The sequence below is a fragment of the Zophobas morio genome, unplaced genomic scaffold (genome assembly GCF_036711695.1).
Source record: "Zophobas morio isolate AGI-343-1 ecotype UQ-CSIRO unplaced genomic scaffold, CSIRO_AGI_Zmor_V1 ptg000016l, whole genome shotgun sequence".
In the NCBI taxonomy this organism is placed as follows: domain Eukaryota; kingdom Metazoa; phylum Arthropoda; class Insecta; order Coleoptera; family Tenebrionidae; genus Zophobas; species Zophobas morio.
The window spans coordinates 3,088,682-3,232,860 of record NW_026972121.1 but is presented as its reverse complement, the minus strand read 5'-3'; the positions used below and the strand labels follow the sequence as shown (position 1 = coordinate 3,232,860).

General features: G+C 32.9%; 5 protein-coding genes across 16 annotated transcripts in view; 3 read left to right on the top strand and 2 right to left on the bottom strand.

Moving 5' to 3' along the window:
- Positions 1-30,195, top strand: part of LOC135129557 (inverted formin-2) — an 87,659-nt gene extending 57,464 nt beyond the window's left edge. The window contains exons 3-15 of the mRNA XM_064056734.1: positions 4,173-4,373; positions 4,795-4,954; positions 12,305-12,338; positions 12,460-13,371; positions 13,422-13,610; positions 13,659-13,759; positions 13,810-13,880; positions 13,932-14,039; positions 26,873-26,943; positions 26,989-27,115; positions 27,165-27,417; positions 27,466-27,554; positions 27,614-30,195. Of these exons, the coding sequence (XP_063912804.1) occupies positions 4,173-4,373; positions 4,795-4,954; positions 12,305-12,338; positions 12,460-13,371; positions 13,422-13,610; positions 13,659-13,759; positions 13,810-13,880; positions 13,932-14,039; positions 26,873-26,943; positions 26,989-27,115; positions 27,165-27,417; positions 27,466-27,554; positions 27,614-29,704 (4,407 nt within the window). The 3' untranslated portion in view covers positions 29,705-30,195. The remainder of the gene's footprint in view (positions 1-4,172; positions 4,374-4,794; positions 4,955-12,304; positions 12,339-12,459; positions 13,372-13,421; positions 13,611-13,658; positions 13,760-13,809; positions 13,881-13,931; positions 14,040-26,872; positions 26,944-26,988; positions 27,116-27,164; positions 27,418-27,465; positions 27,555-27,613) is intronic.
- On the bottom strand, positions 29,809-39,638 carry LOC135129559 (male-specific lethal 3 homolog). 4 transcript variants are annotated; one of them, XM_064056739.1, is made up of 10 exons: positions 39,543-39,637; positions 39,376-39,479; positions 39,040-39,249; positions 38,891-38,959; positions 38,731-38,840; positions 38,195-38,599; positions 37,999-38,151; positions 37,759-37,896; positions 30,167-30,391; positions 29,809-30,119 (listed from the first exon to the last, which is right to left on the bottom strand). In XM_064056739.1, the coding sequence occupies exons 3-10, from the start codon at positions 39,139-39,141 to the stop codon at positions 30,065-30,067; spliced, it is 1,257 nt and encodes a 418-aa protein (XP_063912809.1). In that variant the 5' UTR covers positions 39,142-39,249; positions 39,376-39,479; positions 39,543-39,637; the 3' UTR covers positions 29,809-30,064. The 4 variants fall into 4 exon arrangements, with proteins under 4 accessions (XP_063912809.1, XP_063912806.1, XP_063912807.1 ...); XM_064056736.1 differs by having other exon boundaries at positions 37,759-37,944; positions 39,543-39,635; XM_064056737.1 differs by lacking the exon at positions 39,376-39,479 and having other exon boundaries at positions 37,759-37,944; positions 39,543-39,638.
- Positions 39,639-39,706: 68 nt separating this feature from the next.
- LOC135129558 (splicing factor 1) lies at positions 39,707-43,847 on the top strand. The gene is made up of 8 exons (XM_064056735.1): positions 39,707-40,322; positions 40,379-40,519; positions 40,939-41,014; positions 42,034-42,186; positions 42,240-42,352; positions 42,405-42,571; positions 42,620-42,778; positions 42,837-43,847. The coding sequence occupies exons 1-8, from the start codon at positions 39,995-39,997 to the stop codon at positions 43,467-43,469; spliced, it is 1,770 nt and encodes a 589-aa protein (XP_063912805.1). The 5' UTR covers positions 39,707-39,994; the 3' UTR covers positions 43,470-43,847.
- An 8,150-nt stretch (positions 43,848-51,997) lies between these two features.
- Positions 51,998-141,494, top strand: LOC135129552 (protein lap4-like). Of its 9 annotated transcripts, none has more exons than XM_064056726.1 (20): positions 51,998-52,316; positions 52,363-52,480; positions 52,522-52,811; positions 52,859-53,564; positions 61,992-62,155; positions 62,350-62,619; positions 68,841-69,011; positions 86,389-86,470; positions 92,910-93,730; positions 100,690-101,187; positions 116,492-116,602; positions 116,652-116,831; positions 120,328-120,723; positions 120,786-121,064; positions 129,259-129,699; positions 135,072-135,174; positions 135,226-135,376; positions 135,434-135,716; positions 135,957-136,227; positions 140,948-141,039. In XM_064056726.1, the coding sequence occupies exons 1-19, from the start codon at positions 52,155-52,157 to the stop codon at positions 136,182-136,184; spliced, it is 5,454 nt and encodes a 1,817-aa protein (XP_063912796.1). In that variant the 5' UTR covers positions 51,998-52,154; the 3' UTR covers positions 136,185-136,227; positions 140,948-141,039. The 9 variants fall into 9 exon arrangements, with proteins under 9 accessions (XP_063912796.1, XP_063912793.1, XP_063912791.1 ...); XM_064056723.1 differs by having other exon boundaries at positions 51,999-52,316; positions 62,052-62,155; positions 135,957-136,178; positions 140,948-141,494; XM_064056721.1 differs by having other exon boundaries at positions 51,999-52,316; positions 92,913-93,730; positions 135,957-136,178; positions 140,948-141,494.
- Positions 140,993-142,623, bottom strand: LOC135129554 (33 kDa inner dynein arm light chain, axonemal). Its single transcript, XM_064056731.1, has one exon. It carries the CDS (start codon positions 142,251-142,253, stop codon positions 141,498-141,500), a length of 756 nt encoding a protein of 251 aa, XP_063912801.1. The 5' UTR covers positions 142,254-142,623; the 3' UTR covers positions 140,993-141,497.
- Positions 142,624-144,179: the final 1,556 nt, after the last annotated feature.

Below are 144,179 nucleotides of genomic sequence, written 5' to 3'. Positions count from 1 at the left end.
GCGAAAAATTCTTCACTTTTCAATTTTTTACTCTGCTATTGTTTCCAATGATTTCTTCTTTCAAATATAGATATATCAGTTTTTCTTCATTTTCTTCATACATTTTTTGACATGCCTTTTGTGATTGACGTTCGACTTTTGAACTTTTCGATTTCATATATCATTTTGGTTTTCATCTGTAGATTCAAATCTTTGCTGTCTATCTGTATCTTCTATGATTTCTTCTATTGATTATTCTAGATTGTTTTGGTTTCTTGGTCGCTCAGTCGTAACAAAAAAATTGTTTTGATGGTTTTCCTGTCGCTGTTTCTTCGTAAATTCTTTCCTAAATCTAAACCTTTCATTTCGTAAAAATTGTATTCGTCTTTCAACTTCAAATCTTATCTTAATAAGGACAAGATTCGTCCACTCGCCCTTCGTTTTCTTAGAGAGTAGCTCATTTGACAAAATCAGTCTTATCTTGGCAAGTACTAGCCCCGCCCACCCGCCCTTTATTTTCTTAAAAGATGTTTTTTGTGTTCTTCAATTTAAAATGTTTATATTTTCTTCGAATTGTCTCATTATTTATGCTAAATTTTGTTGTATTATTCGGTTTCAGTTTTGTTGTAAAAATTTTCTTTACTTGTTTTACTTTCATCTTACAATTGCTTCGCAAACTAAATTTCTTGTCTTTTTCTGTGTTGTCCCATATTATAATTTTTTTTCTGCATTTCAATTCTATTGACAAAACTTAAATTTTGTCTGCAAAAAATTCTTCACTTTTCAATTTGTTACTCCCCTATTGTTTTCAATGATTTCTTCTTTCAAATATAGACATATCAGTTTTTCTTCATTTTTTCATACATTTTTTGACATGCCTTTTGTGATTGACGTTCGACTTTCGAATTTTTCGGTTTCATATATCATCTTGGTTTTCATCTGTAGATTCAAATCTTTGCTGTCTATCTGTATCTTCTATGATTTCTTCTATTGATTATTCTAGATTGTTTTGGTTTCTTGGTCGCTCAGTTGTAACAAAAAAATTGTTTTTCTGGTTTCCCTGCCGCTGTTTCTTCGTAAATTCTTTCCTAAATCTAAACCTTTCATTTCGTAAAAATTGTATTCGTCTTTCAACTTCAAATCTTACCTTAATAAGGACTAGATCCGTCCACTTTCCTTTCATTTTCTTAGAAAGTAGCTTATTTGACAAAATCAGTCTTATCTTGGCAAGTATTAGCCCCGCCCACCCGCCCTTTATTTTCTTATAAGACATTTTTTGTGTTCTTCAATTTAAAATTTTTATATTTTCTTCAAATTGTCTCATTATTTATGCTAAATTTATTTGTATTATTCTGTTTCAGTTTTGTTGTAAAAATTTTCTTTACTTGTTTTACTTTCATCTTTCAATTGCTTCGCAAACTAAATTTCTTGTCTTTTTGTGTGTTGTCCCATATTATTTTTTTTTTCTTCATTTCAATTCTATTGACAAAACTTAAATTTTGCCTGCGAAAAATTCTTCCCTTTTCAATTTTTTACTCCACTATTGTTTTCAATGATTTCTTCTTTCAAATATAGATATATCAGTTTTTCTTCATTTTCTTCATACATTTTTTGACATGCCTTTTGTGGTTGACGTTCGACTTTTGAATCTTTCGATTTCATATATCATCTGTAGATTCAATTCTTTGCTGTCAATCTGCATCTTCTATGATTTCTTCTATTGATTATTCTAGATTGTTTTGGTTTCTTGGTCGCTCAGTTGTAACAAAAAAATTGTTTTTTCTGGTTTCCTTGTCGCTGTTTCTTCGTAAATTCTTTCCTAAATCTAAACCTTTCATTTCGTAAAAATTGTATTCGTCTTTCAACTTCAAATCTTATCTTAATAAGGACTAAATCCGTCCACTTTCCTTTCATTTTCCTAGAGAGTAGCTTATTTGACAAAATCAGTCTTATCTTGGCAAGTACTAGCCTCACCCACACGCCCTTTATTTTCTTATAAGACGATTTTTGTGTTCTTCAATTTAAAATTTTTATATTTTCTTCGAATTGTCTCATTATTTATGCTAAATTTTGTTATATTGTTCGGTTTCAGTTTTGTTGTAAAAATTTTCTTTACTTGTATTACTTTCATCTTTCAATTGCTTCGCAAACTAAATTTCTTGCCTTTTTCTGTGTTGTCCCATATTGTATTTTTTTTTCTGTATTTCAATTCGATTGACAAAACTTAAATTTTGTGTGCGAAAAATTCTTCACTTTTCAATTTTTTACTCCGCTATTGTTTTCAATGATTTCTTCTTTCAAATATAGATATATCAGTTTTTCTTCATTTTTTTCATACATATTTTGACATGCCTTTTGTGGTTGACGTTCGACTTTTGAATCGTTCGATTTCATATATCATCTGTAGATTCAATTCTTTGCTGTCTATCTGCATCTTCTATGATTTCTTCTATTGATTATTCTAGATTGTTTTGGTTGCTTGGTCGCTCAGTTGTAACAAAAAAATTGCTTTTCTGGTTTCCCTGTCGCCGTTTCTTCGTAAATTCTTTCCTAAATCTAAACCTTTCATTTCGTAAAAATTGTATTCATCTTTCAACTTCAAATCTTATCTTAATAAGGACAAGATTCGTCCACTCGCCCTTCATTTTCTTAGAGAGTAGCTCATTTGACAAAATCAGACTTATCTTGGCAAGTACCACCCTCCCCACCCGCCCTTTATTTTCTTATAAGACGTTTTTTGTGTTCTTCAATTTAAAATTTTTATATTTTCTTCAAATTGTCTCATTATTTATGCTAAATTTTGTTGTATTATTCGGTTCCAGTTTTGTTGAAAAAATTTTCTTTACTTGTTTTACTTTCATCTTTCAATTGCTTCGCCCCGCCCATTATTTCCTTAGAGAGTATACCATTTGGTAAAACCAGTCTTATCTCAGCAAGCACTAGCCCCGCCCACCCGCCCTTTATTTTCTTAGACGATATGTTATTTGCCAAAATCAGTCTTATCTCAGCAAGTATTAGCCCCGCCCACCCGCCCTTTATTTTCTTATAAGACGTTTTTTGTGTTCTTCAATTTAAAATTTTTATATTTTCTTCAAATTGTCTCATTATTTATGCTAAATTTATTTGTATTATTCTGTTTCCGTTTTGTTGTAAAAATTTTCTTTACTTGTTTTACTTTCATCTTTCAATTGCTTCGCCCCGCCCATTATTTCCTTAGAGAGTATACCATTCGGTAAAATCAGTCTTATCTCAGCAAGCACTAGCCCCGCCCACCCGCCCTTTAATTTCTTACACGATATGTTATTTGCCAAAATCAGTCTTATCTCAGCAAACACTAGCCCCGCCCACCCGCCCTTTATTTTCTTATAAGACGTTTATTGTGTTCTTCTATTTAAAATTTTTATATTTACTTCAAATTGTCTCATTATTAATGCTAAATTTCTTTGTATTATTCTGTTTCAGTTTTGTTGTAAAAATTTTCTTTACTTGTTTAACTTTCATCTTTCAATTGCTTCGCAAACTAAATTTCTTGTATCTTTCTTTGTCGTCCCATATTATATATTTTTTTTCTATTTCAATTCAAACTTAAATTTTGTCTGCAAAAAATTCTTCACTCTTCAATTTTTTACTCCTCTATTGTTTTCAATATTTTTTGACATTCGTTTTGTGACTGATGTTCGACTTTTGAGTTTTTCGATTTCATATGTCATCTTGGTTTTTATCTGTAAATTAAAATCTGTATATCTGTAACCTTTTCTATGGTTGTTTTTCTGGTTTCACTTTTGTTGTTTCTTCGTAAATTCTTTAACTTTTAAATTTATTATGTTCATATTCTTCAGTTTATCGTTTTTTATTTGCGTTCCATTATTAGACTTTTTGTTCATCTGGCTTACAGAAAACACAAAATTTTGTGTTTCTTTTTTCTCTGCTTAGATACTTGGACCTTAGAACGCATTTGGTGCTCAATAAGCAAAATGCATACACTAAAAACCACCGGCCCTCAAGTTGACCCCTGAGGTACCCCTCGACCTCGGCGCTCGAAACGCGCCTACTTTCCGCCCAACTGTGCAATTTTCGCCGAATAACGATAATCCCTTAGCGCCTTTGCGACACCTACCATCACCTACGACCTTCACTTTTATCAACAGCATCGGGCCCTAAGCGGCGCCCTTCTCACTCCGTTCTTGTTGCAGCAACCGCTCGGTGCCGTCATGGATTCGCGCATCGGCCTGGACTTCATCGTCGAGAACCCCGAGTACATCAGGAAGCTGGCGGCGGCCCTCGACACCAGCAACATCACCGTGAAGAAGCAGGTCTTCGAGCTGCTGTCCGCGCTGTGCGTGCACAACGAAGAGGGTCACGCTCGCGCCCTTGACACTTTGGAGCATTACAAGGTCCGTGAGTCACATTGTTGCATTACGGATAATTGACCCCCAACATGCCATCAACACGCCTCGACGCACCATCTGCCCGATTTTCGGGCGAAATCGGGGCCCGGAGGCGGCGCAGCGGCCGCAGACGGCGCGGATGGGTCGGGCTGGGGGCAAGTGGGCGTCTGTTTGAGCGCGAGTTAGAGGAAGTGATTGATTTTGGCCTTTTTCGAGCTCGCACCTCGGTGTCGAGGCCTTCGTCTAGGAGTTGTTTGTATTTACATAAAGTGGAAAGCTGTTGGCTTAAGGTGGAATTTCACCGGGAGATGATAATGGTGACGAGGTTTGCTCGAAAAGACCAAAAGCGAGCGCTTTGGTGTTGATGGTGTAGGGGAAGTAAAAAATTTTGACGTTGATTTTGTATCAAACCAAATGGGTTTTTTAGAAACTAAAAGGTGAGAGATATAGACTGAACGTGATAGTCCAAGAACTGGATCAAGCAACAGCGGTAGATTACCAAACAGCCCTTGTAGCCTTCATCAATTGTCTGATCATTTCCACGCCCAGACTGACGGACCGGATTAGACGACGAAACGAATTCATAGGTGAGTAAAACATCAAAAGATTCTATTAACAAGCTGATGATTTAAATGAAATTTGCGCCGAAATATCCTAATTGAATAAGCTTGTACTACATCAGAGTTTCTCCGTTGAAACGAAAGCATTTTTGCGCTGCGGGCTAAACATTCTTTGAATGATTAGATCAAATAAACATATTAATGTGTTGTACTTAAATATTATTCGCAGTGACGTGCTTTTCCATAAACGGTCGAGAATTGCTTCCTTCTAGAGTATGAAGATTTAGAATTACGTAATGTGCATGTGGTAGGCGCCGGTGGGTTTTATGCAAAGTGCGACATTTTTTCTGGGTTACGTTCTTTGGACAACTGGCAGTTCGCAGGAATTTGTGTGATAAATGTGAAATGTAAATTGCTAATAATTTTTTTATGTACGTAACGAGTCGGAGGAATTTAACGACTTTGATGTAAAAACGCGAACGCAATATATTTCTTAATTATTTCAATTAAACACATTTTTATGCAAGGTTCTCTAGAGAAAAAAAATGCATTAAGACATAAGACGGTTGCCTAAAAATCCACAAAAAAAAATGGATAGAAGATTTTTCAAATTCTTTCAGAAATAAAAGACAAAGAACCTCGAAGATTCTTTCATATTCCTGAAAAACGAACACTAAGCTCCCAAGGACTCTTTCAAAGTTTTTCAAAAACGGAACACCAGAGGTCCCTAAGGATTTTTGAACTTCTTTCAGAAATAAAACACGACCGTGAAGAGTCTTTGAAGCTCTTTAAAAAAGAAAAGATACTAGGAAAGGCTAAGATTCTTTCCAACTCTTTCGCAAAAGCACCACCAAGCGCCCCAGAATTCTTTCAAACATTTTCGAAAACATAACACCAAAGGTGCACGAGGAATTTTCCGGTTCTTTCAAAAATAAAACAGAAGAGATTTCGAAGACTCCTTGACATTCTTTAAAGATAATCTACTAGGAATCCCTAAGATTCTTTCAAATTCTTAAGAAATAAACACCCGCAGATTTCTTCAAATTCTTTCATAAATTCCAGTGCTCGCTGAAGTTTTTTCAAATTCTTTCAGAAATTAAACACAACGGGCTCTGAAAATTTTTTCGCAATCTTAAAAAAAGATATTAAAATTCCTCCAGGTTGTTTCAAGTACTTTAAAAAAATACTAAAGACCACGAAATTGATTCAATTTCTTTCAAAAATAAAGCACAAGAAGCTTCGAAGATTCTTTTATATTAAAAAAAAAAAATACACTACATGCCCTGAGATTCTTACAAACTCTTCCGAAAACAAAACACCAGGGGTCTCTGAAGACTTTTCAAATTCTTTCAGAAATAAAACACAAAGAGCCTCGAAGATTTTTGCATATTCTTGAAAAACGAACACTAGGCTACCAAAGACTCTTTCAAAGTTTTTCAAAAATAAAACACCAGAGGTCCCTGAGGATTATTGAACTTCTTTCAGAAATAAAACACGACCGTGAAGATTCTTTGAAGCTCTTTAAAAAAGAAAAGATACTAGGAAAGGCTAAGATTCTTTCCAACTCTTTCACAAAAGCACCACCAAGCGCCCCAGAATTCTTTCAAACTTTTTCAAAAACATAACACCAAAGGTGCACGAGGGATTTTCTAGTTCTTTCAAAAATAAAACACAAGAGATTTCGAAGACTCCTTGACATTCTTTAAAGATAATCTACTAGGAATCCCTAAGATTCTTTCAAATTCTTAAGAAATAAACACCCGCAGATTTCTTCAAATTCTTTCAAAAATTCCAATGTTCGCTGAAGATTTTTCAAATTCTTTCAGAAATTAAACACAAGGGGCTCTGATAATTCTTTCGCAATCTTAAAAAAAGATATTAAAATTCCTCTAGGTTCTTTCATGCAGTAAAGACCACGAGATTTATTCAATTTCTTTCAAAAATAAAACACAAGAGATTTCGAAGACTCCTTAAAGATAACGTACTAGGAATCCCTAAAAGTCTTTCAAACTCTTCAAAAATAAACACCTGAAATTTTTTTCAAATTCTTTCAAAATAAAAAAAATACCACTGGTCCCCGAAGATTTTTCAGTCTTTCAGAAATTAAACCTAGGTAGCACTGAAGAATATTTCACATTGTTTAAAAAACAGACACCAGAGGTCCTCGAACTCTTAAAAGAAAAAGACAAAATTCGATGAGATTCTTTTAACATTCTTTCAAAACAAAACACAATATTCTTTCAAAAAAGACACTAGGAATCCGAAACACAAGAGATCTCGAAGACTCTTTTACATTATTTAAAAATAATGCATTATGAATCCCTAAAATTTTTTCAAATTCTTTCAAAATAAAAAAAAATACCACTGGTCCCCGAAGATTCTTCAGTCTTTTCAGAAATTAAACCCAGGGAGCACTGAAGATTATTTCACATTCTTTAAAAAAGAGACACCAGAGGTCCTCAATGTTTAAAAAAAAAAGACAAAATTCGATGAGATTCTTTTAAAATTCTTTCAAAACAAAACACAATGTTCTTTCAAAAAAGACACTAGGAATCCGCAAACACAAGAGATCTCGAAGACTCTTTCACATTATTTAAAACTAATGCATTATGAAACCCTAAAATTTTTTCAAACTCTTTAAAAGTAAGCACCCGGAAATTTTTTCAAATTCTTTCAAAATAAAAAAATACCACTGGTCCCTGAAGATTTTTCAGTCTTTTCAGATATTAAACCCAGGGAGCACTAAAGGTTACTTCACATCCTTTAAAAAATAGACACCAGAGGTGCTCAAACTCTTTAAAAAAAAGACAAAATTCGATGAGATTCTTTTAAAATTCTTTCAAAACAAGACAATATTCTACCAAAAAAGACACTAGGAATCCCCAAACACAAAAGATCTCGAAGACTCTTTCACATTATTTAAAAATAATGCATTATGAATCCCTAAAATTTTTTCAAACTCTAGGAAATTTTTTCAAATTCTTTCAAAATAAAAAAAAATCCAATGGTCCCCGAAGATTTTTCAATCTTCTCTGAAATGAAACCCAGGGAGCACTGAAGATTTTTTCACATTCTTTAAAAAAGAGACACCAGAGGTCCTAAACTCTTAAAAAAAAGACAAAATTTGATGAGATTCTTTTAAAATTCTTTCAAAACAAAACACAATATTCTTTCAAAAAAGACACTAGGAATCCCCAAACACAAAAGATCTCGAAGACTCTTTCACATTATTTAAAAATAATGCATTATGAATCCCTAAAATTTTTTCAAACTCTTTCAAAGTAAGCACCCGGAATTTTTTTTAAATTTTTTCAAAATAAAAAAAATACCACTGGTCCCCGAAGATTTTTCAGTCTTTTCAGAAATTAAACCCAGGGAGCACTGAAGATTATTTCACATTCTTTAAAAAAGAGACACCAGAGGTCCTCAACTGTTTAAAAAAAAAAGACAAAATTCGACGAGATTCTTTTAAAATTCTTTCAAAACAAAACACAATGTTCTTTCAAAAAAGACACTAGGAATCCGCAAACACAAGAGATCTCGAAGACACTTTCACGTTATTTAAAACTAATGCATTATGAAACCCTAAAATTTTTTCAAACTCTTTAAAAGTAAGCACCCGGAAATTTTTTCAAATTCTTTCAAAATAAAAAAATACCACTGGTCCCTGAAGATTTTTCAGTCTTTTCAGATATTAAACCCAGGGAGCACTAAAGGTTACTTCACATTCTTTAAAAAATAGACACCAGAGGTGCTCAAACTCTTTAAAAAAAAAGACAAAATTCGATGAGATTCTTTTAAAATTCTTTCAAAACAAGACAATATTCTACCAAAAAAGACACTAGGAATCCCCAAACACAAAAGATCTCGAAGACTCTTTCACATTATTTAAAAATAATGCATTATGAATCCCTAAAATTTTTTCAAACTCTTTAGGAAATTTTTTCAAATTCTTTCAAAATAAAAAAAAAATCCAATGGTCCCCGAAGATTTTTCAATCTTCTCTGAAATTAAACCCAGGGAGCACTGAAGATTTTTTCACATTCTTTAAAAAAGAGACACCAGAGGTCCTAAACTCTTAAAAAAGAGACAAAATTTGATGAGATTCTTTTAAAATTCTTTCAAAACAAAACACAATATTCTTTCAAAAAAGACACTAGGAATCCCCAAACACAAAAGATCTCGAAGACTCTTTCACATTATTTAAAAATAATGCATTATGAATCCCTAAAATTTTTTCAAACTCTTTCAAAGTAAGCACCCGGAATTTTATTTAAATTTTTTCAAAATAAAAAAAATACCACTGGTCCCCGAAGATTTTTCAGTCTTTTCAGAAATTAAACCCAGGGAGCACTGAAGATTATTTCACATTCTTTAAAAAAGAGACACCAGAGGTCCTCAACTGTTTAAAAAAAAAAGACAAAATTCGATGAGATTCTTTTAAAATTCTTTCAAAACAAAACACAATGTTCTTTCAAAAAAGACACTAGGAATCCCCAAACACAAGAGATGTCGAACTCTCTCACATTATTTAAAAATAATGCATTATGAATCCCTAAAATCTTTTCAAACTCTTTAAAAGTAAGCACCCGGAAATTTTTTCAAATTCTTTTAAAATAAAAAAAAATACCACTGGTTCCCGAAGTTTTTTCAGTCTTTTCAGAAATTAAACCCAGGGAGCACTGAAGATTATTTCACATTCTTTAAAAAAGGGACACCAGAGGTCCTCAAACTCTTTAAAAAAAGACAAAATTCGATGAGATTCTTTTAAAATTTTTTCAAAACAAAACACAATATTCTTTCAAATAGGCACTAGGAATCCCCAAACACAAGAGATCTCGAAGACTCTTTCACATTATTTAAAAATAATGCATTATGAATCCTTAAAATTTTTTCAAACTCTTTAAAAGTAAGGACCCGGAAATTTTTTCAAATTCTTTCAAAATAAAAAAAAACAGGGGTCGCCGAAGATTTTTCAATTTTTTCAGAAATTAAACCCAGGGAGCACTGAAGATTATTTCGCATTCTTTAAAAAAGAAACACCAGAGGTCCTCAAACTCTTTAAAAAAAAAAACAAAATTCGATGAGATTCTTTTAAAATTTTTTCAAAACAAAACACAATATTCTTTCAAATAGGCACTAGGAATCCCCAAACACAAGAGATCTCGAAGACTCTTTCACATTATTTAAAAATAATGCATTATGAATCCTTAAAATTTTTTCAAACTCTTTAAAAATAAGCACCCGGAAATTTTTTCAAGTTCTTTCAAAATAAAGAAAATATCACTGGTCCCCGAAAATTTTTCAGTCTTTTCAGAAATTAAACCCAGGTAGCACTGAAGATTATTTCACATTCTTTAAAAAAGAGACACCAGAGGTCCTCAAACTCTTTAAAAAAAAAAGACAAAATTCGATGAGATTCTTTTAAAATTCTTTCAAAACAGAACACAATATTCTTTCAAAAAGACACTAGGAATCCCAAACACAAGAGATCTCGAAAACTCTTTCACATTGTTTAAAAATAATGCATTATGAATCCCGGAAATTTTTTCAAATTCTTTTAAAATAAGAAAAAATACCACTGGTCCCCGAAGATTTTTCAGTCTTTTCAGAAATTAAACCCAGGGAGCACTGAAGATTATTTCACATTCTTTAAAGAAGGGACACCCGAGGTCCTCAAACTCTTAAATAAAAAGACAAAATTCGATGAGATTCTTTTAAAATTCTTTCAAAACAAAACGCAATATTATTTCAAAAAAGACACTGGGAATCCCCAAACACGAGAGTTCTCGAAGACTCTTTCACATTATTTAAAAATAATGCATTATGAATCCCTAAAAATTTTTCAAACTCTTTAAAAGTAAGCACCCGGAAATTTTTTCAAATTCTTTCAAAATAAAAAAAATTCCACTGGTTCCCGAAGATTTTTCAGTTTTTTCACGAAGTACACCATTCTTTAAAAAAGAGACACCAGAGGTCCTCAAACTGTTTAAAAAAAAAAAGACAAAATTCGATGAGATTTTTAACTATTTTAATTATAACAAACCACCAGGAACAATGAATAAAAAATTACATAACCCAGAACCTGGCATCGGAAGTTTTGTTTTAAATTTAGGAATCGATTAAGTATTTAAATTGAATGTAATATGAGTAGTTATTACCAAATAATTTCTAAATGAACGATTTGAATTAATCTTGTGGGACGCGTTAAACCAGTTTTGTGTAAAATGTAAAACTACAGTGCTTTTTCTGAATAAGGTTAACACTTTTTAATGAAGATTCCGATTAATAAGTACCAACATCCAGAAGGTTCAGAACCACTTAGTCCACACATATTATTAGTATTACATTAACCCATATACGGTTAAAACATTGCCAGATACAACCAAAAGATAACGAAATTTATGAGCTTTGTAAGCACTCTCTGTGATTCATTTAATTACAACTCCGGTTAATTCCTAAAAATCCGAATTTTAACGAGGTCTGTGCAGGTTAACTTGAAAGTCATCCTGATAGAATCAAATATGAAAATAAACGAATGGGAGCATGGTCACAGTTTATCTACAAATTTAGTCCGTCTGAAACAGCCCAGATTATCATAACATGTATAAGACGATGTTTGCTAGAAAACAAGGAATAAATTACAATTTTAAATTGGACGAACCTCATGTTACATACACTTGTTTCTACATCAGTACCTTGTAAGCGACACTCATCTCCTAACAAATACCCACATTCTAATCGCTCCCAACGTGATAAATCTCCCTACAAAAAATTAGTTAATCACACTGTTAGCATATTAATTTAATAATCGCGCCACATTAATATTCATTTAAAAATTTGTAATTCGAGATTTCCAAGAGAGGTAGAACGACTTTGAAGATATTATCTGTCCTGTTTGTGAGACCGCACCTGATTTAGATAAAATATCTAATTTTAATGCAAATGCGCTCAAATTATGGCCCCCAGGAGACAGATCCACACAGATACAGTTTTTAATAAATAGAGACACGTGAGTCGGTAGGCTGTTAAACTCCTGACTCACCTGCGAACACAAAAATTCCCTCCTTTGCGGTTCGATTTTCTGCTTAATTGACGTGTATGACTATACTTAAGCCGCCTACGACGCGCTGCACGACTTAAGTCAGGGTTGCTGGGGGGTCGTTAGCCCGGTTAGCCTCTTAATAGCTAAGCAAACATGAAAATCCCGTTAAGTCTTAATGAATCATTTTTTATTTATAACAATACGAAATCGTGATGTCTTCTTTTGGCTTGCCGGTTTACGTCAGTACAATGGTTGTCCGTGAATTCCGGGAAATTTCGTGCATTGTAAGCGACTTTCGTCAAATATTTGTATTCATGTGGATGTTTTTCCAGGATGTCATCTGCTTCCGGTGCTCAACAACCTAAGGTATGTCGACGGTAAATAAGTACACTCTGAAACAGTTCCAAGCGTTCACCTTGACTCAAGAACTAAACAAATTTGCTTTAAAAAGTGTATTTTTACTCAATTACTCGTTTAAATGGTTTAGAAAATGCGCCGAGGCCGAGCCCGAGCTCGCCGTCCAACTCGACGTCTTCGACGAGCAGCGCGAAAGCGATGACGCCCAGAGCCTCCAAGGCCCCCACGGCGTCGACCTCAACTCCCCGCTTGACGTCTTCTACGCCATCCTCAAGCAAGTCGCCGAGACGCCGCAAGAAATCCCCTTCCTTAGCATCCTCCAGCACCTCCTCCGCATCGACCCCAAAGACGCCATCAGCGACATCATCTGGGACACCGCCGAGCGGCTGGTGCATCGAGCCACCCTATTGGAGAACCGCGAGGACGCCGCCCGCCTTCTGCGCGCCCCCAGCGCCCAATCGAAGTTCTTCTGCCACTGCCACTTGCGCTCGGAATCCAGCCCCACGCGGAGACAGTCGCTGAACACGCCCCAGAGCCCCACCCCGCTCCCGCCTTCACCGCTAGGACAACCTCTGCCTCCGCCCCCTCCGCCTCCGCCTAACATTCCAGCCCCGCCTTCGATCCCTCCGCCGGTCCCGGCTCCGCCCCTCATGCAACAAAAGGCGGCGGCGCCCAAACCCCCGCCCGAAAGCGATACTGTGATAGCGAAATTGCCGCAGCAGGAGATCCCGGCGCCGAAGATCAAAATGAAAACGTTCAATTGGAACAAAATCCCGAACAATAAGGTGGTGGGGAAGAATAATATTTGGACGCAGGTGGCCTACACGCACCAGCACTCGCCGATGGCCGACATGGATTGGCTCGAAATGGAGGGGCTGTTCTGTCAGCAAGGCCCGCCCACGCAAGCCACGCCCGGAAAAGTACGGGAAGTGGGCGCAACAGATTCACTCGATAGAAGAATGAGAAAAGAAAACTGCGAGATCACGCTCCTGGATGGCAAAAGAAGCTTAAACGTTAACATTTTCCTAAAACAATTTAGAAGGTAGGGTCAATAAATTAGCCGAAACAAAATTAAAAAGGGTTTTTTTTTAGTTCAAACGAAGACATAATCCAGTTGATTAAAGACGGAGAACACGACGATATAGGTGCCGAGAAGCTCAAAGGTCTCTTGAAGATTTTACCAGAAGTGGACGAACTAGACATGTTAAAGTCGTTCAATGGGGACTTTAATAAACTCGGAAACGCGGAAAAATTCCTGATCCAACTGACCAACCTACCAAAGTAAAAATTGTACCATAACTAGTACCACCACTCAATATTTTATTTTAGTTACAAACTAAGGATAGAAAGTATGCTTTTGAAGGAGGAATTCGCCTGCAACATGAGTTATCTCGAACCCAGTATTAAATCAATGATCATGGCAGCTCAAGGTTTGTACCCGACGTACGACGGTTCTAAATCTCATTTGTCTGAATTTTAGACCTGATGACTAACAAACCTCTAAAGGAAGTTCTCTACATGATCCTTGTAGCAGGAAACTTTCTAAACGCGGTAACTATCAATATCAAACCTACCCACTTCCAATGATCAATTTGGTTTTAGGGTGGTTACGCTGGTAATGCGGCAGGTGTCAAACTGACCTCCTTACAAAAATTGACCGACATCAGGGCCAACAAACCAAACATGAACCTAATCCACTTCGTAGCCCTCGTAAGTAAACTATCTTGACTGTTGTTACCACAAAAATTTACAATTTCAGACATGTTTTAAGTTTCTTGTCGAAATAAGTCTACACACATTAAGAAAAAAAGGGAAAAAATTAAGCCCGCCCACCCGCCCTATCTCAATTGTGATGATTTTTTTTATTCGTCGTGAGTCAAGACGGCTTAGCTTAACTGCAAAATCCTCATTTTTCTAGGAGAAATTAAAAGCATGTTTTTGAGTGTCGTCTTATTCAAAGAGTACTATGTACTATGTATATTAAGAAAAAAATAAAGCCAAAGATTTTTTCATTCGTTGTCAGATCGAGGGGCGGGGCTTAATTGCAAAATCCATATTTGCCTACAAGATTTTACCATTTTACACGTGTTTTAAGTTTCTAAGAGTAAAAAAATAATCACAATTGAGATGGGGTGGGTGGGCGGGGTTTATATTTTGCCATTTTTATATATACATCGTATTCTTTTAACAACACAATACTCAAAAATATGTTTTTAATTTCTTGTAAAAAAATAAGTATTTACAGATAAGCTTCGCCCCCTCGATTCACAACGAATAAAAAAAATTATCAGAATTGAAATAGGGTGAGTGGGCGGGGCTTTAATTTTCCCTTTTGGTTTCAATATGTGTAGACTTCTTTTCACAACAAGAAACTTAAAACATATTTAAAATGGAAACTTTGTATACGGAAATATCGATTTTGCAATTAGGCTCCGCCCCATTATTGCAAAATCCATATTTCCTTAGAAAAATGTACCATTTTAACCATGTTTTGAGTTTCTTCTTATCAAAAGATGGCTATACGTATGTTAAGAAAAAAAAAGGCAAAATATAAGCCCCATAAATTCTGATGATTTTTTTATTCATCGTTAGCCGAGGGGCGGAACTTAATTGTAAAATCCTTATTTTTCTACGAGAAATTACCATGTGAAATATGTTCTTAAGTAATCGTGTTATACACAGAAAACTAAATGTATTAATTAAAAAGGAAAACCAAAAGAGAAGCCCCACCCATACCCGCCCCGATCTCAATTCTCAATTGTGCTGAATTTTTCATTCGTTGTCAGACCGAGGGGCGGAGCGTAATTACAAAATAGATATTTCCCTATACAAATTTACAATTTTAGACACGTTTTAAGTTTCTTGTTGTCGAAATAAGTCTACACATATTAAGAAAAAAAGGCAAGATTTAAGTCAGCCCGCCCACCCACCCTATCTCAATTGTAATGATTTTTTTATTCGTCGTGAGTCAAGAAGGCGGATCTTAACTGCAAAATCCTTATTGCTCTACGAGAAATTAAAAACATGTTCTTGAGTATCGCGTTGTTCAAAAAATACTACGTATATTTAAAAAAAATCAAGCCAAATATTAAGCCCCACCCATATCCATCCCAAGCTCAATCGTGATGAATTTTTCATTCATTGCCAGACGAGGGGCGGAGCTTAATTGCAAAATCCATATTTCCTTATAAAAATTTACCATTTTAAACGTGTTTTAAGTTTCTAAGAATAAAAAAATCATCACAATTGAGACGGGGTGGGTGGGCGGGGTTTATATTTTGCCTTTTTTTAATTTACTTAGTAGATATTTCCCTATGCAACTTTACCATTTTAAACATGTTTTAAGTTTCTTGTTGTGAAAAGATGACTACACATATTAAGAAAAAGAGGCAAAATATAAGCCCCGCCCACCCACCCTATCTCAATTGTGATGATTTCTTTTATTCGTCGTGAGTCAAGAAGGCGGATCTTAACTGCAAAACCCTTATTTTTCTACAAGAAATTAAAAACATGTTTTTGAGTCTCAGCTTGTTCAAAGAATACTATCTATATTAGGAAAAAAATAAAGCCAAAGATTAGGCCCCACCCATACCCGCCCCTATCTCATTTCTCAATTGTGTTAAATTTTTCATTCGTTGTCAGATCGAGGGGCGGGCCTTAATTGCAAAATCCATATTTCCTTATAAAAATTTACCATTATAAACGTGTTTTAAGTTTCTAATAATAAAAAAATCATCACAATTGAGATGGGGTGGGTGGGCGGGGCTTATATTTTGCCTTTTTTTTTAATATGCATAGTATTCTTTGAACAACAAGATACTCAAAAACATGTTTTTAATTTCTTGTAAAGAAATAAGTATTTGCAGATAAGTTTCGCCCCCTCGGCTCACGACCAATAAAAAAATCATCAGAATTGAGATCGGGTGGGTGGGCGGGGCTTACATTTTGTCTTTTTGTTTCAATATGTGTAGACTTTCTTTCGCAACAAGAATCTTAAAACATGTTTAAAGTGGAACATTTGTATACGAAAATATCGATTTTGCAATTAAGTTCCGCCCCATAATCCATATTTTGTTGCAAAAACGTATCATTTGAACCATGTTTTGAGTTTCTTCTTGTGAAAAAATGGCCATATGTATGTTAAGAAAAAAAGGCAAAATATAAGCTCCACCCACCCGCCCTATCTCAATTCTGATTTTTATTCGTCGTAAGCCGAGGGGCGGAGCTTAATTGTAAAATCCTTAATTTTCTCCGAGAAATTACCACGTGAAATATGTTTTTAAGTGATCGTGTTATACAAAGAAAACTAAATGTATTAATTAAAAAAGAAAACCAAAAGAGAAGCCCCACCCATACCCACCCCGATCTCAATGCTCAATTGTGATGAATTTTTCATTCGTTGTCAGATCGAGGGGCGGGGCTTAATTGCGAAATTCATATTTGTCTACAAGAATTTACCATTTCTTGTTCTGAAAAGACGACTACGTATATTAAGGAAAAAGGCAAAATATAAGCCCCGCCCACCCGCCCTATCTCAATTGTGATGATTTTTTTATTCGTCGTGAGTCAAGAAGGCGGAGCTTAACTGCAAAATCCTTATTTCTATACTAAAAATTAAAAACATGTTTTTGAGTATCGTGTTGTTCAAAGAATACTATGAAAATAATGAGAAAAAATTAAAGCCAAAGATTAAATAGAAAAATAACGAAAGTAAAAAAGTCGCGAAAAATGCTACAAAAAAGACGACAAACAAACATACAAAAAAATATAAAAAAAACGACAAAAAACAGGGGACAAGAAAGGAAAACAAAGGTCAATAAAAAGAAGGTCGGAAAAAAGACGAAATAGGCAAAAAAAAGGTGGTTAATTGACCAAAAAGTAACAAAAAATTCCACAACAAAAAACACAAACAAACCGACAAAAAGGGGAAAGAAAAAATGGGAAATAAAGAAAATTCCGAAAATGTAAAAAACAAAGAAAAGCTATTCAAAAGAACAACAAACAGCCAAAAACGAGACGAAAAAAAAAGGGAAAAAATGCACAGAAAGAAGAAAAAACGACAAAAACATGTGATAAAAAAATAAAAGAAAACAAAGAAGATAAAAAAAGGCGACAACAATGACCTATTAAAAACAGGTCAAAAATGGGGAAAAAGACGAAAAAAAAGGTGGAAAAAAGTGCAAAATAACCAAAATTAGAAAAATCATAATAATTGACAAAGAAAGCACCAAAAGGGGGGAAAATGAGAAAAAAAAGCTTTGCAAAAAAAAGTTGAAAACAAAAATTTAAAAAAGGCTACAAAGCACATGCAACAAAAATTGATCAAAAAAACTGGGAATGAAGAGGCCAAAAATGCTACCAGAAAAAAGGAAAATAAAAACAGATCAGAAAATGTAAAAACCTATAAAGACGCTATTAAAAAGGGACAAAAACAGCCAAAAAAGAGACAACAAAATAAAAAAATAACAGCGACAAAAAATATGAAAAGAATAGACATTAAAAAGGGGAAAGAAAAGGGACCAAGAAAACACGACAAAAAATGTACCATTTTAAATGCGTTTTAAGTTTCTAAGTATAAAAAAACAATCACAATTGAGATGGGGTGGGTGGGCGGGGTTTATATTTTGCCCTTTTCTCTTAATATACATAGTATTCTTTGAACAACACGATACTCAAAAACATGTTTTTAATTTCTTGTAAAGAAATAAGTAATTGCAGATAAGTTTCGCCCCCTCGACTCACGACGAATAAAAAAAATCACCAGAATTGAGATCGGGCGGGTGGGCGGGGCTTCCATTTTGCCTTTTTGTTTCAATATGTGTAGACTTCTTTTCGCAACAAGAAACCTAAAACATGTTTAAAATGGAACATTTGTATACGGAAATATCGATTTTGCAATTAGGCTCCGCCCTATAATCCATATTTTCTTGCAAAAATGTACCATTTTAACAATGTTTTGAGTTTCTTTTTGTGAAAAGATGGCTATACATATTAAGAAAAAAAAGGTAAAATATAAGCCCCGCCCACCCGCCCTATCTCAATTGTGATGATTTTTTTATTCGTCGTGAGTCAGGAAGGCGGAGCGTAACTGCAAAATCCTTATTTCTCTACTAAAAATTAAAAACATGTTTTTGAGTATCGTGTTGTTCAAAGAATACTATGAAAATAATGAGAAAAAATTAAAGCCAAAGATTAAATAGAAAAATAACGAAAGTAAAATAGTCGCGAAAAATGCTACAAAAAAGACGACAAAGAAAAATACAAAAAAAAAATAAAAAAACCGTCAAAAAACAGGGGACAAGTAACAAAAAATTCCACAACAAAAAAACACAAACATACCGACAAAAGGGGGAAAGAAAAAAGGTCAAAAAGATGCGACTGAAAAAGGGAAAATAAAGAACATTCCGAAAATGTAAAAAACGAAGAAAAACTGCTAAAAAGAACAACAAATAGCCAAAAACGAGACGCAAAAAAAAGCGAAAAAAATGCGACAAAAAATGAAAAGACGAAGAAAAAGGACCAAAAAACGCGTCAAAAAAAGCACAGAAAGAAAAAACGACAAAAACATAGGACAAAAAAAAACAAAGAAGATAAAAACAGGTTAAAAATGGGGACAACAAAAATTATTCAAAAAAACTGCGAATGAAGAGGCCAAAAATGCTACCAGAAAAAAAAGAAAATAAAAACAGATCAGAAAATGTAAAAGCCTATAAAGGCGCTATTATTACAAAGGGACAAAAATGGCCAAAAAAGAGACAACAAAAGCGACAAAAAATATGAAAAGAATAGACATTAAAACGGGGAAAGAAAAGGGACCAAGAAAACACGATAAAAAATGTACCATTTTAAATGCGTTTTAAATGTCTAAGAATAAAAAAATCATCACAATTGAGATGGGGTGGGTGGGCGGGGTTAATATTTTGCTTTTTTTTAATATACATAGTATTCTTTGAACAACACGTTATTCAAAAACATGTTTTTAATTTCTTGTAAAGAAATACGTATTTGCAGATAAACTTCATCTCCGTCGGCTCACGACGAATAAAAAAATGATCAGAATTGAGATAGGGTGGGTGGGCGGGGCTCCATTTTTCCTTTTTATTTCAATATGAGTAGACTTCTTTTCGCAACAAGACACTTAAAACATGTCTAAAATGGAAAATTTGTATACGGAAATATCGATTTTGGAATTAGGCTCCGCTCCATTATTGCAAGATCCATATTTCCTTGGAAATATGTACCATTTTAGCCATTCTAAGTTTCTTGTTGTGAAAAGACGGCTATGTATATTAAAAAGAAAAGGCAATATATAAGCCCCGCCCACCCGCCCTATCTCAATTCTGATGATTTTTTTTATTCGTCGTAAGCCGCGGGACGAAGCTTAATTCTAAAATCCTTATTTTTCTACGAGAAATTACCATGTGAAATACGTTCTTAAGTAATCATGTTATACAAAGAAAACTAAATATATTAATTAAAAAAGAAAATCAAAAGAGAAGCCCCACCCATACACGCCCCGATCTCAATTCTCAATTGAGATGAATTTTTCATTCGTTGTCAGACCGAGGGGCGGAGCGTAATTACAAAATGGATATTTCCCTATACAAATTTACAATTTTAGACATGTTTTAAGTTTCTTGTTGTCGAAATAAGTCTACACATATTAAGAAAAAAAAGGCATAATTTAAACCCGCCCACCCGCCCTATCTCAATTGTGATGATTTTTTTTATTCGTCATGAGCCAAGGGGGCGGAGCTTAACTGCAAAATCCTTATTTCTCTACATGTTTTTGAGTATCGTCTTGTTGAAAGAATACTATCTATTTTAAGAAAAAATTAAAGCCAAAGATTAAGCCCCACCCATTCCTGCCCTCATCTAAATATTAATGAAGTTTTCATTCGTTAACAGACCTAAGGGCGGAGCCTAATTGCAAAATCCTTATTTCCTTAGAAAAAAAACAAAAAACTGTATAATAAGGCGATAAAAAAAAGGTGAAGAAAAAACGTCGCAGGAAGGGTGAAAGGAAAATGGGCTGAATAAAACTGCAACATAAAAAAGGGGGAACTAAAAAAAGCGAAAGAAAAAAAAAAGAAAAAACAATAGAAGAAGAACGAAAATAAAAAAAAGTCGCGAAAAATACTACAAAAACAGACGACAAAGAAAAATACAAACATAAAAAAAACGTCAAAAAACAAGGGACAAGAAAGGAAAACGAAGGTCGATAAAAAGGAGGTCAGAAAAAAGACGAAACAGACAAAAAAAAAGGTAGTTAGTTAATTGATAAAAAAGTAACAAAAAATTTCACAACAAAAAAACACAAACAAACCGACAAAAAGGGGAAAGAAAAAAGGTCAAAAAGATGTGAAAAAAAGGGGAAATAAAGAAAATTCCGAAAATGTAAAAACCGAAGAAAAGCTACTAAAAAGAACAACAAACATCCAAAAACGAGACGAAAAAAAAACCTTCAAAAAAATGAAAAGACGAAGAAAAAGGACCAAAAAAACGACAAAAAAACACACAGAAAGAAGAAAAAACGACAAAAACATGGGACAAAAAACAAAGAAGATAAAAAAAGGCGACAACAATGGCCAATTAAAAACAGGTCAAAAATGGGAAAAAAAACGAAAAAAAGGGGGGAAAAAAGTGCAAAATAACTAAAATTAGAAAAATCATAATAACTGACAAGAAAGAACCAAAAGGGGGGAAAATGAGAAAAAAAATGCGTTGCAACAAAAATTTATCAAAAACTGCGAATGAAAAGCGGCCAAAAATGCTACCAAAAAAAAAGGGAAATAAAAACAGATCAGACAATGTAAAAACCTATAAAGACGCTATTAAAAAGGGACAAAAATAGCCAAAAAAGAGACATCAAAAGAAAAAAATAACAAAAGCGACAAAAAATATGAAAAGAATAGACATTAAAAAGGGGAAAGAAAAGGGACCAAGAAAACACGACAAAAAAATGTACCATTTTAAATGCGTTTTAAGTTTCTAACAATAAAAAAAATCGTCACAATTGAGATGGGGTGGGTGGGCGGGGTTAATATTTTGCCGGTTTTTTAATATATATAGTATTCTTTGAACAACACGATATTCAAAAACATGTTTTTAATTTCTTGCAAAGAAATACGTATTTGCAGATAAACTTGGTCCCCGTCGGCTCACGACGAATAAAAAAATTATCAGAATTGAGATAGGGTGGGTGGGCGGGGCTCCATTTTGCCTTTTTGTTTCAATATGTGTTGACTTCTTTTCGCAACAAGAAACTTAAAACATGGTTGAAATGGAACATTAGTATACGAAAATATCGATTTTGCAATTAGGTTCCGCTCCATAATTGCAAAACCCATATTTTCTTGCAAAAATGTATCATTTTAACCATGTTTTAAGTTTTTTTTGTGAAAAGATGGCTATACATATTAAGAAAAAAAAAAGGCAAAATATAAGCCCCACCCACCCACTCTATCTCAATTCTGATGATTTTTTTATTCGTCGTAAGCCGAGGGGCGGAGCTTAATTGCATATTTGTCTACAAGAACTTACCACTTTAAACATGTTTTAAGTTTCTTGTTCTGAAAAGACCACTACGTATATTAAGGAAAAAGGCAAAATATAAGCCCCGCCCACCCGCCCTATCTCAATTGTGATGATTTTTTTATTCGTCGTGAGTCAAGGAGGCGGAGCTTAACTGCAAAATCCTTAATTCTCTACTAAAAATTAAAAACATGCTTTTGAGTATCGTGTTGTTCAAAGAATACTATGAAAATAATGAGAAAAAATTAAAGCCAAAGATTAAATAGAAAAATAACGAAAGTAAAAAAGTCGCGAAAAATGCTACAAAAAAGACGACAAAGAAAAACACAAAAAAAATTTAAAAAAAACGTCAAAAAACAGGGGACAAGAAAGGAAAAAGAAGGTCAGAAAAAAGACGAAATTGGCAAAAAAAAGGTGATTAATTGACAAAGAAGTAACAAAAAATTCCACAACAAAAAACACAAGCAAACCGACAAAACGACAAAAAGGGGAAAGAAAAAAGGGGAAATAAAGAAAATTCAGAAAATTTAAAAAACGAAGAAAAGCTATTCAAAAGAACAACAAACAACCAAAAACGAGACGAAAAAAAAAAGAAAAAAATGCACAGAAAGAAGAAAAAACGACAAAAACATGGGACAAAAAACAAAAGAAAACAAAGAAGATAAAAAAAGGCGACAACAATGATCTATTAAAAACAGGTCAAAAATGGGGAAAAAGACGAAAAAAAAGGCGGAAAAAAGTGCAAAATAACTAAAATTACAAAAATCATAATAACTGACAAAGAAAGCACCAAAAGGGAGGAAAATGAGAAAAAAAATGCGTTGCAAAAAAAGTTGAAAACAAAAACTTAAAAAAGGCTACAAAACACATGCAACAAAAATTGATCAAAAAAACTGCGAATGAAAAGCGGCCAAAAATGCTACCAAAAAAAAAGGAAAATAAAAACAGATCAGAAAATGTAAAAAACCTATAAAGACGCCATTAAAAAGGGACAAAAATGGCCAAAAATGAGACAACAAAAGAAAGAATAACAAAAGCGACAAAAAATATGAAAAGAATAGACTTTAAAAAGGGGAAAGAAAAGGGACCAAGAAAACACGACAAAAAATGTACCATTTTAAATGCGTTTTAAGTTTCTAAGAATAAAAAAATCATCACAATTGAGATGGGGTGGGTGGGCGGGGCTTCCATTTTGCCTTTTTGTTTCAATATGTGTAGACTTCTTTTCGTAACAAGAAACTTAAAACATGTTTAAAATGGAACATTTGTATACGAAAATATCGATTTTTCAATTAGGTTCCACCCCATAATTGCAAAATCCATATTTTCTTGCAAAAATGTATCATAGCAATCGAGAAATGGGAAAATCAAAAAACCAATTAACTGAGAATTTGAGAAATCGAAAAATCGAAAATGCAGGAACGCCAAAATTGCAAAATTGAAAAACTGAAGAATAGAAAATTTGAAAATTTAAAGAATTGAGAATTTGCAAAATTCGAAGAACTGAAAAATTTAAAAAATCGAGAAATTTAAACATTGAAATCCTGAGCAATCGAGAAATTGGAAAATCGAAAACCAATTAACTGAGAATTTGAGAAATCGAAAAATCGAAAATGCAGAAAAAATCAAAAATTGCAAAATTGAAAAACCGAAAAATTGAGAAACTGAAAAACTGAAGAATAGAAAATTTGAAAATTTAAAGAATTGAAAATTTGCAAAATTCGAAGAACTGAAAATTTGAAAAAAATCGAGAAATTTAAACATTGAAATCCTGAGCAATCGAGAAATTGGAAAATCGAAAACCAATTAACTGAGAATTTGAGAAATCGAAAAATCTAAAATGCAGGAACGCCAAAAATTGCAAAATTGAAAAATCGAGAAATTAAAAAACTGAAAAACTGAAGAACAGAAAATTTGAAAATTTAAAGAATTGAAAATTTGCAAAATTCGAAGAACTGAAAATTTAAAAAAATCGAAAACCAATTAACTGAGAATTGAGAAATCGAGAAAATCGAAAATGGAGAAACTCCAAAAATTGGAAAATTGAAAAATCGAAAAATTGAAAATTCAAAAAAATTAATAATCGAGAAATCGAAAAATTTGGAAAAAGTAATACCAAAAATTTTAAATATCGAAAAATTGAAAACCGAAAAATCGAAAACCGAAACATCAAAAAATTGGAAAATTGAAGAACTGAGAAAATTTGAAAAATCGAAACATCGAAATGGTGAAATCGAAAATTTAAAACATTGAAAAATCGAAACCGAGAAATCGAAATATCAAAATTTTTAAAAATCGAAAAATTGAGTAACATAAAATCTAAAAAGGAGAAGTCGAAGAATTGAAAAATCAAGAAATTGAAATGAGATGGAGTGATGGAGAAATGGGAAAATCAAAAAATCAAAAAATGGAGAAATCAGAATTTTTAGACGCCAAAAATTGAAAAATGGAGAAATAGAAGAATCGAAAAATTAAAAACTGATAAAACTCAATTATCGGCAAATTAAAACATGTAAAAATAAAAAAATCCAAAGTTTGAAAAATCCCAAAACTGAGTTGTCGAAAAAAAATTGAGAAATATAGAAACCAAAAAAACTTATAAATCGAAAAATTAGAAATTTTTAAAATCGAAAAATTGAAAAACAGAAACTCTAAAAACGACAAGTGGAACAATCGATAACTTGAAAAATCGAAAAACTGAAGGATTAAAAAATTGAAAAGTCGAAAAATCAAAAAATTGAGAATAGAATAACTGAGGAATGGAACCATCGAAAAATTGAGAAAACGAAAATATGAAAAATCGAAATATTGAAAAATCCCAAAACTGAAGTATCGAAAAATTAAAAAATGGTAAAACTCAAATATCGGAAAACTAAGAAATGAAAAATAAAAAATAAAAAATTTGAAAAATTGAAAAATCGAAAAATCAAAAAATAGATTAATTAGGAATTTGAAAAGTCACAATATCGAAATTTTGGAAACGCCAAAAATTGAAAACTTGAAGAATGGAAACAACGAAAAATTGAAAAATTGAAACATCGAAAGATTGAAAAATTGAAAAATCGAAAATATAAAATCTGAAAATTTCAAAATGGAAAAATCAAAAATTTTAAAAATTAAAAAACTAACCAGAGATGTCGAAAAATCGAAAAATTGGAAAATCGGAAAATTGAACAATTAATAAATTCAAAAATTGAGAAATTAAGAAATCGAAACATTGAAAGAAAAAAGAAATCGAGAAGGGGGAAAACCAAAAAATCGAAAAATTGAAAAATCGTAAAACTGATTACGGAAATGGAGAAATCAAAAAATAAATTTTAACATTCGAAAAATCCAAACATCGAAATTTCGATAAATCGTGAAAGTGAAAATTCGAAACATTGAAAAGTCGAAAGATATAAAAGCCAAAAAATTGAAAAACAGAAAAAAATAAATAAATAAGTGCTTTATTGTACTCAACGGGTGAACCCCAGAACTGAATACAAAAATACAAATACAAAATACAAAATCTAAAAACAAGATGAGGAAAAATCGAAAAATCAAAAAACCAAAGAACAGAAAAATCAAGAAATCGGGAAATCGAAACATTGAAAAGTCGATGAATCGAAAAATTTTAAAGTCGAAAAATCAAATATCGATTAATTGAGAATTTGAAAAGTCGAAAAAAAGAAAATTTAGAAATGCCAAAAAGTGGAAAATGGAAAATGGAGAAATTGGAGAATGGAAATATCGAAAAATTGAAAAATCGAAACTCTAAAAACGACAAGTGGAACAATCGATAACTTGAAAAATCGAAAAACTGAAGGATTAAAAAATTGAAAAGTCGAAAAATCAAAAAATTGAAAATAGAATAATTGAGGAATGGAACCATCGAAAAATTGAGAAAACGAAAATATGAAAAATCGGAATATTGAAAAATCCCAAAACTGAAGTATCGAAAAATTAAAAAATGGTAAAACTCAAATATCGGAAAACTAAGAAATGAAAAATAAAAAATAAAAAATTTGAAAAATTGAAAAATCGAAAAATCAAAAAATAGATTAATTAGGAATTTGAAAAGTCACAATATCGAAATTTTGGAAACGCCAAAAATTGAAAACTTGAAGAATGGAAACAACGAAAAATTGAAAAATTGAAACATCGAAAGATTGAAAAATCGAAAATATAAAATCTGAAAATTTCAAAATGGAAAAATCAAAAATTTTAAAAATTAAAAAACTAACCAGAGATGTCGAAAAATCGAAAAATTGGAAAATCGGAAAATTGAACAATTAATAAATTCAAAAATTGAGAAATTAAGAAATCGAAACATTGAAAGAAAAAAGAAATCGAGAAGGGGGGAAACCAAAAAATCGAAAAATTGAAAAATCATAAAACTGATTACGGAAATGGAGAAATCAAAAAATAAATTTTAACATTCGAAAAATCCAAACATCGAAATTTCGATAAATCGTGAAAGTGAAAATCGAAACATTGAAAAGTCGAAAGATATAAAAGCCAAAAAATTGAAAAACAGAAAAAATAAATAAATAAGTGCTTTATTGTACTCAACGGGTGAACCCCAGAACTGAATACAAAAATACAAATACAAAATACAAAATCTAAAAACACGATGAGGAAAAATCGAAAAATCAAAAAACCAAAGAACAGAAAAATCAAGAAATCGGGAAATCGAAACATTGAAAAGTCGATGAATCGAAAAATTTTAAAGTCGAAAAAAAGAAAATTTAGAAACGCCAAAAAGTGGAAAATGGAGAAATTGGAGAATGGAAATATCGAAAAATTGAAAAATCGAAACATCGAAAGATCGAAAAATCGGAAAATTCATCAGAATTGAGATGGGGTGGGTGGGCGGGGTTTACATTTTGCCTGTTTTTTCTTTTCACAACGTGTAAATCCTTGCAGTTATAATACCTAATCTGTTTTTGCGACGAACAGCAATAAATCTTGTTGATTTAAACGTCTAGAAGTTTATAAATCGACTTACCACCCTCTATATGAATTTTCAGCAAGCGGAGAAGAAAAACTCGAAACTGTTGACCTTCACCGAAAACATAAGTGTCCTAGAAGACGCTGCCAAGTAAGTTTGACTCTTTCAGTAGACTGTTCTAACCCAAACTTCCAGAACCACCGTCGAACAGCTCCAAAACGAAATCAACGTCCTCGACGTCCGGATAAAGAAAATCAAGAAACAAATCGATCTACCGAGCACGGAAGCCGAAATCAAACACCAAATGACCGAGTTCTTACAAGTTGGTAGCCATGATTCTTTAATTAGTGTGACTACCATGTTGTTTGCAGATGGCCGAAATGGAAGTGTCTAAGTTGCAACGAAACATGGAAGAACTGGAAACGGTTCGGACCCAACTCAGTGACTTTTTCTGCGAAGACACCACGTCGTTCAAACTCGAAGAATGTTTCCGGATTTTCCACGGCTTCTACTGCAAATTCAAGCAAGCGGTGACTGAAAACGAGCGTCGAAGGATCCAGGAGGAGCAAGCTAATGCGAGACGGCGCCAACGCGAAGAGCTTTTGGCCACTAAACGGAAGCAGAGTAAGACGTTACAGAAAGAGCGACTTAGTTTAACCGAGTCAGTTGTAGTGGAAAGTTTAGGGGGCACGACCGACTCCGAAGTACCCTTCATCGATTTGCAAATCTACGACAACCGATACAATTTTCCAATGAAAAAGGTAACTAAGTTGGGGTTTTTGGTTCTGTAGTTGTCTAATGCTTGGTGATGGATTTGAAGGGATGGAAAACTACGAATGGGACGTCGGAGGATGAGCTTTCGTCGGTGACGGGCTCCCCGTCATTGTCACGACGCCGCCTGGGTTCGTTCAACGGGAACGGAGACTCTGCCACCGGTCGGGAGGAAAGATCGCCCGATATCACCCCAAACGGGAGTCTGCGGAGGCGGCGAAGCCGCGTTTTGTCCGAAGAAGATGAAGGAAACTTGATGGACTTTCTTCGGGCTTCGGGTCAAGATAATAATCGGGAACGGAGGTCTTGGGGTAGTTTGGATAGGTCGTGGTCGCGCAAAGCCCGCGGGGGTAGTCAAAGAAAACGACCCGCTTTATTAGGGGCTGATTTTACCTCGGACCGCGAGCGACCATCATCACCTTCCCCCTTAAGCGAGTCCAAACCCATCCTATCCGAAGAAGAAACCAAACCCAAGGAGCTGCGCCAGAAAATCGAGTCCTGGCTACAAGCCAGTGAAAGCGACCAGAACGACGAAAACAGGAGACAAACTAGACGCATTACCAACCGAAGATCGCTGGAGATGGACTCCGAGAGCGAACGAAGCAGCACTTTGGACACCCTTCCGGAAGGAAAACAGGTGTACAGTGGAAGCCAATCCAGCTACCGGAAGGTGTACCCGGCCTGGGAGCCGTCCAAGACTATCGACAGCACGGATGTGGTGAGTGCTATGGAAGCCGTCGAAGAGGCGCAGCCACAAATCAAAGACAAATCGGCATGGAGGAAATCCACTTTGAACGTACCGAATAGTACTGAAGAAACTAAAGACGACTCAAGACAACGACATCTAATCCAACCCGAAGAAAACGACAGGAAGAACTTGATTAGCTCTCTCGGGGAGCGCTCCCCAACCGACAAACTCACTCTATACATAATCAAACCCACCGAAACCCCGAAGACTAGTCTCGGTTACGTCCCCCGAAGACTCCGAGATTCACCTGAAGACCCAACTATTAGTAACAAAGTCGAGATTGATCAAGACAATATTGAGACCCCGCCGGCGACCCGCAAGATCTTCATTCCCACTCCCGTCGACAAACGCGAACCCACTCAACCCAGTCCTTGTCGACGCTTGATGGGTCGTCCCCGTGACTCCCTACCAAGTCCCGACGAGCCCGAACCCAATCTAGTCCTGGGTGATGGTCAGTTCGACCGGTTTTCGGCGGCCCGGCGGACCCGCCGGTACAAACGCAGCACTGACAACAACGACTTGTCGTCGCCCCCAGAACCCGCCCCCGAAGCCGTCAAGTCGCCCGAAAAAGACGAAGACAAAGAAACTCGTCTGAAAGCGTGGCAAGACAAGCTTAAAGACACGGAGGTGAGACATCGGAGGCACCGCCACCAAACCGGAGTCAACCAAGACGACGTCAAAATGGCTTTACAGCTCAAAAACGATATCAACGAATCCACGAAAATCGATATCCCGAGTCGGAAGAACAAGGAACATGATAATGATGAAGGGTTCGAGGAGAGTCAGAGTTTGATGTCGGAGTCGCCGAGTCAGGGGGCGTCTTCCGGAGGCAACTACGAGCCGGACGACCCCGCCCATATTGTAATCGCCGACTTTAGTAAGTCTAAGCCAATGAGAGCGTCGTCTCTCGAGAGCAAAAGCACGGTGGACTCCACGACGAGCAGCGACGCGCCTGCGAGTAAAATCGTGCGGAAAGCCCCGCCCAAATATGGGCGTGTTCTAGAGAGGGGCACCCCCACGAGGCGGACCGTGCAGGAACCGGCCAAGAAAAGCGTGATTCCGCGCAGGTCGGAGAGTCTCAGAAAGACTGACTCACAGTCTAACGTGCAGAGGTCCGGTTCGAGGAACAGTATAGTGAGTTCGAGGAGCTCTCTGAATAGTTCTGCGTCGACGAGCACCGTGAAGCGGGTTCCCGTGAAGAGTAATAGTGCGACTAAAGCACCTATTAGCAATAAGACTGTGAAACGCAGTCCTTCGACGGGGGGTAGTACCGGAACGAAGCCGCCCAGGCCTCAAGCCATGTCTTTTATGAAACCTACGACCTCCAGCTCGACCAAAATACATTCCACGAATCCGGTGTCGAAGCCTGGTACTTATTTCAGGTCAAAGTAGGCGTTACTCAAGGACTTTCGTTCACTAGTCAAAAGTGCATTATTTAACATAGGTGAATACTGGTTCAGTCGGACTTGACCGCAACTTAATTAATAAAAAACAAATATGCAAAAATCACTTTTCTCATCATTATCTACAAAAGTTTACAGTCTCATTTTTCACACAGTATTATGACAAATCACAAAAATAAAAGACTAACATACTCACTTAATTAGGTACCAATTCGCAGCATCTGAACTTAGCGACAGTTTATATTTTTTATAATTATACTTAATGTCGAACTAATAACTAATAATGTCATATTGATTTGTTACCAAATATTTACTTTTAGGTAATACACCTTTTATTAAAATTGTTGCATCATTTGTCGATATAAAATTTTTCCCCAAACCACTCACGATGGTCATTTAAGTAACTAAAACACAAACACTACACACTGAATCTTGGAATCTTGACACTTACTCTATGAATAAATCCAAGTGCTGCAATAACGTTTTCCACTTATTTTCATCTATCCCTGAGGCGTTTAAAAGTTCGGGTAGTTTTACGAAAAGTCGGGTTAAATGAACGGCACCATACACTAAACAAGGGGGCGGCGGCTGCTGACTGTAGACGTGCTCGGGCACAAGACGGAAAGAGAGCGCCCTTGACATTGAACCACAACTGTCAGAGGTACCGCTGTCCGTACTAAAAGCAAAACGACAGTTACATAATTGTCCCGAGGAAAGCATAAGAAGGTTCCTCTCAAAGCGTTGCAATGACAACAATAGTCCGTTTTCCCGCGAACAGAATGAAAATAACGTTACATTAGTTTTGAGGTTATGTTGCCAACAGTGTTAGCTAGGAATAAAATTAACTACAATAGAAAAAAAATGTCATAATATTGTTCGTCGTCTGAGAACCTGTTTGATCTACAGACCAGAGCGCACTCAGGCCAATGTCGACATCCTACCGGTTTCGACCATAATTTCTTGCTGGTTCAACTTTCGAAATTTCAGTTTTTCGAAATTTTAGTTTGGGGACTTTTCAGTTTACTCCTATTTATTGTTCAATTTTTGGATTTTACAATTTCTCAGTTTTTCAATTTCTCGGTTTTCAGTTTTTCTCTTCAATTTTACGATTTTTAAATATTTCGATTTTTCAATTTTTGACTTTCATAAACTCTTTAGTTTTGGGATTTTTCAATATTTCTGTTCTTCGACTTTTCCATTTTTGACTTCTGGATTTTTCGATTTGTCGACTTTTTACTTTTTCGATTTTTCAATTTTAGATTTCTCAATTTTTTGGTATTTTAATTTTTCAATATTTAAAATTTTAGATTTTTCGATTTCTCGATTTTTCATTTCGGCTCTTCCATATTTCAATTTTTTAAATGTTTCGATTTTTCGACTTCTTCCAGGTTTTAGATTTTTTGTTTTCCAATTGTCGTTTTTTTAATTTTTTGAGTTTTCAGTTTTTGATATTTTAATTTTTCAATATATAAAATTTTAGATTTTTCGATTTCTCGATTTTTCATTTCAGTTCTTCGATATTTCAGTTTTTCAAATTTTCGATTTTTCAATTTTTCAAATTTGACATTTAACTGTCAATTTTTCGATTTTTCAATTAATCAATGTTTTGATTTTCCCATTTATTGACTTTCCAGGGTTTCGATATCCTGTTCTTCAATTCTTTTATTTTTCGATTTTTCAGGTTTTTGATTTTTCAGGCTTTTGATTTTTCATTTTTTAGTTTTTTTAAGGTTTCAATTTTTCGACTTCACCTTTTGAATATTTCAGTTTTCAGATTTTTTCAGTTTTTCGATATTTCAGTCTTGGGAATTTTCAAAATTTCGATTCTTCGACTTTTTGATTTTTGACTTCTGAAGTTTTCGATGTGTCGATTTTTTTACTTTTTCGATTTTTCAATTTTTCGATTGCTTAATCTTTCGATTTTTCGACTTCCCAGTTTTAGATTTTCTGTTTTCAATTATCATTTTAAGAGAACTGAAAAATCGAAAAATAGAGAAACCGAAAAATGCAATGTCTTCATAATTGAAAAATTAAAATTTGGAAAAATTGAAAATTGAAAAATCGACAAATCAAAACAAACAATCGAAAAATTGAAAAATCTACAATTTTAAAATCCAAAAACTAAAAAAACGAAAAAATAAAAATCTGAGAAATTCGAAAAGTCGAAAAATTGAAAAACTGAAGAATCGAAATATTGAAAATTGCCGAAACTAAAACACCGAAAAATTGAGAAATCGAAAAGTCTAAACATGGAAGTCGAATAATAATAATAGCAAATGGAAAAACGAGAACACGGAAATTCGAAAACTTGAATTGAAAAACTGAAAAATCGAAACACTGAAAAGTCAAAAAATAGAGAAATGGGAAAATCAAAAAATCGATTCGATTTTTGACTTCTGGATTTTTCATTTCAGTTCTTCGATATTTCAATTTTTCAAGTTTTCGAATTCTCCAAATACTTCGATTTCTTAATCTTTTAATTTTTCGATTTCCCGGTTTTAGATTTTCTGTTTTCAATTGTCGTTTTAAATTTTTCGATTTTTTAATGTTTTGATTTCCCGATATAGTTTCCCATTTTTAGTTTTTCTTTCATTTTTCAGTTTTTCGATATTTCAGTTTTGGGATTTTTCAATATTTCGATTCTTGGACTTTTCGATTTTTGACTCCTGGATTTTTCGATGTGTCGATTTTTAAATTTTATCGACAAATTGAGAAACCGAAAAGTCGAAAACTGGAAGTCGAATAATAGAAAATTTGAAAAATTGAAAAATGGAAAAACGATAACACGAAAATTCAAAACATTTAATTGAAAAACTGAAAAATCGAACCACTGAAAAGTCAAAAAATTGAGAAATGGGATAATAAAAAAATCGATTTATTGAGAAATTAGGAAATCATAAAAATGAACATTTAGAAACGTTATAAACTGAAAATTTGAAAATCCAGAAATGCAAAAGTTGTCAAAATTAAAATATGTATTGAAAAATTGAGAAATCGAAAAATCCAAAAATTTGAAAAATTTTAAAACTAGAAAAATTGTAAAAAGGAAAAATTGAAACATCAAAAAACTGAAAAATTTAAAAATCCGCAACATTGAAAACTATATCGGAGAACTGAAAAATCGACAAATCGATAAATCGGAAATATCTAAAATTAAAAAACTGAAAAATCAAAGTAGCCAAATATTGAACAATAGAAAAATTGAAAAATCGAGGAATCGATGCTTCAAAAAACCGAAAAATGGAAATTTCAAAAATTTAAAATTTGTAAAATTGAAAAAGGGAAAACCGAGAAATCGAAAATCCGAAATTGAAACAATCGAAAACTTAAAAAATTGGTCTAAAGAGTTTAGACAGTACTTCCCTCGCTGTCGGAAACTTGACGACTGCATGCCTATTGTGTTTTTTCTCATTACATTTTTGTAGTGGGAATTTAAAAAAAAATTGCGATGACGTCATCAACATTTTTGCAAGGACACGTATATCAGTTTGGGATAGATGTAGTGTAATACTAAGAATAAAATTATTATATTCTCAAATTTTCGGGAAAATGAATTGGGTCGTTTTGAATATTGATTTGTAATAATCAATAAAATAACGAAACAATTTACTCACGTATACGTATCCCAGGCAGCTGAAAATCGTGTATGTATAAACATTCTTAATTTAAGATGACAGGCGTAACAGCATACTTGAGAGTCAAACAGAGAAACTGTAAACAAAACGACCATCGGTTTTATTGCTTCGACTTCCGCTTATTATATAAAACATTGGGTTTTATTTTAATTCTTGACGGTGAAATTCACAATTGGTTGATTATAAACATGTCTATTTCACATTCGCGGAACCAAGTGAACGCATAAAACAAATGCAGATCTGTAATGTTAAAGTCGATGTAAATAAGCATGCTACCCTTATGTTTCAACCGAGTTTTTCCTTTAACAAATTTTTTGTCTACCAAATTGGGTTGGTTGGGGTGTAATACTAATAATAAGTGTTGCCTTTAATTTAATCAATAAAATAAATTGACTTCATTAATTTTTTTGAACCACCTCTTAAGAAAATCTAAAAAATATGAATGGAATGATAAATCACAAGTACAAACTCATCATATTTTTTGCATTTTAGATAGGATTTATTCAGCAAAATTTAAGGGTGACGTCATCAATTTTTTAGGAGGGATGAACAAATACATTTTGAACAAAAGTTTACCATGCTTATAATAGCTTTAGAATATTCCCAAGATTTCAAAGCATTCGGTTTTGTAATTCCTGATTAAACCGATAAAATAAATTCACGCCTTCATTAATTTTTTTGAGTCACCCTGCATATGCAAATCCAAAAATATGAATGGAATGATAAATCACAAGTACAGACTCATCATATTTTGTACATTTTAGATACGATTTATTCGGCAAATTTTCGAGCTGACGTCATCAAGTTTTTGGAGGGGATAAGCAAATATATTTTGACTAAACATTTATTATGCTCTTTATAACCTTAAAACATCTGCAAGATGTCAGAGCATTCCGTTTTGTAGTTCCTGATTAAATTAATAAAATATATTTGCGCATTCATTAATTTTTTTGAGTCACTCTGTATATGCAAATCCAAAAAATATGAATGGAGTGATAAATGACAAGTACAGGCTCATCATATTTTGTACATTTTAGATATGATTTATTCGGCAAACTTTCGAGCTGACGTCATCAAGTTTTTGGAGGGGATAAGCAAATATATTTTGACTAAACTTTTATTATGCTCTTTATGACCTTAAAACATCTGCAAGATTTCAGAGCATTCGGTTTTGTAGTTCCTGATTAAATCAATAAAATATATTTACGCATTCATTAATTTTTTTGAGTCACCCTGTATATGCAAATCCAAAAAATATGAATGGAGTGATAGATGACAAGTACAGACTCATCATATTTTGTACATTTTAGATATGATTTATTCCACAAACTTTTGAGCTGACGTCATCAAGTTTTTGGAGGGGATAAGCAAATATTTTTTGACTAAAGATTTATGATGCTCTTTATAGCCTTAAAACATCTGCAACATTTCAAAGCATTCTGGTTAGCAGATTAAAAATTAAATTTCAAAATGTTGTTTTATAATTTTGATTTTTTTTCCAAAAATCTGGACGTTTCAGGTGAAAAGTCGATTCAGAGTTGTAAACTACATGTGTAGGACTATGTTATTTTATACAATTGAAAACCCATTTACTATGTACAATTCTGAAGTGACGTCATCGCTTTAGTGGTGGGGATGATTAGACAAATTTTGGTTAGCGTTTTACCATCTACATGATATTCTTAATATAAGTACAAAATTTCACAACAATCGGTCGAGTACTTTCGGAGATTATCTGTCTAATAAAAATCCGGGACAACAGACGGACAGACGGACGGACAGACGGACAGACGGACAGACGGACAGACGGACGGACAGACGGACAGACGGAGAGACAGACGGAAATGGGAGACCTATTTCTTCGTCTTCTAGGGATCATGAAAGATCGAGAAAACGTAAAAGTAGAGAGTCGGCCGACGGACTCGATTACAATACTTCCTTTGCTTACGCTCGGGAAGTAAAAATCAAAAAATGAAAGAAAAATCGAGAATTTGAAAAATTGAAACATCAAAAAAATGGAAAATCGAATAACCGAATGGCTGAAAACTAGAAAAATCGAAAATTTGAGAAATCGAAATAGGTCAAAACGGAAAAAATAGAAAAATTGCAGAATCGAAAAATCGAGAAACTGATCAATTAAAACATTGAAATACCGAAAAATTTTTTTTAAAAATCGAAAACTGAAAAATTTAGAACCAAGAAGTTGAAATATCGAAAGATCAAGAAATTGAAACAAAAACTAAAATTTAATGTTCGAAATAATTGAAAAACAGAAAAATCAAAGAACTGAAAAATCGAAAAATAGAGAAACCGAAAAATGTAATGTCTTCATAACTGAAAAATTAAAATTTGGAAAAATTGAAAATTGAAAAATCGGCAAATCAAAACAAAAAATCGAAAAATTGAAAAATCTAAAATTTTAAAATCCAAAAACTAAAAAAACGAAAAAATTAAAACCGAGAAATCGAAAAATCGAAAAGTCGAAAAATTGAAAAACTGAAGAATCGAAATATTCAAAAATGCCGAAACTAAAACACCGAAAAATTGAGAAATCGAAAAGTCTAAAAATGGAAGTCGAATAATAATAATAGAAAATTTGAAAAATCGAAAATGGAAAAACGAGAACCCGGAAATTCGAAAACTTGAATTGAAAAACTGATAAATCGAAACACTGAAAAGTCAAAAAATTGAGGAATGGGAAAATCAAAAAATCGATTCGATTTTTGACTCCTGGATTTTTCGATGTGTCAATTTTTTAATTTTTAAAATTTTTGATTTTTCGATTTCTCGATTTTTCATTTCAGTTCTTCGATATTTCAATTTTTCAATTTTTCGAATTTTCCAAATATTTCGATTTCTTAATCTTTTAATTTTTGATTATTTAATTTTTCAAATTTTGACTTCCATACTCTCAATTTTTCGATTTTTCAATTAATCGATGTATTGATTTTCCCATTTCTTGACCTACGAGTGTTTCGATTTTCCTGTTCTTCGATTCTTTAATTTTTTGATTTTTCAGGTTTTTGATTTTTCAATTTTTCGATTTTTTAAAGTTTCTATTTTTCGACTTCACTTTTTTACTTTTTCGATTTTTCAATTTTTCGATTTTTAAATTTTGTTGACAAATTGAGAAATTGTAACGTCGAAAACTGGAAGTCGAATAATAGGAAATTTGAAAAATGGAAAAAAGATAACACGAAAATTCAAAACATTTAATTGAAAAACTGAAAAATCGAATCACTGAAAAGTCAAAAAATTGAGAAATGGGATAATAAAAAAATAGATGAATTGAGAAATTAGGAAATCGTAAAAATGAACATTTAGAAACGTTATAAACTGAGAAATTGAAAAATCCAGAAATGCAAAAGTGGTCAAAATTAAAATATGTATTGAAAAATTGAGAAATCGAAAAATCCAAAAATTTGAAAAACCGGATCGTCAAAAAATCAAAACATTAAAAAAACGAAAAAATAAAAAACTGAGAAATCGAAAAGTCGAAAAACTGAAGAAACGAAATATTGAAAAATGCCGAAACTAAAACACCGAAAAATTGAGAAATCGAAAAGTCTAAAAATGGAACTCGAATAATAATAATAGAACATGGAAAAACGAAAACCCGGAAATTCGAAAACTTGAATTGAAAATCTGAAAAATCGAAACACTGAAAAGTCAAAATATTGAGAAATGGGAAAATCAAAAAATCGATTCGATTTTTGACTCCGGGATTTTTCATTTCAGTGCTTCGATATTTCAATTTTTCAAGTTTTCGAATTTTCCAAATATTTCGATTTCTTAATCTTTTGTTTTTTCGACTTTCCGGGTTTAGATTTTCTGTTTTTCAATTGTCGTTTTGTCAAATTTTCGATTATTTTAATTTTTAATTTTTTTTTCTCACTGTTAATATCATACGGTGTATCGAAAACACCCACAAAAATTGTCACTAAAAACATTTAAAAATTCACACAAAAGAGAACACAGTATTTCCAAAACATTTTCCCGAAAAAAATCCATTGGGTTATTACGATTTTAACAATATTCTTAGTTTAAGACGTTTTGCTAGTGTAAAACACAAATAAAGAATTAATCCTTAGTTACACAAAATATGTACCAAAAATATTCACTTAGTCGTTATAAAAACCGACCAAACAACTATTTCCCACAGAATTATAGTCCAAACCAACCAAATCGCGTCTGAACGCTTAGAGTCGACATTGGCCTGAGCCCGCTCTGGTCTGTAGATCAAACAAGTTCTCAGGCGACGAGTTCTAGTGAAACAAGTTTTTCTTTATTGGCATCAACTATTTAAATTTGGCGCTATATTAATCTATGGCCGAACTGTCAGCGTATTTTAGTGACGTCACGTCAATGACATTTGTCCCGAAATGGCGCGAAAATAAAAATATCAAACCTTGAACTGGTTTTTGTTTTGGAAGCGCTGTCCTGATGAGAGTTCCCATTGGCCACAGTGTCATTTTTGCTCGACCGCAAACTCCTCTTCCTCTGCAGTGCTTGCTGATTATCATTTTGATAATCTTCGTCCGTGAAACTACTAGGAGACATGATATAATCTATATAACTATTATTGCTTTTATTGCTGCAAATTCCCCATTATCAAGTTGCCAACTTACTAGTGTCCAGTGTTACCAACCTTGATTCATCCTGAAATAGGTGCTGCGCTGAGGTATACATGGCTTGTTTAGTTTCAACTTGACCTTGCTCCGTTTTATATAGCAACAAATCACCAACAGTGTAATCAAAATAGATCCTAAGGCCGTCCAGTACTTCACTACAAACTGATAAACTACAACGCGTCACGTGGTACGACGAATTATACTACGCCTTACTTTCTTTGTACATCTTCAGGTCTGCGCTTGCTTTGTGAATGAAAAAGATACCTGTGTCTAGAGTGCGACTTTTCGTTAAGGTCGCAAATCTGATTGGTGGCGTAGTGCCTCCAGTACCCCTCTAAAATAGTCAAAACGTTGGGTTCCGCCGGCAACCTAAGCAACTTATTTTTTGTGTTAATTAAATAATAGTCCTCCTCGAGGAAAGTCCGCAGTTCCGCGGTTAATTCAATCGGCACGCTTTCGTCCTCAATGGACGAATCGTCCTCCGAGCTGCTAGTTTCGTCTTGTCCGTCATCGGTATCCATTCTGGCGGGGCTACTGGAGCTGCCGTCATCAGAAGAGGGGGCAGTGCTGGTTTTTCGATTGTGCTTTTTTCGGTCTCTTCTGTATAAATAAGCGCCTCTGGAATGTTTAAATGGAATGACGGCTTAAGGATGATTCGATGGAGAAGCGGTGGGTTAATGGTATTAGGATTGCAAGCTCTGGTGGCGTATTTAGAAAACTACTACTACTATCTTCGCTACTACACTTACAGTTGCAACTGTGATTTTTCCGCCAAATCTTTCTGTAATTGTCTGTTTTCTGGCGTGTCTTTTAATACGTATTCCTCACCCACGTATCTATCCCATGAGGAATTCCATCCCTGGAAAAGTCGGGCTAAATTTGGAAAAAAACAAACACTATTATTGTTACTTGGAAGTGTATTAAATATTCAACAGTTTTTCTCCCTCTGGGGTCTTTCGTCACAACTACGTCTAGTACCTGCAACATTATAACATAATTGTTAAAAAAACGCTAGTTTTATTATTGATTGATCGATTTTATAGGTTATGTATACTCACTTTTGAATCGTAGAGCACCTTGGCTTTGGTTGGATCAGGCTCATAACATAACACTCTTTCGTTTTCACTAAACTTTAACTTAATACCTCTAGTTGAAACCATATTATCGTATTTACAGTTATTTAATGGTGTTTTATTGTTGTACTCTTGATAAGATTGTTTGTTGACATTCTTGAGGCGGCGATGACATTTCTTGATAGGTTGGTAGACCTAGAAAAAAGCAACTCGGTCCCAAATTAAACGAAAAAAACGCGCTCCGCGCGTTCGTCATTTCCACTCAGTCGAAAATTTAACTCCGTAAATCGTTAGAGTCAAAATTTTGATTTTTATTTTTACCTAACGATTGTAGTTTTGCCGCCAGTGACGCAATGCCACCAATCGCGGAACAAAATCCCTAAGTTGCACTCGTCGCAAGCGACGACGTCAGTGGCGTACGATTTCTTAAATTAAATTAAATTAAATTTCACCACCGAGTGACCAATAGCTTTATTCAGTGCACTTACTGGGTGTTTACGACACGACGCAGCTTCCCTTTAGCTTGATCCATTTTATCCAACTCCCACTAGTTCCGCTATACACACCTGCACCTACGCCGCTGACGTACGTCACGACTCACTACGCACCAACATCATTGCTGCCAACGTGCACCAAAAATCGATAATTACCAGCACCGTCTGTGCTATATTTTCAAGCTTGTTTTGGCTTGTTTTTAAAGAATTGCGTCTGCTGAATATAATTCGTCACGTCTGACCCCCCAAGTCCGCTCTAGTGTTGCTAATCCACCCCTCCACTCGGTGCATTTTTCACACCTCAGTTGGCACAAAACCTCGTACTCGTCGTAGCCATCTTGTCAATTACCATCCGGGACACCGTCTGGATTTCGTGCAGTGAAACTAGTCAAGTGTTTAATCGCGCCCCAATTTCGCCCAAAAGCAGCCAAAAGCGGCGCCCCGGGATGGGTTCTTCCAGGCACCGAGACAGGAGCAGAGATCGCGATCGACGGGATAGAGATAGGGACCGCGACCGCGACAGGGACAGGAGAGACAGGAGGAAAAGCCGGGATCGGGACCGACATCGCGATAGAGACCGCGATCGCGATCGGGACCGCGAAAGAAGAGATAGAGATAGAAGCAGAAGTCGGGAAAAGCGCAAAGAAAAGACCCCGCCGGAGCCAGATGGCGAGAAACTGATCGCTGATACGCTCGCCACGATCGCGGCGACGAGGAATTTCGCGTCGTTGATAGCCCCCAAGGAGATCGACCCCAATGCGAACCAAGCAAACGGTATGATTTAGAAATTTTCCCGTTTTGATTTTTTGTAAATTGTTGATTTTGTTTAGGTGCGCAAGATGACGACGGCACGAGGAAGCGAAAGAAGCGTTCGCGATGGGCTGGGGGCGAACACGACAAGATATTTATTCCAGGCATGCCCACGATCCTACCATCTGGTTTGGACAAGAACCAGGAAACAGCTTATTTACGTAAGTCCCTTTACTTTCTTCCGTTTAAAAAAAAAAAAAAATAGAACTAAGACTAGAGATAGTTAGTTTTATATGTAAAAAAAAACAACGTGGTAAGTAGTGGCGGCAGTTGAAAAACGAATTTTGGATTCAAAAGGATGTATCAATACAACAAAAGATTTGTAAGTATGAAATTCTGTGAATTTCATGGGTGGTTACATGGGAAGGTCGCGAAATCGTGGACGTTGTTCCCTTATAGTCGCCCACTTAGTACCAAATGTATTGATATAATCATGATTTAGATGTTTCAGAGATCACGCTAAATTTTCTCAGACGTAACAAAAATTATTTCTTTACATTTAGCTCACATTTTAGATTGTACTTTTTGAACAAAATCTAACTCTAGGGCTTTTGCCCTCCTCTAACCCGTTTTATTACAGTTCAGCTCCAGATTGAGGAAGTCAGTAGAAAACTGCGCTCCGGAGACCTGGGGATTCCAGCCAATCCTGAGGAAAGGTGAAGTGTTACCAACCTTATTACCAACATCAGAACATCGTCAGCGGTTTGGCACCGATACCAGTCAATATAATGTTTTATTTTTTTATCATTTAGAGTAAAAAAGGCAACACTTTAACTTCAATTTAATTTCAATTTAGGGAAAGTTAAGGCTACAGGGTGTTGTTTAATGTTAGGAATAAAGTGCGTGTTGTTTACACCTGTGGAGCCATAATTTTCGCACTAAAAATAGACAGCTTGATAGTAAATTTGTCACTGACCCCGACTAGTGTGGGTGTTGTAAGTGTCTTTGACATTTTGTTTACAATTTGAAAATCAGAACGTTTTACTAATTTTAACAGCTGGGATTAGAGTAAGGGGGGTCAAGAATAGATGTCTGATCTATTTATTTTTAGTATCTTACGTTTTCTGATTGTTTTGTCAGATATTCATTTAGAAACACCCAATAAATAGTGTACCAAAATTGACTTTGTTACAGGATTTGTTGGGTCCAAATTTCAGTGCTAGAGCATTTGTCACCAAGGCTCAGCAGTTGGTACTACACTGAAAACAATTAATAAATATTTACTTTCAGCTATAACAAGAAAGCGAGTTAATAATCCTTTATTATTACAGCAACTAATGAATTTTTCTCTTTAGGTTTCGAACTTAAAGTTGCATTACACAAAAATAATATCAGTAGATTGAAGTTTCAGTAACTGGATCATAACACAAGAAAAACTGTTTGTTTGTTTTTGTTTTTTTCAAATTATTGTAATGTCACACTTCAAATCCAGTTTTTCTTGTCTTCAGCTAGTTTTCGTGATTGACTTTCATTTCCCGGTCCCTCACGTCTGACTAGCGTTTGCTCAAAATTTGTGTCGCTCAAAATCAGTGACATAACCACACATCCCTTGATTTAGTTAGGTAGAATAAGAAAAGAAGTGTCTGCGCCACAAATCAAAAATTTCGCGCAATTTTTGACTTGGGCAGAGGCGCGTTTTTCTTATTATTATTTTGTGTTTTTCTTCTATGTGCAGATCTCCGTCGCCTGAACCGATTTACAGCAGCGACGGTAAGCGCCTGAACACGAGAGAATTTCGCACTAGAAAAAAATTAGAGGAAGAGCGGCATGCGCTTGTTCTGCGAATGCAACAAATCAATCCTGATTTCAAACCACCAATGGATTATAAGTAAGCTAAAACCACTGGCGTTCACGGAATTTTCTTTAACGCTTGTAATGTAGTTGCAGACCCCCGGTCGTAAGAGTAAGTGACAAAGTTATGATCCCGCAAGAAGAACACCCTGAAATCAATTTTGTAGGTTTGTTAATTGGTCCTAGAGGTAACACTCTGAAGAGTAAGTACGTGTTTTTGACTAAGTTTTTTTGTTATTTGGTCGTGTTTAACAGCGATGGAAAAAGAAACAGGGGCGAAAATCATTATCAGGGGTAAAGGTAGTGTGAAAGAGGGTAAAGTGGGACGGAAGGATGGTCAACCGCTTCCGGGCGAAGACGAACCGTTGCATGCTTATATAACAGCAACGAATCCCGAGTGTGTGAAGAAGGCTGTGGAAAGGGTGGGTATTAATTTAGACGATTTTGTCCCGTATTGACGACTATTTCAGATTAAAGAGGTCATCAGACAAGGGGTTGAGGTGCCTGAAAACCAGAACGACCTCAGACGCATGCAGCTGAGAGAACTCGCTCAGCTCAATGGCACCCTTCGGGAAAACGACGGCATGCGATGTAACAATTGTGGTGCCACTGACCACAAATCGTGGCTGGTAAGTCTGATTTTCTCGAAAATCGTTTAACGTTTGATTCACCTGTCTCTCTCCTCAGTGCCCAGACAAACCCAACGTCACTAACAACATCGTGTGCTCGAGCTGCGGCGCCGCCGGCCACATAGCCCGCGACTGCCGCCAGAAGCGCCCGGGTCAAGGCGGCCCCCCTGCCCAGGGCGACAAAGCCAAAATCGACGAAGAATACATGTCGCTGATGGCCGAACTGGGCGAGGCTCCGCCCCCCGACGCTGTCAAAACCGAGACCACCACCACCACCACCACTCGCAAAACCAGCAGTTTCAATCTGTTTGAGGCGCAAATGACCCCCAGGCCGCTGATGCCGCCCCCGATGCCCACCCCGACGACCATTCCGTGCATGAACGGCATGGCGCCGCCCCCGTGGGGCGTGACTCAAACGATGACGTGGCAGCCCGGCCCGCCGGGAATCATGCCCCCGCCGCCGCCGCCAGGCGCGTCGAGTCCCCCACAGATGATGCAGTGGATGGGGGCGAACAACCAGCCGCCGCCGCCGGGGGCGGGCACTACGAACGGCACGATGACGGCAGCGGGGATGGCGCCGTGGCAAGCCACGGCGTTCTCGTGGCCGCCGGGGAATTGTCCGCCGCCGCCGCCGCCAGGGATTGATGTTAACAGTTTGTTGACCACGCCACCGCCACCGCCGCCGTCGTAAAGGGGTGGGAGCGGGTTTATGATAGGGTTTTGTATCTACACTCAATAGTTACTTTATGTGGGATGTAATTATATGATATATGGAAATGATTAATATATGTTCATGTGGAGGCTGGTGTTATTGGGGTGGTGCGAAACTGATTAGGTACCAGTGAATCGGTATTTATTACTTCCATTAGGGAATTTGAAAAAGTGGATAAAGTAAATTAGGACAATAAATTATATTTGGTAACACTGATATACATTTATGTATTTTACCTCCCAAGGGACGTCATCGTGTCAAATGTGTAATTTATGTTTTGTTACTGTTACACCTCGTGAAGTCGACTCATCAACTTGCAATTATTAATATTAATACTAATTACTATTTTACAGTGTACAGACGTTCGTTTTTTTTAATCCGAGACTTGCTTCTGTTTCGTGAAGTGACCCTCACCAGAGCATCCCAGATCCTACGATTTCCCCAGCCCTCTCTGATTACACCACGACAATGGAAATTTTGAAGAACCCTTGTATAGATTTAGAAATTATTTTTGTTGTTGAAGCCATTAAGACAAAGTTTATGAACAAATTTTAGTAGAAGGCAATTTTTCGTTAAATTTATGGAACAGACTTCTATATCTTTTGAGTACGTTGGATAGATTCAGCTGTCGTAAAAAGAGTGCTAGATTGAGAAAACAGAAACGAAGGATTTTGGATAGATTGAGGACAATCTAAAACCAGGTAGCCCTTCAAGGCCTTGTTTATCCATTTAAAAATGCGATTTTTATTTAAACAACCACTAGAATTTCAATTTTACATATAAAATTTGTCTGAAAACCTAACCCCAAAATTTGTGGGGTTATGCAACCAACATTACACATCGTACTAAATGTATTTAAGACGGTATGACTCGGCCTGGTTAAGGACGGTTTTCATTCCATTTCAAAACGAGGGAAATTGACTTATTATTATTATTTTGTCCCTTTTGTATTAAAATCTGATTTTCAGTTCTGTTTTCTGTGTAAAAAAAAAAGTAAAAACATGCAAAAATAACGACATTTACATTATAACTCTCCAAGTTTCGATTCTTTTGGCATTTTGTCGATTTTTTTATTTATTTCGATTCACAATTTTTTATTTATTCAATTTTTCAAATTTTCAGGCTTTGATTTTTCAATTCCATGATTTTCCACGTTTAATATGTGTAGACTTCTTTTCACAACATGAAACTTAAAACATGTTTAAAATGGTAAATTTGTACCAGGAAATTTACCATTTTAACCATATTTTAAGTTTATTGTTGTAAAAAGATAACTGCACGTATTTAGAAAAAAGGACAAGATGTAAGCCCCACCCACCCACCCTATTTCTATTGTGATGATTTTTTTAATTCGTCGTGGGCCAAGAAGGCGGAGCTTAACTGCAAAATTCGTGTTTCTCTACGAGAAATTAAAAACATGTTCTTGCGTATCGTGTTGCTCAAAGAATACTAGGTATATTACGGAAAAAATAAAGCCAAAGATTAGGCCCCGATCTCAGTTCTTAATTGTGATGAATTTTTCATTCGTTGTCAGATCGACGTATTTCAAGTTTCTAAGAATAAAAAAATTGTTACAATTGAGACAGGGTGGGTGGGCGGGGTTTATATTTTGCGGTTTTTTCTTAATATAAATTGTATTCTTTGAACAACATGATACTCAAAAACATGCTTTTAATTTCTTGTAAAGAAGTAAGTATTTTGCAGTTAAGCTCCGCCCTCTTGGTTCACGGCGAATAAAAAAAATCATCACAATTGAGACAGGGCGGGTGGGCGGGGTTAGATGTTGCCTTTTTGTTTTAACATGTGTAGACTTCTTTTCACAACATGAAACTAAAAATATCGTTAAAAGTAAAAGTTCATTTATTTTTCAACACTCGGCTCCGGCTTGGGTAAGAATTACGTCCTAAGTCCCAACTTTTCTTCAAAATGTATATTATTCAAAATTGATATGAAAAGAAAATCTTGAATATTCCTTTTTAAACAAAATCTGAGATCTGCCACATATTTTTCAAATCTCGACTTCTCCTCGTGTTTAAAAATAGCGCCGATTATATCCTTGCACCTTTTCTTTAATTTTCAATATTTTAATTTTACAATATATATTTCTTTTTTTTATTTTTCACTTTTTCGAATTTCAAGTTTTTCAATTTTTAATCTTTCGATTTTTCAAATTTTCGTCTTTCTTTAAATTTTCATGTTTGATTTTCACTTTTGACGTTTTTCAAGTTTTCATTATATACTTTTTCGTTTTTTTTATTACAGTTTCTCATTTTTCGATTTTTTATATTCTGACTTTTTAATTTTTGTCATTTTCAAATTTTCGTTTCCTCAATTTTTCAAGTTCTCGATTTTTATTTTTCATTCTCCCGATTTTTTTAATTTTCATTGTCTCGATTTTATGTCGCAAATTTTCATTTTTTCAATTCGTTTATTTTTTGTTGTTTCCTTCGATTTTTATTTTTTAATGTGGCGAATTTTTAATTTTTATTTTCTCGACTTATATCACAATTGTCCGTTTTTTCATTTCCTTTATATTCTGTGTTTTTTTTTGATTTTACAATTTTTCATGTATTCAATTTTTCAAATTTTCAGGCTTTGAATTTTCATTTCATCCATTTTTTAATTTTTTAATTTTTTACTTTGCAGCTTTTGGATTTCCAGTCTTCCGATTTTCCAATTTCTTTAATTTTCAATATTTCCATTTCATAATACATATTTCTTTTTTTTTATTTTTCACTTTTTCGATTTTTGAGATTTTTCAAGTTTTCATTTTGTAATTTTTCATTTTTTATTTTTGATTTTTCAATTTTACAATTTCTCGACTTCCAAAATTTTCAATTTTTCGTTCCTTCAATTTTTCGGTTTGCATCAGTTTTTCAATTTGGCAATTTTTCAATATTGCAGTTTATCATTTTTCGATTTTTCAGTTTCTCAATTTTTAATTTTTCCTTTTTCCAATTTTTTTGTTTCCGATTTTTATTTTTCATTTTCCCGATTTTTTAGTTTTCACTTTTTCGATTTTGTATCACAAATTTTCGTTTTTTCATTTCCTTTATTTTTTGTTGTTTCTTTCGATTTTTCAAGTTTTCGTTTATTCAATTTTTCAAATTTTCATGTTTTTTTCAATTTTTCTTCAAATTTTCAAGTTTGATTTTCACATTTTACATTTTTCAAGTTTTTATTATACACTTTTTCGTTTATTTGTTTTTGATTTTTCAATGTTGCAATTTGTCGACTTCCAAATTTTCCAATTTTTCAATATTACAATTTCTCATTTTTCCATTTTTCCAATTCTCGATTTTTAATTGTGCCCTTTTTCAATTTTCCGTACCCTCAATTTTTCAACTCCCCGATTTTTATTTTGCATTTTCCTGATTTTTTATTTTTCATATTCTCGATTTTATATCACAATTTTTTGTTTTTTCATTTCCTTAATTTTTCCAATTTTAAAATTTTTCAGTTTGCAGTTTTTGGGTTTCCACCCCTTTTTTACTTTTTGGATTTTCAATTTTTCGTTAAACTTTAGATTTTTCAAATTTTCGACGGTTTTATACTTCGATTTCTCTTTTTTTTTCAACTTTTCGATGTGTTAATTTTGCTTTTTTAAAACTTTTCAATTTTTTTCATTTCTCGATTTATCGCATTCAGATGTTTGGATGGTTTGATTGTTCAGTTTCTCAATTTATCAGTTTCTCAATTTTTTCTATTTCTCGAAGTTTCGATTTTTGGATTTCTCGGTTTTTCGATTTTCCAATTTTCGATGTTTCGATTTTTCAGTTATCCGATTTTTCATTTTTTTTTTAATTCTGGAGTTTGGATTTTTCGATTTTTTAGTTTTTCCGGCATTTCAATTGTTCAATGTTTTAAATTTTAGATTTTTCGATTTCTGAATTTTTTGATTTTCTAGTTCTTCAGTATTTCTATTTTACGATTTTTCAAATTTTTGACGTTGCTAAATTTTCAGTTTTCTGATTTTTCAATTCTTCAATTTTTCATTTTTCGATTTTTCAAGTTCTTGATTTTTATTTTTCACTTTCCCGAGTTTTGAATTTTCATTTTCTCGATTTTATATCACAGTTTTTCGTATTTTCATTTCTTTTATTTTTTTCAATCTTTTATTTTTGCAATTAATCTACTCCCTCTTGGCTCACGACGAATAAAAAAAATCATTACAATCGGGATAGGGCAGGTGGGCGGGGCTAATATTGTGACATTTTTCTTAATATATGTAATAATCTTTTCACAAAAAAACTTAAAAATAGTAATGAAGTTTTCATTCGTTGTCAGGTCGAGGGGCGGAGCGTAATTGCAAAATCCATATTTCAAAACAAAAAATTACCATTTTAAACATGTTTTAATTTCCTGTTGTCATATATTAAGAAAAGAAGGCAAGATATATTGACCGCCTACCCACACTATCTCGATTGTGGTGATTTTTTTTATTCGCCATAGGCCGGGGGCAAAGGTAACTATAAAAGAAAACCAAAAATTAAACCCCACCCATCCGTCTGGATCTAAATCATTGTTTCTTCCGATTTTATCAATTTTCGTGTATTCAGTTTTTCAATTCCTTTTTTCTTTAATTTTCAGTATTTCGTTTTTTCGATTTTAAGTTTCTCAATTTGAATATTTTAATTTTTGAATTATTCGTTTCTTTAATTTCTCAAATTCTTTGTTTCCATTTTTTAGATTATTCAAAGTTTTCATTTCATTTTTTTCGTTTTTGCATTTTTTATTTCTCAATTTTACAATGTTTCTTTCGATTTTATAATTTTTTAGTTTTCCAAATTTTTGATTTTTTTTATTTTTCAGTTTCCGATTTCATTAAGTTTCAATTTTTCGTTTCTTCAATTTTTCGGTTTGCATCAATTTTTTCAATTTGGCAATTTTTCAATATTGCAGTTTTTCTTTTTTCGATTTTTCAGTTTCTCCATTTTTAATTTTTCCCTTTTCCAATTTTTTTGTCTCCGATTTTTATTTTTCATTTTCCCGATTTTTTAATTTTCACTTTTTAGATTTTGTCACAATTTTTCGTTTTTTCATTTCCTTTATTTTTTGTTGTTTCTTTCGATTTTACAATTTTTCGTTTATTCAATTTTTCAAATTTTCAGGCTTTTTTCAATTTTTCTTCAAATTTTCAAGTTTGATTTTCACTTTTTACATTTTTCAAGTTTTTATTATACACTTTTTGGTTTTTTTATTTTTGATTTTTCAATTTTACAATTTGTCGACTTCTAAATTTCCCAATTTTTCAATATTACAATTTCTCATTTTTCCATTTTTCACATTCTCGATTTTTAATTGTGCCCTTTTTCAATTTTCCGTCCCCTTCGATTTTTATTTTGCATTTTCCTGATTTTTTATTTTTTATTTTCTCGATTTCATATCACAATTTTTTGGTTTTTCATTTCCTTAATTTTTCTTGTTTCTTTCGATTGCAATTCGTCGATTTTCAAATTTTTAAATTTTTCAGTTTGCAATTTTTGGGTTTCCACCTCTTTTTTACTTTGTGGATTTTCAATTTTTCGTTAAACTTTAGATTGTTCTTCAAATTTTCAAGTTTGATTTTCACTTTTTACATTTTTCAAGTTTTTATTATACACTTTTTCGTTTTTTTTATTTTTGATTTTTCAATTTTACAATTTGTCGGCTTCCAAATTTTCCAATTTTTCAATATTGCAATTTCTCATTTTTCCATTTTTCACATTCTCGATTTTTAATTTTTCCCTTTTTTAGTTTTTCTCCCCTAAATTGTTCAACTCCCCGATTTTTATTTTGTGTTTTCCTGATTTTTTTATTTTCTCGATTTTATATCATAATTTTTTGTTTTTTCATTTCCTTAATTTGTGTTGTTTCTTTCGATTTACAATTTTTTATTCATTCAATTTTTCAAATTTTCAGGCTTTGATTTTTCAATTCCATGATTTTTCATGTTTAAAATTTTTCAATTTGCAGTTTTTGAATTTCCAGACTTCCAATTTTTCAATTTCTTTAATTTTCAATATTTTTATTTTACAATATATATATTACTTTTCTTTTTATTTTTACTTTTACGAATTTCAAGTTTTTCAATTTTTAATCTTTCGATTTTTCAAATTTTCGAGTTGCAATTTTTTAATTTCGCAATTTTTCGATATTACAGTTTCTCACTTTTGGATTTTTCACATTCTCAGTTTTTAATATTTGTTATTTTCAATTTTTCGTTTCCTCAATTTTTCAAGTTCTCGATTTTTATTTTAAATTTTTCCGATTTTTTTAATTTTTATTTTCTCGATTTTATGTCACAAATTTTCATTTTTTCTTGTTTTTTCTGTCGAGTTTTCAATTTTTCGCTTCTTCAATTTTTCGAATTTTCAGTTTCTCAATTTTTCGTTTCCACAATTTTGCATGTTCCCGATTTTTATTTTATTTCCTTTATTTTCTGTGTTTTTTTTTCGATTTTACAATTTTTCATTTGTTCAATTTTTCAAATTTTCAGACTTTGAATTTTCAGTTCGCCCATTTTTCGATTTTTAAATTTTTCACTTTGCAGTTTTTGGATTTCCAATCTTCCGATTTTCCAATTTCTTTCATTTTCAATATTTCTAATTCATAATAGACATTTCTTTTTTTTTATTTTTCACTTTTTCGATTCTTGAGATTTCTCAAGTTTTCATTTTGTAATTTTTCGTTTTTTATTTTTGATTTTTCAATTTTACAATTTCTCGACTTCCAAAATTTTCAATTTTTCGTTCCTTCAATTTTTCGGTTTGCATCAGTTTTCAGTTTTTCAATTTTTCAATATTACAGTTTATCATTTTTAGATTTTTCAGTTTCTCAATTTTTTATTTTTCCTTTTTCCAATTTTTTTGTTTTCGATTTTTATTTTTCATTTTCTCGATTTTTTAATTTTCACTTTTTCGATTTTATATCGCAATTTTTCGTTTTTTTATTTCCTTTATTTTTTGTTATTTCTTTCGATTTTACAATTTTTCGTTTATTCAATTTTTCAAATTATCAGGTTTTTTTCAATTTTTCTTCAAATTTCCAAGTTTGATTTTCACTTTTTACATTTTTCAAGTTTTTATTATACACTTTTTCGTTTTTTTTTTCTTTTAGATTTTTCAATTTTACAATTTGTCGACTTCCAAATTTTCCAATTTTTCAATATTACAATTTCTCATTTTTCCATTTTTCACATTCTCGATTTTTATTTTTTCGTCCCCTCAGTTTTTCAATTTTTCATTTTCTCGATTTTATATCACAATTTTTTATTTTTTCATTTCCTTAATTTTTGTTGTTTCTTTCGATTTTCCAATTTTTGGTTCATTGAATTTTTCAAATTTTCAGGCCAATCGATTCCAATTCGTCGATTTTCCAATTTTTAAATTTTTCAGTTTGCAGTTTTTGGGTTTCCACCCCTTGTTTACTTTTTGGATTTTCAATTTTTCGTTAAACTTTAGATTTTTCAAATTTTCGTCAGTTTTATACTTCGATTTTTCAATTTTCTTTCAACTTTTCGATGTTTTAATTTTTCTTTTTTAAAACTTTTCAATTTTTATTTCTCGATTTATGGAGGTTTTGATTGTTCAGTTTCTCAATTTATCAATTTCTCAATTTTTTTTGTATTTCTCGATATTTTGATTTTTCAGTTATCCGATTTTTCGATTTTTTTTAAATTCTGGAGTTTCGATTTGTCGATTTTTCAGTTTTTCGATTTTTCAGTTCTTCAATTCTTCGATTTTTGGATTTTTCGGTTGGCTAATTTTTTAATTTCTCAATTTTGGATATTGTTTCAGTTTTGGGATTTTTCAATATTTCCATTTTTCGACTTTTCGATTTTTAATTTTTGGATTTTCAGGTTTTCGTTTTTTAAACTTTAGTTTTTTCAATTTTCGACTGTTTTATATATATTTCGATTTCTGAATTTTTCGAGTTTTCAGTTCTCGTATATTTTAATTTTTCTTTTTTCCGAATTTTTTATTTTTCGATTTTTCAATTTTTCAGTTCGAAAGTTTCGAAAGAGCGACAACATTATACCTCCTAAACGCACGGAACAACGGTAGCAATAGCAGGCGTTAAGATATTTGAAAAGTGACTAGAGTGTTTGGACTACGTGAAGAGTTATTTATGCCCAACTGTTGTGTGACAATTCTGAGTGATACCACCTTAAAAAAAGTAAATTGGGGCAAGCCCATCAATCTTTATTGTAATTAAATTCTCAATACTATTTAAAGTAATAATACTAACAATAATAAAGGTGACCAAAATGGCGCCTTTTGGAATACTGGAAAAAATAAAATCAATATGCGCTCATGGTTCTAATTTTTTTTACAGTTATTCGTGCAGTTTTTATTAAATAAAATGTAATCAATAATTCGGTATTCAAGACAGTAACGCACTTTTAATAACAAACCACGTCATGCTTAAAAAATTTCAACTTCCTCTGTATTGTTAGTTTGTCGCTGCGCCGTTGGCGGCCCTGCGCGCGCCTAGTGCCTTTCCAGTCGCTCGGTTGTCGAAATGCGGGAGTGGCATTTCTTTTATCTATGGTGGCACTGTTGCGAGTGGTCATGAAACATCCAAGACGTTTTTTAAAAGTTAATGTTTTAATTTAAAGTCTGTTAAAAGTGTGAAGTGTATGGTCATTTTAACAGTATGTGTAGGATTAGTGTTTAGTCGAAAATGTTCCGTTGTATACCGATCTTCAAAGGTTGCAACAGACAAGTGGAGTTTGTTGACAAGAGGCACTGTTCCTTACCCAACGTTCCAGAGGATATTTTACGTTACTCGCGGAGTTTAGAGGAGCTTCTTCTAGATGCTAACCATATCCGGGATCTTCCAAAGGTACGCCATAACCTCACAAACCCGTTAACACAACCCTCGCTTTTAGAATTTCTTCCGTCTGCACCGTCTCAGGAAACTTGGTTTAAGCGACAATGAAATTAATCGGCTACCACCCGACATACAGAATTTCGAGAATTTGGTGGAGTTGGACGTCTCCCGGAATGGTGGGTATGGGTTTGGGGTCCACAGAGTGACTTTTTTGTAGATATTCCAGACATTCCGGAGAGCATTGGGGCGCTGCGCGCCCTCCAAGTCGCCGACTTCAGCTCCAACCCCATCCCGCGACTCCCCCCGGCGTTCAGCCAGCTCAAGTCTCTGACGGTCCTTGGTTTGAATGACATGTCTTTAACGTCCCTCCCGGCCGATTTTGGCATGCTCACTGCATTAACCTCTTTAGAATTAAGAGAAAATTTGCTCAAAGAGCTGCCAACGTCGCTGTCGCTCCTCACTCGCCTCGAGAGGCTAGATTTAGGGGACAACGAAATCGAGGAACTGGTATGAAATTCGGTGTTTGTGGGATTAGTTTGAGGGTTGGTTTTTAGCCGCCGCACATCGGGCAGCTGCCGGCGCTGCAAGAGCTCTGGCTCGACCACAACCAGCTGCAGAACCTCCCGTCCGAAATTGGGCAGCTGCGCAACCTGACGTGTCTCGACTTGTCGGAAAACCGTTTGGAGAACCTCCCCGACGACGTCGCCGGCTTGGAAAGTCTGACCGACTTGCATTTATCGCAGAACGTCCTCGAGACCCTGCCCGACGGCATCGGGAAGCTCGAGAAACTCACAATTTTAAAAGTGGACCAAAATAGATTGACTTCTTTAAATTCTAACATAGGTTATTGTTACAATCTGCAGGAATTAATACTTACGGAGAATTTTTTAAGTGAGATGCCTAAAGAAATAGGCAAATTAGTTAAATTAACGAATTTAAACGTCGATCGCAATAGTTTGACGGCAATACCGGAACAACTAGGCAATCTACATGAACTCGGTGTACTTAGTTTGCGTGATAATAGACTGACGTCAATTCCGGACTCTTTAGGGAGTTGTAAACGTTTGCACGTTTTGGATGTATCAGGGAATCGACTGCCTCATTTACCTTATAGTTTGTTACAACTCGACCTTAAAGCAGTGTGGCTTAGTGAGAATCAAGCGCAGCCTTTGCTCACGTTCCAGACCGACACGGACGACGCAGGGAAAATGGTGCTCACGTGTTTCCTACTGCCTCAGCAGGAGTATCAACCGACTATAAGTAAGTCAACTTAAATGTTCCAGCACGCTTACAATCTCAGGCTTTACATATATACATTTTTGTGATAATTAAATCCTCGTCACTACGCTTCTAAATATGGAACGTCCATCCGGGGATCCAAACACCCCCCACCTGTTTGCGCTTATTAAACTTTTATTAATTGCGCTCCCCAGAAATTTATTTATTTATTTCCAAATTTATTACGCCAATATTACGGCAAGTTTAAAGCGGTAATTAACTAGAGATAAAAATAAATAACTTTAAACAAGGAAATAAAAATCGCAAATATTTTACACAACTATTTTTATTATATTTACAGGAGTCGAATTTCGGAAAGTCTTTCACTCGTCACTCCGACAATTAGTTCTTTGAAAATGATAAAAAATATGATTCAAAAAGTAAAGCGATAACGGCTGGTAATTAAAGATAAATAAACGAGTGCCTATTGGTGGGAACTAGTTTAACAACAAGCTTTTAGCGCGACGTTTAGCGTTCTTTATCGAAATGCAAATGTTGCAGCGAAACGTTGAGCGATTTTTTTCATCCCGTTTTAAAATATACAGTCGGGCTTGCACAAAGTCGACGGCGTGTTTGTTTTCGCCGAAATTTTAAACAGTTTTATGCGCTTGTTCAAACAGAAAAATAACTAGATCCGTCGAAAATCCGTCAAAACGTCGCATTTTATTGACTGAGTTGGTGCTCGTTTTGCGACTAATTTGTGACAAATTTTAATTTTGGTCTCGAGTTTTTTTCAACTCGGTGTGATTTTGTGTTATGCGGCCTTTATTGGAGCAAGGATATCGCAAAGTTTTTACGGGATTACGCAATAAGTTTTTGCATTGCGATATTGTAAATATTTTTCTACGGAAGCACGAAGTGCAAACGTAACGAATTTGCTGGCTCGGAGCGTTTGTGTGGAGCGAGTGGGTGTTTAATGTTTTATACATTAGAAAAAATTCATATTTTGTAGTGACAGTTCACGAGTTTTATATTCCTGTATTAAAAAAAATAAATAAAATGAGAAAGTTGGGTGAAAAACTGGACTTGTTTTATGGATTAATCTCCAGAGGAGAGGGAAGTTCTGTCCAAATGACTAAGGGACCAATATTTTAGATTTTTTTGTAGGAAACTACATATTACTTCGAAAGTGTTTTTTTCTTTTTTAATAATACTCTGGTAACGTCATAATTTCATTTTTTCTCTACGTTTCATAACCCCTAGTATGTGAAAATGTAGGTCGCCCGTTTCGTCTGTCTGTCATCTATCTGTCGTTTGTCCGTCTATAGTCTGTTGGCGTTTTTATCAGACAGAGTATCTCCCAAATTTTGATATATTTTAGGAATGTGTTCCCTTTTTTAATTTTTTGTCGCATTTTTGTGGACTTTTCCAGTTTTTTGACTCAAATTTTTGATCGCTTTTTTCGCCTTTTATTTATTATCTTGTTATCCTACGTTAATAAAGACTATTATTATTTTAATCACATTTTTTGGTCACTTTTTCTGTTAATTTGTGTTTTCTTTGGCTCGGGTTTTTGTTCCTTTTTTTTGTCGCGTTTTTTGTCCCTTTGTTATCACCTTTTTCACAATTTTTCTTTTTTTTTGTCACTTATTGAATCTATTATTATTATTATTATTTGTTGAATTTTTTTTTCTTATTTTTTGTCTCTTTGTTTAAAGATTTTTTTGTTCGCATTTTTTTGAATTCTTTCAAAAAGTGACGAATCGGATTTTTTGGGCTCATTGTCTTTCTTGTATTTTTCAATTAGCTTTCGTTTGGTTACTTTTTTCGCTTTTTATTTGTCGCTTTTGTATTTTTTTTTGGTCTTTTTTTGTCACATTTCCTGTAGCCTTTTTTGTAGTTTTTTTTTTACTACATTTTCTTGCTTACATTTTCTTGTAGCTTGTTTTGTCGCGTTTGTTGTCCCCTTTTTGATCAGATAATTTTTTTCAATCCCTTTTAAGCACTTTTTTCTGTTTAATCCATTTTTTAGAATTTTTTGTGGGTTTTTTGTTACATTTTTTGTTGCCCTTTTTTTGTGTGTTTTTTTCTTCTGTTACCTTTTTTCTTTTGGTCTTCCGATTTTCCAATTTCTTTAATTTTCAATATTTCTATTTCATAATACATATTTCTTTTTTTATTTTTCACTTTTTCGATTTTATATCACAGTTTTTCGTTTTTTCATTTTCTTTATTTTTTGTTGTTTTTTTCGATTTTACAATTTTTCGTTTATTCAATTTTTCAAATTGTCAGGTTTTTTTCAATTTTGCTTCAAATTTCCAAGTTTGATTTTCACTTCTTACATTTTTCAAGTTTTTATTATACACTTTTTCGTTTTTTTATTTTTCATTTTTACAATTTGTCGGCTTCCAAATTTTCCAATATTACAATTTCCCATTTTTCCATTTTTCACATTCTCGATTTTTAATTTTTCCCCTTTTCAATTTTTCGTCCTCTCAATTTTTCAGCTCCCCGATTTTTATTTTGCGTTTTCCTGATTTTTTATTTTTCATTTTCTCGATTTTATGTCACAATTTTTTGTTGTTTCATTTCCTTAATTTTTGTTGTTTCTTTAGATTTTCCAATTTTTATTTCAGTTTGCAGTTTTTGGGTTTCCGCCCCTTTTTTACTTTTGGATTTTCAATTTTTCGTTAAACTTTGGATTTTTCAAATTTTCGACGGTTTTATACTTCGAGTTCTCATTTTTTTTTTCAACTTTTCCATGTTTTAATTTTTCTTTTTTAAAGCTTTTCATTTTTTTTTATTTCTCGATTTATCGAATTCAGATGTTTGAATGTTTTGATTATTCAGTTTCTCAATTTATCAGTTTCTGGATGTTTCGATTTTTCAGTTATCCGATTTTTCAATTTTTTTAAATTCTGGAGTTTGGATTTCTTCATTTTTGAATTTTGCGATATTTTTACTTTTGTTCTTTTTTGGGCTTTTTTTGTCACAGCCTTTTTTGTAGTTCTTTTTACTATATATTTTCTTGGTTACTTTTTCTTGCAGCCTTTTTTGTCGCGTTTGTTGTCCCATTTTCGATCAGATAATTTTTTTTCAATCCCTTTTAAGCACTTTTTTTCTGGTTAATCCATTTTTACTATTTTTATTTTTTTTGTGGGGTTTTTGGCACATTTTTTTGTCACCGTTTGAATTAGCTTTTTATTTTTTTTTTTTATTTTTTTTTTCTGTTTAATCCATTTTTTAGCATTTTTTGTGGGGTTTTTGTTACATTTTTTGTTGCCCTTTTTGTGTGTTTTTTTCTTATGTTACCTTTTTTTTTTGGTATCTTTGTTTGGCCATTTTTTTTCCATTTCCTTCCTCATTTTGTCCGTTTTTCTTGACATTTTTGTGACCGTTTTTCTCTTTTTTTTTAATTGTTTTTTTGTCACTTTTTTTGTAGTTTTTTTGGCACTTTTTTCGTGGTTTCTTTTGTTACAATTTATGTTGCCTCTTTTCTTGACCTTTTGAATCAATTTTTTTCCTCTCATTTTCTTATGCTTTTTTCACCTTTTAGTTGCGTTTTTTTTTTGTCAATTTTTGTGGCTTTGTAACTCTTTCTCCTTATCTTTTTTTTTGCCCTTTCTTGCCGTTTTTTTTTGTCACTTTTTTGTGGCTTTTGTCGGATTTTTACTGATTTTCTTAGTTACCTTTTCTTGTAGCCTTTTTTGTCGCGGTTTTTTTGCCCTTTTTAAATTTTTTTATTTCACCTTTGTCATTTTTGGTTGTTTTTCGTCTTTTTTTGGTCTCTTCTTTTAGCCTTTTATTTTCCGCGCTGTTTTCATTTTTTGTTGTCTTTTTTAGTTTATTTTGCTTCTTTTAGAATTACATTTTTGGTCGCTTTTGGTTTTTTATCGCCCTTTTTGTTGATTTTCTATCTTTTTATTTGTGCATTTTTTGTTATTTTTTCGGTTGTGTTTTTTTTGTCACGTATTGGCTCCACTTTCTTACAGTCGCAATTTTTTGTATCCTTTTTTGCCTTTTTTATCTTTTCTTGCTTCACGAATCAGTTTTTTGTGGTCTCATTTTCTTGTCGCATTTTCTCTCTTTTTTATTTATCAATTAAAAGGTAATTTGTTGCTTTTGGTCTTTTTTTGCCCTTTTTTGGTCGTTTTTTTGTAGTTATTTTTTACCACACTTTCTTGTAGCCTTTTTTGCCGCGTTTGTTACCCCTTTTCTGATCAGTTTTTTTTTAAACCCTGTTAAGCACCTTTTGTTGGTCGATTCTTTTAGCTTTTTATTATTCGCTGCGTTTTGTTCCATTTTTTTCTGTTGACTCCATTTTTTGTCGTTTTTTTAAGTTTTTTTTTTTTGGTGGAGTTTTTGTTCTTTTTTTTGTCACTTTTTGATTTTTTTTTTGTCACTTTTTCTGTGTTTTTTAAACCGCTCTTCTTTTACCTTTTATTTGTTCCCTTTTAAATTTTTTTGGTCTCTTTTTTAATCATCTTTTTCCATTTCTCTCCCTCTTTTTGCCGTTTTTTTCCAAATTTTTGTGGCCATTTTTCTCTTTTTTGCATTTTTTTTGTCACGTTCTCCACTTTCTTAAAGTCACATTTTCTTCTATCCTTTTTTGCCGCGTTCTTTTTTCTAACTTTTTTTATAGTTTTTTCGTTACAATTTTTGTGACCTCTTTTATTCACTTTTTGAATCAATTTTTTTCGTCTTATTTTTTTGTCGCTTTTTTGTCCCTTTTTCGCCTTTTAGTAGCGTTTTTTTCTGCAATTTTTTGTGGCCTTGTAACCCTTTCTCCCTATTTTTTGTTTACTTTTTTTTCGTTTTTTTTGGTCACTTTTTTGTGGATTTTGTCGGTTTTTTATTAATTTTCTTGGTTACTTTTTCTTGTAGCCTTTTTTATCGTGATTTTTGCCCTTTTTTTAATTTTTTTTATCATCTTTATGCCATTTTTTTGTGCGTTTAATTCATTATTACTATCTTTCCCTCATTTTTTGGTGGAGTTTTTGTTACATTTTATTGTTTATTTTGCTTCTTTTAGAATCATATTTTTGGTCGCTTTTGTTTTTTATCGCCTTTTTTACTGCTTTTATATCTTTTTATTTGTGCGTTTTTTGTTATTTTTTTTTTTGTCTTTTTTGCTTAAACATTTTTTTTGTGGGGTTTTTGTTTTTTTTTTGTTCTTTTTTGTCACCTTTTGAATAATTTTTTGCCCACTTTTTCTGTGTTTTTTAACCGCCCTTCTTTTACCCTTCATTTGTTCCCTTTTAATTTTTTTTTGTCTCTTTTTCAATCATCTTTTTCCATTTTCCCAGCTCTGTTTGCCGTTTTTTTTTTCATATTTTTGTGGCCATTTTCTCTTTTTCTTTTTGCATTTTTTTTGTCACGTTCTGTGGCTTTTTGACGTCACTTTCTTAACGTCACATTTTCTTTTATCCTTTTTTTGCCCCGTTTTTTTTTGTAGTTTTTTTTTGTCCTTTTTTCACCCATTTTAGTAGCATTTTTTTTGTAATTTTTTGTAACTTTGTAACCCTTTCTCCCTATTTTTTGTTTACCTTTTTTTTTGGTCACTTTTTTGTGGCTTTTGTCGGTTTTTCTTGTAACCTTTTCTTATCGCGATTTTTTGCCCTTTTTTAATTTTTTTATCATCTTTATGCCATTTTTTTTGTGCGTTTAATCCATATTTGGTGGAGTTTTAATTACATTTTTTGTTGTCTTTTTTTATTTTTGGTCGGTTTTTGTGTTTCTTTATAACCTTTTTTTGCTTACTTTTTATTTGTTGTATTTTTTTGTTATTTTTTGTCTCTTAGTTTAAACTTTTATTTTGCCATTTTTTTTTATTCGCATTTTTCGTTTATTTTTGTGTATTTTTTTTTTGTCACGTTTTGACTCCACTTTCTTAAAGTCGCAATTATTATTATCATTTTTTTGTGGCGTTCTTTTTGACCCTCGATTTTCTAATCACCTTTGTCGCCTTTTTTGTCCTTTCTTTCTTCACATTTTTTGTGGCCTCTTTCAAAAAGTGACAAATCAGTTTTTTCTGGTCTCATTTTCTTGTTGCGTTTTCTTTCTCTTTTATATTTAAATTACCTTTTATTTGGCCGCCTATTATTTGTTGCTTTTGTCTTTTTTGGACGTTTTTTTTTGGTCACATTTCCTGTAGCCTTTTTTTTGTAGTTTTTTTACTACATTTTTTTGTTATATTTTCTGGTAGCATTTTTTATCGTGTTTGTTGTGTTTTTTTTTTTTAAATCCCTTTTAAGCACCTTTTTTTCTGTTTAATCCATTTTTTGCGGGGTCTTTGTTAACAGTTTTTTTCTTACCAACAAAATTGAAAAATTAGAAAATCAAAAAACTGAAAAATTGAACAATTAAAAATCCAGACATTGAAAGATCACCATTTTGAAAAATGGAAAACTTCAAAGCCGAAAACGAAAAATGCAAAATTCGAAGGTTGACAAATCGAAAAAAATCAAAAATTAAAATTGCCAACAAAAAATTACAACTCGAAAATTAAAAAGAAATGGGAAAATAGAACAATAAAAAATCGAGGAACTGAAAATCAAGAATGTAATTGAAAAATAAAAAAAAATGACAAGTGGAAAATTTAAAAACAAAAAATTCAGAATTTGAAAAATCGAAAAATTCATAAACGAGAAAGATACAAAAATTGGAAAATCAAAAAAAGAATAAAATGTAAAAAAGAGTCCAACGATCGAATAAATGAAGAAACGAAATTGAGAAGAGAAAAATTCGATAATTCGTAAGTCAAAAAATGTAATAATTCAAGAACCGAAAAAATAAAAAAAAATCAAAAATTCGAAAGATGAAAAATCGAAAATATGCGAATCCAGAAACTGAAAAATCAAGCAATTGAAAAATAGAAATTTTTAGCGTCATTTTTTTGTCGCGTACTTTTTGACCCCTATTTTTTTAATCGCCTTTTTCGTCGTTCTTTCTTCAAATTTTTTGTGGCCTCTTTCAAAAAGTGACATCAGTTTTTTTGTTTCATTTTCTTGGCGCGGTTTTTCTCTCTTTTATATTCAAATTACCTTTGATTTGTCGCGTTTATTTTGTTTTTTTATGCACCTTTTTTTTTTTGTTGAATCTTTTTTTTGGTGCGATTTGTTATATTTTTTTGTCACCTTTTGAATATTTTGTTTGTCACTTTTTTGTGTTTTTTAATCACCCTTCTTTTACCTTTATTTGTACCCTTTATTTATTTTTTTGGTCTCTTTGTTTAATCATTTTTTACCCGTTTTTTCTAACATTTTTGGGGACATTTTACGAATTTTTTTTTGTCAAGTTTTGTAGCTTTTTGATTCCACTTTCTTAAAGTCCCATTTTCTTGTATCCTTTTTAGCCGCGTTCTTTTTGTCCCTTTTTTAAATACTTTTTTGTAGTTTTTTCGTGGTTTCTTGTGTTACATGTTTGTGGCATCTTTTATTCATTTTTTCTTGTCGCCTTTTTTTGTACTTTTTTCGCCTTTTAGTCGTGCTTTTTTGCCCTGTTTTGTCGTTTTTTTGTCACTTTGTGGCCTGTATCGATTTTTTATCACATTTTCTTGGTCGCATTTTCTTATAACGTTTTTAACGCGTTCGTTTTGCCTTTTATTAATTTTTTTTTGGTCTGCTTTTCTTTATGGCATTTTCTTTTGCCTCTTTTTTGTCGCTTTCTTTTTGATCACTTTTTGTCGCCCTTTTTGTCTTTTTGTGTTGTGTTCTTTTGAAAAGTTTTTCGCTAAATCACGCTAAATAAAGAACGATCTTGGTGCAATCAGTTTTTTAAATAATTTAATTCGATTTGGTTGCAGTTTGAAAACCACTTTGTGACATTGTTCGCAACATTGTTGCTCTATAAATTGAGTACTGTCGGAGAAAAATGATCAATTCGATCACGTTTCTGTGCCCACGTACCTTAACCAAGATTAAGTCGAGAAATTGCTTTTCATTTTGTTGTACTTTTCTTTTATTCTTATACATTATATCGGAAACCATTTCATTGCAAAAACGGTCAAAATCAGCTTCCGGCGAAAACGTTTTGCATTAATGTCGAGCCATTTTACGACCTCTGGCGGTTGCTCTAGTATTTAGAACAGAAATAAAACCTTGGCAAAATTGTCGTACATGCGAAGTGTACGTAATTAATATCATTAATAATATGTAATAAATTTTTTTATTTCGTTCGAAACTTACGGTTGTACAACCGACTTAAACGAAACTATGTCCTCCAGGTGCCAAATATACGCTTTAACGAGTACTTACTTAATTTATGTAAATGATAAAACACATTACACAAGTACTAAATCACTGTAATTGTTGTAAAGTCTGAGAAACTCCGCCTTCATTTTTTCCGCTTGTTATAAATCGCTTATTCGTTCCGCATGAATCCGGCACGCTTTTGTTTCCTCTTCTGCTTTTGTTTTTGTTTGGTTTTTTTTTTTGTTAAGCACCGTTTTGTCTGTGTTGCACTTGTTAGCTTCTGATGGGCGTTTGTTCCGTTGTGACGTCACGTCAACTCTATCTAACGGTGCCGTAGCTGCTACAGACGACGCCGCCAGCGACGAGGACTGGGAAGAGAAGGAGGCGAGCAGGACCCACTCCGTCAAGTTCTCCGATCCCCAAGACCAGGACAACAAAGAGGTAAAATATTTGTTACATAGCAAGCCAAACGCGAATGCGGCGCAAAACACACTGAATCGTGTAGGGATTTCTTTGAACGGATTGGCAACACGAGGCCAGTTAATACCGTTTTTAACCAGATTAACCTTTGACTCGTTAATCATCACCATCGTCGCATACACGTGCTCATTTTTTGTTTTTCGTGTGTTTGGTAGACGCCGTTCGTGCGACAGAACACTCCGCACCCGAAGGAGCTCAAGGCCAAAGCACACAAGCTGTTCAGCAAGGGGCAGAATTCGCTCGAGGACAGCGATCTGCAGTCGGAGTCGCTGGTGGAGGCGGTGAATCCGGTGATACAGCGGCCGCAGACCGAGCCGCCGCCGCCGCCGATCCCGGTACAGGTCATTCCGGAAGTGGCGGAGGAGGTGATGGGGAACGGGGCGGAGGAGAATAGCGAGCCGAGCGCGGAAGATGAGACGATAGATGTAAGTAATACTTGAATTTTGTGGGGTTCTCGTAAGTGAGTGCCGTGACGGGGAGGAGGTTTCGGTTTACGGCGGGGGGTGGTTCGAGGAATTATTGGTTGTAGTTGATAATGGGGAAGTCCTTGTGATAAGAGGAGATTACGGTGTTGACGATGGTATTTAGGTCGTAGTACTTAAGTGCTCTGGTTTCGTTTCAAAGCGGGTAGGTACACTACGTAGGTTTCGCAGGACATGAGCTCAACTTCGTGTGGCTGAAGTTATGCTATAGCTATAGACACTGGATTGTTTTTTTTTTATATACACTGCCTTTGCAACGAAATGTGACATTGTTTGAACGTTATATATATATTTTTATTTTATTTTATTTTTCGACTAAATTTAAAAAATAGTTACCAAATTTTCCCAAATTGTAATTCTTCAAAAACAAAAACAGAAAAAATACTCAGGAACCCGAGGTTCTTTCATTTCTTTATTTTTTTTTGAACACAACAAAACTTAAAAAAATTAAAATTGACAACATGAAAAATTGTAAAATAGAAAAATTAAAAATTGAGAAAATGAAAAATGAAGTACTGAAAAATAAAAAAACTAAAAAATTTAAATAAAATCGGAAAATTGGAAATTAAAAAAAACTGAAATATCGAAAAATTGAAAAATCAACAAATTGCAAAATCGAAAAATAAAATTTTGAGGTAAAAAAAAAATCGAAGAATTGTGTAATCCAAAAAATTAATTAGAAAATAAAAAAAATTGAAAAAAGAAAAATTCAGAAGTTGTAAATCCAAAAATTTAAAATTTAAAATCGAGAAAGTGAAAAATTTAATATAAAACATATATCAAAGATAAAAAAAAATTGGGAAATCGAAAAATTGCATATCTAAATGATAATTTGAAGAAACGAAACATTGATAAATAGAAAAATTCGAAAATTCGCAAGTAGAAAAATGTAATACAATCAAGCAATTGAAAAGAAAATATTGAAAATAAAAAAATTGGAAAATACAAAAATTAAAAATCGATAAAATGAAAAATCAAATATAATTCAAAAATTAAAAAATTGGAAACTCGCAAAATTTAAAAACTACAAAATCGAACAGATGCATACCTAAATAATAAATTGAAGAAATGAAACATTGAAAAATAGTCAAACCACTAAAATTACCAGTTTCTCAAAACACCAAAATCCACAAATCCTCAAAATACCAAAATCATCAAAACACCAAAATCCCCAAATACTCAAAACACCAAAATCTCCAAATTGTCAAAACATCAAAACTTTCAAATCCTCTTTAAATCCCCCAATCCTCAAAAAAACATCAAATCTTTCAAATCCTCAAAACTCTAAAATTCCCAACTCTTTAGTCTTCAAATCCTCAAAACATCAAATTCCCTAAATCTTTAAAAAATCAAAACCCTAAAATCCTCAAAATCCCCAAATCTCCAAAACACTAAAATCACCAAATCCTCAAAATTCCCAAATCCCTAAATCCTCAAAACACCAAAATATCCAAATCGTCAAAACATCAAAATCTTCAAATCCTCAAAACTCTTAAATCCCCAAATCTTCGAAACACCAAAATCCCTAAACCCTCAAAATCCCCAAATCGTCAAAATATCAAAATCTCTAAATCCTCAAAACACCATAATCTCAAAATCGTCAGAACATCAAGACTTTCAAATCCTCAAAACTTTAAAGTCAAATCTTCAGTCTTCAAATTCTCAAAACATCAAAACCCCTAAATCCTCAAAAAATCAAAATCCTAAAATACTCAAAACACCAAAATCACCAGACCTTCAAAACACCAAAATCCCAAAATCCTCAAAATCCCCAAATTCTCGAAGTACCAAAATCACAATATCATGAAATGAAATCCTCAAAACTTTGAAGCCCCCAAATCCTCAAAACACCAAAATTCCTAAACGCTCGAAACACCAAAATCTCCAAATCGTCAAAACATCAAAACTTTCAAATCCTCTTTAAATCCCCCAATCCTCAAAAAAACAAAATCCTAAAATCCTCAAAACACTAAAATCCCCAAATCGTCAAAACATCAAATCTCTCAAATCCTCAAAACTCTAAAATTCCCAAATCTTTAGTCTTCAAATTCTCAAAACATCAAATTCCCTAAATCTTTAAAAAATCAAAACCCCAAAATCCTCAAAACACCAAAATATCCAAATCGTCAAAACATCAAAATCTTCAAATCCTCAAAACACCAAAATCCCCAAATTCTCGAAGCACCAAAATCACCAAATCGTCAAAAGATGAAATCCTCAAAACTCTAAAAACCCCAAATCCTTATAACACCAAAATTCCAAAACGCTCGAAACACCAAAATCACCAAATCGTCAAAATATCAAAATCCCCAAATTCTCAAAACACAAAAATCTCGAAATCGTCAAAACATCAAAACTTTCAAATTCTCAAAACTCTAAAATCAAATCCCCAAATCCTCAAAACATCAAAATCTCTAGATCCTCAAAAAACAAAATCCTAAAATCCTCAAAACACCAAAATAGCCAAATCCTCAAAACACCAAAATCCCCAAATCCCCAAAGCACTAAAATCACCAGATCCTCAAAACACCGAAATCACCAGATCCCCAAAATCCCCAAATCCTCAAAACACCAAAATCCCCATATCCTCAAAGGTTTTAAATTCTCAAAGCATCAAAATCCTCAAAAAACGTAAATCCTAAAATCCTCAAAACTCTAAAATCCCCAAATCGCCAAATCATCAAAACATCAAAATCCCCAAATCCTCACCACACCAAAATCTCCAAATCGTCAAAACATCAAAACCCTAAAATCCTCAAAACACCAAAATCCCCAAATCCCCAAAGCACTAAAATCACTAGATCCTCAAAACACCGAAATCACCAGATCCCCAAAATCCCCAAATCCTCAAAACACCAAAATCTACAAATCGTCAAAACCTCAAAACCTTTAAATCCTCAAAACTCTAAAATCCCCAAATTCTCAAAGTTTTTAAATTCTCAAAACATCAAAATTCTCAGAAAACCAAAATCCTCAAAACACTAAAATCCCCAAATCGTCAAAACATCAAATCTTTCAAATCCTCAAAACTCTAAAATTCCCAAATCCTCAGTCTTCAAATCCTCAAAACATCAAATTCCCTAAATTCTTAAAAAATCAAAACCCTAAAATCCTCAAAACACCAAAATCCCCAAATCCCAAAATACTAAAATCACCAGATCCTCAAAACACCGAAATCACCAGATCCTCAAAATCCCCAAATCCTCAAAACTCTAAAATCCCCAAATTCTCAAATTTTTTAAATTCTCAAACCATCAAAATCCTCAAAAAACCAAAATCCCCAAATCGCCAAAACATCAAAATTACCAAATCGTCAATATCAAAACCTTCAAATCCTCAAAACTCTAAAATCCCCAAATTCTCCAAACACCAAAATCCTCAAATCCTCAAAACACCAAAATCCTCAAATTCTCCAAACACCAAAATCTTCATATCCTCAAAACACCATAATCCTCAAACCCTCAAAACATCAAAATCCCTAAATCCTCAAAATACCAAAATCTCCAAATCGTCAAAACATCAAAACCTTGAAATCCTCAAAACTCAAAAATCCCCATATCGTCAAAATTTTTAAATTCTCAAAACATCAAAATCCTCAAAACACCTAAATAATAAAATCCTCAAAACTCTAAAATCTCCATATCCTCAAAGGTTTTAAATTCTCAAAACATCAAATTCCTCAAAAAACCTAAATCCTAAAATCCTCAAAACTCTAAAAATCCCCAAATCCTCAAAGTTTTTAAATTCTTAAAACATCAAAATCCTCAAAAACCAAAATCCTCAAAACACTAAAATCCCCAAATCGTCAATATCAAAACCTTCAAATCCTCAAAACGCTAAAATCCCCAAATTCTCAAAACACCAAAATGCTCAATACACCATAATCCTCAAATCCTCCAAACACTAAAATCTTCATATCCTCAAAACACCATAATCCTCAAACCCTCAAAACATCAAAGTCCCTAAATCCTCAAAACACCAAAATCTCCAAATCGTCAAAACTCTAAAATCCCCATATCCTCAAAGTTTTTAAATTCTCAAAACACCAAAATCCTCAAATCCTCAAAATACCATAATCTCCAAACCCTCCCAATCCCCAAAATCCTCAAATCCTCAAAACACCAAAGTCCTAAAAACTAAAAAATTCAAAAGTTGAAAAATCGAAGAATTGGCAACACAGAAAGTTGCAAATCGAATGCATAATTGTCTTCAATTATGCATTCGATTTGTAACTGTTGAAAAAAAAGAAAAATTAAAAATTGAAAAATCGTAAAATTCAAAAACTTAAAATTTAAAATCGAGAAAAAGAAAAATCAAATGCATATAAAAGACAAAAAATTGTAAAACCGAAAAATTGCATGTTTAAATAATAAATTGAAGAAACGAAATATTGAAAAATGGAAAAACTTAAAAATTCCAAAAATTGAAGAATTTAAAACTAACAAGAAAAATTGCAAACCAAAAAATAAAATGTAGCAATAACGCCCAAAAATCGAATAAATGAAGAAACGAAAAGACACGAAAAATTGGAAAAAGAAAAATTCGAAAGTTGAAAATAGGAAAAATAAAAAAAAGTAAAATTGACAACACAAAAAATTGCTAATCGGGAAACTGAAAAATCAAATATAATTGAAAAATAAAAAAATTGGGAACTCGGAAAATTTAAAAACGATAAACTAGAAAATCGAAAAAATGCGTACCTAAATAATAAATTGAAGAAACGAAACATTGAGAAATAGGAAAACTAAAAAATTCAAAATCTGGAAAATCGAAAAATTCAAGATTATAAAACTGACAACTAGAAAATCGCAAATGGAAAAACGAAAAAGAAAAATTAAAAATTGGAAAATGAAATAAACCAAAATTTAAAATTACAAAATTCAAAAATTAAAAAAAAATGTGAAAATAGAAAAATTAAAAATCGAGGAACTGAAAATTCGAGTAATTGAAAAAAAAAAAAAATGGAAGTTGAAAAATTTTAAAACGAAAACCTGTAAAGTCGCAAAATTGCAAATAGAATAATTGAAGACACAAAAAATTAAAAAAGAAAAATTCAAAAACTGAAAAATTTAAAACTGACTACTAGAAAAATTGCAAACCGAAAAATAAAACGTAGACATGGAAAAATCCAAAAAGCAAAAAAACGGACCATGAAGATTTTTTTTATAAAAAAAATGGACCTGAGATTTTTTTCAATTTCAAGTTTTATTTGAAAACCGTTTTCAAATATTTAATTAAACTAAAAGCAGACACTTAATTAATTTTTTGCGATACCCCACTTATTGGTCAGTTGTAGACCACTAACTACTGCGACAAAATTGTTGCTTTAAAACTACGAACCATCATAAAATAGTGCAACTATGTTTAAATTCAACCGACTTTTGACCCTATTTTTGCTACGAAAACACGTGAACGTCTGCTGCACTAAAACGTGTTCATTGTTCAACAAAACAAGCGTCAACACTGGCGATTATTTCCATTAAGATGCATTTATACACGTTAACAAACATTTTCCAACCGCCTGTTTATCCATTTGCACCCGACGGAAATACGCCGAATTCGAAAACCCGACACACTGAATCGATTTCAAATTACCACCGAAATTAAATTACACGGAAATCAGGTCAGTAAATTGTAGCCTATAGTTTACAAAGTTACTACTCATTGAATCCGAACGAGAAATTTAATTTTCGACGCTGAAATGATTACGAGTCGAACAAACCGCCAGCTAAAACTCCTGCAATATTGATCTTGAAACCAGAGTACTTTTTCCTCGTACGAAAACACATGCACTCATGTATGGCTAATGGAAATAGCAATTCGCTTGCTTCGGGTTGTATTTTTAGATCTGAGAACGGGAATTGGATTGTCGCTGAAAGCTCACCTGTTGAACTTGGGGGGTTTTTCGGAAGCCCGCTCTAAAATAACGCATTGTCTTCGTCCGTCGATATTCAATGCGAAAACTCGGGTCGCCGTTATTGGATTGATTATAAATGTGTAAATGACAGATTTCTATGGTGAGCCGAGTTTTTCGCATTCGGCGTTCTTCTCCTTTTCGGATTCGCGGCACTCACTTGCGCCTAGCTTAACTGTCGGTTTTTTCCCTCTTCCGCGTCATTGCACGGGCTGTTAATATGGTTCGAAATACCATTGATGGTGTGCAGGAATTGGTCCCTAAGCGTGTGGGATTCACCGGTAGTATTCCTGCCGCCGAAGATGTTGATCCAGTAGCACGACCGAGTCGCTTACATCGTCGCGACACGCCGCACCATCTTAAGAACAAACGCATCACAGCAACAGTAGACAAAGATAAGGTCGCTTCCATCATTGCACAGGTCTCTTTATCCTTATTTCTAACGTTTTTGTCGATTTCGTTAGTGGAATGTCGCTTCGAGTGTTGATTTTTTTCGCTTAGATGTGCATGTTGCATTCATGTTTTTTGTTGGCGACGATCTTGGTGAAAATTTTGCGACCGACGAGGGGTTTTTGTTGGGGACGCGATTGCTTGTGGATTGTGTGTTAATGAGGTGGCCGATGACCACGGGTATTGATTTATGAATCAGTGAAAGTTTACGGTATGGATTTAATTAGTTAATTAGGAGGTAATTGGCTGGAAATGCCTCAGTGGAACGGATTTTTTAAGGAAGAAATGGTTTTATTGTACGTTTATCGAGTTGGAGATTTGTGGCTTAATTATATGTGGCTTAAGAAATAATGATAGTATCCGTTTGACCTGACTACTGGGGATTTTTACGATTGTTTACTGTTTTCTACTAAAATGAAAATTAGTTAGTTTCAAACTTTCTTAAATAAATGAAAATGACAACTGTTGAAGCTCAGTGTTTAGAAAACTTAAATTGGTCTAGTATTTTTAAACACATTTAGCCCGAATTCGAGCGTTTTCTGTGTTTTTAGAACGTCAGAAAACGTGGAGGAAAAAACTAGAATTAACATTTTCTGAGGTATAACAGATCTATATAAACTGTAATCCTAAAGCATGGAATTGACTCAAAGAATTTTTTTTCGAATCTGAGATGATTTAGATACTCTTGATTGTGTCTTTTAGGAGTAAAGTTCTTAGAACTCTGTTCCAACGCGCAAAATTGAGAAAATCGAAAAACCGAGTTGCCAAGAAATCGAAAAATCTAAAAATTGAAAAGTCAGAAAAACTAAATCATCAAAAATTTTAAAATTCGAAAAATTGGAAAATCGATGAATCGAAACGTGAAAAAAATTAAAAAATCTACTAAAATACGTATAACATTAGAAAAATTGAAAAAAAAATTCTCAAAGCACCAAAATGCTCAATACACCATAAGCCTCAAATCCTCCAAACACCAAAATCTTCATATCCTCAAAACACCATAATCCTCAAACCCTCAAAACATCAATATCCCTAAATCCTCAAAACACCAAAATTTGCAAATCGTCAAAACACGAAAACCTTGAAATCCTCGAAACTCTAAAATCCCCATATCCTCAAAGTTTTTAAATTCTCAAAACATCAAAATCCTCAAAAAACCTAAATAATAAAATCCTCAAAACTCTAAAATCTCCATATCCTCCAAGATTTTAAATTCTCAAAACATCAAAATCCTCAAAAAACCTAAATCCTAAAATCCTCAAAACTCCAAAATTCCCAAATCATCAAAATATCAAAATCCCCAAATCCTCAGCACACCAAAATTTCCAAATCCTCAAAACTCTAAAATTCCCAAATCCTCTAAACATCAAATTCCCTAAATCCTTAAAAAATCAAAACCCTAAAATCCTCAAAACACCAAAATCGCCAAATCCTCAAAACACCAAAATCCCCAAATCCCCAAAACACTAAAATCACCAGATCCTCAAAACACCGAAATTACCAGATCCTCGAAATTCCCAAATCCTCAAAACACCAAAATCTACAAATCGTCAAAACATCAAAACCTTTAAATCCTCAAAACTCTAAAATCCCCAAATCCTCAAAGTTTTTAAATTCTCAAAACATCAAAATCCTCAAAAAACCTAAATCCTAAAATCCTCAAAACTCTAAAATCCCCAAATCGTCAAAATATCAAAATCCCCAAATCCTCCGCACACCAAAATCTCCAAATCGTCAAAACATCAAAACTTTCAAATCTTCAAAACTCTAAAATTCCCAAATCCTTAAAACATCAAATTCCCTAAATCCTTAAAAAATCAACACCCTAAAATCCTCAAAATACCAAAATCGCCAAATCCTCAAAACACCAAAATCCCCAAAACACTAAAAACACCAGATCCTGAAAACACCGAAATCACCAGATCCTCGAAATTCCCAAATCCTCAAAACATCAAAATCTACAAATCGTCGAAACATCAAAACCTTTAAATCCTCAAAACTCTAAAATCCCCAAATCCTGAAAGTTTTTAAATCCTCAAAACTCTAAAATCCCCAAATCCTCAAAACACCAAAATCTTCATATCCTCAAAACACCATAATCTTCAAACCCTCAAAACCTCAAAATCCCTAAATCCTCAAAACACCAAAATCTCTAAATCGTCAAAACATCAAAACCTTGAAATACTCAACTCTAAAATATCAAAATTCTCAAAAAGCAAAATCCCCAATTCGTCAAAATCAGAACCTTCAAATCCTCAAAAAATCGTAAAATCGGAAGATCAAAAATTTAAAAAATCTAAAAATTGAAAAGTCAAAAAACTAACTAATCAAAAATTTTAAAATTCGAAAAATTGAAAAATACGAATATTGAAAAATTGGAAAATCGAGGAATCGAAACGTGAAAAAAATTAAAAAATCTACTAAAATACGTATAACATTAGAAAAATTGAAAAAAAAAAATCAAGAAGTCGAAAAACCAAGAAATCAAAAACTGAAAAATTCCAAAACTGAAATAACAAAAAAATTGGGAAATCGAAAAACTGAACAATCGAAAAATTGGAAAATCGAAAACTCGAGACGTTGAGGAATTGAAAAATTGAAAAATACAAGAACCGCAAAATCAAGCGATTGAAGAAATTCAAAGCTGAAATGACGGAAAAATTGGGACGCCATACATTGAAAATTCGAAAAACTGGAAAATAGAAAAGTCGAATAATCGAAAAATCGGGAAATCGAAAAACCTTGAAATTGAAAATTCGAAAAATTGGAAAATTCCCATAGTGCAATCACGGAAAATGGGGAAATCGAGACATCAAAAGGTCCAGAAATTGAAATGTTTAAAGTTAAACATTGAAAAATCCATATCTCGTGAAATAATTTAACAATTAAAATATCGAAAAATTGAAGAATCGAAAAGTCGAAAAATCGAAACATCAAAAATGTAAACATTGAAAAATTGAAAAATGTAAAATAAAAAAATGGAAACTTGAAATCTCGAGAAATTGAAGAATTGGCAAATTCAAAAGTCGAAAACTGGAAAATCGAAACGTCATCGAGAAATCGAAAAGTCAAAAAATCGAACAATAATGGAAGCCCAAAATCGAAAATTTAAACATTGAAAGATTCTAAAAATTAAAATAAATTTAAAAAATTGAAAAATCAAGAAATTGAACAATCGAAACATGGAAATTTCGATAAAATGAGAAATTGAAAAATTGGAAAATCTAAAATTTAAAAATTTGAAAAATTGAAAAATCGTGAAATCGAAAAATCTAAAATTTCAAAATAGAAAAATCGAAAAATCGAAAAACTGAAAAATTGAGAAAATGAAAAATTTCAAAACTGAAACGACGAAAAATGGAAAAATCGAAAAACCGAGAAATTGAAAATTCGAAAAATCGGAAAATTCCCATAGCGCAATCACGGAAAATGGGGAAATTGAAACATCAAAAGGTCCAGAAATTGAAATGTTGAAAGTTAAAAATTGAAAAATCCATATCTGGAGAATTCAAAGTCTGAAAAATCAAAAATTTTAAAGTTCCATAAATTGAAAAATAGAAATTTCGAAGAACTGAAAAAACGAGAAATCGTAAAATCTAAAATTGAAATAATTCAAAAATTAAAATATCGAAAAGTCCAAAAATCGAAACATCAAAAAATGTAAACATTGAAAAATCGAAATCCCGAAAAGACGATGAATCGAAAAAACGAAAAATTAAAAATTGAAAAATGTAAAATAAAAAAAAATGGAAACTTGAAATCTCGAGAAATTGAAGAATTGGCAAATTCAAAAGTCGAAAAACCCAGAACTCGAAAACTGGAATAATTGAAAAAGTGAAACATGGAGGAATCGAAATATCAAACGATCGAAAAACTGAAAAATCGAAACGTCATCGAGAAACCGAAAAACCTAAAATTTAAAAATCGGAAAACTGAAAAATGGAGAAATTGAAAAATTTCAAAACTGAAACGACGAAAAATTTGAAAATCACAAAAACCGAGAAACCAAAAATTCTAAACATCGAAAAATTGAAAAACTGAAACCCCGAGAAATCGAAACATCAAAGATAGAGAAATCGACAAGTCGAAAAATCGAAATAGCCCAAAAGCGAAAAGTTGAGTATTCAAAAATGAAGAATTTAAAATACAAAAAATCGAAATATCGAAATCTCGAGGAATAGAAAATTCTAAAATTTAAATAATTTAGAAAATAAAATATCCAAAAATTGAAAAATCGAATAGTCGATAAATGGAAAAACCATGAAATCGAAAAATTGAAAAATCGGAACATCAAAAGATCCAGAAATCTAAATGTTGAGAAGTCGAAAAATGGAAAAATTGCGAAATCGAAATGGCCCAAAATGGCAAAAGCGAAAAGGTAAAAATTGAAAACTGGAAAAAAAAATATTAAAAAATCGACATATCTATATCTCGATAATTTGAAAATCTGAAAAATTAAAAATTTAAAAATTCGAAATATTCAGAAACAGGAATATTGAAGAACTGAAAAATTGAAAAATCGAAACATCAAAAAATTTAATCATTGAAAAATCGAAAACTCAAAAAGACGATAAATGGAAAAACCACGAAATTGAAAAACTGAAAAATCGAGGAATAGAATTTTCCTAACACCGAAATGAATATCGATAAATAGGATCATCAAAAGATAGAGAAATTGAAATGTCGAAAAACCGAAAAATTAAAAAAAAACGAAAGTTAAAAGTTCAAAAATGTAAAATTAAAAAAATGGAGTAATTGAACAATCTAAACATTGAAATCTTGAAAAATTGAAAAATCGAAAAGTTAGAAAACTGAAACATCTAGAAATCGAAATATTAAAAGATCGAAAAAATGAAAAATCGAAAGATCGAAAAATTTAAAAGATCGAAAAATCGAAATATCATCCAGGAATCGAAAAGTCAAAAAATCGAAAAATTAAACATTGAAAAACTGGAAAAATTAAAATAAATTAAAAATTTGAAAAATCGAGAAATTGAACAATCGAAAACTCGAAACATGGAAATCTCGATAAATTGAAAAATCGAAAAATCGAGAAATCAAAAAAATCTAAAAATTAAAATATCTAAAAATTGAAGAATCGAAAAATTTGAAAGTCGAAAAATCGAATCAAAAAATTGAAAAATCGAAAAGTGGATAAATTGGAAAACCATGAAATCGAAAAATCGAGGGATTGAAAAATTGCGACACTGAAATCACGGAAAATTGGGAAATCGAAAATTTGAAAAATCGAAACTTCAAAAGATTCAGAAATCGAAATGTTGAGAAGCCGCAAAATTGAAAAATTGTGAAATCGATATGGCCCAAAATGGCAAAAACGAAAAGTTAAAAATTGAAAAATCGAAATATCCGTATCTCGAGAATTCGAAAATCTGAAAAATTAAAAATCTAAAAATTCAAAAATAGAAATATTGAAGAACTGAAATTGAAAAATCGAGAAATCGAAAAATCTAAACTTTAAATAATAATTAAAAATTAAAATATCGAGACATTGAAGAATCGAAAAATTTAAAAATAGAAAAATTGAGAAATCGAAATAGCCCAAATGGCAAAAACGAAAAGTTAAAATGGAAAAATGTCAAATTAAAAAAATAGAGTAATTGGCAAATCGAAAACTCAAAACATCGAAAAATTGAAAAAGTGCAACATCGAGAAATAGAAATATCAAAAGATCCAGAAATTGAAAATCCAAACTTTGTAAAAGTTGGAAATCTGAAACACCGAGAAATCAAGAAGTCAAAAAGTCGAAAAGTTAAGTAATTCAATAGCCCAAAATCGAAAAGTTAAAAATGGAAAAATTGAAAAATAAAAATAAATAAAAAAAATTGAAAAATCTAAAGCTGAAATATCAAAAATTTAATGCTTCTAAAAATTAGAAGTTGAAAATCTAATAACCGAGAAATCCAAAAACTGAAAATTTTCAAAACTGAAATGACGAAAAATTGGGAAATTGAAAAATCGAAACTTCGAACAATTGGAAATTTGAAGAGCTGAAAAACCGAGAAATCGAAATTTGAAACATCGAAAGTTGAAAAACTGATCCATCGAGAAATCGAAGCGTCAAAAAAATGGAGAAATCGAAAAGTGGAGAAGTCGAAAAATTGAGAAGTCGAAATACCCCAAAATTGAAAAATTTTAAATTAAAAAAAATATATCATAAACTAAAAATCCAAAAAATGAAAACCAAGAAGTCGAAAAATCGAAAGATCGAAAAATCGAGACATTAAAAGAAACTGAAAAATTAAAAAAAAAATGGCAATATCCAAGAATTGAAAAACTTAAAACTTAAAAACCTAAAAATCGAGAAACTGAAAAATGAAGAAATGGAAAAATCAAATTCCAAATATGAGACTATTTAAATTCATCTCAATTCCAGAAATTTGGACAAGATCAACGATTTCTAACTACAATTTGAGCATTTTTTACGTAGTTCCGGTACCTAGAATTCTAGAAAGGAAAAAAATGTTGAAACTAACGTTTTGTGCGATTCTAACGACCGCACTAAGATTTAGCCGTCAAAATTTAGAAACTCATCTAATTCGTCTCCTTTTTTCGAATACGAGACAATTTATCTACACCCGAGTATTTCTGAAAAATAAAAATTAGAAGAACCGAAAAAAGATACTTAAATAATATTGTGATAATCTTATTGATTTTTCTGTTATCTTTGATTTATTTTATTAAAGAATATAAGTTTTTAGCGAATTTTTCCACTATTCATGAGCGTGTTCTGCTAAATAATCGCAATAATTTCTAACCCGACATTTGACATCTTAACTTTTCTACGTTGTTAATTAACCTGAAAGTATAAAATTAAAAGACAACTGGTTTTAGCAAACTCTTGCTTGAACCCTAACGATAATAACATACTTTGAAGCCAGTGAGACTTTATCATACCCCACATCTCTCGAATGACTTCAACCATCGAGGTGCCGTATTTTTATCACGCTTTTATTAGCTTGGGTTGTATGTATGTATGTAACGGAATCTTTGAGCTTAATTTTCATCGGTTTCTAAAAGTCTGATCATCTTGAAACTTTGCACACGTCTCAAGGATCGATGACAATGCAATAATTTGATAACAGTTTCCCATTATCCTTATTAGGACCGCCAGGATTTATAAATTCTTTTATGGATCCTGTGTAGTGGAGTAAAAGAGATAAAGCTAGCGCGCGATCTGCGCATGCTAATTAATTCCCCAATTTATGAATTTGTCGCAGACTAAAAAATGAAAAATAAATAATAGTTTAAAAAACTAAAAAAACACGCTTTTATTGCTAATCGAACTAAAAACTAGAAAATAATTTTTAATGACAGAGTTTAATATTACAGTAGTAGAAGATCAAACAATCAATCATAATAAATCACCTCAAATTAAAATTATAATAAAATTTAAGTTATTAACAGAATAATTCAATTCAGAGTAAAAAGCGTGGGGTGCATTTTACTGCGGTTCATAACTATCCTCTCATAGATAGTTGCCAATAGAATGATTGTAATATTGAAAATATCAAGCACCCCACGCTTTTTACTCTGAATTGAATTATTCTGTTAATAACTTAAATTTTATTATAATTTTAATTTGAGGTGATTTATTATGATTGATTGTTTGATCTTCTACTACTGTAATATTAAACTCTGGCATTAAAAATTATTTTCTAGTTTTTAGTTCGATTAGCAATAAAAGCGTGTTTTTTTAGTTTTTTAAACTATTATTTATTTATTGTACTCTTATTTTACCAGTTAATTATTATCAATCCGCCATCCAATTCATTCAGATACGTTGTCACAATAAACAAAGCTACGTCAAGCTTCAAAGGCACATCTTGCTCGTAAACTCTCCTCCCATTCAAACTTTGTCAGGTGGTTATAATTGTCTCGAATTCCCCGCATTGTAGCTAGACCACTTACAAAGAAGCCTAATCCTGATTTAAACGTGCCGTTTTTTTTCCGTGAAATTATAATCGTGCGTTCACCTCAGTTGCACTTTCTTGAAACGTCAACTCGGAAGACATTCCAGAAAATAATTTTTAGTGAATTTTAAAAACTTACAACACACTGGAATCCTAAAAATTTCTCTCGTTCCATTAAATCTAGATCGAGTAAACAGTTTGTAGTGTTGAAATGCGTGATGTTGATTGACAAAGTAAATTAGGGTTATTTCCGTTTATTTTCGAGATTGAGATGTTCTCGTTGGTTTTATCGAAGCGATGGGGCGGAAATGGAAATAGACTTATTTATTTAGAGTGTTCCGTTTGGTTCTTCGGAGGAAGCGGCGCTCAGTTTTTTTTCTTGTAAGTTGGTAGTTGCATTAACGCTCTGCGTAATATTTCAATAGCTGGGTGGAATCGAGATATTTTATAAATTTAGCCGCTACTGTTAGTTCTAACGTCAGAGCTTGGAAACGTTATGAACTAATCAGTGAAGAGTAGAACAGTTTTCAGACATACGTACAAACCGCAGCTGTTAGACACAAATAGACACACACATATGGTCTTTGTATAAATGAAGTTTTTAATATACTCAGAATTCACAGAAAGAGAGAAAAAAAAAACGAGGAAGTGCGAACTGTGTATTACTAATGAAGCATGAAGGAAATAAATAACACCGACACAAGAAAAGCACACACTTATCTCTAATGGGTAATTGACAAAAAATGCAAGTAAGGTGTTGAACTCGATTAAATGGGATCCGCTTCCTTTTCCTAATGGTGTACTTCCTCGATGGTTCGATATTAGCGCTTCAGCATCTGACAATTCGCCAAGTCGTATTTTCGTGCAACAATCGCTAGAATTATTCACTTGGAAAAAATGCCAACAAGATTAAAAATTCATTGACACGAAACCGGTTTAATAACATTCAATTTGCAGGGGACATTGTTGCACCGCTTTTGTAATCTAATAAAGAGTCTTCAGTACGTCACCTTTGGACGGAATTAAGTCTAGCATGCAATGTGCCAATAGGCTGGCGGTCAGAGAAGGCTAATTTAATTTGTACGGGGTGGTCGTGCTGAAACTTGTCATTTTCAACACAAAGATCAGTGTTGACGTTTAACATAAATATGCGAGATATTATGAAACTGAAAAAAGTTGAAAAAACCGCGGTTCGTAATGGTGTGACGGCTGTGTCTTCGAAGGTTCATCCTGTAAGTAATGAATGCTTGTTTTCCGTATTTGAACAAATAAAAACGTGAAGAAATCTTCACTAAATATGCAGGTGGTATAAAAACTACCCAATAACCAGTTCACGTTTTTGTCTATTTTAGCCAATGTCAAGTACCTTTTAGAGGTGGTAAAATTCCGGTTGACTTCGTTCAGACGGCATTCGTATCTTGAACTTTCATTTGTATTTTTCAAGTTTAAGTTTTATTGGATAAACGACTTTCCAGTCAGCTTTTACATAGAAATAATTAACAATCATATAAAGCAGACATAATGAAGAACAATTATAAACGCCGCCCTTTGTCGCTAAGCCAATGAAATGATTTATTGAGGCGGAGCAAATGTCAAAACGGGCCCCACCCACCCACCCCTATTCCATTTTCATGACCATTTTTATTGGCCCTGGGACGTTAAGTTGGATTTGATATTGACAAATAGTAGATTCTAGGATTTTTTTTATTAAATTTTAATTTTTGTTCGAAAAACTTCCTTACCGTCCGCGTTTACATAGAACTATGTAAGAATCATATGGAGTAGACACAATGAGGTACAATTGTAACGCCGCCCCTCTTTTTCGGTCCAATAAAATGAATTATTGAGGTGGAGCTTGTGTGAGTGGGAGGAGCATCAACAATATTGCTTTTTAAATATAATTCTTACGTCTGATAGGTTTATTTTGTTTATTATTTAAAAGTGGCCCCAAAGAAATGATTAAAAATTATGTGAAATAATCAAAATGAAGCACAATCGGAATCGCTTCCCCTCTTCTACGGGCCAATGAAATGATTTGTTGAGGTGGAGCTTGTGCGAGTGGGAGGAGTATCGAGAGTATTGCTTTTTAAATATAATTTTTACGTCTGATACGTTTATTTAGCACCAACTTAATACTTTCTAGTAATTTTGTTACAATTTATCTATTTTCTCTCCGAGAACTTAACAGATTTGCTTGAGATTCTAATAAGATATGAATTAACAGTATCGAAAATAGTCACTAGAATCAAGAGGGGGCGGGTGGGCGGGGCTATTTCTTGCTTATAAAACTCTACAAAAAGAAAACTTAGCTCCACCCATCTCCTGTGTCCATTTCTCTGACGTATTTTATTTACTGCAAAATAAGAATTGAATTCTGATTTGACAAGCGGCAGAATCGTAAAATTTAAACCAAAAACTAAAAGTGGCCCCACCCACCCACCCCTACTCCGTTTGGAAAAGTCATTTTATTGGCTCTTGAGACGAAAGTTGGATTTTATATTGACAAATAATGGAATGTAGCACTACTTTTTTATATAATTTTGTCTTTTATTGGAAAAACGACTTTGCCGTCAACGTTTACATAGAAATAATTAAAATTATGTGAAATAGGACAAAATGAAAACAATCAGAAACGCCTCTCCTCTTCTACTTGCCAATGAAATGATTCATTGAGGTGGAGCTTGTGTGAGTGGGAGGAGCATCAATAATATTGCTTTTTAAATACAATTCTAACGTCTGATACGTTTATTTAACACCAGGTTAATACTTTCCGAGTGTTGTGTTTACAATTTATATCTTTTCTCCCCAACGGCTGAACAGATTTGCCTAAGATTCTAGTAAGATATGAATTATCAATATTAAGAGTAGTCACTAGAATCAAGATGGGGTGGGTGGGCGGGGCTATTTCTTGCTTATAAGACTCTAGAAAAAGCAAAACTTGGCTCCACCCACCTCCTGTGTCCATTTCTCTGACTTATTTTATTTACTGCAAAATAAGAATTGAATTCTGATTTGACAAGCAGCAGAATTCTAAGGTTTAAACCAAAAACTAAAAGTGGCCCCGCCCACCCACCTCTACTCCGTTTGCAAAACTCATTTTTATTGGCTCTTGAGATGGAAAAAGGATTTTATATTCAGAAATAATAGACTCTGAGACTACATTTTTTTAATCAAAATTTGACTTTTATTCGAAAAATGACTTTGCCGTAAGCGTTTACAAAGAAATGATTAAAAATTATGTGAAATAGACAAAATGAAAAACAATAGGAAACGCCTCCCCCTTTCTACGAGCCAATGAAATGGCGGATTGAGGTGGAGCTTGTGCGAGAGGGAGGAGCATCAATAATATTGCTTTTTAAATATAATTCTTACGCCTGATACGTTTATTTAACACCAGTTTAATACTTTCCGAGTGTTGTGTTTACAATTTATATCTTTTCTTTCCAACGGCTTAACAGATTTGCCTAAGATTCTAGTGAGATATGAATTAACAATATTAAGAATAGTCACTATAATCAAGATGGGGTGGGTGGGCGGGGCTATTTCTTGCTTATAAGAATCGAGAAAAAGGCAAAACTTATCTCCGCCCACCTCCTGTGTCTATTTCTGTGACTTATTTTATTTACTCTAAAATAGAAATTGAATTCTGATTTGACAAGCGGTGGAATCATAAAATTTAAAAGAAAATCAAAAGTGGCCCCACCCACCCACCCCCACTCCGTTTGGAAAACTCATTTTATTGGCTCTTGAAACCGAAGTTGGATTTTTTACTGATAAATAATAAACTCTTGGACTACTTTTTTTATATAAAATTTTGACTTTTATTCCAAAAACGACTTCGGTCAGCGTTTATATAGGAATAATTAATAATTTTGTGAAATAGATAAAATGAAAAACAATAGGAAACGCCCCTCCTTTTCTACGAGCCAATGAAATGGCGGAATGAGGTGGACCTTGTGCGAGAGGGAGGAGCATCAATTATATTGGTTTTTAAATATAATTCTTACGTCTGATACGTTAATTTAACACCAGTTTAATACTTTCCAAATGTCATGTTTACAATTTATATCTTTTCTCCCAACGGCTTAACAGATTTGCCTAAGATTCTAGTGAGATATGAATTAACAATATTAAGAGTGGCCACTAGAAATAAGATGGGGTGGGTGGGCGGGGCTATTTCTTACTTATAAGTCTCTAGAAAAAGCAAAATTTAGCTCCACCCACCTCCTGTGTCCAGTTCTGACTTATTTTATTTACTGTAAAATATGAATTGAATTCTGATTTGACAAGCGACAGAATCGTAAGATTTAAACCAAAAACTAAAAGTGGCCCCACCCACCCACCCCTACTCCGTTTGGAAAACTCATTTTATTGGCTCATGAAACCGAAGCTGGATTTGATACTGATTAATAATAAACTCTTGGACTACTTTTTTTATATAAAATTTTGACTTTTATCCGAAAAACGACTTTGGTCAGCGTTTACATAGAAATAATTAATAATTATGTGAAATAACCAAAATGAAAAACAATAGGAAACGCTTCCCCTTTTCTACGAGCCAATGAAATGGCGGATTGAGGTGGAGCTTGTGCGAGAGGGAGGAGCATCAATTATATGGCTTTTTGAATATAATTCTTACGTCTGATACGTTTATTTAACACCAGTTTAATACTTTCCAAATGTCATGTTTACAATTTATATCTTTTCTCCCAACGGCTTAACAGATTTGCCTAAGATTCTAGTAAGATATGAATTAACAATATTAAGAGTAGTCCCTAGAATCAAAATGGGGTGGGTGGGCGGGGCTATTTCTTGTTTATAAGACTCTAGAAAAAGCCAAACTTAGCTCCACCCACCTCCTGTGTCCATTTCTCTGACTTATTTTATTTACTGTAATATAGGAATTGAATTCTGATTTGACAAGCGGCAGAATCGTAGGATTTAAACAAAAACCAAAAGTGGCCCCACACACCCACCCCTACTCCTTTTGGAAAACTCATTTTATTGGCTCTTGAAACCGAAGTTGGATTTTATACTCTTAAATAATAAACTCTTGGACCACTTTTTTATATAAAATTTTGACTTTTATTCGAAAAACGACTTTGGTCAGCTTACATAGAAATAATTAATAATTATGTGAAATAGACAAAATGAAAACAATCGGAAACGCCTCCCCTTTTCTACGAGTCAATGAAATGGCGGATTGAGGTGGAGCTTGTGCGAGAGGGAGGAGCTTCAATAATATTGCTTTTTAAATATAATTCTTAGGTCTGATACGTTTATTTAACACCAATTTAATACTTTCCGAGTGTTGTGTACAATTTATATCTTTTCTCCCCAACGGCTTAACAGATTTGCCTAAGAGATATGAATTAACAATATTACGAGTGGTCCCTAGAATCAAGGTAAGGTGGGTGGGCGGGGCTATTTCTTGCTTATAAGACTCTAGAAAAAGCAAAACTTAGCTCCACCCACCTCCTGTGTCCATTTCTGACTTATTTTATTTACTGTAAAGTAGGAATTGAATTTTGATTTGACAAGCGGCAGAATCGTAAGTTTTAAACCAAAAACCAAAAACGACTTTGGTCAGCATTTACATAGAAATAATTAGTAATTATGTGAAATAGCCAAATTGAAAAACAATAGGAAACGCCACCCCTTTTCTACGAGCCAATGAAATGGCGGATTGAGGTGGAGCTTGTGCGAGAGGGGGGAGAATAAATAATATTGCTTTTTAAATATATTTCTTACGCTGATACGCTTATTTAATACCAGTTTAATACTTTCCGAGTGTTGTGTTTACAATTTATATCATTTCTCCCCAACGGCTTAACAGATTTGCTTAAGATTCTAGTAAGATATGAATTAACAATATTAAGAGTAGTCCCTAGAATCAAGATGGGGTGGGTGGGCGGGGCGATTTCTTGCTTATAAGACTCTAGAAAAAGCAAAACTTAGCTCCACCCACCTCTTGTGTCCATTTTTCTGACTTATTTTATTTACTGTAAAATAGGAATTGAATTCTGATTTGACAAGCGGCAGAATCGTAAGATTTAAACCAAAAACTGAAAGTGGCCCCACCCGCCCACCCCGTTTGGAAAACTCATTTTATTGGCTCTTGAAACCGAAGTTGGATTTTATAGTGATAAATAATAAACTCTTGGACTAATTTTTTATATAAAATTTTGACTTTTGCATATTCTAAAAACGACTTTGGTCAGCGTTTAGATAGAAATAATTAATAATTATGTGAAATAACCAAAATGAAAAACAATAGGAAACGCCTCCCCTTTTCTACGAGCCAATGAAATGACGGATTGAGGTGGAGCTTGTGCGAGAGGGAGGAGCATCAATAATATTGCTTTTTAAATATAATTCTTACGTCTGATAGGTTTATTTAACACCAGTTTGATACTTTCCGAGTGTTGTGTTTACAATTTATATATTTTCTCCCAAACGGTTTAACAGATTTGCCTAAGATTCTAGTAAGATATGAATTAACAATATCAAGAGTAGTCCCTAGAATCAAGTTTGGGTGCTTATTCTTGCTTATAAGACTCTAGGAAAAGCAAAACTTAGCTCCACCCACCTCTTGTGTCCATTTTTCTGACTTATTTTATTTACTGTAAAATAGGAATTGAATTCTGATTTAACAAGTGGTAGAACTGTAAGATTTAAACTAAAAACCAAAAGTGGCCCCACCCACCCACCCCTACTCCGTTTGGAAAATTCATTTTATTGGCTCTTGAGATGGAAAATGGATTTTATATTGAGAAATAATAGACTCTAAGGGGCCAATTCCAAGTTGGTGGCGCAAGTCACTGGTGCAGCGCAACTTTATAATGCTAATTTGGGTATCAAATGCTGGTTGCTAGGGGTGACGGAATAAACAAACGCAATTTTTCGAGATAAATTGCGCCAACTTGCACTGCCTACTAGAGGTGCCGCAACTCGATGGTGCAAATTTCAATGGAAAATTCGACACAACTGCGTTTGTTGATTCCGTTACCCCTAGCAACCAGCATTTGATACCCAAATTAGCATTACAAAGTTGCGCTGCACCAGTGACTTGCGCCGCCAACTTGGAATTGGCCCCTAAGACTACATTTTTTTTAATAAAAATTTACCTTTTATTCGAAAAACGACTTTGCCGTCAGCGTTTACAAAGAAATGATTAAAAATTATGTGAAATAGTCAAAATGAAGCACAATCGGAATCGCTTCCCGTCTTCTACGGGCCAATGAAACGATTCATTGAGGTGGAGCTTGTGCGAGAGGGAGGAGTATCAATAGTATTGCTTTTTAAATATAATTCTTACTTCTGATACGTTTATTTAACACCAGTTTAGTACTTTCCGAGTGTTCTGTTTACAATTTATATCTTTTCTCCCCAACGGCTTAACAGATTTGCCTAAGATTCTAGTCAGATATGAATTAACAATATTAAGAGTAGTCCCTAGAATCGAGATTGGGTGGGTGGGTGGGGCTATTTCTTGTTTATAAGACTCTATGTGTCCATTTCTCTGACTTATTTTATTTACGGTAAAATAGGAATTGAATTCTGATTTGACAAGCGGTAGAATCGTAAAATTTAAAAAAAATCAAAAGTGGCCCCACCCACCCACCCATACTCCGTTTGGAAAACTCATTTTATTGGCTCCTGAGACGGAAGTTGGATTTTATACTGATAAATAATAAACTCTTGGACTACTTTTTTTATATAAAATTTTGACTTTTATTCCAAAAACGACTTTGGTCAGCGTTTACATACAAAAATTTAAAAATTATGTGAAATAGACAAAATGAAAAACAATAGGAAACGCCTCCCCTTTTCTACGAGCCAATGAAATGGCGGATTGAGGTGGAGCTTGTGCGAGAGGGAGGAGAATAAATAATATTGCTTTTTAAATATAATTCTTACGTCTGATACGTTTATTTAACACCAGTTTAATACTTTCCAAGTATCGTGTTTACAATTTATCTATTTTCTCCCCAACGGCTTAACAGATTTGCCTAAGATTCTAGTAAGATATGAATTAACATTATTAAGAGTAGTCCCGAGAATCAGGATGGGGTGGGTGGGCGGGGCTATTTCTTGCTTATAAGATTCGAGAAAAAGCAAAACTAGCTCCACCCACCTCTTGTGTCAATTTCTCTTGACTTATTTTATTTGCTGTAAAAGAGGAATTGAATTCTGATTTGACAACCAGTAGAATCTAAGATTTAAACAAATTCAAAACTGACTCATTTTTGACTTCCATGTGAGCTTCAAAAAAACCCAAGCAAGACAATTTTTTTTTGATATTTAGATATTTTATTTGCTAAGGACAAGAGCATTCCAGACGAAATATAAACAAGTGTGTTTTTTGGAAATAATGCATTCGAATCATAAACAGTGGCGGAGTGTTAAATGTGACAGGTCACTGAATATAGTGAGGAAGTAAACTACTCTGAGCCAACTTCTCGGAGTATTCCAGAATCGACATTTTGATTTGCAATGTCGACTCTGGAATATTCCGAGAAGTGGACTCAAATGAACTGTTTTTTTTTTAGTAATCTGATTGAACTATGACTATTGAGATACTGAATACCGTTTTAATAACGATGAAACTTTAACTAATTTTTCGTTGTTAGAAAAAGGTTAGAAAGGTAATGTCATCATCGTAACGAATCGTTAAGTAATGTTGATTTAAAATATGCCTGCATTACTCATGCTTTAGAAATATATTTTTTAAATTATATTTACAATTGTTGACACGGATGTCTCACCAAATTATTGCATGTATCGATTAATTTTATCGTTTGTTTCGAAACGACTTATCTATTTTCCCGAAAATTCTGGGACTTTGTGTTATTTCACCAAGTTTAAGCACCTCATGACAAAAACTGTGAATAAACCTGCCAAGAATTGGGTTAATTTTGTAGTTGAGTCAACTGCTCGAACTTTTTTTTATCAGACTGAGTCAAGGATTTTTTTTATTAACACACAGGGGAACATACTCTTCGGCCCGTATTTACGGTTTAAAACCTCCATTATTTAAATTTCGTACGGTCGTGAATTCGAAACTCTTATCAAATGGGAAAGCATTAATTATAACAACAGTAATAATAAAAATTGTAACATGGTGCATTAGAAATCTAGCATGATTGTGCCACGAAGCCAAATCTCCACTCGTTTTAAAAAAAGTGGCATCCCAATTCGAATTATTTTTACCAAGAGATCATTGTCGAAGTAAACATTTAAGGCTGTTGCTACGTTGAAATTAAGTAGAGTCAACCATAAACTAAAGAAATTTCTCATTTAAACCCGTAAGTACCCTCGTGTTCTGTTACCCCCTGTGAGCATTTCCCGTGGTTGCGGCATGCACTTCTCCTCCGTTAATTTTCTAGACCCCTTATTCAACCCCGTCTGTTCTAGGCCCTCAAACGTCGCGAGGACGACATCGACAGAATGAGCGGCTCGACACCTCCGGAGTCCGAGCGGAGCGCCAGCAGTCAAGGTAAGTATGCGTAGGCGAGTTTGCTCGACTCGGTCCGGCATAATCGGCTATTCGAGAGCATTGTTTACCTGTTCTGTTGTCGTTTCGCGTTTGTCACTACATTTTCGGCTGTGCACCGGTAGAATGTGTTTCGTCACAGTTTACATTTCGATAAAAGCGCCATGTTACGCACGCCTTATCTCCAGATAACGCGGGATAATGGTCCGTAATTTTTGCGCCATGACTTGTGCACGTTTGTCGCAATGAGCACGTTGCCGAAAATCCGGGTGAAATCCGGAGGAAGTAAGATTGATATAGTGTCGGGCTCGCTGCCCCGTGCTAAGGGTGTCACCTACCTAAGTCTGAACGGGCGCAGACCGGCGCCTGGAAGCAGCGCCAGGAGGTTCCTCAAATACTCAGGTTAGATGGAGTGAGTCGCTTTCGGGGGCTGGAGGACGCGTAAGATAGCGGGGTGGCTGTTGGGGGCGCAACAGGTGTGCGATGGCGAAGAGCGCGTTGAAGGTTGGAACGATGATCTAAGTGCATGGGAATTCGATTTTCGTTGAGAAGTGTGTGAGATGGTGGCAATATTTTTATTGATGTTGTCGGGTTGTGGGATTCGAGTTGTGCTATCATAGGACGTGCAAACAGAGAATTTATTTTTAGGTTTAGGGTAAACAGTGTTGTTATTCGTACCTACAGTATTCACCGGAAAAAATATGCATCTATGTGAAAAGGATTCGTTTTTAACCTTTCAGACCCACCTTAGTAAAATGATGGAACACGTCATTCGCGACTTTCTTCAAGCGAACGATAATTAAATTGGTTTGCACGTTTTACGTTGTTGATATTTAAATTGTGGTTAGAACTTGATTACGTTTTTATTTTGTTGTTGTTTACGAATTCCAGAAGTAATTTTATTTTGAGAAACTTTTAAAGTAAATAAATACATTACTTTCTAATTTATAAATTATGCAAAATCGTGTTTTCAGAATTTTCGGAAAATGCAATTTGTGGTTAGAACGTGATCACGATTTTAATTTTTCCGTTGTTGACGAACTCCAGAAGTAAGTTTCATGTTACTTGGACTTAACATCAAAGAAAATATTGCTACTTTCAATATTAAATTTAAAATATTTTTTTCAAAATTTTCGAAAAATGCAACTTGATCACAGTTAATTTTTCTCTTATTCACATATTCCAGAAGAAAATTTATTGTTATTTAGAGAAAATGTTAGAGTAACTATTTTGGTGTCTAGTATATTATTTAAAAAATATACGTGTTTGCAAAATTTGTGAAAAATGCAACTAGTGGTTAAAGTTTTATTCCGATGTTAATTTTTCTATTATTTACGAATTCGAGAAGTGAATTTTTGTTATTCTAAGAAGGCTTGAGAGCAAATATTTCACTTTCCGATATATAATCCAAAATAATATTTTCAAAATTATCGAAAAATTTGTAACGTGAATGGGATTTTCATGTTTCTCTTGTTTACGAAATCCAGAAATAAATTAAATGTTAGTTTAACCTAACATCAAAGAAAATATTACTACCTTCGATATATAATTCAAAATAATTTTTTCAAAATTTTCGAAAAATGAACTTGTGGTCAGAGCTTGATTATACTTAATTTTTCTGTTGTTTACGAAGTTCCGACGTAAATTTAATGTTACTTGGACGTAACATCAAAGAAAATATTGTAACTTTCAATATATAATTTAAAATATTTTTTTTTCAAAATTTGCCTGTTATTTACAAATTCCAGAAGAAAATTTATTGTTATTTAGAGAAAATGTTACGAGTAACTATTTTGGTGTCTAGTATATTGTTTAAAAAATATACGTGTTTCTAAAATTTGTGAAAATGCAACTAGTGGTTAAAATTTTATTCCGATTTTAAGTTTTCTATTATTCACGAATTAGGGAAGTGAATTTTTGTTATTCTAAGAAGACTTCAGAAGTGAATATTTCACTTTCCGATGTATAATCCAAAATAGTATTTTCAAAATTTTCGAAAAATTTGTAACGTGAATAGGATTTTGATGTTTCTGTTGTTTACGAAATCTAGAAATAAATTAAATGTTACTTTGACTTAACATCAAAGAAAATATTACTACCTTCGATATATAATTCAAAATAATTTTTTCAAAATTTTCGAAAAATGAACTTGTGATCAGAGCTTAATTATGCTTAATTTTTCTGTTGTTTACGAAGTTCAGAAGTAAATTTAATATTACTTGGACTTAACATCAAAGAAAATATTGTAATTTTCAATATATAATTTAAAATATTTGTTTGAAAATTTTCGAAAAGTACAACTTTTGGTCAGAAGTCGATCACACTTAATTTTCCTGTTATTTACAAATTCCAGAAGAAAATTTATTGTTATTTAGAGAAAATGTTAGAGTAATTATTTTGGTGTCTAGTATATTATTTAAAAAATATACGTGTTTCCAAAATTTGTGAAAATGCAACTGGTGGTTAAAATTTTATTACGATTTTAATTTTTCTATTATTTATGAATTCCGGAAGTAAAGTTTTGTTATTCTAAGAAAACTTGAGAGTAAATATTTCACTTTCCGATATATAATCCGAAATGATATTTTTAAAATTTTCGAAAATTTTGTAACGTGAATAGGATTTTGATGTTTCTGTTGTTTACGAAATCTAGAAATAAATTAAATGTTACTTTGACTTAACATCAAATAAAATATTACTACCTTCGATATATAATTCAAAATAATGTTTTCAAAATTTTCGAAAAATTAAGTTGTGGTCAGAGCTTAATTATACTTAATTTTTCTGTTGTCTACGAAGTCCAGAAGTAAATTTAATTTTACTTGGACTTAACATCAAAGAAAATATTGTAACTTTCAATATATAATTTAAAATATGTTTTTAAAAATTTTCGAAAAGTACAACTTGTGGTCAGAGCTCGATCACACTTAATTTTCCTGTTATTTACAAATTCTACAAGAAAATTTATTGTTATTTAGAGAAAATGTTAGAGTAACTATTTTGGTGTTTAGTATGTTATTTAAAAAATATACGTGTTTCCAAAATTTGTGAAAAATGCAACTAGTGGTTAAAATTTTATTCCGATTTTAGTTTTTCTATTATTCACGAATTCCAGAAGTGAATTTTTGTTATTCTAAGAAAACTTGAGAGTAAATATTTCACTTTCCGATATATAATCCGAAATGATATTTTAAAAATTTTCGAAAAATTTGTAACGTGAATAGGATGTTGGTGTTTCTGTTGTTTACGAAATCTAGAAATAAATTAAATGTTACTTTGACTTGACATCAAAGAAAATATTACTGCCTTCGATATATAATTCAAAATCATTTTTTCAAAATTTTCGAAAAATGAACTTGAGGTCAGAGCTTGATTATACTTCATTTTTCTGTTGTTTACGAAGTTCAGAAGTAAATTTAATGTTACTTGGACTTAACATCAAAGAAAATATTGTAACTTTCAATATATAATTTAAAATATGTTTTTCAAAATTTTCGAAAAGTACAAATTGTGGTCAGAGCTCGATCACACTTATTTTTCCTGTTATTTACAAATTCCAGAAGAAAATTTATTGTTATTTAGAGAAAATGTTAGAGTAACTATTTTGGTGTCTCGTATATTATTTTAAAAATATACGTGTTTTCAAAATTTGTGAAAAATGCAACTAGTGATTAAAATTTTATAACGATTTTATTTTTTGTATTATTCACGAATTCCAGAAGTGAATTTTTGTTATTCTAAGAAAACTTGAGAGTAAATATTTCACTTTCCGATATATAATCCGAAATGATATTTTAAAAATTTTCGAAAAATTTGTAACGTGAATAGGATGTTGGTGTTTCTGTTGTTTACGAAATCTAGAAATAAATTAAATGTTACTTTGACTTGACATCAAAGAAAATATTACTGCCTTCGATATATAATTCAAAATCATTTTTTCAAAATTTTCGAAAAATGAACTTGAGGTCAGAGCTTGATTATACTTCATTTTTCTGTTGTTTACGAAGTTCAGAAGTAAATTTAATGTTACTTGGACTTAACATCAAAGAAAATATTGTAACTTTCAATATATAATTTAAAATATGTTTTTCAAAATTTTCGAAAAGTACAAATTGTGGTCAGAGCTCGATCACACTTATTTTTCCTGTTATTTACAAATTCCAGAAGAAAATTTATTGTTATTTAGAGAAAATGTTAGAGTAATTATTTTGGTGTCTAGTATATTATTTAAAAAATATACGTGTTTCCAAAATTTGTGAAAATGCAACTGGTGGTTAAAATTTTATTACGATTTTAATTTTTCTATTATTCACGAATTCGGAAAGTGAATTTTTGTTATTGTAAGATGACTTGAGAGTAAATATTTCACTTTCCGATATATATTCCAAAATAATATTTTCAAAATTATCGAAAAATTTGTAACGTGAATAATAGCATTTTGATGTTTCTGTTGTTTACGAAATCCAGAAATTAATTAAATGTTACTTTAACTTAACATCAAAGAAAATATTACTACCTTCGATATATAATTCAAAATAACTTTTTCAAAATTTTCGAAAAATGAACTTGTGGTAAGAGCTTGATGATGGTTTATTTTTCTGTAATTTCCAGAAGTAAAATTAATGTTTTTTTGAGGAAATATTAGGGTGACGATATGGATTTCTAATACTTATGTAAAGAAGTCAAAATAGTATTTTCAAAAATTTTGCAAAAATTCAAACCGTGGTTAAAAGTTGATTAAGCTTCTTTTAATTTCACTGTTTACCTAATAGTCCAGAAGTAAATTTAATGTTATTTTTAGGTCACATTAAATCCCGCATTACTACTTTTCAATATATGTAATTAAAAAAAAAAAGAACTAAATTTTTTTTTTAAATGCTACTTGTTAAAATTTGATTACGATTTTAATGTTTCTCTTATTTACGGGTTAGAGAAGTAAATTTGTTCTGAGAGGACATTAATATATTCTTTTCTAATAATTCAAAATAATATTTTCAAAATTTTCAAAAGTGGTTAAAATGTGATCATGTTTTAATTTTTATGTTGTTCACGAAATGGATCAGTGATTTTAATCTTACTTTGACTGAACATGAAAAAAAATATTACTATTTCTATACTATATATATAATTGAAAAAAATGTTTGCAACATTTTTCAAAAAAGCAACTTGTGGTTAAATTTTGATTACGATTTTAATTTTTCTGTTATTTATGAATTCCCGAACTAAATTTAATGTTATTTTGACGTGGCATTAAATCAAATATTGCTACTTTCCAACATATATAATTTAAAAGAAAAATTAAAAAAAAAATTCGAAAACTGCTACTTGTTAAAATTTGATTACGATTTTAATTTTTCTGTTTTTTACGGGTTCCAGAAGTAATTTTATTGGTATTCTGAGAAGACATTAGAGTAAATAGTTTCGTTTCCAATATACAATTCCAAATAATATTTTCAAAATTTTTTTAATCGACTAAAATTCTCATAAGAGAAAAATTTTGGTTTTGAAAAAGTTTCCAAAAGAATCCATATATAGATTTTGTCGTGCTGATTCCTAAAATATAACGTGTTTATGCTCCCGGTGCAAGATTTAAAAATATTTGTTGTGAAAATATTTTTTTGAAATCCAAAAATCCGGAATTTTCATATTGAAAAATTTGGCTTTTGAAAAGGTTGCTAGAAAATTCCCAAAAAATTTTGTAACATAAATAATGTCGTGCTTATTCCAAAAACATAGTGTGTTTAAGTACCGATGTAAAATTTAAGAGTATTCTGTTTGAAAAAAAATATTTTTTTTTTAATCCAAAAATTGCAATAATTCAGTGGGCGATTCTGGAAAAATTGTGGGAGCTATCGAACAAGTGACTCCGAAACTAACTTCTGAAAGTCAAAATGTATAAGAACATTAATTATTGGGATAGTATTGAAAAATTTTGCTTTTGAAAAAGTTGCAAAAAAAAAAAACAAAAATTGAAGATTATTAAAAAATGATTTGCAAAATTTCAGTGGGATTTTCAGGAAAAATTATGGGATCTATCAATGAAATGAGCCCGAAACTAATTTCTGGAGGTCGAAATTTTCAAGAAAATGTAGTTAGTTCGAAAATTTGTCAAAATTCTTGCTTTTGAAAAAACTCTTAAAAAATTCTGGGATATAGATTTCGTCCTGGTGATTATTGAAATTGCGAATTATAGAAAAATTGAAATAGAAAAAGCCGAAATATCGAGATTTGAAACTTATAATGAGTAATTTTAGAATTTTTTGATGAACATAAAATATATTATAAAAATTTCAAAAAATGTATGTAGAGAAGTAAAATTCTACAGGGTGTTGATTAATCTACCGTTAACACAATCCAACCTTCTCGCGATCTCTCGCGCCCCCAGCCCCGGCCCACCCCCGCCCACACCCGCCCGCTCTGACCCAGTTGACTTTTCTTGCAGCAGGCGAGTCCGACGCAGCCGTCGAGCTCCGCGAAGAGAAGCACGAGATTCACATAGAGCGTAGCCACACGGGCCTCGGCCTGTCCATCGCGGGGGGCCGCGGCTCGACCCCCTTCAAAGGAGACGACGAGGGCATCTTCATATCGCGCGTGACCGAGAGCGGGCCGGCGGACCTCGCCGGCCTCCGCGTCGGCGACAAGGTGGTGAGCGTGAACGGCGTGTCGGTGGTCGACGTGAGCCACTACGACGCCGTCGAGGTCCTGAAGCAGTCGGGCCCCAGCCTCGTGCTCGAGGTGTCGCGCGAAGTCACCAAGTTCGTGGCGGCGCGGCCGAAGCCGCTCGAGCCGCCGCCGCCGCCGCCGCCCGAGGAAGCGCCGTCGAGGGCGCAGCTCCACACCACGCTGATCCGCGACTCGCGCGGCTTGGGCTTCAGCATCGCCGGCGGCAAGGGCTCGCAGCCCTTCAAGGCCGACTCGGACGCCGTCTACGTGTCGCGGATCACGGAGGGCGGCGTCGCGCACAAGGACGGCAAACTGTGCGTGGGGGACAGGGTTGTGTCGATCAACGGAGTGGATTTGACGGGGGCGACGCACGACCAGGCCGTCGGTATGCTGACGGGGCTGGAGAGGTTCGTCAGGCTGACGGTGGAGAGGGACGTGCCGGCGAGGAGCGGCGAGCCGGAGCCGTCGCCGGGGCCGCAGCAGTCGCCGAAGGTGTTCGGCCTGCCCAAACCGTATACAGGGCTGTACTCGGCGAATAGTTACATGGCGAACAGGCCGGGATACACGGGCTACAGGAGGTCGCTGGAGGCCGACAAGAAGGTAATTGTAGTTTGATCATTTTGGAAACGGTGGAAATGTATACATGTGCAGCGTATTTTTTTTCCTGGGTGCTTGATTTTTTTTAATATTTTATTCCGATGATTCATCATCCAATAATAAGTGAGTAAATAGGAAAAAAACAATGTACAACGTCGCAGTGTTGCTGCATTAATTGCATTCCTTTATTTCCTTGTCATGGAAGAGGTTAACCAGACAAAGAACTCTTTGAGAGAACATCACCGGAACGCTCACTGGTTAAATATGCCTGACTCACGACAGCGTGTTGGTCGTTAGTGCGTTTTTAGACAACGTACACTGTTGTGTTGAATTTTTTTGTGTGTGTAATTTTTAAAACATGCTGTATGTAGTCACGGCTATCAATAATTGCATTTTAAACTTACTGAGTGATTAGTTTGTCGTTATTTCAGAATTGCGTGAATCGTTTCGTTTACGGTTTGTATAATTTGTGTCTAAGGAGCAATCATGGGAGCAAAAAGTCTTAAAGTCATCGGAACATATTTTTTGTGTATGCACTTTGCGTTGCATTTTTCGGTTAATAGGTGACGTTTTTTTCTTATTTCGCATTTGCAACAAATGTTCAGGTGTACACCGTTGGCTGTCCTAAATATCAATGCTGTTATCTTGCGAACGCGTGGAATGAATCACGTTATTGTTATCGGTGAAATAACTAGATAAGAGTTTAATGATTTTGTGTTCAATACTTGGGGACAAGTTAGCGTACTTATTTACTTCTCGGTAAAAAATGGTAAACAATTTAAAAAAATTCGTAGAGTAAATGCCGTTTAAATTTTATGAAATAATGTACAGTGGGGGAAATTAAATTATTTCTTTACGTTAAAATCACGTTTTTGAGTATCGCGTTGTTCAAAGAATACTACATATATTATTTAAAAAAACGGCAAAATATATACCCCGCCCACCCACCCCATCTCGATTGTGAAGATTTTTTTATTCTCAGAAACTTAAAACATGTTTAAAATGGTCATTTCTTGTAGAAAAATAAGGATTTTGCAATTAAGCTCCGCCCCTCGGCTTACCACAAATAAAAAAAAAAAATCATCAGAATCGAAGTAGGGTGGGTGGGCGGGGCTTATATTTTGCCTTTCTCCTTCTTAATATACATAGCCATCTTTTCACAACAAGAAATTGCAAAATCGATATTTCCTTATGCAAATTTTCCATTTTAAATGTTTTAAGTTTCATGTTGTGAAAAGAAGTCTACACATATTAAAACGAAAAGACAAAATCTAAGCCCGCCCACCCGCCCTATCTCAATTGTGATGATTTTTTTTATTCGCCGCGAACCAAGAGGGCGGAGCTTAACTGGAAAATACTTATTTCTTTACGAGAAATTAAAATCACGTCTTTGAGTATCGTGTTGTTCCAAAGAATACTACATATATTATTAAAAAAAATGACAAAATATATACCCCGCCCACCCACCCATCTCAGTTGTGAAGATCTTTTTATTCCCAGAAAGTTAAAACATGTTTAAAATGGTCATTTCTCGTAGAAAAATAAAGATATTTTAATTAAGCTCCGCCCCTTGGCTTACGACAAATAAAAAAAAGTTCATCAGAATCGAGGTAGGGTGGGTGGGCGGGGTTTATATTTTGACTTTTTTTTCTTAATATATATAGCCATCTTTTCATAACAAGAAATTGCAAAATCGATATTTCCTTATACAAAATTTCCATTTTAAACATATTTTAAGTTTGTTGTGAAAAGTAGTCTATACATATTAAAACAAAAAGCAAAATGTAAGCCCGCCCACCCACCCTGTCTCAATTGTGATGATTTTTTTTATTCGCCGTGAACCAAGGGGGCGGAGCTTAATTGCAAAATACTTATTTTTTTTTCAAGAAATTAGAATCAATCTTTGAGTATCGTGTTGCCCACAGAATACTAAGTACATTAAGAAAAAAAAAAGGCAAAATATATACCCACCCCATTCCGATTGTGAACATTTTCTTATTCTTAGAAACCTAAAACATGTTTAAAATGGTAATTTCTCGTAGAAAAATGAGAATTTTACAATTGAGCTCCGCCCCTCGGCTTACGACGAATAAAAAGAATTCATGAGAATCGAGATAGGGTGGGTGGGCGGGGCTAATATTTTGCCTTTCTCTTTCGTAATATACATAGCCATCTTTTCACAACAAGAAATTGCTGAATCGATGTTTCCTCATACAAATTTTCCATTTTAAATGTTTTAAGTTTCATGTTGTGAAAGGAAGTCTACACATATTAAAACGAAAAGACAAAATGTAAGCCCGCCCACCCGCCCTATCTCAATTGTGATGATTTTTTTTATTCGCCGTGAACCAAGGGGCGGAGCTTAACTGCAAAATACTTATTTCTTTACGAGAAATTACAATCACGTTTTTGAGTTTCATGTTGTTCAAAGAATGCTGTGTACATTAAGAAAAAAAGGCATATATTTCTGTGGTTTATGAATCCGATTTAATCTTTTACCAATTTTTTCGAAATTTTCGGAATACAGTAAACTACTTAAGTCCTGACATCTTCATTTTATTAATTTATTTGAGCGGTCATCAAAAAACAAAAGCAGAGTCAAATTTTATGATTTATTCATTATTTAAATTTCCCAAAATAGCACACATTTCCATACTTGTTTTATTTCCTTTTTTGTGACGTTTTGTTGCATTTATTTGCCTTTTTTTGTCGTCTTCTTTGTCATTTTTTGTAGTGGTCTTCTTTGGAAGCTTATTTTCTTGGATTTTTTTGACATGTTTGTGCCGCTTTTGTTCACTTCTTTCCTTTAACACGTATTTTTTTGTCGCGTGTTTGACCCCCTTTTAACCACTTTTTGTCGTGGTTTTCGCAATTTTTAATCGTTTGTCTCGTTTTTTTTGTTTGTATATATATTTTTTGTAGTCCTCTCTTTTTTTTTAATCATTTGTCTCGTTTTTTTTTTGTTTGTATATATATTTTTTGTAGTCCTCTCTTTTTTTTTTCTGGGGTTGCTTCGTTTTTTCAGCCCAATTTTTGTCGTATTTTTTTGAAGTGACTGTCTTTCGCATTATTGTGGACTTGTTTTCTCTCGTTTCCCCTCATATTTGTTTCTTTGACGCTTGTGTTTGTAGACTTTTTGTCTTTTTTTCAGTGCCTTATTTTTTAATTTTTTGTAACTGTTTCATCGCTTTTTTCAGTTTTTTTTTATAATTTTTGCAGTCGTCTTTTTTGTCATTTTTTGGTATTTTTTGCACTTTTATTGTACATATGTATTTTTTAGCCACTTTTTTCTAGTCACCTTTTTTCCGCAATTGTTGTGGAATTGTTTTCTGTAAGTTTTTTATCCTGCTTCGACGCTTTTTTTTCTGTAACTTTTGTCTTTTGTGTATTTTTTCCGGCCGTTTTGTTTTTTTGCTTTTTAATGTTTTTTTTACAGTCGCCATTTTTTGCGTTTACTGGATTTTTTCGTCTTTTTTTGACGTCTTGTCTTGTAAATCATCTTTTTGTGGTCCCCTTCACGGTTTGTGACCTGTTTTTGTATCCCATTTTTCATTTTTTTTTGTCAACTTTTTGTTATTTTTTTCATTCTTTTGTTGGTATTTTTTAACCTTTTAATCGCTCTTTTTGTCATTTTTAATGTAGCCTTTTATTCTTATCGAGAATCTTATTTCCCTGGTCATTTTTTGGTTCCTATTTTAATCGCTTTTTTTTTACTAAAAATAATCAAAAATGTCATTGGCCAAAATCGGTTTTATTTTAGCATATACTAGCCCCGCCCACCCGCCCTCTCTTTTCTTCGAGGGTATCTTATTTACCAAAATCAGTCTTCTCTTAGCAAGTGCAAGGCCCGCCCACCCACCCTCTCTTTTCTTCGAGAGGATCTCATTTGCCAAAATCAGTCTTCTCTTAGCAAGAACTAGCTCCGCCCACCCACCCTCTCTTTTCTTCGCGGGTATCTCATTTACCAAAAAAATCAGTCTTCTCTTAGCAAGTGCAAGTCCCACCCACCCACCCTCTCTTTTCTTCGAGGGTATCTCATTTGCCAAAATCAGTCTTCTCTTAACAAGTATTAGCCCCGCCCACCCGCCCTTTTTTTCATAGAGGGTATCCCATTTGCTAAAATCGGTCTTTTTTTTATCGTTTATTGAAATTTTTTTGGTATTTTTTACACTTTTACTGTATTTTTTTGCCACTTTTTTCTAATCACCTTTTTTTTCGCAATAGTTGTGTAATTGTTTTTTGTAATTTTTTTTGTCAATCTTTGACGCCTTTTTTTGTGTGCCTTTTGTCCTTTTTGCATTTTTTGTGGCCATTCTATCCTTTTTAGGTTTCTTCCCATTTTTTTTTTGTAGTCTCCTCTTCGAAATTTGACCTTTTTTGCATCCCATTTTTCATTTTTTCTGAGACCTTTTTTGTGAAGTTTTTGTCCTTTTTTTAATTGTCTTTTGTCGGATTTTTAACCTTTTTAATCGCTCTTTTTTGTTATTTTTTGGTCTGATTTTTTGGACCTTTTTTGATTCTTTTTTTAATCGCCTTTTTTTACTAAATAAATATATAATAAAGAAAAATTAGTTGGCCTTTTCTTCACACTTGTTGTGGAATTGTTTTGTAGCGTTTTTTGCCCGGCATTTTGTCTTTTTATCCTTTTTCTCGGTTTTGTAGATTTTTTGGTCACTTTTTGTGGTGGTCACCTTCTTTGTAAAATTTTTTATCCTGTGTTTTTGTACCTTGTTCGCTTTTTTTACCTTTTTTATCACATTTTTTTATTCCTTTTTCTTAGTCGCATTTTTATAAAAAAACCTACTCTAATTTTGCTTTTCTATTGTCTTTTTTTATTATTGCGTATTTTGTAATCTTTTTGTCGCTTTTTTGTCACTTTGTAGTCGCGTTTTATGTGGAGTTTTTGTCGTTTTTATGGACCTCTTTTATATTTTTCTTTGTCACTTTTCTGACTCACTTTTTATTCGCATTTTGGGGGCCGTTCTTTTGACCCCTTTTTGTGTAGTTACCCTTTTTTAACGTGGAATTGTTTTGTCGGCTTTTTCGTATTTTTGGTCGCCCTTTTTTTGTAATTTTTCTTGTTGCTAAAAAGTTGACAAAACTCACTAGAAACACCCAGTAGCATACTTTTTATCTATTGTTTAATAAATTTAATTTAATTATAATTTATGTAAGAAATTGGATGTTTTATTGTACTTCAGGGTAAAAATTTAGTGTCCCCGTATTGAGTTTCGAACAGTGAATTTTTTGTATTTATTTTTTTTTTTACAAAAAAAGTCGAATAAAACTTTCCTGTAACTTAAAACATGCATTTCACGTTCAAAATAAGCGATACGTTCCGTTAATTACAGTTCTCTGTAAATTATAGGAAATAATATGCTTCTATACGTGTGGTTTATTAATCCGCCTTTATTTTTTTACCTTCGAATTTTAGAGAAAAAAAACCGTTGTACAATTGACCTTAAAATAGTTGACGTCATCTTACAATACACTTGTGGGTTCACACAATGCACCGACCCATATTTTATAAAGTTGATTATACAGGATGTCTCAAAGAAGTTAATGCATGGAAGAAATCCGAGGAGCTAATTTTATATGACCCGAGACATCCTGTACGTGGTTTCCGGAGTTTCATTGTGCCCAGATTTGTGCAATTTCTTACAAAATCCGGAACTTTTAACATACTACCGATTTTACATAAGTACTTTCTTAAAAATCTAACTGAAACCGTGTCGGCGTCAAGATCCTCAGACTTGACCGACTCGGAATGCACTTTTTTGCGGTCGTGTGACATATTTTTCCTTAAAAATTTAATTAAACAGTTAACGTGAATTGCTTTTGCGTTTATGTAAATGTAGTAATAACCGCATTACCATATTTTTAATGGTAAACATCATTACATAGATTATGTGCAATTAGATGTCTTAGCTATGACAAATTTATCAACTGACGTACGAACATGAATTAGTGGCAAATTGCTATGTTAAGTGATGTCCGTATAATTGGTGCTTGCAATATGAATTATTAATATTTACCATCTCTTTGGTGAGAGACTCCCAGGAAATTGTTTTCCGTTGTGGCATAATTTATTGAAGTGTGTCTGTTACATTTTTTTCCTAATGTGAAAGTGCGTCAACTTGAAATGATTTTTTTAGTCGTTGTATTACTTGCGATAAATGCTCAACTGTGCATCACTGACTATCCTATTAAAAAAATAATATAACGAAAAACTAGTTTCACCTCAACTGATGAGAGAAACGCAAATTGGCGGTCTGACCTTTCGACCAAGACAAGCAATTCCCACAGAATTGCTGCTAGAGAAAGATAAGAAAACTGTAACGGTCCAGAGCAAATATTTCCGTATTCTAATCACGACGTTTAAATAAATTACAATTGCAAATGTTGTGCATGCTACAGTCCTGTTCTTACATGAGGTGTGCTTGTTGAATTCAAGGTCATTTCGGTTTACAAAAATTCATTCACAGCCTACTTAAATAAACAAGTAGCACCTTGACACTATTGCGTTTGTTTATATATATGTTTAGAAACGGTTCGATTTAGAAAAAAATATATTTGCGATGTACCAAAACACAAAGTTCAAGTCCGGTGATGTCACCAGAAACAAGAACTGGTTTGAGCAATATGTTTGTAGTGTGACGTAATTTGCGAGGGATGACGTAGGGCGGGAGAACTTGTTTATGTTTTAAAATGCAAAAATTCGATTGCTTGACACATTTTACGGTCGTGGTCTACACTGAGATTATGTAAATGAGAATCCAAACACGGTTTCATAAAAAAAATGTTATTGTGCGTAGAAACACACTTAAGTCAATATTTTTAGTGTGATTGCGTGTTGTTCAAACATTACTTAACACTACTAATTCCAATTACGCACTTTCAAGCACCCAGGCCGTGGTATAATAAAGAGGGAAATTTTCTCATTGGTCGTTTTACTTTTTCAGACGTACACTGAGTCGCCTTCCGAGTCGCCCCGAGAGTTGCCGAAGACAAACGGCATCGTCTCCCCGAAAACGAGCGAAGTGCCAAAACCGGCGCCTCGGCGCATATCGAACTCGACGCCCCCCAACGAGACGGGTCCCGTTCCAGGCCAGTCGCCGCCGCCCCCTAAAACTGCCGCCCCCAATCACAATAAAGCGACGCCGACGACGTCTCTCGACGGAGACGACGCACAGGTACTGCCGAAGCCAATCACGAACGAGGATTTCCAAGCCATGATCCCAGCCCATTTCCTCAAAGCTTCCAAAACAAATCAATCACAAAACAATCCCGACTCAGTAAATGCCGTTACCGTTACGATTAAGAAGCCAGATCCGATCGAATTGCCGCCCGCCCCCACGGGGCCAGGCCGTGTCACTGAGACCATCACCAAGAGTACCTTCACAGAGACTGTGGTTACTCGCATCACCGATAATCAGCTGATTGTGCCCGTTATTATCGAGGTATGCTCTGGCCGATGATAGTGAGATGCTCAGCTATTTGCACATAAAGATACTGTCAAGGTTGAGGTCTGCTTGATATCACTAGTTTTTCCTCTCTATAATTTTTTTTAGTTTTTTCCTAACTTGTTTAGTTCTTGTATGACTAATTGCACTGAGACTCTATCCCGGCGCGTGTACAGTTCGTTTTTTCAGTTTACACACAGGTGACGAGACGAGTTAAGCAGTATACCACAAACGCTGCACAATACTTTACCTTACTTATTTTGTTTGAATTTAAAGCGGTTAATCTAGTAATCTTGGTGCGTTGGCGTGACTTTACTGAATTTTAACCTGAAATGTTGAACTTTCGAGTCGCGTTCGTTCGTGGGATTCTGGTCACGTGTGTGTGAATATAAAAGTACAACTGGAATAGAAGAGGCGATAAGGTGAAAGGATAGAGATGATTTTGCGATTCTGGATAGTCTTCAAGCTCGTACACTTGCATAGTTAGCACCACTAAGATTCCATATATCACACAGATGATACTTTCATTTTATGAAAATAAAAATAAAAGTCGTTTTTTGTTATAAACCCACCTCCTGTACCAATCGAAACTAAGTAGTTGGTGTGTTCAAAGTATGTCTGTTTTGATAAGAAAAAGATCCACCAACACTGCACTTTTTCCTAAAAATATTTGTGATTCACTTCGAAGTATTTATGACGTAATTTAAATAAAATGTATAAAATTGTTATAATTTATTTTCTATAAGCACTCTGTATATTAAAATCTATTGCGATTTTTTGTGAACCCTGTGATTATAAATCCTAAGAAGAGTTCAATCAGAATATGTATGTTTATGTAACTAAGTTGTGTGTTACGCCTTAAAAACAGAACACTCTGTATAGTTGAAAATAATTTTACTACATGATCTTCAAAGAACTGTATAACTTTGGTTTTGGACTTTTTTCTATTTCTAATAATCACGGAGTTATTGAAGTGACTCACCCTGTATATACTTTTTTTCGCCCCATATATACAGTGTGTTTGACAGTTACACATTTACCACCGAATTCCTTGACACAATCTAACAAACGTCTAAATAAGAGTGTTCGAAAATGTTCTAAAATACAGGATGTCCCATTAAAAAAAAACAACAATTTGCAAATTTAATCACCATGTAGAAATACGTTAAAACACTTTTTTGTCGAGGCAAGATGACTAGAAACTGTTGTACAAATTTTCAGACCTCCATCTTTAAATATGGCGGAGTTGAGAATTTTAAATAAAAAAACTGAAAACCGTCAACCGAAAAACCTTTGCGTTTGTTTGTTTACTAAAGAATCTAAATCTGTAAAAATATACAGGATGTCGCGTTAAAAAAATATAAAATACACTATACAATTCTGAAACGGGACAGCTTGTATATTTGACGTTCTATGTCTTCCCATATCCGTCGAAATCCTTCTAAATTCATATATATCTCAGATCAAAAATAAACAGCCAATCAGATTTACGAATTTAACTCGTTACTATAGGAAATTTGCAATTTAACGCACTTTAAATTTAACAAGTTTTATCGAATTGCACCTTATATCATTCTCCTTCTATATATGTCCTTAACTTTTCTATATTTTTCTGTATCCGTTTATATCATCCTATATCCTTCTATATCAGTCCGGAAAGACGTCTAATTTAACGGAAATTTTCTTAGGATCACGAATCTCCGCTTCTATATCCGTCTATTTATTTCCATATCCGTCTATATCCTTCTAAATCCGTCTCTACCCTTCGACGTCAGTCTATACCCTTCTGTACCCTGTATATTCGTTTGTGCCCTTCCATATTCGTCTATGCCCTGCTATATCCATCTATATATTTCTTCATTCGTCTATACACTTATATTTCGACTTGTATCGACTTCATTTATATCTTTCTACATCCTTCTATATCCATCCATCTTTCTGTATTGGTCCGAGGAGACGTCTATTTTATCGGAAATTTTCTTAGGATCACGAATCTTTGCTTGTATAATATCCGTCTATTTGCTTCTATTTCGATCTCTATCCTTCCAAATCCTTCTATATCGACGGATATAGAAAGATTTGGAGAATGCAAACCGAAATAGAAGGGTATGGACGCGTATCCTTCTATTTCGGTTTGTATTCTCCAATATTTTTCTGTATCCGTCTATATCGTCCGATATCCTTCAATATCTTTCTACATCCGTCTATACCCATCTATATACTTCTATATTAGTCCGAGGAGACGTCTATTTCATCGAAAATTTTCTTAGTATCACGAATCTCTACTTCTATATCCTTCTGTATTCCTTTGTATCCTTCCATATCCATCTGTAGCCGTCGATATCCTTCTGCATCCTTCTATTTCAGTTTATATTCACCAATATTCTTCTGTATCCGTCTATATCCCCTGATATCCGTCTACATCTTTCAATATTTTCCAATATTTTTCTGTATCGGTCTATATCTTCCGATATCCGTCTATATCTTTCTATATCCGTTTACATCCGTCTATCTCCGTCTACATCCTTCTATATCCATCTATACTAGTCCGAAAAGACGTTCGTTTTATCGGAAATTTCCAAGGACCACGAATCTCTGCTTCTATATTATATTCGTTTATATCCTTCCATATCCATCTATATGCTTCTATATTTTTCTACAGCCATCCAAAGCCATCTATATTTGTATATTTTGGTCTACATGCTTCTGTGTAGATCTGTATCCTTCCCAATCCTTCTATATCCGTCCATGTCCTTCGATATTCTACTATATTTATCTACATCTGTCTATACACGTCTATACTTTTCGATATCTTTCTATTTCCATTTATATTTTCCAATGTTCTTCTGTACATGTCTAGATCCTCCGATATCCGTCTATATCTTTCTATATCCGTCTACAATCTACATCCTTCTATATTCATCTACATTCTTCTATATCAGTCAGAAAAGACGTCTATTTTATCGGAAATTTTCTTAGGATGATGAATCTCTGCTTCTATATCTTTCTATATTCGTCTATATTATCCTTCTATTTCGATCTGCATCCTTCCAAATCCTTCTATATCCGCCTATATCTTTGTATTTCCGTTTGTATTCTCCAATATTTTTCTGTATCCGACTATATCATCCGATATCCGTTAATATCTTTCTACATCCTTCTATATCCATCTGTGCCCTTCTATATTATTCCGAGGAGACATCTATTTCATCGGAAATTTCCTTAGGATCACGAACCTCTGCTTCTATATCCTACTATATGCGTCTATACCCTTCCATATCCATCTGTAGCCGTCCATATCCTTCTATTTCAGTTTATATTCACCAATACTCTTTTGTATCCGTCTATATCCCCCGATATCCGTCTATATCTTTCAATATTTTCCAATATTCTTCTGTATCGGTCTATATCCTCCGATATCCGTCTATATCTTTCTATATCCGTCTACATCCTTCTATATCCATCTATACCTGTCCAAAGAGACGTCTGTTTTATCGGAAATTTTCAAAGGACCACGAATCTCTGCTTCTATATCCTTCTATATTCGTTTATATCCTTTCATATCCATCTATATGCTTCTGTTTCGATCTGTATCCTTCCAAATCCTTCTATATCCGTCCATGTCTTTCGATATCCTACTATTTTCATCTGCATTTGTCTATATACTTTTCTATATCTTACTATTTCGATTTATATTCTCCAATGTCCTTCTGTACACGTCTAGATCCTCCGATATCCGTCTATATCTTTCTGTATCCGCCTACATCCTTCTATATTCATCTATATTCTTCTATATCCGCCTACATCCTTCTATATTCATCTATATTCTTCTATATCCGCCTACATCCTTCTATATTCATCTATATTCTTCTATATTAGTCAGAAAAGACGTCTATTTTATCGGAAATTTTCTAAGGATCATGAATCTCTGCTTCTATATCTTTCTATATTCGTCTACATTATGTTTCTATTTCGATCTGTATCCTTCCAAATCCTTCTATATCCGTCTATATCTTTGTATTTCCGTTTGTATTCTCCAATATTTTTCTGTATCCGACTATATCGTCCGATATCCGTTAATATCTTTCTACATCCTTCTATATCCATCTATGTCCTTCTATATTGTTCCGAGGAGACATCTATTTCATCGGAAATTTCCTTAGAATCACGAATCTCTGTTTCTATATCCTTCTATATTCGTCTATACCCTCCCATATCCATCGGTAGCCGTCCATATTCTTCTATTTCAGTTTATATTCACCAATATTCTTCTGTATTCGTCTATATTCCCCGATATCCGTCTATATGTTTCTATATCCGTCTACATCCTTCTATATCCATCTATACCAGTCCAAAGAGACGTCTGTTTTATAGGAAATTTTCTAAGGACCACGAATTTCTGCTTCTATATCCTTCTATATTCGTTTATATCCTTCCATATCAATCTATATGCTTCTATATCTTTCCACAGCCATCCAAAGCCATCTATATTTGTATATTTTGGCCTATATGCTTCTGTCTCGATTTGTATCCTTTCAAATCCTTCTATATCCGTCCATGTCCTTCGATATCCTACCATTTTCATCTACATCTGTCTATACACGTCTATACTTTTCTATATCTTTCTATTCCGTACACTTCTAGATCCTCCGATACCCGCCTATATCTTTCTATATCCGTCTACATCCTTCTATATTAATCTACATTCTTCTATATCAGTCAGAAAAGACGTCTATTTTGTCGGAAATTTTCTTAGAATCACGAATTTCTGCTTCTATATCTTTCTATATTCGTCTGTATCTTTCCATATCCATCTATATGTTTCTATATCTTTCCATAGTCATCTAAAGCCATGTGGATTCTTATATTTTGGTCTATATGCTTCTATTTCGATCTGTATCCTTCCAAATCCTTTTATATCCTTCTATTTCCGTTTGTATTCTCGAATATTTTTAGATATCCGTTAATATCTTTCTACATCCTTCTACATATATCCATCTATGTCCTTCCATATTGTTCCGAGGAGACATGCATTTTATCGGAAATTTCCTTAGGATCACGAATCTCTGCTTCTACATCCTTCTTTATTCGTGTATTTTTTTCCATGGCCATCTATATCCGTCCATTTTCTTCTGTATCATTCGATTTCGGTTTATATTCTCCAATATTCTTCTGTATCCGTCTATATCTTTCTATATCCGTCTACATCCTTCTATACTTTTCCGAAGAGTCGTCTATTTTATCGGAAGTTTTGTTAGGATCACGAAACTCTGCTTTCTATATCTTTCCATAGCCATCTATATTCGTATATTTTGGTCTATATCCCTCTATTTTGATCAGCGTCCTTCCAAATCCTTCTATATACGTCTGTACTTCCCTATATCCCTCTATTTTGGTTTATATTCTCCAATATTCTTCTGTACACATCTAGATCCTCCGATATCTTTCTATATCAGTCAGAAGAGATGTCTATTTTATCGGAAATTTTCTTAGGACATGATCTCTACTTCTATATGCTTCTATACCTTTCCATAGCCATCTAAAGCCATCTATTTTCTTATATTTTGGTATATATGCTTCTTTTTCGATCTGTATCCGTCCAAATCCTTCAATGTCGGTCCATATCCGACTATATTCATCTACATCTGTCTATATACGTCTATACTTTTCTATATCCTTCCATTTCGTTTTACATTCTCCAATATTCTTCTATGTCAGTCGGAAGAAACGTCTATTTTATCGGAAATTTTCTTAAGATCACGAATCTCAGCTTCTATATTCTTCAATATATTATTTTGTATCCTTCCGTAAACATCTATATCCGTCTATATGCTTCTATATCTTTCTGAAGCCATCTATATTCTTATATTTTGGTCTATATTCTTCTATTTCGATTTGTATCCTTCCAAATCCTTCTGTATCCGTCAATATCCTTTCCTATCCGACGATGTCCATCTATATCTCTCTATCCGTCTATACTTTTCTATATCTGTATCCTCTAATATTCTGCTATATCCGTCTATTATTTCTTCGGTATTCGTCTACATCATTCCATAACTGTCTATATCCATCTAATCCTTATATTTCAATCTCTCTTCTCTCAAATCTTTGTACATCCGTCTATATACTTCCATATAAATTATATTTCCTTTCAGTTGAATAGCTAGGAAATGTTAAGGCCGGACATTTTTTTGTTCATCCTATGTACCTGGTTGCTTTCAGTTGGCCTTCGATTTTTGAAATAAAGTAATGTTTTTTGTATATACCTACTAGATCTTTATAATTTTTAATGTCACTTGTTGTCACGTGGGCATAACATAGTGAAATAATATTTCAAAAAATACCAAAACTGATTCAAATTTGGTTTCAAATATTTATACAGTTATTTCATTTAACAGAGGTTCCAACACAGTTAAATTTTTGTATAAAAGAAGTAAGTGGGACATTCTGTATTTTATAGCTTATCTCAGTTTTTCGCAAATATTGTTGAGATAAAACCCAACAAACCCGATAACCCGACATAATTTTTTTATATTTAAAATACAGGATGTCCCATTTGAAAAACATAAAAACTAAAAGTAACGTCTTATATACAGGCTGAGAAAGTTGTACAGTTCTTTAGTAGCATACAGTGAAATTAAACTGAACAATCTACATATTTTTACATATTCACATTAGCCTCATCCAATTTATAACCATAGTTTATTTTTCAAATTCCGATGCGACGTTGCCATGATTTATTTTTAATTTTCTTGATTTCTTTTAGCAACAAAAATCGTAATAACGTTATTTTTAAGATCTGCGTAGCAACATTTTATGGAGGGATAAACAGAGGTACGCACTTTGTTGTGACATCAATTAAACCAAATTTTAATATACAGAGTGTTTATAAAAAATTATGAATCGTTACATTTTTTCTCTGTTAAGTGAAGCTTTTTTGTGCAAATATCTACGAAGTATTTGATATTTAAATGATCATTGTTCATTGCGATGAAATATTTTCAAGTTTTTAAAAGAGATGATAAAGTTGGTTTTTGTCATTTAATACATCATTAAATTTGGCTTTTATCGCGCATTGATCTTTTCGCTACACATGAACGTCGATAAATAAAATTGTGTAAATCTAAGTCATTAGTGGACTCTATAGCTTAAAGGATTTTATGGATTGTTGAAGTTAGGCTCGGTTTTTTAACTGTCTGTTACAATATTTAATTATCTTATCCATATTGTCAAAGTAAACATTAAAATCCTTTAATACTTCAGACATTTCATAAGTTTTTTTTTAGAACGGTGTATCGTTACGAACTCGATGTTCTACAGCTATAATCTCTTTTCTCAATTTTTATCTTCCTGCCTCCATTGCATCGCTATTTAAAAGCCGACATGACATTTTACATTATTACAAGCTGCATAACCCAGAACTCCTCCTGTCGCTTACACAACGAGCCTTCACAGTTCACAATCGTGCATTTACATGACCATACTGTGACGGATAATGGCTCCAGTGACAGCCGAGTGCATTACTAGGCACACTTTCTTCCATTGTAGACAACCTGATTTATGACATTTCGCGGAACGAGCTGAACGTGCGGGGGCGTCATGTGGGCCAAGAACGGTCAAACCTAGCACCAAACCAAATCGTTGTCAAAATCCACTGCATTTCACATAACTGTTTTGTTTTTGTCCGCCGCCTCCAAGTCGTGCAAGATTTTATCAGCGATGGTTATCTGCGAGCCATTTTTAGTGCAGTGGAGGTCAGATCGACCGGTTGGAGAAAGTAAATGTGGATTTTACAGTACTGAAAAGGACGTTTTCTGAAAGTTGTACAGTTAGATTGGAAAAAAATGCGCGCTGGAGTGAATGTAAGGTTGGCGTTGGTTGCTAGGGAGAGAATAGACTAATTAATGGTGTGGCTTTTATTTTGTTATTGTTTTGGGTGAGCGTGCGCTAGTGCACGCAGTAATTAATTCAAACTGTAGTTTGTATGCAAAACGATGAAAGCAGATGCAAAATGTTGACATGTTTATGAACTGGCTAATTAATGAGTGAGTGGAGATTGCTTTCAGCGACGTGAATGCAGTTAGAGCGAATTTTATAAATAGAGTTGTTCTGATAGGTTCTGGCGCCGTATTTAGACGAAATAAATGGGAAAAGTCGGACGTGATAAGGAATATTTAAAGTTAATTATGGCGCGATTAATAACAAAATCAAGAATTTAATTCGTTTAATAGCTCCAGAGTGTGCAACAGATGTGCTTCGATCAAGGTTTATTAATTTTTTTTTTAAAGACGTCGTCAGCTTGAAGTAGTTTGTAGATTAGAAAATTCCTGTTTTTTTTTGTATGATGCTACTTTTAAAAACTGCGGCCCAAAACACATCTGTTGCGGCTAAAAAAACTCGCAAGGAATCGAATGGTGCAAACTGCAAATCTAGATCTTGAACCGTTTTGAAATGATGAACCCGTAAACTCGAAAAATATTTTTTGAAATTCTAAAATGAACCACGATTTTAATTGAAGTCGAATTATTATTAAACTGGTGGCTGGGATGAATTCTGCACCGGAAAATTCAACTAGAAACTCAATTTCAGGCCCAACGGAAGAGTTTAATTTTTTTTGCAAAAATTTTGCATTTGATCATTTCAAACAATCTCGGTTAATTATGCTCTCAGTTTTCTGAAAATTGGTCTCTGCACTAACTCGAACATCGTGAACACGAATCTGGGTTCAAATTAACCAACGGAGTTTTTTGATTTTTTAAATTATGAAACGTATAGAAAAATTACATCGTCCGGTTCATCGGTCTCTCAAGCTCGAACAGCTGATTTACGCTATCAAATAACGATCCATTCCGACTAAACAACCCCAAGAAATCCAGGGGTACAAACCGCAAGTCCGGATCTTGAACGTTTTTGAAATGATGAACCCGTAAACTCGAAAACTATTTCTTAAACTTTTAGAATGAGCCACGATTTCCATTGGAGTCGAATTATTATAAAACTAATGACTGGAATAAATTCTCCGTTGCAAAATTCAACTATAAACTCAATTTCAGACAAATCAAAAGAGTTTCATTTTTTTTGCAAAAATTTTGCATTTGATCATTTCAAATGATCTCGGTTAATTAGGCTCTCAGCTCTCTGAAAATTGGTCTCTATTAATTCGAACATCGTGAACACGAATCCGGGTTCATAATTGAGACACGGAGCTTCCTGATTTTTTTTTTTTTTTTTAATTATGTTAACTAGAAAACTGACAACGTCCGCTTCATCGGTCTCTCAAGCTCAAACCGCTGATTTAAGCGATAAAAAAATTATTCGTTGCGACTAAAAAACTCTAAGGAATCGAGTGGTACAAACCACAAGTTTGGATCTTGAACGCTTTTGAAATGATGAATCCGTAAACACGAAAGATATTTTTTGAAATTCTAAAATGAACCACGATTTTAATTGAAGTCGAATTATTATTAAACTGCTGGCTGGATGAATTCTGCACCGAAACATTCAACTAGAAACTCAATTTCAGGCCCAACGCAAGAGTTTCATTTTTTTGCAAAAATTTTGCATTTGATCATTTCAAATTATCTCGGTTAATTAGGCTCTCAGCTCTCTGAAAATTGGTCTCTTTATTAATTCGAACATCGTGAACACCAATCCGGGTTCAAATTGACCAACGGAGCTTCCTGATTTTTTTTTTTTATTTTTTAAATTATGTTAACTATAGAAAAATGACATCGTCCGCTTCATCGGTCTCTCAAGCTCGAGCCCCTGATTCACGCTATCAAATAATCATCCATTCCGACTAAAGAACCCCAAGAAATCCAGTGGTATAAACCACAAGTCTGGATCCTGAACGTTTTTGAAATAATGAACCCGTAAACTCGAAACACATTTTTAAAAATTTTAGAATGAACCACGATTTCCTTTGGAGTCGAATTATTATTAAACTGATGGCGGGAATGAATTCTCCATTGCAAAATTCAACTATAATCTCAATTTCAGACAGATCAAAAGAGTTTAATTTTTTGCGAAAAATTTGCATTTGATCATTTCAAACTATCTCGGTTAATTAGGCTCTCAGCTCTCTGAAAATTGGTCTCTTTATTAATTCAAACATTATGAACACGAATCTGGGTTCATAATTGAGACACGGAGCTTCCTGATTTTTTTTTTTTAAATTTTTTTAAATCATGTTAACTATAGAAACATGACATGGTCCGCTTCATCGGTCTCTCAAGCTCAAACCGCTGATTTAAGCGATCAAAAAATTATTCGTTGCTACTAAAAAACTATAAGGAATGGAGTGGTACAAACCACATGTTTGGATCTTGAACGCTTTTGAAATGATGAACCCGTAAACTCGCAAAATATTTTTTGAAATTCTAAAATGAACCACGATTTTAATCGAAGTCGAATTATTATTAAATTGGTGGCTGGATGAATTCTGCACCGGAAAATTCAACTAGAAACTCAATTTCAGAACCAACGGAAGAATTTCTTTTTTTGCAAAAATTTTGCATTTGATCATTTCAAACTATCTCGGTTAATCAGAGTATCTGTTCTCTGAAAATTGGTCTCTATACTAATTCGAACATCGTGAACACGAATCTGGGTTCAAATTGACCCAACGGAGCTTCCTACTTTTTTTTAATTTTTTAAATTGTGTCACGTATAGAAAAATGACATCGTCCGCTTCATCGGTCTCTCAAGCTCGAACCGCTAATTTGCGCTATCAAATAATCATCCATTCCGACTAAAGAACCCCAAGAAATCCAGTGGTACAAACCGCAAGTCTGGATCTTGAACGTTTTTGAAATGATGAACCCGTAAACTCGAAAAATATTTTTTTTAATTTTAGAATGAACCACGATTTACATTGAAGTCGAATTATGATTAAACTGATGGCGGGAATGAATTCTCCATTGCAAAATTCAACTATAAACTCAATTTCAGACAAATAAAAAGAGTTTCATTTTTTAAGAAAAATTTGCATTTGATCATTTCAATTATCTCGGTTAATTAGGCTCTCAGCTCTCTGAAAATTGGTCTCTTTAGTAATTCGAACATCGTGAACACGAATCCGGGTTCATGATTCAGACACGGAGCTTCCTTATTTTTCTTGATTTTTTTAAATTATGTAAACTATAGAAAAATGACATCGTCCGCTTCATCGGTCTCTCAAGCTCAAACCGCTGATTTAAGCGATCAAAAAATTATTCGTTGCTAAAAAAAAACTATAAGGAAGCGAGTGGTACAAACCACATGTTTGGATCTTGAACGCTTTTGAAATGATGAACCCGTAAACTCGCAAAATATTTTTTGAAATTCTAAAATGAACCACGATTTTAATCGAAGTCGAATTATTATTAAATTGGTGGCTGGATGAATTCTGCACCGGAAAATTGAATTAGAAACTGAATTTCAGGCCCAACGGAAGAGTTTCATTTTTTTGCGAAAACTTTGCATTTGATCATTTCAAATTATCTCGGTTAATTAGGCTCTCAGCTCTCTGACAATTGGTCCCTTTATTAATTCGAACATCGTGAACACGAATCCGGGTCTATAATTGAGACACGGAGCCTCTTGATTTTTTTTTATTTTTTTAAATTATGTTAACTATAGAAAAATGACATCGTCCGCTTCATCGGTCTCTCAAGCTCAAACCGCTGATTTAAGCGATCAAAAAATTATTCGTTGCGACTAAAAAACTCTAAGGAATCGAGTGGTACAAACCACAAGTTTGGATCTTGAACGGTTTTGAAATGATGAACCCGTAAACTCGAAAAATATTTTTTGAAATTCTAAAATGAACCACGATTTTAATTGAAGTCGAATTATTGTTAAACTGGTGGCTGGATGAATTCTGCACCGGAAAATTCAACTAGAAACTCAATTTCAGGCCCAACGGAAGAGTTTTATTTGTTTGCAAAAATTTTGCATTTGATCATTTCAAATTATCTTGGTTAATTAGGCTCTCAGCTCTCTAAAAATTGACCTCTTTACTAATTCGAACGTCGTGAACACGAATCCGGGCTCATAATTGAGACACGGAGTTTCCTGATTTTTTTTTTTTTTTAATTTTTTTAAATTATGTTAACTATAGATAAATGTCATCGTCCGCTTCATCGGTCTCTCAAGCTCAAACCGCTGATTTAAGCGATCAAAAAATTATTCGTTGCGACTAAAAACTCTAGGGAATCGAGTGGTACAAACCATAAGTTCGGATCTTGAACGCTTTTGAAATGATGAAGCCGTAAAGTCGAAAAATATTTTTTAAAATTCTAAAATGAACCACGATTTTAATTGAAGTCGAATTATTATTAAACTGGTGGCTGGATGAATTCTGCACCGGAAAATTCAACTAGGAACTCAATTTCAGGCCCAACGGAAGAATTTAAATTTTTTTGGAAAAATTTTGCATTTGATCATTTCAAACTATCTCGGTTAATTAAACTATCAGTTTTCTGAAAATTTATCTCTTTACTAATTTGAACATCGTGAACACGAATCCGGGTTCATAATTGACCAACGGAGCTTCCTGATTTTTTTTTTTGAATTTTTAAATTGTCACGTATAGAAAAATGACATCGTCCGCTTCATCGGTCTCTCAAGATCCAACCCCTGATCTACGCTATCAAATAATCATCCATTCCGACTAATGAACCCCAAGAAATTCAGTGGTACAAACCGCAACTCTGGATCTTGAACCTTTTCGAAATGATGAACCCGTAAACTCGAAAAATATTTTTTAAAATTTTAGAATGAACCACGATTTCCATTAAAGTCGAATTATTATTAAACTGATGGCGGGAATGAATTCTCCATTGCAAAATTCAACCATCAACTCAATTTCAAAAAGATCCAAAAAGTTTCATTTTTTGCGAAAAATTTGCATTTGATCATTTCAAATTATTCCGGTTAATTAGGTTCTTAGGTCTCAGAAAATTGGTCTCTTTATTAATTCGAACATCGTGAACACGAATCCGGGTTCTTAATTGAGACACGGAGCTTCCTGATTTTTTTTTTGATATTTTTAAATTATGTGAACTATAGAAAAATGACATCGTCCGCTTCATCGGTTTCTCAAGCTCAAACCGCTGATTTAAGCGATCAAAAAATTATTCGTTGCGACTAAAAAACTCTAAGGAATCGAATGGTACAAACCACAAGTTTGGATCTTGAACGTTTTTGAAATGATGAACCCGTAAACTCGAAAAATATTTTTTGAAATTCTAAGATGAACCACGATTTTAATTGAAGTCGCATTATTATTAAACCGGTGGCTGGATGAATTCTGCACCAGAAAATTCAACTAGAAACTCAATTTCAGGGCCAATGGAAGAGTTTAATTTTTTTTGCAAAAATTTTGCATTTGATCATTTCAAACTACCTCGGTTAATTAGACTCTCAGCTCTCTGAAAGTTGGCTTCTTTATTAATTCGGACATCGTGAACACGAATCCGGGTTCATAATTGAGACACGGAGCTTCCTATTTTTTTTTTTAATTTTTTAAAATTATGTTAACTATAGAAAAATGACATCGTCCGCTTCATCGGTCTCTCAAACTCGAACCGCTGATTTACGCTATCAAATAATCATCCATTCCGACTAAAGAACCCCAAGAAATCCTGTGGTACAAACCGCAAGTCTGGATCTTGAACGTTTTTGAAATGATGAACCTGTAAACTCGAAAAATATTTTTTTAAATTTTAGAATGAACCACGATTTCCATTGGAGTCGAATTATTATTAAACTAATGGCTGGAATGAATTCTCCATTACAAAATTCAACTATAAACTCAATTTCAGACAAATCAAAAGAGTTTCATTTTTTGCGAAAAATTTGCATTTGATCATTTCAAACTATCTCGGTTAATGAGGCTCTCAGCTCTCTGAAAATTGGTCTCTTTATTTATTCGAACATCGTGAACACGAATCCGGGTTCATAATTGAGACACGGACCTTCCTGATTTTTTTTGAAATTTTTAATTTATGTTAACAATAGAAAAATGACATCGTCCGCTACATCGGTCTCTCAAACTCAAACCTCTGATTTAAGCGATCAAAAAATTATTCGTTGCGACTATAAAACTCAAGGAATCGAGTAGTACAAACCGCAAAATATTTTTGAGAATCAGAATGAACCACGATTTCAATTGAAGTCGAATTAATATTAAACTGATGGCATTATTCAATTGGATTATTCTCGTTTGAACCCGTTTTTTTAAATTTGATTCCAACAAAAACAAAAAACTTTGCTATACATTACGCATTAAAATACTTAGAAACATATGTTGATTATTCGAATATACAGAGTGATACGTTAAATATTTTTATAGGCTTGGATTCTTTATTAAACAAGCAGAAAAATAATAGATGCAAACTTTATTTAGTTGGCAGTTTTTGGTAGTAAAGTAAAATTCTCAAGTCCGCCATATTTAAAGATGGAGGTCTGAAATTTTAGGCATTTTTTTTTGGTTACCTTACCTTGACAAACGTGCAAAAAATTTAACAGTTTTAACATACATGGTGATTAAATTTCCATTTTGTTTTAATTTTTTGTTCATCTGTACGATCACCCGGAAAGGTAGAGTCATAAAATTTCTTTAATTGCACGTACTTTTTTTGTCAGTTTTTGGCAGCTGTGTGCAACTGTGCAAGTGTAAACTGAGCCTTCTATTCTCTAACATTCGACATAAACCCCATTTTAACTTCTAAACAGAGTACTAACAAACTACTAAATTTCTGTCCTCTTTGTGAACTCGAACGTTGCTATTACTAACCCGGCCATCATCAATTTGATAAACATAGTACTTGCATTCTTCCATAATGATTGTAGTTTTGTATTGACATAGTTCTGCTTCGTGTACTCGTCACATATCACTTCGAAGGTAATCCTTTAACGGCCATTTTTAACAACCAGGCTTCGCATTTTATTTTTAATTATCGTATCTGTACTATTTGGAGAGGAAATAATATTTTTAACAATCACGACCGTAACTTCATTGTTGCCAAATTATATCGAAACGAACAAAACCTGAATTATTTTTTGATGCGTCTGACGTCACCGTTAAGAGCGTTAAGGGATTGAACTTAGCTAGAGTAGCTTAGCCGCGTTTAAATAAACATGGGCACAAATCTTGTAGATGGTCCGGATGCAGGTAACAGCCCCTTTCCTTCCCCATCTCCAGCTTTCTTCATACGTTTCCCGCTATCGATCTTTTAGTTTAAGCACTTTTAGTATACTTAAGTAGCACTTGCGTAAATCGCAGCGACAATCTCACTAACGACCCTCTTCCTTCCAGGACGTCACTCTGAGCAAAGCCCAGGGCTCGCTGGGCTTCAGTATCATCGGCGGCACCGATCATTCCAGTATTCCGTTCGGTGTAAAAGAGCCGGGAATTTTCATATCTCACGTAAGTTTTTCTTTTGTTCTGGTCTGTTTACACGTCGGGGTATTTTTAGATGGTACCCGGTGGGACTGCAGCGAGTTGCGGTAAACTTCGGGTGGGCGATAGAATATTGAAAGTTAATGGGACTGACGTCACGCAAGCAACACACCAAGAAGCCGTTATGGAGTTGCTCAGACCGGGCGAAAAAATCACGCTTACAGTACGCCACGACCCATTACCGGAGGGATATCAGGTTTGTATCGAATTTTTGCGACACTCATTTGTTCCGATGGGTGTGTAGACACATTCTATCCATTGTTTTCCTCCGTAACTGAAACAGTATAGAATGCGCTAATAACATGGATTCGAATAATGGCGGGGCGGAGTTGCGCCGAGATGTAACGGGCTGGGTTGGCGGAAGTGTGATTCTAGTAGGGCGTGAAATTTGTTTTTAAAATGATCATGTTGGCAACCAACGCGTTGCTTGTTCGTGTTAATCAGTTTGACGTTTACAGGCAAATAACTGTCAAAATAAAGTGTCAAATAAATCCAGTGCCAAGTTTCAAAATAAATATCAGGGATAACCAGACCACTTTTTTCGATTGCACGGTTTCTCAGTTCTTTGAAAACAAATTTAAAATGCTTAATTGGTCTCATTCGATTTAGTGCTTTAAAAAGTAAAATATACCGGGTGTGTCAGTTTAATTGATCCGCTTTAATACTATACGAGAAAAAAAATAGCAATCTTTGAAATTTAATGTTAAAAAATAATATTTGCAACACCAACGCGTTCCTTATTTCTGTTAATCAGTTTGACAGTCAAATACTTGTCAAAATAAAGTGTCAAAAAACTCCAATGTTAATATCAGTATTTTAAAAAATATCATGGCTCACTAGATCACATTTTTTTCGATCGCAGGTGTTTTATCAGTTATTTGAAAACATAGAAGTTTAAAATTTAGAATGATTAATTAACACAAATTGTGTAGAAAATGAATCTATTAGTATTATATCGCCTTTAGTTTTTTTGGAAATGACATCAACATTTTTTTTAGGCAAAATTTTTGTTTTTTAAGTATGGTAAATATTGTCTTTTAATATTTATTCAGTTTCATTCGATTTAGTGCTTTAAAAAATAAAATATACTGAGGTGTCCGTTTACTTGTCACGCTTTAATACCATATGAGAAAAAAGTCATCTTAGAAGTCTGAAATTTAATGTTAAAAAAAAATTATGTTTGCAACATCAAAGTGTTCCTTGTTCTTGTTAATCAATTTGACATTTACAGTCAAATAACTGTCAAAATAAAGTGTCACAAAATTTCGAATGTTAATTTCAGTATTTTAAAAAATAATACCATGGCTCACTAGACCACTTTTTTTATCGAAATTTTTTTGTTGATTGAAAACATTTAAGTTTAAAATTTAGAATGGTTAATTGGCACAAATTGTATATAAAATGAATCTACTATTCGTATTATATCGTGTTTGGGTTTTTCGGAAATGACAATTTTTTTTCAGACAAAATGTTTGTTTTGTTTTTTTTTTAACTATGATAAATATTAAATTTCTAGATTTTTTCAGTTTCGTTCTATTTAGTGCTATAAAAAGTATAATATACCGGGTGTGTCAGTTTATTTGTTCCACTTTAGTACCATGAGAAAAAGTCATCTAGAAGTCTTTGAAATTTAATGTTAAAAAAAAAAAATAATGTTGGCGACATCAAAGCGTTCCTTGTTCTTGTTAATCAATTTGACATTTACAGTCAAATAATTGCCAAAACGAAGTGTCAAAAACTCCAATGTCAATATCAGTATTTTAAAAAACAATACCATGGTTCACTAGACCAATTTTTTTGTTGATTGAAAAGATATGAGTTTAAAATTTAGAATGGTTAATTGGTACAAATTGTGTAGAAAATGAATCTACTATTCGTATTATATCGTCTTTGGTTTTTTCGGAAATGACATCAATTTTTTTTTCAGACAAAATGTTTTTTTTTTTTTTTAATATGATATATGTTAAATTTTTAGATTTTTTTCAGTTTCATTGTATTTAGTTCTATAAAAAGTATAATATACCGGGTGTGTCAGTTTATTTGTCCCACTTTAACACCATATGAGAAAAAAGTCATCTAGAAGTCTTTGAAATTTAATGTTAAAAAATAATGTTGGCAACATCAAAGCGTTCTCTGTTCTTGTTAATCAATTTGACATTTACAGTCAAATAATAGTCAAAATTTATTTGTTCCACTTTAAAACTATATGAGAAAAAACTCATCTAGCAGTCTGTGAAATTTAATGTTAAAAAAATTACGTTGGCGACACCCCCGCATTCCTTATTTCTGTTAATCAGTTTGATATTTATAGACAAATAACTGTCAAAATAAAGTGTCAAAAAACTCCAATGTTAATATCAGTATTTAAAAAAATATCATGGCTCCCTAGACCCCTTTTTTTTTCGATCGCAGGTGTTTTGTTAGTTATTTGAAAACATAGAAGTTTAAAATTTAGAATGATTAATTAACACAAATTGTGTAGAAAATGAATCCACTGTTAGTATTATATCGTCTTTGGGTTTTTAGGAAATGACATCAATTTTTTTTTTTCAGACAAAATGTTTTTGTTTTCTTTTTTTTTTAAGTATGATATATGTTAAATTTTTAGATTTTTTCAGTTTCATTGTATTTAGGGTTTTAATACGTATTATATACCGGATGTGTCAATTTAGTTGTTCCACTTTAAAACCATATGAGAAAAAGTCATCTAGCAGTCTATGAAATTTAATGTTAAAAAAAAATATGTTGGCGACATCACCGCATTCCTTATTTCTGTTAATCAGTTTGACATGTATAGATAAATAACTGTCAAAATAGAGTGTCAAAAGATTCCAATGTTAATATCAGTATTTTAAACAACAATATCATGGCTCACTAGACCACTTTTTTTTCGATCGCAGGTGTTTTGTTAGTTATTTGAAAATAGAAGTTTAAAATTTAGAATGATTAATTAACACAAATTGTGTAGAAAATGAATCCACTGTTAGTATTATAGCGCCTTCGGTTTTTTCGAAAATGACATCAACTTTTTTTTCAGATGTTTCCTTTGTTTTTTTTAAGTATGGTAAATATTTAATTTTTATGTTTTCAGTTTTTTATTATACATATTTAGTGCTTTAAAAAATAAAATATACCGGGTATGTTAGTTTATTTGTTTCACCTATTAAGGTGGGATTAACCAAATGAGAAAAAAGTCATCTAGTAGTCTTTGAAATTTAATATAAAAAAAAAAATATGTTGGCGACACCAGCGCGTACCTTATTTCTGTTAATCAGTTTACGATCAAGTAACTGTCAAAAAACTCCAGTGTTAATATTAGTATTTTTAAAAATAGTATCATGGCTCACTAGACCATTTTTTACTTCAAATCCTTTTGTGTCTTTTTTTTTTTAGTATTGGTAAAATAATTGGTCTGAAATAGTTTCGGTAGAATTTTTTTCGCCCTTCAAACAAGTCAAATTGTGGCTTATTGAACGAACTTGAACTCACGCGATAATAGTGGCCCTTATATACTGTTCAGTTACGGCCCATTTTCTTTCATTTCAATTAAAAAAAAATCACTAACCCATAGTACATAACGCCCTATTTCATTTCAAGCAACTTATGATTTCATACGTAGACACCAAGGTGAGTCTTAATTCCACAGAAACCCCCTCTTCATGACCACCCTCTAATCAATTTTTCTCATCTAGGAACTAGTGATTGAAAAGGGTGAAAACGAGAAACTAGGTATGCACATAAAGGGCGGTTTGCAAGGGCAGCGCGGCAACCCGTTGGACAAATCCGACGAAGGCGTCTTCGTCTCGAAAATAAACTCTGTGGGGGCGGCGCGCCGCGACGGCCGCCTCCGCGCCGGAATGCGACTACTAGAAGTCAACGGAAAGTCGCTGCTGGGCGCTACCCACCAAGAGGCCGTGAACACGCTAAGGGCCTGCGGAGACGTCATCCACTTGGTGGTGTGCAAGGGCTACGACCGCGCCGACGTGGACAAGGCCATCGCCGAGGGCCGACTGACCAGAGGCGGATCGGTCAGCAGCCGGTCACAAAGCGTCAGTTCTTTGGATGTTCCTGACGAGGATATCCAACAGGTGCTGCTCCATTTTCGTGGACTATAACCATGATTATTATTATTATTTTTTTTTTGTAATAGGAGCAGAATATGAAGTCGGAGCTCGTCCAGTTCGAGAAAGAGGAAGCTGAAAAGCGCCTCAAACTCCCCGATAATTCCGACGACGACTTGAATTTGGTGGAAGCTAAAGCGACAACTCCGGCCGATAAAGTCCTAGACGTTGTCAGGGCGGTGGAGACTTTGGCGAACAGTCCGGCTGAAAACTCGGTGGCGCCCAAATCGCCCGGAGGGACGAACTCCGAGCTGAAAACCACCACGATAGTGATGAGCAAGCACACGTTGGCGCCGCAGGCCACCACAGTAAGTGTTTGTCACTTTTTAGTTAATTGATTCGTCACGGTGTGTCGCTAGCGCTGGTCACGTGTAGTGTTCTGTCTAAAAATGTCGCTTTGGTGGTCGTTTGTAAGTGTACCGCTTATGTTAATGTCGAGATTTGTGTAAAATGCAGTTACTTTTAACGCTTGTGACATAAAACCAAGTCGATTGAGAAATTTCTGTGTTAGGGGGCTATTCGACAAGAGAGGGGCACAGGATGGATGCTCTTTTCCTCGGGTGAATCCCCTTTTATTTTATTCATCGGTTTAATCACACTCATCAGTTTCATCTACATTTCGTCATACATAAAGTTGGTTGTTATTATTATTTTTCTGTTTGGTGACAGAGAGCGCGAATAATGTGGCACTAGTAGATGCTTTTTGGTCATTTCATTCAGAGTCACCTCATTCGAAATTTTGCATGTGGTTTTGTCTAGAATGAGTATTAGTGCAGAGGAAAAAGGGTGCAAGAGGTGGTGTTAAAAAAAAAAACGGTAAAAATATTCTGCTCAGTATAATATTTTTTCGACAAGTTACCTTTACCGATATATTATACAATTGTTCAGTGGAAAATATAAATGTCATATAACATATTTTTTGTTACAGTAACTAATTTTAACGATATGTTTTTATCATGGAAGTTATGTATATTATTCATTTTGTTCAGTAAATAAAACTATTGTCCTGTAAAAATAACGAAAGCTTAGTTATAAATGTTGGATGTACAGTAGAAATCATAGACATTCAGTAGAAATTGAACAGGTTTGTTAGAAAATTATGATGTTCTTTATAGTTAACACCCACACATGATACGTAACCTCATTATTTTTTTAGAATATGCATGTTAATCTTTATTACATATATAGAATCATTTATTCAGTGGCGTAGCTAACTTCCACTGCCCCCCCCCCCCCCGCAGTTTATAGTAAGCGCCCCCATACACCAAAGTTAAAAAGTAGGTAATATAAAATTAATATGAAATTACTGATTTACCAGTAGTGGCGCCGAATAACACAGATTTACAAATAATAATAATTTATACACATAATCTCTAATCTAATCTAATTTTTGGGATCGATCACACTCAATGCTCAACACAGCTAAGTTGGTTAATCGTGTTTGACTCATCGTGCTTCGCAAATACGATTTAATTAATTTTAATTTAGAAAAAGATCTTTCTGCCGTTAAGAAATTATTGTCCATAAACAGAAACTTGGCAATATCTGTAATTTTAGTTATTTTTTGCTGAATAATTTCACCAACAACATTGTTTTTAAAACTAACTATTTGCCCACAGATTGCACTAGAAATATCTTCTTCGTATTTATTTGCCAACTTTGATGCTGCCTCCACAAATTTTTCACCTGTACTATTCAACATTTCCTGTGGTTCCAGAAAAGAAAAATAGTTTGTGACGTTTTTCATGCTTTCAAACCTATCTTTAATTTGAATGTTTAAAATATCAAGAGCAGGATAGAAAACGGTTGTTTTAAATTTTTCAGTGGGATCTTTGAAAACGGTATCTTCACATAATTCGTCATGAAACAGTTTCACTTTTTTTATACGTTTATTTGAAAAAGAATTGTTAATTTTCCAGGTATCAGCACATTTCCTTGATTCCTCCATTATTTGTTCAAAATTGTCACGTATACTTTGAAATTTGTCTTTTAGATGTTCCATCCATTTACAAGCCTCATCTAAAGTAATATTTGAACTCTGTAAAGTTTTTGAGACCAAATTAACATTTTCTAAAATTTTGCATTGAAATACTAATAGAGCAACAAATTCAAATGAATCCATTTTTTTACGAAGAGCTACAGCTTCATCTATTTCACTTTTCCTTTTTGATGTTAAAATAATTTCAGCTCATAACTGTTGAGAGATTATATCTAATGGCAATTAGAGAATTAAATCTCGATGACCATCTGGTGGGGCATACCTTTTTTAAAGTTTTTTTTATAACACACTTATCATTTTCTTTCATCTCAATGTTAAGTTGTTGCCATCTCGGTAAACTCTCACTGAAATAGACGTATATAGCATTTATTAAATCATAAAATGCGGAAATTCCTGGTACATTCTTAACAGAATCATTAAGGACTAAATTGAGGTTATGTGTAGCACAATGAACATATTCGGCGTAATGATGTTCTTTCAAGTTCTTCATTTTTTTTTTTATACCATTTTCCCGATTTTTTAATTTTCATTTTCTGAATTTGATATCACAATTTTTCGTTTATTCAATGCCTCGATTTTCCAATTTTCAATATTTAGATTTTACAATAATTTTCGTGTTTTCGACCGCAATTTTTCGATCTTTAAGTTTCTCAATTTTTAATCTTTCGATTTTTGAATTTTCCGTTTCTTCATATTCTCAAGTTTTTCGATTTCTCGAAGCTTTCATTTTATACTTTTGCGTTTTTTCATTTTGAGTTTTCAATTTTACAATTTTTCTATTTTATAACTTTTCCATTTGTTTATTCAGAAAGTAGAAAATTCTAAAAATTGAAAAATCGGAAAATTAAAAAATTGGAAAAAATTGAAAAAACAAAAAATTGCAAAATCGATAAAACGAAAAATCGAATGGAATTTGTTTTTACGATTTTTTAACTTCGACTTTTTAAATTTTTTAATCTGTATTTCAATTTTTCAATTTTTGGAATTTTCTTTTTCTCATATCGATTTTTTTGAGTTTTTCGATTTTTCCGTTTATCTTTTTTTAAGTAAATATTTCAATTTTGAATTTTCCGATTTCGGCCTATTTCGATTTCTCGATCTTTTGAAGTCTCAAGTTTTTGGATTTCGATTTCTTGATTTTTCGATTTTCAAAATTTTCGATTTTTCTAGTATAAATTTTAAATTTTCGATTTTTAAAATTTTTCATTTTTCCCTTTTATAATCTTTATGTTTCGATTTCCCGATTTTAATTTTTTAATGTGTTTCAATTTTTCCATTTTTGGAATTTTCGATTTCTCATATCTCAATTTTCCAATTTTAAAAATTTTTCGATTTTTCGATTTTTAAGTTTTCGCTATCTCAATTTTGGGAATTTTTCAATTTCTATATTTTTCAGATTTTCGATATTTTCATTTTCCCGATTTTGTAATTTTCATTTTCTTGATTTTATATCACAATTTTTCATTTTTCCATTACCTTTATTTTTTCAATGTTTCTTTGGATTTTATAATTTTTTGTTTATTCAATTTTTTACATTTTCAATCTTTGATTTTTTAAGTTCTTGATTTCCAATTTTTTTATATTTCGAAGCTTTCATTTTCTACTTTTTCAGTTTTACAATTTTTCTATTTTATAATTTTTCGATTTTGTTTATTCGAAAAGTTAAAAACTCGAAAAAATGAAAAATTGAAACAATGAAAAACTAAAAAAAGAGAAACTTACAAATCTAAAAAAAATGAATGAATAGAATGGGAAAGAAGAAAAATCATTCGAATTGAAAAATTGGAAAATCCAAAAGTTGTAAAATCGAAAAATTATAGAATCTTGAAAATTGTAAAGTCCAAAAACTGTGACATTCAAACACCGAAAAATTGAAAAATTCCAAAAACGAAAACTGAAAAAGTGAACAACTTTAAAAATTATAATCATTAGGAGTGTTACATAATTAAAATGAAAACTAGAAAAACTGCAAATGAAAAATTAAAAAGACGGAAAATTGAAACCGGAAAATTGAAAAAATAAAGAAAATTAAAAATCCACACGAAAAATTGCAAATCGAAAAATTGACGAAATTAAAAACTGAAAACTCGTGAAATTTGCAAACTCTAAAATTTGAAACATCTAAAAGTTGGAAAATCAAAACTGAAAAATCGAGAAATCAAAAATTTTCAAAACTGAAAAGTCGACAGATTGAAAAATCGAAATTTTGGAAAATCGACAAACCGAGGAATTCAAACTGAAAAAAGATCGAGAATTCAAGATGTCGAAAAATCTAAATATCTAAAATTTTATAAATAGAAAAATTACAATAACAAAAAATTTAACATTAAAAAAAACACAAAATCAAAAAGTCGAAAAATCGAGAAATTGAGAAATGGAAAAATGAAAATTTAGAAAAACCAAAGATTGAAAAGCATAAAAAAAATTAAAATCGGGAAATCGGAACGTAAAAAAAATAAAATCGAAAAATTTAAAAATTTTAAATTTAAAAATTCGAAAACTTGAAAAACCGAAAAACTGAAGAAATGAAAAACTAAAAAATCGACAAATTGAAAAATCTCATAACTGAAAAGTCGAAAAATTGAAAAACCCAAAAATCGATTTCCGGTAAGTCGAAAAATCAAAATTTAAAAAGTTGAAAAATGAAAATATCAAAAAACTGAAAAATATAGACATTCTCAAAATTGAAATGTTGAAAAATTGAGAAATCGAAAACTTGAAAAAAAGAACGAAAAGTAAAAACATTTTAAAATCGAAAAAACGAAAAATCGAGATGTAAGAAATCGAAAATTCTAAAATCGAAAAATTGCAATACACGTTGAAAAGGTTAAAATCGGGAGATCGAAGCATAACAAAACATAAAATCGAAAAATGGAGAATTTTAAAAATCTAAAAACTTGAAGAAATAAAAAATTGAAAAATGGAAAAGCCGAGAAATCGAAATTAAAAAATTGAGACATCAAAAGATCCGTGAAATGGAGAAATCGAAAAACCGGAAAATTTTAAACTGAAATACATATTTAAACTTAAAAAAAAACGATAAATCAAAATATACAAAATTCGAAAAATCAGAAATTTTAAAAATCGAAAGATCGAGAAATCGATATATCAAAAAAGTGAAAAATTTTAAATTAAAAAATTGAAGATATGTATTGAAAAATCCCAAAATTGCAACAACGAAAACTTGAGAAATCGAAAAACTGAAAAATCGATAAATTGGAAAGAGGAAAAATCGAAAAATCAAAGAATTGATTAATAGAGAAATTGAGAAATGTAAAAATGAAAATTTTTTTTAAATTGCAAAAATTGTAAAATTGAAATATCGAAAAAGTAAGTAAACTAAAAATCGAGAAATCAAGAAATCGAAAACTTGTAATTCAATTTTGTTTTATTTTTCCACAAAAATTTCGATGTCGAAGATAAAAATTCAACACGGATTCATAGACCATAGGTACACTGTTACTTTTTTTTAATTTATATAACATTTATTTGACAAAATTGTAGAACTGAAGAAACGAAAAATAGAAACATTGAAAAACTATAAATCGAGAAAAAATTAATGAATCAAAGAACGAATTAAATCGAAAAATATTCGTAAAGTCCAAAAACTAACATTCAAAGATCGAAAAATTAAAAAAATCCAAAAACGAAAAATTTCAAATTGAGAAAAAGAAAAAATATAAAAACTCGTTCCTCGCGCGTTAAAATATCTCGATTGATTATTAATCACCTTTATTAACAAACTTGTTCGTTAAATAGCTATTAATTTACCTGATCTTATTTTCAATTCCAATGAAAACCCCTTCTTTAAAAATTGCACATTTTAAAAAAATATATCGGTTACGTTACGGTCTGCGCCCCCCCACATCGCGGGGTCTGCGGGGGTGCTATGTACGCCACTGCATTTATTTGTTATAATTGAAACAATGAAGAACGTTTATTGTTATTATTTTACTGTTTATTTTTATTTTTTTTTTATACATGAAAGTGTATTCTATATTTAAATGTGATCTATTTTTTTTCTTACAATTTTATGTTAATTTTTATAAAGAACAATGTATAGGACTTTGTTATTTTTCCAATAAAAATATTTATTAAAAATATTGTTTTCTACCTATTGTTACAATTACTATGTACTTATAGATTACTATTTTTTACTAAATATGGGTATTCATTAAAACGTTCCATCGCCAGTTAGGTCAACCAGACACTCTAGCATTTCTACTGAACATCTATTATTTTTACTAAACACAGCACAATTAAATACTTGCACATTGTACTGGTCAGGTTTTATTTTAACACTTACAATTTCTACTGAACAAACTTATTAATGTACGTAATAAACTATTTAAGTTACCGAAAAAAAATGCATTTTATACTTATCATTTAATTACAAGCCAAAAAAAAATTGCACCTTTTTTTCGTTTTTTCCGATCCATCACTGCCATTCCACAAAATAGCATCTGTTAACATTGATATTGAAATTTATGATATATTAAAGTAAGGATAGAGCTGAATGTCTGTATTTTTTATAATCCTCAGTCTTTGTCACTTTAGCCGGAATTGAATTCAAACTAAAATAAAAATCTTGGTAAAATCGCTATCAAAATCAATTTAAGTGCGACTCCTAATCTTCCCTGTCGAGACCAATGAAGTACAATGTGTAGAACAACTGAAAGTGATTCGATTTTCGTTTTTTTTTTTTAACTGCATTACGACGGATGGTGTTATGATATGGCAACACTGCAAGTATGTTCATAACGCTAGAGAGCTGAAGCATGGATCCTAGTTGTCCTAGTTGTTAAAGCATGGTGCATGCTGTTCTACTGAAAAAAAGCGAAATCTACCGTACTTTTTTCTATTTCCAGAATCAGAAAAGGAGTGCCCCATAACAAAAAATGTCAAATGAGATATTACTTTAACAGTACGTAATAAACAATTAGAATTTACTAACACAGAACTGACAAAAAAAAACTTAAAATACAAAAAGCGTCAGTTCTGTTTGGTGAATTCCCCATTTTAATATCTAAATTTTTGTTAAATATAAGTGTAAAGAAACGCAAAAAATTATTCAAGAAAAACGTGGTGCTCATATTATAATAAGTAGCATTTTAAGCGTATAACTGATAAGCGAATTTAACAATAACACGTTTGATGTATGTGTTCAGTCGCTTTGTTTTTCAATTGTTACTGTATGAAATTGTAATTCGTCATATCAAAATGTACCAATTTATCAAGTGTGTCTCTGGTCCTTACGTAATTTCAGTTTTTAACTCTTCTGTAGCTCGATACGGTATGCATAGAGGTAAAGTTTCGTGTTGTGCCGTCTTGTACCTGATGAATAAAAACGGTTTCATGTAGAGGTTCTAGAATTTTCTGAGACAATTACTAGCGACTGCGCCACTTACGGTCTTCCGCTCGCACAAACACTTCATTTCTCGTCCTCGTCTCGTGCGTGTTCAAACCACAAGAGAGAAAAAGTCCGAAGCAATAGAAAGGCCTTCCGAGAAGTAGTAGTGTCGGGTTTCAGAAGATTTTAATGCGTGTTCTTTGTCAAAATGCCTTACGAAACGTCATGTGTTTCTATGTTGTGCGCTTAACTGTGAGGTTATGTTCACTTCACTCGTTGTTCTATGTTCACTTCGTGGTTATTTTCTAGATTGTTTGAATGTTGACTCGACCTGCCAAAACCCGTGGGTGTTAATTTGATATTTAACAAGAATTGTGTGCCACTATCTACCGGGAGGACATTTTAGTTCTGATTTTTCGTTAGTGTAAGCTCCTACCATGTACCACAGTACAAAATCCGTCGTTTTTCACATTCCTGTCTCTTGTTTTTGGTGATTTTCGTGCATTTTCTGCGTAGGGGCTGTACAAATTCAAAAAAACGACCTTATTTTTCAGTATTTGTCATAGTTTAAGGGTATGAAAGCCGCCATCTTGGAAATTCAGTATTTCTGTAAGTGTTTGGCTTAATTTAATCAACTCAGATATAATCTACTTAATTTACATAATATTCATGCTGTTAATTCAATATTAATGTACTACATGAATGTTGTGTGTATCACATTGTTACTTAGATTAATCTCAGTGTTACTGTAAGGTAAGGGGTCGCACAAATTTTGAATCTCGTAGTTTCCAGTGTCAGTTACTTAAACCGGGCATTGTTTTCACGTTCACGACATTTGTCACCCCTCCCGTACGTAACATCCGACGAAACGCTAACTCAGTCAGTGTTACTAATTCATCCACTTCGTTAGTCCGGACTTGTGTACAATTTTATGTTGTTGTTGATTGTCCAACCGTAGTTACATAGATTTTATATTGTTGTTATGACTTGGTACATATGTCTATTTATTTATGTCAGGTTTTTGACAGCATAAAAATATTTATTAATGTGATTTTCAATGGCAAATATATTTTTGGTATAACGTGCTTTTGTTTTCCTGTCCTGGCGCGCCGCTTCTAATCGCTCCTCCCACTAATCGCTCCTCCTTCAACAGGCCGCCAAATCGTCGACGTTGCCAAAGACAAACAAACCGCGAACCGACCCCCGCCCCGCCCATCCCGTTCCCAACTCCGCCCCCACCCCGCCTTCCACGCCCACGCTGGGAAACTCCCGCTTCTTCCCGCCGGTGAGTGACACTCTAGAGGAGGTGTCGCACAGCATCGAGAACCTGGTCATACCGCCCCCGGTGGGCTACTCGGAGACGGACTCGCACGCGGTGGACGAGTTTGACTTCGACGACGAGGTGGAAGTGCCGCCGATGCTGCCCACCACGCCCAAACCTTCGCTCGAATTAATCAAACAAAACAATTCGCAGTCGCTCGAGTTTCTACTGAGCGACTTCCAACCCGTGCCGGCACCCAGACCCCACTCTTTAATCCTGACCAATAAGCACGTGCGGTTTTCAGATAGTGAGCAGCTGATTGGGTGGAGTCAGGTAAAGTTTTGTGTTGTGCCGTCTTGTAACTGATGAGTGAAAAAGGTTCCGTGTTTTTCGTAGAGGTTGTAGATTTTTTTTACTAATGACTTAGCCACTTTTGGAATTACGGTCGCGCGATTTTTTTGTTTTATGTTTTTATTGTGTAGTAATCGAGTTCGTCGGGTGACTTGCCACTCGCATGTTTTCTCGACGTTTCATAACCTCAAAAGTAGTCTGTCTGGGGCCAAAATCTTCGAAACTAATGGATCGATAGTTCTCAGATTTTGTATGTACATTATGAATATTATGTAGATGGTAAAACGCCAACCAAAATTTGGCTAAACATCCCCACCACTAATGGGATGATGTGATCTCCAAAATTTGCTTTAATATATTTTTTAAATTTCTTTTGATTTCATAATTTTTCTTTTATTCAATTTTTCAAAATTTCAATGTTTGATTTTTCAATTCCTCGATTTTTAAGTTTTAAATTTGCAGTTTTTGGATTTCCAGGTATCCTATTTTCCGATTTCTTTAATTTTCAATTTTTCGATTTTTAAGTTTCTCGATTTTTCATTTTTCGATTTCTGAATTTTTCGGTTCTTCAATTGTTCCATTTCTAGATTTTCAATGTTTAGATATTTAAAAAAAAAAATCATTTTTTCGATTTTAGTTTTTTATTTTTGATTTTTCAGTTTTACAATTTTGCAAGTTTCCCATTTTTTAATTCGAAAAGTTATTTCAAAAATTGCAAAAGCTGTAACACGGAAAGATTGAAAAATTGCAAATCAAAAATTGAAGAAATGGAAAATTGAAACCCGAAAAACTGCAAATCTGAAAATTGAAAAATTAAAAAATCCAAAAATTGAAAAATTCGCACTGAAAAAAAGAAAATAAAAAACCGAAACGAAAATTACAAATTATAAAATTGCTGAAATGAAGAATTGAAAAATCCAAACATTGAAAAATCACATTGAAAAACCGAGAAAATGAAGAAAATTATTAAAAGCCGAAACCAAAAACTGAAAAATTAAAAATCGAAAAACTGAAGACCGAATAAATGAAAAAAAAAAGTTTTAAAATCCGATAATTGAAACCTGGAAAAATTCCAAGATCGTAAAATTGAAAAAACGAAAAATTAAAAAATTTGAAATTGAAAAATTGAAGAAATAAAGACATCAAAAAACCGAAACGAAAAATTGTTAATTGAAAAATCCAAACATTGAAAAATTTCATATTCAAAAAGAGAAAAATTATAAAATCAGAACATTGGAAAACCGAAAAATGAAGAAATGAAGAAAATACAAAGTCGAGACGAAAAATTGAAAACTCGTGAAATTGTAAATCAAAAAATTGAAACATTCAAAAGTTGTAAAATCAAAAACTGAAAAATTGAAAAAAAATTAAAACTCCTGAAATTGCAAATCAAAAAATTGCAATATTTCTAAAAACGGTAACTCCCAAAAGTAGTAAAATCGAAACACCGAAAAATTTTTAAAATGAAGAAACGAAAAAGTGAAAAAAAAATTGAAATTAAAAAAAAATTATAAAATCTGAACATTGAAAAACCCAAAATTTGTAAAAATAAAGAAAATAAAAATCGATAAATATGAAAAATTGAAGAATCGAAAAATTGAAAAACTGCTAATCGAAAAATTGAAAAATTCAAAAATCAAAAAATTTCGCACTGAAAAAAAAAGAAAAATTACAAAATCACAACATTCAAAAACCAAAAAATTGTAAAAATAAAGAAAATAAAAATAAAAAAATATAGACAGTGACAAACCGAAACAGTGAGGAAATGAAGAAAGTAAAAAGCTCAAATGAAAAATTGCAAATCCAAAATTCGAAGAATCGAAAAAATTTAAAAATTTCCCACTGAAAAACAAGAAAAATTATAAAATCGCAACATTCAAAACCAAAAAACTGATGAAATAAAGAAAATAAACAGTCTAAACGAAAAATTGACAAACTGCTCATCGAAGAATTGAAAAATCCAAAAATCAAAAAATTTCGCACTGAAAAAAAAAAGAAAAATATAAAATCACAACATTCAAAAACCAAACAATTGTAAAAATAAAGAAAATAAAATAGAAAAATATAAACATTGAAAAACCGAAAAACTGAGGAAATGGAGAAAATAAAAAGCTCAAATGAAAAATTGCAAATCGAAAATTCGAAGAAATGAAAAATTGGAAAACTGCTAATCGAACAATTGAAAAATCCAAAAATTAAAAAATTTCGCACTGAAAAAAAGAAAAATTACAAAATCACAACATTCAAAAACGGAAAAACTGAGGAAATGAAGAAAATAAAAAGCCTAAACGCAAAATTGACAAACTGCTAATCGAAAAATTGAAAAATCCAAAAATTAAAAAAATTCGCACTAAAAAAAGAAAAATTATAAAAACACAACATTCAAAACCCAAAAATTTGTAAAAATAAAGAAAATAAAAATCGAAAAATATAAACATTGAAGAACCGAAAAACTGAGGAAATAAAAAAAAATAAAAAGCCCAAACGAAAAATTGCACGTCGAAAATTCGAAGAAATGAAAAATTATAAAATCACAACATTCAAAAACCAAAAAATTGTAAAAATAAAGAAAACAAAAATAGAAAAACCGAAAAACTGAGGAAATGAAGAAAATAAAAAACTCAAATCAAAAATTGCAAATTGAAAATTCGCAGAAATGAAAAATTGAAAAACTGCTAATCGAACAATTGAAACATCCAAAATTAAAAAAATTTCGCACTGAAAAAAAAGAAAATTTACAAAATCACAACATTGAAGAACGGAAAAACTGAGGAAATAAAGAAAATAAAAAGCCTAAACGCAAAATTGACAAACTGCTCATCGAAAAATTGAAAAATCCAAAAATTAAAAAAAATCGCACTGAAAAACAAGAAAAATTATAAAATCACAACATTCAAAAACCAAAAATTTGTAGAAATAAAGAAAACAATAATAGAAAAATATATATGTACATTGAAAAACCGGAAGACTATGGAAATGAAGAAAATAAAAAGCTCAAATGAAAAACTGCAAATCGAAAATTCGAAGAAATGAAAAATTGAAAAACTGCTAATCGAACAATTGAAAAATCCAAAAATTAAAAAAAATTCGCACTGAAAAAAAAAGAAAAACTACAAAATCACAACATTCGAAAATCAAAAAATTGTAAAAATAAAGGAAATACAAATCGAAAAATCTAAACATTGAAAAACTGATAATCGAAAAATTGAAAAATCCAAAAATCAAAAAATTTCGCACTGAAAAATAAGAAAAATTATAAAATCACAACATTCAAAAACCAAAAATTGTGAAAATAAAGAAAATAAAAATCGAAAAATATAAAGATTGAAGAACCGAAAAACTGAGGAAATAAAAAAAAAATAAAAAATCCAAAAATCCAAAAATTTTGCACTGAAAAAAAAAAGAAAAATGATAAAATCACAACATTAAAAAACCAAAAAATTGTAAAAATAAAGAAAACAAAAATAAAAAAATGTGAACATTGAAAAGCCGAAAAACTGAGGAAATGAAGAAAATAAAAAGCTCAAATGAAAAATTGCAAATCGAAAATTCGAAGAAATGAAAAATTGAAAAACTGCTAATCGAACAATTGAAAAATCCAAAAATTAAAAAAATTCGCACTGAAAAAAAGAAAAATTACAAAATCACAACATTCAAAAACCAAAAAATTGTAAAAATAAAGAAAATTAAAATAGAAAAAACATAAACATCGAAAAACAGGAACTAAAGAAAATAAAAAGACCAAATGAAAAATTGAAAAATTACTAATCGAAAAATTATAAATTCACATTCAAAAATCGAAAAATTGAAAAAAATAAAAAAACAAAAACCGAAACGAAAATTTGCAAATTATAAAATTGTTGAAATAAAGAATAGAAAATCGATAAATTGGAAACTACTGAAAATTGCAGATCGAAAAATCCAAACATTGACAAATATCACATTGAAAATCCAAAAAACTGAAGAAATGAAAAATTAAAAATAATTATTTTACATTTAAAATGAAAACTAGAAAAATTGCAAATCAAAAAATTGCAAAATCTAAAAACGGAAACTCCTAAATTTTTAAAATGAGGAAACGAAAAATTGAAAAAAAATTGAAATTAAAAAAAGAATTATAAAATCTACATATTGAAAAATCGAAAAATTGTGAAACTAGAGAAAATAAAAACCGGATACGAGAAACTGCAAATCGAAATTTTGAAGAAATGAAAAATTGAAGAATCGAAAAAATGAAAAATCCAAAAATCAAAAAATTTCGCACTGAAAAAAAGAAAAATTATAAAATCACAATATTCAAAAACCGAAAAACTGAGGAAATAAAGAAAATACAAAGCCAAATCGGAAAATTGAAAAGGCCAAAAATTAAAAAAAATCGCACTGAAAAAAAAATTATAAAACCAAAAATTTGTAAAAATAAAGAAAATAAAAATCGAAAAATATAAACATTGAAGAACCGAAAAACTGAGGAAAAAAAATAAAAAGCCCAAACAAAAAATTGCACATCGAAAATTCGAAGAAATGAAAAATTGAAGAATCGAAAAAATGAAAAATCCAAAAATCAAAAAATTTCGCACTGAAAAAAAGAAAAATTAAAATAGAAAAAACATAAAATCGAAAATTCGAAGAAATGAAAAAATTGAAGAATCGAAAAATTGAAAAATTACTAATCGAAAAATTAAAAATCCAAAAATAAAAAAAAATCGCACTGAAAAAAAAAGAAAAACCATAAAGTCACAACATTCAAAAACCGAAACATTGTAAAAATAAAGAAAATAAAAAACCTAAACGAAGAATGTAAATCGAAAATTCGAAGAAATGAAAAATTGAAGAATCGAAAAATAAAGTTTTAAAATTCAACAATTGAAAAGTGGAAAAACTCTAAAATCTCAAATTTCAAAATTGAAAAAGTGAAAAAAAAATTAAATTATAATTATTATTGCACGTTTAAAATGAAAACTAGAAAAATTGCAAATCAAATATTCATAAATCGGAAAACTGAAAAAATTTTAAATGGAAAAATTAAAAATCAAAAATTGTAAATCGAAAAATCCAAACAATGCAAAATTTCACAATGAAAAAAATAACAATTGAAGAGACGAAAAATTCCAAAACTGGTTTTTACTTTATAGGGTGTACAAGAAAACAAAAATAAAAAAAAATTCAAAGAGCGGGATTTGTTGCGTTGTCCGTCAGGGGCGAGGGAAGTTCTGTCAAAATAACCGTCGACCAATTTTCATTTGGTGAAAATGTTGCTTGTAAAAATTAGCACACTCAGTATACTCAGTATTTGCAAATTTGTGTGTTTTTACCAAATTAAGAGTTTTTTTTATTACTTTAATTTACGTTTGTAGCCCCCACAATCTCCGAAAAGTGGGGCCCCGAAATCGTCAGTCAGCGACCGAAAGAAGTTCTTCGAAACGGCGATGGAGGAAAGCCAAAAAACCCCAAAACCAGGTAACCCCCTAACCCATACATCACCATATACTCATTTCTATTCCCCCCCAGAAAAAGTGTTCAGTTATCTCAGCACCGACGAACTCGAAAAACTCAAAGCCGAAGAAGAACGAAAAATCGCGAACCTTTCGGCCGCCGACATCAACATGTTGCACCCTCAGGACCACTCAGACACCGAATCCGTCGACTCGCAACTCACCGGGTATTTACTACGAGAAAATCTTGTACGCACCGTGCGATAAACCACTTTTTGCTGCAGTTCCTTCAGCCACGGCATAGGCGTGGTCCGAACCGCCAAGGCCGAGCGCCGCCTCAAGGACAAGCTGCGCGAGGAAGGACTCCTCACCGACGAGGACGACATGCCGCTGTCGCCGGCCGAGGAAAGGGCCATAAGGGCCGAGAAACGGGCGGCGTGGCGCGCCGCTCGCCTCAAGTCGCTCGAACAGGACGCCATCCAAGCCCAGATGGTGATCAAGTCCATGACGGACATGGTGGGGACGGGCGATCCCACGCCCACCATCATCGAAACGCCCAAAGAGGAGGTGAGTGCGACGGCATGGAAGGGTGTTTCTGTGGCCTTCTGGGTGGGTTCGTGTCACTAATTCCGATTTAGTTGGCCCTGTGGGTTGCGCGCCTTACGTGGTGGGTAGTAGAAGCTTCATTAATTCGATTAACAAAGTGAGCAGATGCGCGCGCAACCCGCGGGGTTACTTAAGTCGCGTTTATCCGAAAAGTGTGTGTAACTAACCCAACTAACCCGACTGGATTCGGTACATGTCCAGGGCTACGGTACTAACAGCATTGCATGTGTTCAGCTGAGGCCCTCTAGTGCCGATTTCCCCAAGTTGGCTGTGCGCAGTAAACCGGGAAATACGACCGTCAGGGAAAGCGAGAAGGTGCTAGGAGAGACGATAACCCAACGTACTGAAGAATATATCGATGACGTAACGGGAGAGAAACGCGTCAGGACTGTTGAATATGTAGAGAAGCTGATTGAAAGAGAGGTATAAGAGAAACACCCACTCCATCTTCAGCATGATACACTCACACCTGGTTAGTTTTAACACTTTTCTTCTAGCACTGGCTTGCGCTGTTTGCCTTAAGGAAAAAGAAGTGATTTTACTGTGCCAACAAGCGACTCTTGACTTTCTTATTCTTTTTTGTATTCTTTCTGCTTGTGGTGAATATAGTTTCTGTTTTCTTTGGACTGTATTCTAAAAAGGGTCGATATTTTCATGTTTCGTTTAGGCGATAATGCTTGAACAACCTCTTGGTAAAGATCCCCGCTAAATGCCAGGATGTTTTTAGATAAAAGCATTGTTTAAGTATATTATAGTTGGACAACCTACAGTGAGCCAACGTATTAGGTTTATTTTTCTCTACATCAGATGGCGCCATCAAACAAACACCCTTCACTCTGCTCTTATACGAGGAGTTATCCATAAATTCATAATTAACATTGTTCCGTAAACAGTAATGTGTATAAACATATATGTACAAAATATGAAAATATACTTGACATAAAAAATATGAAGCAACGCGTTGTAACGTGATACGAAAGAATTGTATTTAAATGAATTTGAAGCCTATTTTTATTTGACTATATCTGAAGACTGACAGAAACTTTCCAAGGGTTTTTAAACTAGTATAATTGTTTAGTTTTACAAGATTAAAGTAAAACAAGATTTTAAGTAAAATTTAGATTCGTGGTGTTACAAAAATATTAACACAAAATGAAAATATATACCTATTCAAAGTAAATAACAAAATGACATAAACTTTCGGCGTTAACATTACAAATAATTACAAGACAGAAAAAAACGCATTAAGAGGCATGTTTGTAATATCGAGTTGTTAAAGGCTGCTTTGAAGGCTGTTTATTTTTATGAAAAACAATTGCTGCTATCCGACGTTTTGGTAGATTTTGTTTCAAAAATACGAGATAACTAATTGTTCTTCTAAAATTTAAAAAGGATACGCCGTTCTGCTGTAATAAAATCTAGAATAAAGTCAAAAAAATCACACCAATATTACATCTGATTTTGGACTTACAACGAATAGGTGAATAAAGTTCTTGAACATCTTCACGATTTAATACATAATGTTCCCGAATGTCAAAATTTACATTTCAAATTGTATTATCAAATGGTAAAACACTCACCAAAATTTGTCACGAACAATGAAATGACGCAATCTCCAAATTTTACAATAGTAGATCCCCCTTTACGGTTTATGCATCCGTGTCGAGTTTTCACCTTAGACGTCAAGATTTTTGGAAAAGAAAAACAACATTTTCCAATTTATAATGTTATTTAAATTTTAAAAAGTAGCATAGTCCTGATCTTGTGATTTTTCAATTTTAAATGTCTCAATTTTTCAATATTTCAATTTTGGGGTTTCCGATTCTTCCATTCTTCAAATTTTCTATTTCTCGATTTTTTTATTTTTCGATTTCTCAATCTTTCGATGTTTCAATGATACGATTTCTCAATTTTTGTCCTCTTCAATTTGACGGTTTTTAAATATTTCGAGTTTAAAATTTTTCAAATTTTCACGTTTCTAAATTTTCAGTTTCCCGATTTCTAAAGTATTTTTTTTATTTGTCCATTTCTGGACTTCCTGAAGTTTCGACTTTTCACATCTTCAATTTTTCGATTTCTCAATTTTCCAATATTTCAATTTTTCGACTTTTCGATTTTTGAATTGATGGATTTTTTTTGATTTCTCGATTTTTTACTTTTTGGATTTTCAGTTTATTGTAAACTTTAGATTTTTCAATTCTGCGACTGTTTAATGCTTCGATTTCTCAATTTTTCAACTTTTCGATGTTTTAATATTTCATTTTTTAAAATTCTAGGTTTTTCGATATCTCGAGTTTTCAATTCTTCTATATTTCAATTTTTCGATTTTTTGAATTTTAATTTTCGATTTTCCAGTTTTTCTTTTTTAAAATTTTTCGATTATTCAATTTCTCGATCCTCCGATTTTTCGATTTCTCGAAGTCTCAGTTTTTGAATTTTTCAGTGTGCCGATTTTTCAATTTTTCAGATTGAATTGGATTTCTCGGTTCTTCAATTTTGCGATATTTTAATTATCCAATGTTTTATATTTTAGATTTTTCGATTTCTTGATTTTTTGACTTTTCAGTTCTTCAGTATTTAAATTTTTCAAATTTTTGCGTTTAATCTTCAGTTTTCTGATTTCTCAATTAATCTATTTTTGATTTTCCCACTTCTCAAAGTTTCGATTTTTCAATTCTTCGATTTTTCGACTTCGCTTTATTGGTTTTTCGATTTCTCAATTTTTGGATATTTCTTTCAGTTTTGATATTTTTCAATACTTCGATTCTTTGATTTTTCGACTTCTAGATTTTTCTATTTTTCATTTTTGGATTTTCAGTTTTTTGTTTTTTATACTTTGGATTTTTCAATTTTTCGATTGTTTTATATTTCAAATTCTCAATTTTTCAACTTTTCCTTATTTTAATTTTTAAATTTCTAAATTTTTCGGTCGAGTTTCCAGTTCTATATTTGAATTGTTCAAATTTCCGAATTTTTAAATTTTTTGAGATCTCAATTTATTGAGATTCGGATGTTTCGATGTTTTGATTATTCAATCTCTCGCTTTATCAATTTTTTTATTTTTCGATTTCTCGATGTCTCAATTTTTGAATTTTACAATGTTTCGATTTTTCGATTTGTTGGTTTTTCGTTTTTTTGCTTTTCGGTTTCTCGATTTTTCCATGTTTCGTTTTTGATTTATCCGATTTTTCAATTTTCCAATTTTTTAAATTTTCGACTTCTCGATTCGTTGATTTTTCAGTGTTTCGCTTTTTAAATTTTAGATTTTCGAATTTTTATTTTTTTGATTTTTCAGTTTTAGGATATTTTAACTTTTCTATGTTTTAAATTTTACATTTTTCGATTTTTCAGTTCTTCAATATTTTTTTATTTTTCGAATTTTGACGTTTCTGAATTTTTAGTTTTCGGATTTCTCCATTAATCTATTTTTTTATATTCCCATTTCTCCACTTCTTAAAGTTTCTTCAAATTTTCGATTATCCAGGTTTTTGATTTTTCAATTTTTCGATTTTTTAAGATTACGATTTTTCGATTTTGCTTTTTTAGATTTTCGGTTTCTCAATTTTCCAATTTTTTTATTTCTCAATTTTTTGAATATTTCTTTCAGTTATGAGATTTTTCAATATTTCAATTTTTCGACTTTTCGATTTTTGAATTGATGGATTTTTTTGATTTCTCGATTTTTTACTTTTTGGATTTTCAGTTTATTGTAAACTTTAGATTTTTCAATTCTGCGAATGTTTAATGCTTCGATTTCTCAATTTTTCAACTTTTCGATGTTTTAATATTTAATTTTTTTAAATTCTAGGTTTCTCGAGATCTCGAGTTTTCAATTCTTCTATATTTCAATTTTTCGATTATTCAATTTTTTAATTTCTCAATTTATCGAATTCAGATGTTTCGTTGTTTTGATTGTTCAATTTCTCGATCCTCCGATTTTTCGATTTCTCGAAGTCTCAGTTTTTGAATTTTTCGATTTCTCGAAGTCTCAGTTTTAGAATTTTTCGATGTTTCGATTTTTGGATTTCTCGGTTTTTCGATTTTTTTTCTTTTGAGCTTTTCAATTTCTGGATTTTCGAATTTTTCATTGTGCCGATTTTTCAATTTTTCAAATTGAATTGGATTTTTCGATTTTTTGACTTTTCAGTTCTTCAGTATTTAAATTTTTCAATGTTTCAAATTTTTGCGTTAAATTTTCAGTTTTCTGATTTCTCAATTAATCTATTTTTGATTTTTCGACTTCGCTTTATTGGTTTTTCGATTTCTCAACTTTTGGATATTTCTTTCAGTTTTGATATTTTTCAATACTTCGATTCTTTGATTTTTCGACTTCAAGATTTTTCAATTTTTTGATTGTTTTATATTTCAAATTCCCAATTTTTCAACTTTTCCATATTTTAATTTTTAAATTTCTAGATTTTTCGGTCGAGTTTCCAGTTCTATATTTGAATTGTTCAAATTTCCGAATTTTTAAATTTTTTGAGATCTCAATTTATTGAGATTCGGATGTTTCGATGTTTTGATTATTCAATCTCTCGCTTTATCAATTTTTTGATTTTTCGATTTCTCGATGTCTCAATTTTTGAATTTTACAATGTTTCGATTTTTCGATTTGTTGGTTTTTCGATTTTTTGCTTTTCGGTTTCTCGATTTTTCGATGTTTCGTTTTTTGATTTATTTGATTTTTCAATTTTCCAATTTTTTAAATTTTCGACTTCTCGATTCGTTGATTTTTCAGTGTTTCGCTTTTTAAATTTTAGATTTTCGAATTTTTATTTTTTTGATTTTTCAGTTTTAGAATATTTTAACTTTTCAATGTTTTAAATTTTAGATTTTTAGATTTTTCAGTTCTTCAATATTTTTTTATTTTTCAAATTTTGACGTTTCTGAATTTTTTGAATATTTCTTTCAGTTAGGAGATTTTTTTTTCGACTTTTCGATTTTTGAATTGATGTATTTTTTTGATTTCTCAACTATAATATACTTAAACAATGATAAAAGTGAGCCATGAAAATTTTTCTGAAAACGTCCTGAACAGTTTGTAGATAATGCTTACACACAACACCGACTAGTGCCGATACGTCCCTGTTCGACGTTTACCGACCGCCGAACTTCCATAAACATGAAAATATGTACCCTGGCCGTCTCTGTTCTCCCGATAAACCCGTTCTGATTGTTTTCTAAAACCTTAGGTAGAGACTCTTCAAGAAAAAATCATATCCTTAGAATTAACCAAGCCCGAGGACCTCATTCCGGACTCACCAATCAACGGCAGCATCGCCTCTAAAGACGACCAATCCGAAGAGAAATCCGCTTCCGAACCTCCCACTCCTACAACAGGAGATGAGAAGCCGTTCGACGAAGACGTCGCTTCAGGAAATAACAAAAAGAAAAAACGGAAACGTTCGAAAAAAGGCAAACATTAGCGAGTTTTGTTACTAGTGACATCACATGTTTCTACAGGGTGGATGGGTTTTTTATATTTTATAATAGTAAGATTATAAATTATTGTTATCACTGTACAAAGTATTTAATTTTAACTATTTGTTTAGTATTACGTGTAATCATTTCCAGAGCTTAAGTTAACACAAATATTTTATTTCTTGTGGTGGTTATCTCAAGTATTTTATACCGAATCGGGTGGCCCGAGACTCACCCGACTATGTATGTACTAATGTGCTTTGGAATGGATTTTAAATTTTAATAACGATAAAAGTTTTAATAAAAACATTAAAATAGTGACTACTTTTTCGGCGCGATGATTCCTTCCAGCTGGGCCTTTAGTTGTTGGTTCGTCTTCATCAAGAACGCGATTTCTTCCGTGTGCTTCCTCTCCTCCGCCAACCTCGTCTCCGCCGCCCTCCTGTCCGCCTGCTCCGCCCTCTGCTTCAAATCGATTATCTGATGCTCAAGCTCCATCTTCTCGTTCTTCAACTCTTCCACGCTTTGCTGCAAATCCGACTTTCCTTGCTCCGCTTGAAGAGCCTTCCTCATTCCGAACGCAATACTGCTACAATACAGCGCCTGATACGCCTCTATGGTCATCCTCATTTCGTCCCGCACCCTCAGGAGCAGCAACCCCCGTTCGGCGCAGTTTATCGTCACTTGTCTGATGATTTCGTCGAAACACTGGGTGTATAATTCGCGACGGACTGGGCAAATACCGGTTTCGCGGGCTTGTTGCTGCTGCAAGCGCATGTCTAGTTGTTCTTGGAGGTTGATGACGTCGAGACGTGTGGCGGGGGTGGTGGAGACGTTTTGGCGCCACATCTGCCCTTCTTCCTCCCATTCTTTGGGTGGGAGGATGGTGTTGAGGATTTCTTCGGTTTCGCGACGAGCGTCCGTGAGGATGGCGGTGGACCTGGGGCGGGGGTGCCCTTCTTCGTGGAGTTTGTCTTTGGAGACGGCTGGGACCTTTTTTTCTTCATGTTTGGTTACTAGGATGGGGTTGTCGTATTTGACGAGGGTGGTGCTGAGGGGCACGATTCGTTCGGCCATGGTGTCAAGTTGAAGGATATGTCAAACTGGATTGAAACCATGGCAACGTTGGGGGTGGAAGAGTAATCCGGTAGAGGGAGTAGAGGTTATTTTAACGGAATGAGTGTCAAGAAAATTTGAATATCCGCCACTGGTCACATGATTGCGCATACGTTTTGGTATTCCGGTAAAACATTGAAGGAAATTTTGTGTTGTGTTGGTAGCAATGCTAGTGAGCTAAATGTTGACAACTTAACATGAAAAAATTACAAATATTAAATCACTAGGTACTGTGTTATCAGAATCGAGCGAGTCTGTTGGCAGTACGTTCTAAACAAAAATGTGAACTTTTTTTGGTTGTTTTGTTACCAAACTTGCTAAGATAGACTGATTTTGGTAAATGATGTATAGTCAAAGAAAATAAAGGGTGGGTGGGCGGGGCTAGCACTTGCTAAGATGACAAAAAAAGGTTAGAAAGATCTAAGGCAATCTACCTTAATTAATTTAGAGTTATTTTCCACGACCGCACCAAATTTTAAATTCATAATTTTTTGGCAAAATGAGATCTTTAGAATTATTATTAAATTACAAAAACGTGGAATAAAATTTAAAATGTCAACAAATCATCAATCTTGACATTCTTGAGCACGCGGTACTAAAACTACTGAAAATTTTGACGCAAATGATATTTATTGAGTAATCAATGCTTTTGATTGGTGCGTCAGTTTTAATTATTATTGTTCAAGAAAGTTTGGTTATGGTTGATAAAATTTTAATAACAAGCAGCGACAAATTTTACATTTCGCTGTCAACAGTGTTAATCTTGACATTAGGGTGGAGGAGGAGCATCAAAATTCAGTGATACCAATTATAGAAACAATACTTGTTCAATAGAGATTTTATCGTATTTGGAAATATCAATTTGACAATCAGTTACGCCAACATAAAATTTTAAAGGTGACCAACTTAACCCCAAAAATTACTGGAAATATTACCGAATTCAGGCAACCAGTAAATCAATATTTTAATGTATTGATATTTTGCTTAACTTCTGTAAATTATAACGTCAAATTAACGACTACCAAAAAAAAAAAAAGATAAATTTGAATTTAGCATTAAGTCAAGAAAACAACATTTTCCAATTTGGAATTTGAGCAGCAAGTTGACAAAATTATGGCAAGCGAAAATGAGATCCTTCGAATACCTAATTATTAAATTACAAAGACTCAACAATTAATCTTGACAGCTGACAACCAAAACATGACACCAATTTCCAAAAAAAATCCAGGATTGCCAACATATTGTGATAACCCATACTTCCCGCCTTTGAATTGACCTTGAAAAGTTTGAAAGGCCCGCGAAAAAGTCAAAATTTGGCCAAATATTTGCATATCACAAATTTAATAAAAACAAAGCAAAATCTGAATTAAAGTAACTGGATGCAAATACACAAGTTATTACGGTTATTATTGACAATCAAAATATCGAAAAATCGAAATCTCGATAAATCGAGAAATCAAAAAACTGAGAAACCGAAATAGACCAAAATAAAAATTGAAAAACTGATAAATCAAAAACCTGAACAATCAAATCTCGATAAATCGGGAATGAAAAATTAACAAGTCGAAACATTGAAAAACAGAACATCTAAAACCAGGAAGTCGAAAAATCGAAAGATTAAGAAATATTAAAAAATCGAAAGATTAAGAAATATTGAAAAATTAAAATATCAAAACATTGAAAAATCTAAAATTTAAAAATCCGAAAATTGAAAAATCGAAAAAGTAAAAAGGTAGACACGTCGAAAAATCCAGAAGTCAAAAATAGAAGAGCCGAACAATTGAAATACTGAAAAATCCTAAAACTGAAATATCTAAAAACTGAAAAATCGAAAAATCAAAAAAGTGAAGTCGAAAAATAGAAACCTTAAAAATCGAAAAATTGAAA

Coding starts and splice junctions, on each gene's coding strand:
- LOC135129559 (XM_064056737.1), bottom strand. CDS start 39,141: ATGGTTTCAACTAGAGGTATTAAGTTAAAGTTTAGTGAAAACGAAAGA. Junction 38,841..38,890: donor AATATTTAATACACTTCCAA/GTAACAATAATA, acceptor CGACTTTTCCAG/GGATGGAATTCCTCATGGGA. Junction 38,600..38,730: donor GAAAAATCACAGTTGCAACT/GTAAGTGTAGTA, acceptor TAAACATTCCAG/AGGCGCTTATTTATACAGAA.
- LOC135129552 (XM_064056720.1), top strand. CDS start 52,155: ATGTTCCGTTGTATACCGATCTTCAAAGGTTGCAACAGACAAGTGGAG. Junction 86,471..92,909: donor GCGGAGCGCCAGCAGTCAAG/GTAAGTATGCGT, acceptor CTTTTCTTGCAG/CAGGCGAGTCCGACGCAGCC. Junction 116,603..116,651: donor CGGGAATTTTCATATCTCAC/GTAAGTTTTTCT, acceptor GGGTATTTTTAG/ATGGTACCCGGTGGGACTGC.
- LOC135129554 (XM_064056731.1), bottom strand. CDS start 142,253: ATGGCCGAACGAATCGTGCCCCTCAGCACCACCCTCGTCAAATACGAC.
- LOC135129558 (XM_064056735.1), top strand. CDS start 39,995: ATGGGTTCTTCCAGGCACCGAGACAGGAGCAGAGATCGCGATCGACGG. Junction 42,187..42,239: donor AAACCACCAATGGATTATAA/GTAAGCTAAAAC, acceptor CTTGTAATGTAG/TTGCAGACCCCCGGTCGTAA. Junction 42,779..42,836: donor CTGACCACAAATCGTGGCTG/GTAAGTCTGATT, acceptor CTCTCTCCTCAG/TGCCCAGACAAACCCAACGT.